Source organism: Ranitomeya imitator, chromosome 3 (genome assembly GCF_032444005.1).
Source record: "Ranitomeya imitator isolate aRanImi1 chromosome 3, aRanImi1.pri, whole genome shotgun sequence".
In the NCBI taxonomy this organism is placed as follows: Eukaryota; Metazoa; Chordata; class Amphibia; order Anura; family Dendrobatidae; genus Ranitomeya; species Ranitomeya imitator.
Genome location: NC_091284.1, coordinates 741,431,302 through 741,574,280, shown reverse-complemented (window position 1 = coordinate 741,574,280; position 142,979 = coordinate 741,431,302). Strand labels below are relative to the sequence as shown.

Sequence of the window (142,979 nt, the reverse complement as noted above, 5' to 3'; positions counted from 1 at the left end):
CCAAAGCTACCCAGGAGTTCATGAGTGCCAAAAAGTGGAACATTCTGCAATGGCCAAGTCAATCTCCAGATCTAAACCCAATTGAGCATGCATTTCACTTGCTCAAATCCAGACTTAAGACGGAAAGACCCACAAACAAGCAAGACCTGAAGGCTGCGGCTGTAAAGGCCTGGCAAAGCATTAAGAAGGAGGAAACCCAGCGTTTGGTGATGTCCATGGGTTCCAGACTTAAGGCAGTGATTGCCTCCAAAGGATTTGCAACAAAATATTGAAAATAAAAATATTTTGTTTGGGTTATGTTTATTTGTCCAATTACTTTTGACCTCCTAAAATGTGGAGTGTTTGTAAAGAAATATGTACAATTCCTACATTTTCTATCAGATATTTTTGTTCAACCCTTCAAATTAAACGTTACAATCTGCACTTGAATTCTGTTGTAGAGGTTTCATTTCAAATCCAATGTGGTGGCATGCAGAGCCCAACTCGTGAAAATTGTGTCACTGTCCAAATATTTCTGGCCCTAACTGTATTATATGTGGAAGGATTAATCAAAAAATACTGTTATGTTCTTACTAGACTCTTTGAGGAATACAACAGGAAACATACCTCCGAGTTCCGGGGTCTTGATGCTGTTCTTCTCTTTTTATGGTATGTTTCCTAATGGATATGTGCAGTTAGAATTGTTTATTGGATATAGTTGTGTGAGAAAGTGTTTGCCCATTTCCTGATTTCCTATTCTTTTGCATGTTTGTCACACTTAAAATGTTTCAGATCACCCAAAAAAATTTAAACATTAGACAAAGATAACACAAGTAAAACCAAAAATACAGTTTTTAAATTAAGATCTTTATTATTAAAGGAAATGTATATATACTAGATTAACCACATCTACATATGTTTCGATACCGTTGCTGTGAGTTTTCTTATTCCTGTGTGTATTTCTCCGCACAATTTTAATGTTTTTAACTTTATCAATAACATTTATATTTTTGTATGATATATATGTTCCCATTGTGGATATTCACTCTATGGTGTAGCCTACACAGTATATTATGCCAACTACACACCATTTAAATAAGTTCCATCCTTTTCAGTTAAACAACAGCCCCTTGTCAAACTTATTGAACTCAAGGTGTTTTTTGGGGGGCTTTAAGTGCATTAGAATGCTGACATTTAGCTTAATATTGGTACATTAATTTAAAAATGCACAAAAAAATGCTGAGAAAAAGATAGAAAAAATATTTAAAGTTGCTGTAAAGTGGCAGGAAAAGTTTCTAATGGCCATGTAACAGTCAATACAATAGGATAACTGGGATTGTATGTATCCGTAGTAAGGAACCCTGTTACATACTTCTCCATCTCAGATTTAACAACATAATAGGAAGCTTTTTGACGAGTAGATCATTATCTGCTCAGGCTTAGAATACAGCATGGAAAAACATTTGGTATTTTGTGAGTGTCCAGAATCCCCATCTGTACAGGTGTCACTTTATTGATTGCACATGCTCTCCAGTGTCTCGTTGTGGCTCAATAAGTTTAATCAGGACTGACTGGTCTCATCACTAAGCAAGGTGATAATTGGTTATGGTGAAGGAGGGAATAGAATAATCCCTATGAAAGCTCCTCTAGGAACCAAACACTGTTAGGTTAGGAGTTGTGAATACTCTTAATTGTAAATATCGCGCCCAAGAGAGAAAACATTCAGTGGTCACTTTACACTTCATCAACATCGACCCAACTGTTCAAATGTTCTATTCTAAAAAGAACTTCATACGTCGTCCACAGATAGCCGGTAGTGTTATATTATTTGCCTCACTCTACATCGGGAGAACAGAGATCACAGATCTACTTCTGTAGTATTAAGGCTATGTGCACACGTTGCGGATTCCATTGCGGAATTTTCCGCAGCGGATTTGCAAAATCCGCAGTGAAAAACCGCTGCGGTTTTTACTGCGGATTTACCGCTGTTTTTAATGCGGATTCTGCAGCGGTTTTCCATCTGCAGTTTTTTATTGGAGCAGATGGAAAACCGCTGCAGATTCCGCACAAAGAATTGACATGCTGCGGAAAATAAACCGCTGCGTTTCCGCATGTGCACAGCGGTTTTTGTTTTCCATAGGTTAACATGGTACTGTACACCACATGGAAAACTGCTGCGGATCCGCAGCGTCAAAAAACGCTGCAGATCCGCAGTAAAAGCCACAACGTGTGCACATAGCCTTAAAGGGAACCTGTCACCCCGTTTTTTGAGATTGAGCTATAAATACTGTTAAATAGGGCCTGCGCTGTGTGTTCCTATAGTGTATGTAGTGTACCCCGATTCCCCATGTATGCTGAGAAATAACTTACCAAAGTCGCCGTTTTCGCCTGTCAATCAGGCTGGTCAGGTCGGGAGGGCGTGGTGACATCGCTGGTTCTTCCTCAGCTTTACGTTGGTGGCGTAGTGGCGTAGTGGTGAAGACACAGCGCGCGATCTGCGCTGTCATCCCTTTCGTCGGTGGGGGCGGCCATCTTCCTGGGGCCGCGCGTGCGCAGATCGAGTGCTCTGCTGCACGGGGCTTCAGGAAAATGGCCGCGGGATGCCGCGCGTGCGCATTAGAGATCGCGGCGGCCATTTTCCCAAAGCCGAGATGCAAACTCGGCTTTGGGAAAATGGCCGCCGCGATCTCTAATGCGCACGCGCGGCATGCCGCGGCCATTTTCCTGAAGCCCCGTGCAGCAGAGCACTCGATCTGCGCACGCGCGGCCCCAGGAAGATGGCCGCCCCCACCGACGAAAGGGATGACAGCGCAGATCGCGCGCTGTGTCTTCACCACTACGCCACCAACGTAAAGCTGAGGAAGAACCAGCGATGTCACCACGCCCTCCCGACCTGACCAGCCTGATTGACAGGCGAAAACGGCGACTTTGGTAAGTTATTTCTCAGCATACATGGGGAATCGGGGTACACTACATACACTATAGGAACACACAGCGCAGGCCCTATTTAACAGTATTTATAGCTCAATCTCAAAAAACGGGGTGACAGGTTCCCTTTAAGGGGCAGTCCACTACTAGGACAACCCCTCCATAAACAAAATGTTCAGCCCTTATAAAATAATAAAACCTATACTCGCCTCCAGTGCCAGCTCCGTTCCAGTGGTGTCAGCACTCGCGGTCCCGGGGCTGTGATGCGGTGCTGTTGCATATAACGCTGGCGACCAATCAGCGCTGGCGTAACTGTCTCCGCCTCCGGACAAACTGAATATGAAGAGGAAGTCAGGGATCAGCTGCAGCACGGACTTCCTCTTCATGTTCGGTTTGTCTGAAACCATGACAGGACCTGAGAGTGAGCGGGATCCGCCCCATACTGGACAGAAAGCCAAGAGCAAAAATGATAAGGCAACTCCCATGTCATCCTTCAATGTGGTTTCCAAGAAGTCAAGTAGGAGTCCCCTAAATTATAATCATTATTGTTACTTATACGTTCACTCAAGCTCATTCTTCTTTTGTGAGAAGATTGAGAACCATCACCAACCTTAAGCCAGAGTGAGGGAATGAGTAGGGGTGCCGTCATGGGTTTCAGGAAAACCAAATTACCCATGACGGCATGACAACACCTGAGAGACAAAGGAATCCTTTGATATGGAGGGAGTACCGCTGTAAGACTTTACACCTGAAGGAAGACTCCAAGAATATCCTAGTTCAACGGATAGTCCTTAAAGGTACCATCACATTTAGCGATGCTGCAGCGATCTAGACAACGATGCCGATCGCTGCAGCATTGCTGTGTGGTCGCTGGAGAGCTGTCACACAGACAGCTCTCCAGCGACCAACTATGCGAAGTCCCCTGGTAACCAGGGTAAACATCGGGTTACTAAGCTCAGGGCCGCGCTTAGTAATCCGATGTTTACCCTGGTTACCAGTGTAAATGTAAAAAACAAACAAACACTACATACTTACATTCCGGTGTCTGTCCCCCGGCATTCTGCTTCCCTGCACTGTGTAAGTGCCGGCCGTAAAGCACAGCGGTGACGTCACCGCTGTGCTTTACAGCCAGCCGGCGCTGACACAGGATGCAGGAGGAGTGCAGGGAAGCAGAACGCCGGGGGACAGACACCAGAATGTAAGTATGTAGTGTTTTTTTTTTTTTTAACATTTACACTGGTAACCAGGGTAAACATCGGGTTACTAAGCGCGGCCCTGCGCTTAGTAACCCAATGTTTACCCTGGTTACCAGTGAAGACATCGCTGAATCGGCGTCACACACGCCGATTCAGCGAGGTCTGCGGGAGATCCAGCGACAAAACAAATTTCTGGCCTTTCTGCTCCGACCAACGATGTCACAGCAGGATCCAGATCGCTGCTGCCTGTCAAACACAACGATATCGCTAGCCAGGATGCTGCAACGTCACGGATCGCTAGCGATATCGTTGTTAAATTGTTCAGTGTGAAGGTACCTTAAGGAAGGAAGATTGAATGAGATCTAAAACTTTCACAATCAAGAAAATGTGTCTTAATTTGGAACTACAACAAAAAAGCACCAACAAGAGTAAAAAAGGAATTACTTTACTCTTTACTAATTTTCCTCCCTCAGGGAGGGTGTTTATTTATAGACTTCACTTACCATATATACTCGAGTATAAGCCGACCTGAGTATAAGCTGACCCCCCCCCCCCTAGTTTTGCCACAAAAAACTAGGAAAACTTCATGACTCGAGTATAAGCCTAGGGTGGAAAATGCAGCAGCTACTGGTAAATTTCACAAATAAAAATAGATGCCAATAAAAGTTAATTAGAGGCATCAGTATGTTAAGTGTTTTTGAATATCCATATTGAATCAGGAGCCCCATATAATGCTCCATGCAGTTCATGATGGGCCCCATAAGATGCTCCATATACTGTACAAATGTGCCACGTGTAATGCTCCATGCAGTTCATTATGGCTCCTTAGATGCTCCATATAACAATGTGCCACATATAATGCTGCTGCAATAAAAAAATATTACATACTCCCCTCTCGTCGCTGCTCTTCAGCATCCTGTCTCTCTGCACTGACTGTTCAGGCAGAGGGCGGCGCGAACACTAATACGTCATCGCGCCCTCTGACCTGAACAGTCACTGCAGAGGACGCGCGGACAACGGAGCGGCGCGGACGCTGGAATGAGGTACAGGAGAATATGAAATACTCACCTCCTCCCGCTGCGGTCCCTGCTTCTCCCGGACAGATGGTCTCCAGGCGCGGCAGCTTCTTCCTCTGTCAGCGGTCACTGGTACCGCTCATTACCGGAATGAATATGCGGCTCCACCCCTATGGGAGTGGCGTCCATTTTCATTACTTTAATGAGCGGTACCATGTGACCGCTAAACAGAGGAAGGTGTCGGCGCCGGAGACCATGGGACACGCAGGGACCACGCCAGGAGCAGGTGAGTATGTGACAGTCATCGCTCCCCCTCACCCGCTGACAACCCCGCCGACCATGACTCGAGTATATGCCGAGAGAGGCACTTTCAGCCCATTTTTTTTGGCTGAAAATCTCGGCTTATACTCGAGTATATACGGTATATGTAAGGTTGTTAATCTTCCTCGAATATAATTCGATATTCTGTACTTGTTAAATCACCTAACCAACCACTGAAATATATAGGAACTGGTACTAAGACTTAGCGTGTTAATGGAAGGAAAAGTCAAGGGATTCAAAGAACCTGATAACCCTAACAAGGGTTTCCTAGAGGCCGATGGGCCCAGCAGCTATTTAAAACATTACTTATCTGGGGCGCATGCGCGGACCTTGGTGAGGACGGACATGCCTTGCTGAGCTCCGCTACTCGCTCAGCCTGATCAGGCCCTAATTAGCACCGGGAGCCCGCAAAACACGCCGCCGCCGGACTCGCCTCACCCACTAGTGGCACCCTCCCTGGCGATGCCAAAAAAAGGAGCCGCAGCGCTGCCACCGGGACGCACCATCTCGGATCTTCTCCTCGGCGGTAACACTCCCAAGATGGCCGCCGCAACACTTCTCCCTTCGGCAGCAGCAGGAAGCGTGGTAAGCGATCCAGACCAGGGGGAAGCCGCTCCTCCATCAGAGCTAGCGGTCTCCACTGCAGCACTTACTAAATCGCTGCAAGAAACGTTCAGGTCAGAATTAAGCACAGCTATGGGGACAATCTCATCTCAAATTCAGGACATCATGCAGCGCACAGTGGCTCTGGAGGAAAAAATGGACGCCACTGCAGACGCCCTAGAAGAAGACCTAGAAACACTTAAATCCCAAGCTGATCGCATTACTGAGCTAGAACTCCGGTGCGAAGATTATGAGAATAGGTCTCGCAGGGGTAATCTACGGATCAGAGGGCTCCCTGAAAATATCATAGCACTTAAAGACACAGCCTCTGCTTTATTTGCAGCACTACTCCCTGACATAGACCCAACTATCCTTCACATCACCAGGATCCATAGAGCTCTGGGTAAGCCTCGCAACAGTGATATGCCCAGAGACGTGATTTTAAAGTTACACTATGAAGAGGCGCGAGATTTAATTCTCAATGCTGCTAGAAGTAATCCTGTTCTACCTGACCTGCCAGCGACAGTACATATCTATGCAGACATCGCAGCGGCCACACTTGCCAGAAGGAGAGACCTCAAACCAATTACTGCAGCCCTACAATTAGCGCAAGTTAAATACAGATGGGGCTTTCCCTTCGCCCTCATTTTTTCAATTAACTCTCAAGTATTCACTTGCCGTTCACTGGAGGAAGGGAAGCAGGCCATGAACATGGTCGGGATCCCGATTCACATAGAAGCATCAGCCATGCCGCAGCGAAAAACGCGACCAGCAAAGGAATGGCAAAGCACTCCCAGAACGAGGAGCCGGAACGCAAAAATCACCTGATCTGACCTGTTTATATGAACACCTGCTCAGCTCTTTTGGATGGGCTATGGGGAGATGCAAGCCGTTCTGATTATACCTGATATTAGGGAAATACTGGCTGCAATACTCCAATGCCCTTACTTGGTTCTAACTAGACCCCCCACTTATTTTTATATTTACGACTGCTTAAAAAAGTTAGCCTGTTCCGGCTTTGGCACTAGTAACTCACCAAACTCTTCAAATTTTTTCCCATTTTGTTTTCTCTTTGTTCCTTAGCAAGGGCCTGGCTGTCGGGTTTGTAGCATGTTGCCCGAATCTGGTGATTCCTGGTATTCCCATTAATATGGTAAACCAGCTCGCCATACGTTTTGGATTTGTTATCCATTTGTTGATGTTATTTGTTGTGTCTGTCTTCGTCTTTCCCCAGTCCGTATCTTCCCTTTCGTTTCCCCACAGAGGTTGCTACTATGTGCTCCAGTTCTTGCAGCGGTTACCTGATGAGGCCATGATCCAGAACACCATCTATGAATCCTCTTCCTTTAGCGGTAAATATCACTTACATAATGTGTAATGTTATCTCACATAACGTCCGGGGATTCAACTCTCCCATAAAACGTAAGAAAGCCTTTATCGACTACTCAAAACATGCTCCGGACATTATCTGTCTACAGGAGACCCATTTCTCAAACTCATCCCACCCCAGATATTTTGACGCCAATTACTCACAATATTACACGTCGACATGGGACAAAAAAACGAGGGGCGTCATTACCCTTATTAAAAATACCTTCCCATTTCAACTCGTCAGCACATATTCTGACCCTGAAGGAAGGTTTATTGTCACACTTGGAACATCGCGAAGCCAAATGATCTGCGTCGTTAACAGTTATTTACCTAACGCATCCCAGTTGTCGACCTTTCAACTAATTATATCAAAACTAGTCACCCTTAAATATGACCACCTTATTTGGTGCGGAGACTTTAATTTCACCATTAACCCTAGCTTAGACAGCAGCGCCCAGAAGCGGTCGGATATACCCAATGCGGATAGGAAAAAAATACTGCATCTAATGAAGAATAATTGTCTAGTGGATGTATGGAGGGAGATGGGTGGCCCGGTGAGAGGCTACACATACTTCTCCCCGGCACACCAAACATATTCTCGAATTGACCTACACCTAACTACAGCAAAGACGCTTACCTCCGCCCTATACTCTCGACACGTTCCATCGTCGTGGTCAGACCATGACGTAGTCCTATCAGCATTCAAATTCAACCTCACCACCTCTAAATTATTCAAATGGAGACTGAATGAATCTCTACTCACAGACCCCGCTGCTCTTTCTAAAATTAAAGAAGAATTGGAGTTATATTTTCAAACCAATTCTGGAGAGAATTCCTCCCCAGGAGTCGTGTGGATGGCGCACAAAAAATTTATCACCGGCTCCATAATCAAAATAGCTACTACCAAAAAAAAGCAAAGATCTGAGATACAAACACGCCTAGAAACCAAACTCATGAAACTTGAACTAGCCAACCAGAATAACTCTTCTCTCTTCCTGACTAAACAAATTAGAGATATTAAACTGCAACTTGATGTCATCCTGACAAATAAGACTGAGAGAGCACTAACATGGACTAGGTCCACCTTTTATAAATATGCTAACAAACCGACTGGCATGTTGGCTCGTAGGCTTGGAAGCAAAGAACTTCTCAACAATGTTACCTCCATTAGAGATTCTGGAGGTCGAGTTTCGTCACACCCAGATGTAGTTTACAATGCATTTCGGGACTACTACCAAAAGTTGTATTCCTCCCCACAACCTCCCTCACCACAACTTTTATCATCCTTCCTAGCCGCCTTAAAATTGCCCAAAATCTCCAATCCCGCAGTAGACCTACTCCAATCGCCTATATCGGCAGATGAAATATCCAACACAATTAAAAATCTCAAAAAAAACAAAGCCCCTGGACCTGACGGCATCACTGCACTATATTACAAAAAATTTAAGGATAGTCTAACCCCCCACATTTTGAACTACTGTAACGCCCTACTGAACGGTTCCCAAATGCCCCCAGAATTCTACTTCGCCCACGTAGCAGTGATCCCCAAACCTAAGAGAGATCACCTTCTTCCCAAAAATTACCGACCCATATCGCTATTAAATATCGACCTTAAAATTTTTACATCTATTATCACCTCTAGGCTTAACAAACTACTACCTGACCTCATTCATCGTGATCAGGTGGGGTTCATACCCAACAGGCAGGGCCCTGACAACATCAGAAGGAACTTGAATATTATTCACGCGGCGAATCATCGTAAACAAGCCTTACTATTACTAGCTTTAGATATAGAGAAAGCCTTTGATTCAGTCTCCTGGCCCTACCTATTTGAAGTCTTATCAAGATTTGGAATCCCCCATAATCTCATTTTGTGTCTACAGCTACTTTATGACAGTCCTGCAGCATACCTAAAGCTTCCGTCCACCCGACCCACCCCTATTATCATTCAAAGAGGGACAAGACAGGGCTGCCCACTCTCGCCAGCTTTATTTGCCATGGCCATGGAACCACTAGCTGAAACTATACGACTTAATCCAGACATACTTGGCCCTACGGGATTTGACACACAATATAAAGCTAGCTTGTTCGCAGACGACCTGCTGCTGACTCTCTCCAGCCCACTCACCACTCTCCCAAACCTGTTTTCAGTTCTCCATACATTTGAGAAGATCTCAGGTCTCAAAATCAACGTAGATAAGTCTGAAGCATTATTCCTCAACACCCCCAAAAATCTCCAAACAAATATAATCTCCCAATTTAAGTTTACGAAAAATGAGCACTACATAACATACCTTGGAGTAAACCTCACCTCACACCGATCAACTCTTTTTAAGTGGAACTGCCTCCCTCTAATAAAGAATCTTCGAACAGACCTTATCAGGTGGGCCAATATGAAACTATCATGGCTGGGCAGATTGCACGCAATTAAGATGGTCTCCCTACCTAGATTCCTGTACCTCTTCCGCTCCCTCCCCATTCCGCTGCCCCACAAGACGCTCCATGAAATCCACTCATTAATCTCAAAGTTTATCTGGCAAGGGAAAAAACCCAGAATTCGACAAAAAACCATGTTCATACACAGAAAGCAGGGAGGGCTATCCCTGCCCAACTTTACCATATATTACAAGTCCGCCCAAATAGCTCAGCTGACCAACGCCTGTGCCTCTAGCCGCGCACCCAGATGGGTTCGATTGGAATCGTCATTCCTACACCCATTTTCCCTATCTAGCCTTATGTGGACCACACAGAATCTTCCAAAAAATTTGCACAATACGGCGCCATTTGCGGCTCATTCCCTTATCCTTTGGAGGAAGGAGAGGTTTAAGTTTGGCCTCCAATCTATAGCTTCCCCGCTGACCCCTCTTTTCCACAATCCCATGTTTGGACCTGGAATTGACCCTCGCTCATATATTTGGTGGACAGCTAACGGAATTTTCACTTTAAAACAGCTCTGCTCACCCTTCAATATACTCCTAACTAAACAAGAATTCCTCCAAAAGCACAATCCACCCGCCGGGGAGGCCCTACGTATTTGCCAGGTTTTTCATTTCGCGGAACGACTTTTACAACATAAGATTCCATTCCAAATGACTAGCTTTGAACAAAGGTGTTTAGACGACCCGTTGGGAAGAGGAACTATCTCCCTGTTATACTCATCCCTAAACGTTACACATGGGACTGACAAACTAAAATACATGACCCAATGGGAGGAGGACCTGGGTATTCAGCTATCTTTGGAGGAGTGGAGACGATGCTGCGACACTCTCTCTAGGGGTAGCCATCAGGCCTCTCTGGCGGAAACGTCCATTAGACTCTTACACAGGACATACCAGGTCCCGAGTAGACTACATGTCATATATCCTGGTGTATCGGATAGATGCTTTAGGGGATGTAACGCTGTGGGTGACATGAAGCACATTTGGTGGGAATGTCCGGTCGTCATGGCATTGTGGCGGGAGGTTCGGTTGCTGATTGAGCAGATGTGTGAGAGGTCGGTGCAGGCAGACCCGGCTGCCTTTCTCTTAGGCGCCAAGTACCCGGGATTCACCAATCGGTTCCATAGATTGACTAATCAGCTATGCATGGCCACTAAGCTACATATAGCTACCAACTGGAGGTCCCCCTCCCTCTCTATGCAAATAGTCAGAGACAAGATGAATTCATTCTTACTATATGAACGTATTCACGCAACAAGAGAAGATTTATGGGACACCTTCTACCAGGTCTGGAGGCCATGGATGGATCTCAACACGAACTTGAACTTAGACCAGACATGGTCATTATCCATATGATACCCTTTTGAAGCATTAACTTGGGAGCTTTCGGTGGGAGGTGGGAGGGAGGAGGAGGAGTTAATAGCTTTGAAAAACTTTGCCTTGTCTTGTGACTGTACTGTACTCGGTTATGAAAAATAGCACAAAACCTTATTTTCCACCCTGAATTTCCCCGTGTAAGTCTCCCCTTGTACTTGTCCTGTCATTGTCTGTCTATTGATGTTATGTTTAAAATGGTTTACATATATGTACATTTCTTGATTTATACAGAAGTATATCTATACCCCCTTCGAGGGAATTTGTTGTAAAATTATTATGCTAATAAAACTCATTGAAACTAAAACATTACTTATCAAACCCAATATCATTGACATTTTCCATTGACGTAAGGCCCAAGTAAGGGCAAGATCTGGATAGTAAGAAATCCTTCTAGTCTCAATGATCACCTAATGGTTCAAAATATCTACCCAACTCTTTGCTATCAAGTGTAGATTGATTGTCCCAGAAATCCAAAGGGGTTCCAGAAACCAGAAGAAATATTTAGTACTTTATTCTAATCTAACAATTATTTTTTTGTGTGTCCCTTAGGATGTAGCATTACGTCCTCCTAAGAAATTTATTTAAGCCAAAACGGACAACTGTAGTCTGAGATTTCCATCTTAGAGAATCTCTGGTTACCACACAGCAGCCAAGTACTAAGAGCTGCTACAACTCAAACAGGCAAAAGAGAGGGCAGATATATTCAATATAAAAAGCCACGATCAAACATTCATTTAGGGACGATAGATTTTATCCAATTCTCTATAATGGCATCAATTTCGCTACTTAATGGAAGCTAATAATATGATCCAAACATGAAGACTGTTAGTTGAAAACAGTTACAGTTATATGAAAAAGTTTGGGCACCCCTATTAATCTTAAGCTTAATGTTTTATAAAAATTGTTTTTTTTTTGCAACAGCTATTTCAGTTACATATATCTAATAACTGTTGGACACAGTAATGTTTCTGCCTAGAAATGAGGTTTATTGTACTAACAAAAAATGTGCAATCTGCATTCAAACAAAATTTGACAGGTGCATAAGTATGGGCACCCCACCAGAAAAGTGACAATATTTAGTAGATCCTCCTTTTGCAAAAATAACAGCCTCTAGTCGCTTCCTGTAGCTTTTAATGAGTTCCTGGATCCTGGATGAAGGTATTTTTGACCATTCCTCTTTACAAAACAATTCCAGTTCAGTTAAGTTTGATGGTCGCCGAGCATGGACAGCCCTCTTCAAATGATCCCACAGATGTTCAATGATATTCAGGTCTGGGGACTGGGATGGCCATTCCAGAACAGTGTAATTGTTCCTCTGCCTGAATGCCTGAGTAGATTTAGAACGGTGTTTTGGATCATTGTCTTGCTGAAAGATCCATCCCCTGCGTAACTTCAACTTTGTCACTGATTCATGAACATTATTGTCAATCTGCTGATACCGAGAGGAATCCATGCGTCCCTCAACTTTAACAAGATTCCCGATGCCGGCATTGGCCGCACAGCCTCAAAGCATGATGGGACCTCCACCAAATTTTACTGTGGGTAGCAAGCGTTTTTCTTGGAATGCTGTGTTTTTTGGCTGCCATGCGTAACGCCTTTTTGTATGACCAAACAACTCAATCTTGGTTTCATCAGTCCACAGGACCTTCTTCCAGAAAGAAATTGGCTTCTCCAAATGTGCTTTTGCATACCTCAGCCGACTTGGTTTGTGGCGTGCTTGCAGAAACGGCTTATTTCGCATCACTCTCCCATACAGCTTCTCCTTGTGCAAAGTGCGTTGTGTAGTTGACCGATGCACAGTGACACCATCTGCAGCAAGTTGATGCTGCAGCTCTCTGGAGGTGGTCTGAGGATTGTCCTTGACTGATCTCACTGATATAGAATGGTTAATAGTTTGCCTTTAAGTGCCTCTTGCCTTTAATTGTTAGAATTACTAGAATCTGTTGATGCAGTAGTCTTAGTGTCTCCGCTTCAAGGAGACTGTACTTCTTATCATGTATGTTCTCAATATTCAGTCACAACATGTTATTTGGTACGTGAGAGATTAAAGGTCAGTATGACCCTGGGTGATGGTGGGGGCTACATGAATTGAGTTACATTTATTGTAAATGGTATAAAATATTGCTTCTTGCTCTTTTACTTCAGATAAAAGTGACTTGCTCACAGGATATGTGTGAGGTGTCTTTTTGTCTCCAAGCGCGCTTGTAAAATGACGGGCGTAACTCCACAATTTGGTCTCACTGGTGATCTGTCAGCTGACATTTGGGTCAGAACGAAAAACAGCTACGACAGTTTTGGCGCCCGACCGGGGCCGTGTATCCAGCCTATTCGGAATCCGTATGGGGGAGCTTCTGGGAGATTGGCATGCAAAACACCAGCTGCAGCAAGGTGAGAAATATTATTCTTACAATCTGTTTTGCACTTGCAATCGCTCATCTGGATCTCTCCATACCTCTGGGTAAAAGGCTGCGAACATGGTTCAAAGAATCCACATCACCAGTGAGTTTTGTGTTTTGTCTATTTATGTCCGTATGAGAGTTGAATAATAGAGTTATAAGATGATAATTGTTATCTGTATCATTTGTCAGTATCCTAATTGGTTAATTGGTTGTGTATTTGCGTAGTGTGTAATACAGAGCTGGGATAGACTCTGTGCAGTGTTGTTATTTTGGCCATTTTGGATTGGCAGTACATTATATGAAGCTGTATTTTGTATAAGGCCGTGGTTTTTGTTGTTTGGCCTTAAAGTGCTTTCAGAGTGTCAGTGGACACTGCTGCAGTTTTTGTTATATAGAGTTGTGTTAATTCCAAAGTGCAAAATAGGCAGGCTGTGTGAACCTTGTATGTATGTATGTCTATGAGAACTCTGAATGAGATGACAGATGAGTAAATGAGTATAAGGAATAAACATAAATCCCTGATTGATGAGGGGTTCCGTTAGGTGTGGTCCTCTGTATGTGACAGAAGACATTATTCAGCGCAGTTTGAGCTGAATTAGGTGGAGTGATTGAGATAAGGGATTTTCTTCTTGTAAAAATCAACTGAAAGTGAAAGGAAAAGAAACAACAATCCCTGAATGAGCACGTATGAATGAGTGATCACATAAGTATAATTACTTATCTAACTGTTGTTAATTGTCCAGGATGAATGAGTTGTGGATATTTTTAATGTACATTTAATTTACATCTGAGATTCAGTGAAACCCGTGTTATGTGTGGTTTGACATTGGATAGGTTTCTATATGTGTTTTGGCTGGACGCGGTCAGAATCAGCTTATTCAAGTTATGCAGTGATCTGCCCGTATAGAGAAACTGTTTTTAATTCCGAGAGAATGAATGTTTTGTAGAGATTAAGTCTGAAAACTGCTGCATTCTGTTTCTGTGTGTGTAAGACTCACCAAGTTCTTATCAGCGCGAAAAAGCTGATGGGAGGGGTAAGCTAAGCCCCTGCGCGACTTGCTTGACATTTCTCCCTTTTGTGCTGTGGGCCAGAGGAAGGGGGGCCACATAGCTGCATTCTAAAGTTTCTCTGTCTTTGGTTTAGTACATGCTGAGAGATTTGTGTTTAAAGCAATAAGTACTGTAGGTATTGAAGAAAAAGGGAATGTTGCACAATTGAAGTTGGAAATTGAAAGTGAAAAAGGTAGAATTGTGCCTAGTATAGAGGAAAATTTGTAAGTGATTGAAAAGATTCTCCTGCTTCTAGTTGAGTGATTGATATAGCGAATTGAGGATCAACAGAGGAGGTAGCCAACTGCACGGCTGATGTAGTGTACGGAGTAACCTGCTGCAGTCAGTCTACGGCATTAGGTGGTGTAACCTTGCCGTCCATGGAGCTGTGCTAGCCAGCTGATTTACCGAGTGGTAGGTAGTGAACCTGCTTGGTAAAATCCTTTAAGTCCACCGAGTGGTAGGTAGTGCACCTGCTCGGTGCCACCGAGTGGTAGGTAGGGAACCTGCTCGGTGTTGTTGAGCGGATAAGTTGAAGCCATGGGCAACTTATTCTGTGTGCAGTCAGGGCCCCCAATGGGATCCAAAAACCGCTGTACAGATTGGAAAAAGGAAGCAGTGAAAGATGTGAGACCAATATTGAAACAGGCAAAAATGCCAGTGAGTCGATGGATGTTTGGATGTTCAAAAAGGCACAGACAAATGAGGAAAATAGCATGTGAATAAATGGCATCTGAGAGAGTGCAGCAGGACGGAAGTAAGGTGTATTATGAATGTTTTGATGCTTAAAAGTCCGACTATGACCGACACATTACTGCTACGGTCATACCTTCGTATAACCAGAGACCAAGACAAGACAGATGGACTTGTAAACATTGCGGTCAGACAAACCCAGACTGGAGAAATACTTGTATGATCTGTGATGTAACCCAACCTAAGTAAATTACACTGAATCCTCTCCAGACAAGATCACATGTAGTGACATAAGAAGCTGACACAGGATTGTGGTTAGTGGGGACATTAACTTTTGGGAGTAAGCTGACAGTAATCCTTTTGGGAAGGAGCTGTAGACCAGCATGTCATGTCACCCCCAACCGGTCATCTAGTCACCCCCACCACCAGAGAACCAACCACATCAGGTAGGGTAAGACAGATACAGGAGTATTATCCCTGGAAGCCCTCTGACTAGCTAGCTACGCTAAAATAATTGGCTGACCCTGAGAACAAACCTTTCCCATTTCACAGACAAAGACAATATGCTGGACGTATAAGTGCACCTGAGCAGACCTAGAGAGTTGGTGAGCACCAAAGCAGGTGACGTACTAGGATGCAAATTAAGACTTTTACAGATGTGACTAAAGGAGAGAGAGTAGAGATGTACTCTGGACGGTTACAGCTGAAATGGGCAGACATGGGGTACAGTCCAGTAAACCCACTCGATGTTAAAATATTGGTAAATACATTCATTGACGGTATGACAAAAGGCTTATGAGACGCAGTACAGACAGCCAGACCTAAAAGGAGAAATGTAGATCCAAAGACCTCCTAAAGGTTGCTAATGGAGTTAAACAAACTAGGACAATAAGACGATGTGTCATGTATGCTGGAGCACAAGGAAAACAGTAGAGACGTAGTAAGGGACCTAAGGACTTAGAAACAGTGAAGTGCTGGAATTGTGGAGAAAATGGACACTCAGACCAATCTTCCACCTCCTTCACCTTCAGACTAGGAAACTGACAACCCAGTGACAAATGTGTGCCCTGTTCTTGTCCCCTCCAGACCTGGTCCTGCCTTGATGAACACCATACCAATGCTGGGAGGGAAATAGACAGAATTCTTGACCGACACTGGGGCAGCCGGAACTGTGGTACACAAAGACTTGATACTGCCAGACATGATTACTGACGAGACTGTGGAATACGTGAGGGTAGGGAGACAAGCGACTGAAGCCCCTATGACTAAACAAGGAAAGACTAGAGTCACGAGACAGCCAAGAGGTGCTTACAAACTTATTGTTAGTGACAATACCCCTATGAATTTGCTGGGAGCAGAGTTGAGTGCTGGCTAAGCACTATACAGTACTCTCCTGAGGGTATTACAGTCACAAGTCCCCTTTTCATATAAACACTTGTGGCAGAGGGACGCCAGGGTCTTCCACGTGCACATTATACCACAGGTAAATCATGCCCTATTGTAGTTACACTTAATTCCATTCATTTGCCAGTTTTAGTAGTTTCCTTACACAAGATGGTATAGTTACTGTGTATTTCTAGGTTGTCTTCATATGATATATAGTTTTTTAGCCATTCATTATATTGGCTCAAACCATAGTCACTGTTTATTTGTCTTTTCCAGTTCTTATACCTTATCGCAAGCAACTGGCATTGATATTTGGCATTTTTCAAATCCCTTCTTTTTGTATTTGGAACTGTTAGTTATGGATTTATATAGGGCTGCTACTTTCTTAGAATAAGCTTGTGCTTTGCTGTGGCCTATGGCATTGTGCTCCCCCGTTTTATGACTCAGTATCTTTCATAATTATATATATATAATTTTATTTTGGTAACATTTTGTGAATCAAATTTAGTTTTTTTAAGGGGTACTCTACCCAATCAAATACGGGTATAAATATTTGGACATTAATGTGTATAAACACTTGTGTAATATTGCAGAAATGGTGTATATGGCAAGAGTAGTGAAAGTAACACCTGACACCAGAATGTCTGAGGACAGGGAAAAGAGTCAGGTACCAGACACCGTTTGGGCAAGGGGAAAATCTGATATGGGTCGGCTGCCCATTCCCCCTGTCATGATAAATTAAGAGAAGTAATCACTCCTCTTTGGTTAAGGCAATACCCCTTAAGTCTAGTCAAATCAATGGCCCTGAGCAGGAATATTAAAGAGTATGTTAAGGCAGGGGTTCTAGTGCAGAGATATTCCCCCTGCAACACCCCTTTGTATCCCATTAAGAATAAAAAAGGACCCAAAGGTTCCCCTGACACTTACAGAATAGTTCATGACTAACGAGCTATTAATGATGTTACCGAGAATATGACCTTAATTGTCCCTAACCCATACACCTTACTGTCACAAATCCCAGCGACGTCAAAATGTTTCACAGTTATTGATTTGGCAAATGCATTCTTCTCTGTACCACTGCACTCTGACTGTCAGTATCTTTTTTCTTTCACTCACGAAGGTAAAAAATACTGTAGGACGGTCCTCCCACAAAGGGGGAAAGAACTCCCCAACCATCTATTCAACAGCGATGGCAGGGATTCTTGAGCAGTGGCAACCACCTCATCCACAGATTGTACTACTACAGTACGTGGATGACCTCTTGCTCTGCTGCCCGGACCAGATGTCCGGAAGCTAGTTTCCTTGCTGTGTTTTTTTTTTTTTGGTAGAAAAAGGGTTGCAGAGTCTCACGTGACAAATTACAGTATTGCAAACAAAAGGTGACATTTTTAGGACATTGTATTGCTGAAGGTACAAGACACCTGACTGAAGACAGAAAACAGGCAATACATATCTCCCTTTACCCAGGTCACACCAGCATATACGCACTTTTCTAGGTTTGGTGACCTACTGTAGGCCTTGGATAAGGTCTGCTTCACAAATGATGCACCCACTCTATGACTGTTTGCCATCAGAACCCTACAATCTCAGTCAAGAAGCAATTGACTCCTTCCACTCTCTCAAGCTGCTCATTGTGTCAGACATTCCAAACTATGATCAGCCATTTTTCTTATTTTGCACAGAGCAGGCAGGACATGCTACCGCTGTACTGACACTACAACATGGAAAGAAACAGAGACCTATAGCTTACTAGCACAATTAGACCCCGTGATTAGAGGGTCTTCTACATGTGTACGTGCTGTAAGAGCTGCTGTATTACTGAAAGACATGTGAGATCACACTGACTTTTTCTTTTTGACAATTTGTTCGCCACGTGACATTAATGCCATACTCGTACAAGTTCGACCAAGACACCTGTCTAAGATCAGACAGATCAGACTTGAATGTGCTCTAATACTAATCCCTAAATATGTCACCCTCAGAAGACATAATGTTCTGAATCCAGCCACTCATTTGCCTGGGGATTCAGAAAAGGGGGAATTGGTGACAGCATTGGCAGGTGGGAAAGAGAACTTGACATGACGCACGAACATGACTGCATAGGAACTGATGAGTCAGGAGACAGTGGGTTTTACATATGTTCGTGGGAAGAAAAAACCTGTTCCTAATGCATATTTTGAGGTTTTTTATTTTTGTAGATGGCTCCAGATACCACCAGAATGGGCGACTCTACATTGGATATGAAGTAGTATCCTCACATGAGGTAATCCGAGCTGAACCACTCGCTCCTCACATGTCGGTGCAGGAGGCAGAGTTGAAGGCACTCACTGAGGCGTGTAGAGTTGCTGCAGGTAAAATCGCTAACAGTTACACAGATTCGAATTGTGCATGGGGAATATCCCATGATTATTGCCTTATCTGAAGAAGCAGAACGTTTTTTACATCAGCCGGTAAGCCCATTAAAAATGCAGAGCTGGTGAATCAATTAGTGGAGGCATTGACGTTATCAGTCCAGGTTGGCATCGTCAAGGTAAAAGCACACACGGACGGTGACTCTGTGGAGGAAAAGGGCAACAGAAGGACAGACGAGGCTGCTAAAGTAGCAGCAAGGCGGCCTAGGGAGCAGTGGACGGTGGCGGGGAGTCAGCGTATTCCAGCCACACTGAGCCTAGATGTCCTGAAATCCCTCCAGCTGCCCAAACAGAGAAGGAACACTGGGAGAATGGGAGCTGAGCTGAACTCAGAAAGAGTATGGGAGAATCAGGATAAATCGTATATACCAAGATCCCTGCTCCCAATCATGGCGCAAGCAACACAAGATGCCCTCTGGATCGCTCCTCGTTTCAGTTATGCAGCCGCAAAGCTCGTACGGTCATGCCTTATCTGTGCACAGCACAACCCAGGTAAAACAGTAAAAATCCCTAAGAAAGCGACACTCAGGCCTCTCTACCCGTTTCAGAGACTGCAGACTGGCTACATACAGCTACCCAAGGTAGGAGTGTGTGAAAAATGTCCTAGTATGTGTAGATCTCTTCTCTGGTTGGCTGGAAGCCTATCTGGTAAAATGTGCAAATACTAAAGCAACTGCAGACAAACTAATGAAAAAAACTGATCTGCAGGTTTGGTGTCCTAGAAACCATAGACAGCGATAGGGACACACACTTCACGGGAGAAATAATGAGGGAAGTCATGCAGGTCCTGGGAGTACAGCAAGAAATAACATGCACCATATAGACCACAAAGTAGTGGGAAAGTGATGAGACTAAACGGGACACTTAAACTGGAAAATCAAAGGCCACGGCAGACACAGGAAAGAGTGGGGTAGAGTGTTTGTCTCTTGCACACTTTTCAGTCACACACACTCCAAATAGAAAGACAGGCTTGTGTCCTTTTGAAGTCCTGTTTAGTAGTTTGCCAGAGGCTGATCTGTACTTCCCACAGGTGCTACAAAAGCAACACGGTGCTATGACAGCCCATGTCCAGGCCTTACAGAAAAGACTTAATGTGGTGCATAAACATGTGTTTTCATCCATTCCAGATCCTAATGCCAGTGCAGACGTATATCAGCTGAATCCAGGTGATTGGTGGTCATACACAGATGTACATCTGCTGAATCCAGGTGATTGGTGGTCATACACAGATGTACATCTGCTGAATCCAGGTGATTGGTGGTCATACACAGACGTACATCTGCTGAATCCAGGTGATTGGTGGTCATACACAGACGTACATCAGCTAAATCCAGGTGATTGGTGGTCATACACAGACGTACATCAGCTGAATCCAGGTGACTGGTGGTCATACACAGACGTACATCTGCTGAATCCAGGTGATTGGTGGTCATACACAGATGTACATCAGCTGAATCCAGGTGATTGGTGGTCATACACAGATGTACATCAGCTGAATCCAGGTGATTGGTGGTCATACACAGATGTACATCTGCTGAATCCAGGTGATTGGTGGTCATACACAGACGTACATCAGCTGAATCCAGGTGATTGGTGGTCATACACAGACGTACATCAGCTGAATCCAGGTGATTGGTGGTCATACACAGACGTACATCAGCTGAATCCAGGTGATTGGTGGTCATACACAGACGTACATCAGCTGAATCCAGGTGATTGGTGGTCATACACAGACGTACATCTGCTGAATCCAGGTGATTGGTGGTCATACACAGATGTACATCTGCTGAATTCAGGTGATTGGTGGTCATACACAGACGTACATCAGCTGAATCCAGGTGACTGGTGGTCATACACAGACGTACATCAGCTGAATCCAGGTGACTGGTTGTTATACACAGATGTACATCTGCTGAATCCAGGTGATTGGTGGTCATACACAGATGTACATCAGCTGAATCCAGGTGATTGATGGTCATACACAGACAAGTGAGAAGGAGCCTAGATCCACAGTTTGATGGCCCGTTTAAAGTCCAGCTGACCACATTCACCTCAGGGAAACTTGAGGGAAAGCCCACCTGGATCCTTGCCAGTCACTGCAAAGAGATCTTTTCACCAGCAGAATGACTGTTGTCCTAATCACCTTGCTGGTAGTGGTAGGATGTTTGCACCTTACAGAGACACTGGATAAACAAACTTATTCAATATCTTGCTTTTCTTATAAAAGACACGGAAGGACAAAAACTGCTGGACTGTTGGATCTGTGCACACAGCCCAGTATCTGCAAGGACTATGCTGTACTTAGCCTTACCCCTGGACCCAAGGAAGGTATTAAAGGGACACTGTCACCTGAATTTGGAGGGAACAGTCTTCAGCCATGGAGGCGGGGTTTTTGGGTGTTTGATTCACCCTTTCCTTACCCGCTGGCTGCATGCTGGCTGCAATTATTGGATTGAAGTTCATTCTCTGTCCTCCGTAGTACATGCCTGCACAAGGTGCAATCTTGCCTTGCACAGGTGTGTCCTATGGAGGACAGAGAATGAACTTCAATCCAATATTGCAGCCAGCATGCAGCCAGCGGGTAAGGAAAGACTGAATCAAACACCCAAAAACCCCGCCTCCATGGCTGAAGATTGTTCCCTCCAAATTCAGGTGACAGTGTCCCTTTAACACCACACTGCATGCACAAGTGAGACTTGGACTCAGATTTTCGTGGTTCCTTAAGGCTCTTAATGAGACTAATAGAATATAGAGACTCCTTTTTAAATCCAGCCAATTGGCTTAGCGGCCTAGTGGGATGGATTATTTTTGGTGTTTTACAGACTTGTATGCAAATTTTGTTGCTTTGCTTATTCTTTTATGTAGCCGTAAAAGCGCTAATATATATATTACCTAAGCTATGGAATAATGTAGGTGTAGAGAAAAAGCTAAGGCTGAACCTTCTGTAGTGTATCATAGGCCCCGTGTAGCCACTGCTGACGGGGGAGGTGAGTGTCCACACTGAGGGTGGATGGGCGAAGCAGGTAGGAAGTCCCCTTGTGGGTACTAGACCCATGAGACAGTAGCTCCTTTGTGGACATCAGCTGACCCCGTAGCAGAGGTTATACCATTTACAAAAAGGGGAAATTGATATAGAAGGGTTAATAGTTTGCCTTTAAGTGCCTCTTGCCTTTGTTAGAATTACTAGAATCTGTTGATGCAGTAGTCTTAGTGTCTCCGCTTCAAGGAGACTGTACTTCTTATCATGTATGTTCTCAATATTCAGTCACAACATGTTATTTGGTACGTGAGAGATTAAAGGTCAGTATGACCCTGGGTGATGGTGGGGGCTACATGAAATGAGTTACATTTATTGTAAATGGTATAAAATATTGCTTCTTGCTCTTTTACTTCAGATAAAAGTGACTTGCTCACAGGATGTGTGTGAGGTGTCTTTTTGTCTCCAAGCGCGCTTGTAAAATGACGGGCGTAACTCCACAATTTGGTCTCACTGGTGATCTGTCAGCTGACATTTGGGTCAGAACGAAAAACAGCTACGACATCACCATTCTTCTTCTCTGCCTTTCTGATGTTTTTCTTGGCCTGCCACTTCTGGCCTTAACAAGAACTGTACCTGTGTTCTTCCATTTCCTTACTATGTTCCTCACAGTGGAAATTGACAGGTTAAATCTCTGAGACAGCTTTTTGTATCCTTCCCCTGAACAACTATGTTGAATAATCTTTGTTTTCAGATCATTAGACAGTTGTTTTGAGGAGCCTGTGATGCCACTCTACAGAGGAGATTCAAACAGGAGAACAACTTGCAAGTGGCCACTTTAAGTAGCTTTTCTCACGATTGCATACACCTGGCTATGAAGTTCAAAGCTCAATGAGGTTAGAAAACCCCAAAAAAGTGCTTTAGTAAGTCAGTAAAAAGTAGGTAGGAGTATTTAAAACAAGAAAATGATAAGGGTGCCCATACTTATGCACCTGACAAATTTTGTTTGAATGCAGATTGCACATTTTCTGTCAGTACAATAAACCTCATTTCAAGGCAGAAACATTACTGTGTCCAACAGTTATTAGATATATGAAACTGAAATAGCTGTTGCAAAAAAAACAATTTTTATAAAACATTAAGCTTAAGATTAATAGGGGTGCCCAAACTTTTTTTATATAACTGTATATGCAAAATAGATTAGTTTTCGAGCAAAGAGACTAAGAAAACCAAGTGATAACCCATCACCGCTATGATGCAACACTTTTTTTCCCCCATGAAGGGGGGACTTGGTCAAAGCTCACATGGTCTTAAATCAAGGTATTAGAAAACCGTCCCTTCAACCATGTACCTTATGGACATATCATCCTGTGCTTGAGTAATAATCAGTGCAAAGTCTCAGTGCAAAGTCATTCGTCTTGACTAGCGAAGATGTTCCGCCTTTACCACAGGAGTTTGACAGGTTAGGGGACATTTTAATTAATTCATCGATTTCTCCCAAAAGGTGTATTGCAGAGTTGTCCTTTTAATCACTCCAAAAGCTCGTCGACTGAATATTTAACCAACTCACCACTTCGTTCAATCTACCAGTTTTATGACTTCAATTCCAAAAACCTTATTGTGTATAATGGCTCCACCGACTTAACTGCCAATGCGTCTATTTTCCAACTTCAACCAGGAAGATACACTGATCTACAAATATTTTCACCAGATCCAATATAACCATGTCTGTCGTGCATCTCCAATTAGGAAGACAGACAATGTATATTGATGGTATATTAGTTCTATACCGGCAGGCCCAACTCGCACCTCCATTAGGAGGGCAGACCGGTATAGTGCTGCCTGATTTGGCATCATCAAGCTCATTTTACCACTCCATATCTGTAGAAATTAGTGAAAATATCCACAAACTCAGCATCATTACCTACATGTAATATGACCCATATGCCAGACTAGGTCTCTTCATGGACACCATACACCGTTCAATACAGATGAGAATGCAATCATGTAGAGAAAAATTGTACCCAAGAACCAAAATGTGCAAAAAAAAAAAATATGAGAAAATAGAAAATGTTATTAATCTTAGACAACACAAATTCGATAAATATGAACACTAAAAAGTGGGAAACTACAAGATGGCGCCACAGTCCCATAGATCATAGTTGCAGGCATTGGGATATATACAGTCTGGGAAAACTGAAAAACAACTCAATATACAATCCCATGTAGAACAATCAGGGAGTAAATGAGCTAAATATCTACAGTCATTTTAAACAGGGAACCATGACAGAGGATAAACACAATACCTGCTTAGGGACGACCCAACACACGTTTCGGCTGTGTAGCCTTCTTCCGTGGATATCACACTCACATGGACAATTCTTTATATTATAGTGAAGCCAATCGTAGACACATATGGTCTCAATTAATCATGCATATCTGATTCAGGGTCTAGTTGGAACAATCCTATGTAGCTGGAAAATAATTACCATAAATACCACCCACCTATAGTCTACCATGACCAGGTTGCTTGTTTTATAATGTATGCACACGTTGGCAGAATCAACCAATGAAATCTGCCAAGGGGAGCAACCTCGTCTGATTCCATATTGGCACACGTCGCACCTGCCAATCTGGAGGGGCGCACCCCAAGACTGCGTCAAGGGAGGCAGTCTGGTCACGCAACCTGAAATCACGTCTGATCATGTGACCGGAGCGCCGCTCTGGTAGACACAGGATAGTCGAGTATCTAAATAAAACAGCTATTAGGAGAATTTATATTCTCAGTACCTAGACAAGGCAACACAGCTGAAACGTGCGTCGGGTCTTAGGTGTGCCTCACGTCCCTAAGAAGGTATTTGTTTACCCTCCATTTCATGGTTCCCTGTTATAATATGACTCAAGACATTTAGCTTATTGTTTACTCCCTGATTGTTTGTTCTATATGGGATTGTATATTGGGTTGTTTTTCAGTCTAGTGTTTTTTTACACAAGTAACCTTACTATGCCCAGACTGTATATATCCTAATGTCTGCAACGATGATCTATGGGACTGTGGCATTTTGTATTGTCTAAGACTAAATAATATTTTCTATTTTCTCAGTTTTTTTGTACCCTTTGGTTCTGGTGTTCACTTTCTCTCTATATAATTGCATCCATACCAGTAGAATAGATTGGGGCATTGAGAGTTTAATCACTTAGTGACCACAAGTCCATTTTGTGACTCCGATCTAGGAGCCTTAACTGGACTTATGGTGGTTTTCTTTAGCTTAGAGCAGCCTTATCCATCTCAGACCTCTAACTAGGAGGGTAAACTGAAATTTAAATGTTTATCAACCTAAAATATTTAGCAGTCCATCTTATGACACCAGACCGGTATGATCAACTGGAATTACACTGGTTTTGTTCAGCTTAGCCATACCTAAGCTACAAATCCCACTAGAAAGATAACCTGGAACCTAACTGATTAACCAACTTAAATGTCAATTAGTCCAAATTATGACTCCAGACCCAGAAGAGCAACTCGACTTACAATTATTTCATTTGTAGTGAAGAGCAAAAGTGCTTGGATAAGGTGTTAAAAGAGAATGTTCGAGTCCCCGGTCCTGCATGTCTCGCGACTGTTCGACATGCTCGGATAACCTCTCATCCGAGCACGTTCAATCATCGCTATTCATTTGTTTTATCACAACCATGACCAACTCCAACAAGATGGATAACTTGGATGTAGATATTTTGCTAAGCTTAAAGTCAGCCAGTCCATTTTGAAACTCCCTACACTGTACTTACAAGGGTTTCATTCCGATTAGTGCAACCATTTACCCCTCCTACCAAGAGGAAAAACAGACAAATGTTAAATGTGAACTAGTTCAATATGCTTCCAAGAATGAGGGATTGACAGGAAATCTGTCAGACTCACCAGCTCCCCTCAGGACTGTACTTATCAAGACCCCTCTTTATTGTTTAATACAATCACCACAGACCGATTGCATCATCCGGAAGCCATCCTTCCCAATATCAGCAGTATGGGTAGCGAAGCTTTGAAACAGTAGAGAAAAACAGACCTACAAGTCTCCCAAGTCGGCTGGCTAACCAGGAAAAAAGCCACAGCCCCCAAATTTGTACATACCAGTGAAAGTCATACTTCACCGAATGCCCCATCAAGTCACGACATTAGGCACAGATAGCCAAAGAAAACCCTAGACCTGAGTTGGCAGGCTATTCAACAACTATGAAACAAAGAAAAAAATGGAAACAAAAACCATTTAAGATACATATAGTATTCCCTCTTTGAGAAAGCTACGCGAAACTCACGTTAGGGGGGTCGTTCCAGGGTCCCAGGCACTGATTACTTACACCATGGGTAAGACAGTGTGCCTCCTATATGTATCTTAAATGTTTTTTGTTTCCTTTGTTTATGGTGACACTTGTCCACATGGAAACAATTGCTGCTTATTGTGATAGGGTGTTCCACACTATATGCTATTGCTAGCCAGATATATATAGAAATACACCATATCTCATTTTATATATTAATATAGGTGCTTTTGCTACTAATACCATGGTGACTATACCTATGTCTGTGCCTGGGATCAGGATGTCTTTTTACTAGGGTCTCCTTGCTTCCTTTTGTCATCTTTATTATATATTTTTTCTATGTAACTTTAATAAAAAATATATTTATATTTATTACTTTTGTATGGAACTCCATTTTTTTCTTTGTTGTTTCAAGTATTGGGAGTATACGTTATTGTCCCCAAGTATTTACATGGATAGAACCGGACATCTATCTAAATTTTTGGATGTGTTATGTGGGATCCATGTTATTTCTGTGAGTGTGTTCACATTATTCAACAACTATGAAGCAGCGGAAAACCTTCAGGCAGGCCAAACACGAGACACAAGGCCAGACATGAGGTAGCAGGCCAAACACACAAGACGTGAGGCCAGACACTACCAAGATTCGAACACAGGATCTGATGACAAGACAGGCTTTTTAACCAACTAAGCCACACCACGTAAAAGAGAAACGCAAGGCTGCAAGGCCACACGCCATGCTACAGGCCACACGAGAAACACCAGGCTGCAAGACATGCGAGAATCACAAGGCTACAGGACTACTGAAACACAAGGCCCCAGGCCAGACATCAAGCATAGGTAGGTACTGAAGCACTAAATAAGGAACCTAAAGTAATGAACTGGAATGTAAGTTGGTATACATGCAACGTGTAGGTGCATGTTCACATTGGCCACTAAACAGACAAAACCTAAGAAAAACAAAGTGAGCAAATACTGTGCAGTAAATAGATATCAATAGTACATGAAAACAACATAGGATACTTACCGTAGTTAACATAATTTTGATTAAAAAAAAATAATGTAAAAGCCACCCATTACGTCAAGGTGACCCTATTCGGGATGGTCCTAACCTCAAGTATTAGGCTGCCATCACACTAGCAATATTTGGTCAGTATTTTACATCAGTATTTCTCAGCCAAAACCAGCAGTGGGTGATAAACGCAGAAGTGGTGCATATATTTCTATTATACTTTTCCTCTATTTGTTCCACTCCTGGTTTTGGCTTACAAATACTGATGTAAAATACTGACCAAATACTGCTAGTGTGACGGCAGCCTTAAAAGCTCACATATGTGAAGTGACATAAATGTGAATAAGGGCCGAAAATGACAGAGACCCAGACCAATGGACACCCAGCCATGGGGAGCTATATAAAAAGTCATGTCCAGCTCAAAGAAAAGGGACGCCACACCCTTATTTGCACAGAGTGCAAAAACATGAAACAAAAACCTAAAGATGAGCTGGAATATAAATTGGTATGCAAGCAACGTGTAGGTGCTTGTTCACACTGGCCACTAAACAGACAAAACCGAAGATAAAAACCAAAGTGAGAAAATACCCTGCAGCAAATAAATAGCAATAGTGCATGAAAATAACTTGGCTAACAATTTTTATTAAAAAAAAAAAAAAAAAAAAAAAAAAAAAAAAAAAGGTAAAAGCCATCCTACCACATCAAGGTGACCTTATTTGGGATTGTCAAACTCTAGTATCAAAATATATTTGTATAGCTCCCCATTGTTGGATGTCCATTAGTTGGGGTCTCGGTCCTGTTCAGCCCTTATTCATATTTATATAATTTCACATATGGTAAGGTTTTAATACTAGAGGTTAGGCCCGTTACGAATAGGGTCACTTTGACGTGGTGGGATGGCCTTTACGCTTTTTTGATCAAAATTATGTTGCCCAATTACCCCATGCTATTTTCATGTACTGTTGCTATTCATTTACTGCAGGATATTTGCTAACTTTGTTTTTTTCTTAGCTTTTGTTTTAAGCATTAAATATAGATTCTCCCAAACTGATATTAGCATTTCAGCACCCATCTAGACCCCTAGACACTGGAAGTTGCTACAGAACACACTATGGTGTTCTATGATTCACGGCTGCTCCAGCCATGTGCTAAAGACTCCTACATCCAGAGGACAGGAAACCACATTTAAGGAGAAAATGGGAGTTGCCCTTTTTATTTTGTGCTCTTCGCTTCCTGTCTAGTTATAGAGGCGGATCCCACTCGCTCTCAGGTGCGGTCATGGGCAAGGGGAAAAACTGAATCAAATGATATAAAAGTATCTGTTATCCAAAGAATGGTTCTTGAGAAATCCACATTTTTTCAAATATGGAACAGAGATCTATTCAGTTCATTTACAGAGTAGGATCTTCTCTAGTCTGCCTCCAGAGACCTTTTCATCTCATTTACATATTTGAAAAATGTGTATTTCTCAGGAACCAGACATCAGATTACAGATATCAAGGTATCATTTGAGTAAACTTTCTATGACCTGCATGACAACACAGATGGCTTAAAAGGGTTGATCCTACTGACAGATGCCCTTTAAATGTTTATAGTAAGCCAAATTCACATTTCCCTTTTTTCTACATCTTCCCTCAACTGAAATAGACAACTAGGGTGAACGAAAATGAGATGTATAAACTTTTTATTTTAAAATACAGTTATATCTTTCTTAAAGGATGCTGCTTTTGCTGGGAATGGTGGAGGGTCCAATTTCAGTTTTCGCCAGTGTCTCTGAAATGTAATCCACAGCGCCATTATAAGCAAAAGACATGATGCTAGTGTGATCAGTGCCTTAGTATAAACGCAAAAACTAGAACATATAAATCTCATGTCCTAATCCAAGTAAATAAACTACTTGTAACAAAACAATATATTTTTTTAATTAAATAAAAAGCATTGAATTTCCATATAATGGTCTCATTCTTCTTATTTTGAGCTTTTGGCCTTTGGACTAAAAAAAGACGATATGCTTTTCATTCCACTTTTGTCCACTTTAGCGAGGGATTTCTGAGCTGCGGTCATCTTACTATTAGTCTGTGAATGGAAAACACAGTGAATACAGTTTTCCCACATGAAGCATGTTGGGTCCATAAAACGCAGCATAAATTTAGGTTCGTCAATAAACCATACCATACCTGACAACCAACTTGTTTCACAGCAGCACCTTCCCATTTGGTTTCCTACTGAAAATTAGATTTTTACCTAACTAATGTGTAGTCGCCATGCCTACTGGCCACTGCTCTGCAGCTGGCTCCAAGATTGGTGTCCAGTTCTGGTCATGTCCAGAAATGGCCCCTGCAAAGCTCGTACCCTCTCTCTATCTGGACAGTCCACATCCCCTGATGAACCCCCGGTATTCACATGGGGGAGAAACGCGTCGGGTATAATTAGGGATAACATCCCTGTTGGAGGTCTTTTAGGCTACGTGGCTGAATGGATGCCCCCAGCGCCTGAGTTGGAACATCGGGAAACAGATGAGTAGAAGCGCTGTGTATGTTGTTAGATTGATTTATTTAAATGGGGTGTCGCCATTTATGCAGCTGTAAATGAAAATATGCCAAAAGACCCCTCTGGGATGCTTTTTAGTTTTTACTTTTGGGGGTTACCACTCCATCAGGAATATCCAGGTACTAAGGGGTCATTTGACTGCTTGATTTATGTAATCGCAGGGCTGACTTGAATATTGTGCTAGTCAGTTGGAGTGGCCCTTCATTATTGCATATCTTGGATAACGAGACACTGACATTTTTGTTTCTGCCCAATGATCTATTGTATATTTATATTATACCCTATTAAGGGTATTTTCTGGGGCAAAAGCATTAAGCTACTTACTGGTAGCGGCATTTCTCGGAGGCCCATGACAGCACGACGAGAGAGGGGATCCGCCCATTAGGAACAGGAAACCTACAGATACAAAAGGGCGGTACCTCTCCCTTGCCTCAGTTGTATTTCAGAGTCTTGAGAGGACTACCGCGGTTAGTGGCACAAAAAAATATACACTATATACAGATTATATACAAAATTTCAGCCATATATTTGGAACTGGGTATCATATGTGAGATATATACATCTATAGGAAGTGCAACCCCCACGTGAATAGGGAGGGAACTAAGGGTGCTGTCATGGGCCTCCGAGAAATGCCGCTACCAGTAAGTAGCTTAATGCTTTACTCGGACTCCCATGACAGCACGACGAGAGAATTACAGAGATGTAAGGTACCTTAGGGAGGGACTATGGCTTGTAGCACCCTTAACCCGAATGTGAGATCAGAGGAAGCCCCCAAATCCAACCTATAGTGTTTAAAGAAGGTGGACGGGGATGACCATGTGGCCGCCTTACATATCTGGTCGATTGATACTCCAGATTTTTCCGCCCAGGATGTAGCCATGGCCCTGGTGGAATGCGCCCTCAGATTCTGCGGAGCCGGACCCCCACCTGCAGTATAAGCCAAAGAGATAGCCTCCCTAATCCACTTTGCTAGCGTGTACTTTGATACCCTGAGTCCCTTTCTAGGATTTTGGAAAGATAAAAATAATGCATCATCTTTCTTCCATGTGTCAGTAACAGAGATCTATTCTAGCAGGCATCTCCTAACGTCTAATGTATGGAGTAGTTCTTCCTTAGGGTTAGCAGGATTGGGGAGGAAGGATGGTAAAATTATCTCTTGTGACCTGTGAAACCGTGATGATACTTTTGGTAAATAGGCTGGGTCCGGTCTGAGGATTACTCTGTCTGGTAGAAACTCTGTATAAGGGGAAACCCTGGAGAGAGCTTGTATGTCTCCTACTCTACGGGCAGATGTAATTGCTACCAGAAATGCTGTCTTAAGGGATAAGGCCTTAATTGAAGCTGATTGTAAAGGTTCAAACGGCTCTTTAGTCAATGCTGATAGGACTAAGTTGAGATCCCACGGCATAGATCTATCTTTATGTATGGGTCTAGACCTACTAGATGCTTTAATGAACCTTGAGATCCAGTAATTATTGGCGATGTTACAGGAGAATAGAGCCCCTAGGGCCGAGACCTGTACCTTTAGAGTACTAGTGGATAGACCTAACTAAGCCTTTTTGCAGGAATTCTAAGATTTGTTTTATAGGTATTCCTTCTTCTAAATTGAAATCAGAAGAGGCCAGAAACTTTCGCCAGGTCCTAGCGTAGATTGTTGTGGTTATTTGCTTCCTGCTTTTCATAAGGGTTTCAATTAAACTCGGGGAGAACCCCTTGTTTTTCAGTAACGCCCTTTCAAAATCCATGCCGTTAAATGAAGGTTCTTTACTTGCGGATGACTGATCGGACCCTGGTAGAGCAAATCCGGAATCTCCGGAAGCACCCAGGGATCCTCCACTGACATGATCCTGAGCCAAGTGAACCAGGCCCTTCTGGGCCAGAATGGGGCAATCAATATAACTCTGGCTCGATCTTCTCTTATCTTCCTGACTACTAAGGGTAACAGGCCTAGTGGAGGAAATGCATACGCCAGCTGAAAATCCCAATTGATCAGAAAAGCGTGTACCGCCAGAGGATTCTCCCTGGGATTTAGGGAACAGAAATTTGTTGTCTTCCGGTTGTCCCTGGTAGCAAATAAATCTACTTCTGGATGTCCCCATTTGTGGACAATCTGATCGAACACGCAATTGTTTAGGGACCACTCCCCTTGCCTCAAGGTGTTGCGGCTTAGAAAGTCCGCTTTGACGTTTTCTTTTCCTCTTATGTGTAGAGCGGTTAGGGATAAGAAGTGATTTTCCGCTGTCTGGAACAGACGATCCGCCAGTCTCATCAGTGACTTGGAATGAGTTCCACCCTGATGATTTATGTATGCAACCGCCACCTGGTTGTCCGATAGGATCTTGACATGATGACCCTGCAGATATATGAGGAATTTTTTCACTGAAAGCTCTACTGCCATTAACTCTTTTTGGTTGGAGGAGGCTGATGTTAGGGGAGGGGGCCATAGACCCTGAACCATCATGTCATCCATGTGTGCTCCCCAACCCGAAGGGCTAGCATCTGTTGTTACAACACGTGTTACCTGTGACACCCAGGAAACTCCCGCTGATAAGTTTTCACTGACTAGCCACCACCTAAGAGATGTGAGTGCTTTTGGACCTAAGGTAATCTGACTCTGCAGGGACCCCTGTAAGATTCTATCATTAATCAGCACCTCGGATTGTAACGGTCTGGTGTGGAATTGGGCCCAACGGACAGCGGAAATGCAAGAGGTTAAGGAACCCAATAGTGACATAGCCTGTCTAAGGGTCATGGATGGTTTGTCAATTGCCTTAGACACCTGTTGCTGGATATGTAATAATTTGTCGGGTGGAAGACAACACTGTTGGGATTCTGAGTTTAACAACAGTCCTAAGAATCTTTGTATTTTTTGAGGCTGTAAACGAGATTTCTCATAATTTATGATCCACCCCAGACGCTCAAGTTTGGATGTGGCTGTTTCTAGCTGGGACAGGCAATGGTCTGCTGAGCTCCCTACTATAAGAAAATCATCCAAGTAGGGAATGATCAGGATGTCGGACTCTCGTAAGTGCGCCATGACCTCGGCCACTAGTTTTGTAAACACCCTAGGAGCCGCTGATAAGCCAAAGGGGAGAGCTCTGAACTGGAAATGGCGAATGCGACCCCCAACTGACACAGCTACTCACAGGAACCTCTGGAAATCTTCATGTATCGGAACATGATAGTATGCGTCTTTAAGATCTACAACTACCATGAAACAGTGATTAAACAACATTTTTATTGCTGAATTAATTGTTTCCATTTTGAAGGATTCATTAACCAGGAACTCATTAAGACATTTTAGATTTATGATCGTTCTAAAAGATCCATCTGGCTTTTTGATCAGAAAAAGAGAATAAAATCCCCTTCCTCTTTCTGATTCTGGGATTTCAACCAATACGTTTTTAGAGCATAAGTTCATGACCTCTGCTTCTAGAGCTGCTTGCTCCAGGGGGAGGAACGAAAAGGGGTTAATTTGAATTTTTCTCGAGGCCAATGATTGAAGTCCAGCCTTAGACCTTTAGTAACAATGCCTCTGACCCATTTACTGTTCGTAATGTCAAGCCATGCTGAGGAGAATGCTGACAGTCTCCCCCCCACAGGGATCGCTAGTCATTGGTCCGGTTTTTTCTGATCCTTTGAGGAACGGCGAAACATGTAGCCCGTACCTCTACCGCGTCTGTCTTCCCATCTGAAACTTTCTCTAGTGGGAGAGGACCCGCGTTTCTTCCCGCGACCAAACCTTCTTCGATTAAAGGGTCGGCGGTAGGATGCAGAGTACAGACTGGGAAACTTCTTTTTGTCATCGCCTGCCTTTTCCAGCAATTCATCCAGCGTTGGACCAAAGAGATATTGTCCTTCGCACGGAATGGCGCAGAGTTTAGTTCTGGACTGAATGTCCCCTGACCAGCACTTTAACCATAGGGCTCTGCGAGCCGCGTTAGATAGTCCTGCCGCTCTAGCCGCCATTCTGACAGAGTCCACAGATGCGTCCGATAGGAACGCCGCAGCATTCTGAATTGTTGGTAGCGCTTTCAGAATAGAATCTCTGGATGCACCGTCCTTAAGCTGAGACTCTAATTGATCTAGCCAGACCATTAATGACCTGGCTGTGCATGTTGCGGCCACGGCTGGTCTGAGGGATCCTGCCGCCATCTCCCAGGTACCTTATAGGAAGATATCCGCCTTCCTGTCTAGAGGATCTTTGAGGGACCCCATATCCTCAAAGGGTAATGAGGCTTTCTTTGACGCTTTTGCTACTGCCTCGTCCAACTTAGGGGCTTTATCCCACGTATCCACAACCGGATCATCAAAGGGATACCTGCGTTTTAAAGCTGGCGGTAAGGCCCCCTTTTTTTTCCGTTTTTTTCCATTCTCGGAGGATCAATTCTTGGATTTTCTCATTTACCGGAAAAGATCTATGTTTTTTACGATCTAATCCACTAAACATCAACTCCTGTTTTGAGGGCTGTGATTTGGGTTCCTCTATACCCATCGTGCCTCTAACTGATTTGACCACCTTGTCAATCTTATCCAAGGGTAGACAAAATCGTCCAGACTCCTCATCTGATGAAGAGGAGAAAGGACTAGAGAGATAGGTACTTTCTTCTCTTTCCTCTTCTGACGAATTAGAGTCCAGAGGGGTCCTATGCTTCGAGCCTTCCGCTTGGGATAGGGATCGTAATGACTCCCTTACTTCTAGCCGGATCATTTCCTTTAAGTTTGCCGTACTCACAGACTCTTCTGCTACCTAGGGGAGGACAATATAGGTGATAACCACTATCTGACCTAAAGTCACTTCCACCCAACCACTCCTGTAGACCTCACCGTCTGTTGTATACAGGGGGCGCATAACTTTTTCGAACAAGAGTCAGGTAAGGGGACTCCACAGAGGGCACACTCCCGCGTCACAGAGTGAACTTTCACGTAGATCACTTACCCGTGCGCCAAAGTCAAATACCGGATTCCGAGGGGATTCTTTCCTAGTTGAAGCTCTGGATCCCTGTTCGGATGAGCTTTTGCGACTGGGCTGGTCGCCTCTATCTTTCTTGGGCTTCTGACGCACCTCGTCTGACAGCTGCTGCTGCTGCTCACCACCACTCTCCATGACGAATTGCGACCAAAAGCAGGGTTCTGACATTGTAACCCGCTTATATCCCCCTTGGATCCGGTCAGCAGATGGGCCAGCGCTATCCCTATTGGCTCCGGACACAGCAGGGAGGGCAGGAGGGCTGGCGGACGAACCGGCGTCCAGATGCGATGGGCGCCGCCATCTAGGACCGTCCGGCGACCCGGAAGCGGCTACCAAACTCCGCCCCCTCACGTCACCGCACCCGGAAACACTCCAGCACACGCTGAGAGCGGTGCAGGACGCCGGGGACGGATCGGCAGCGCTCCGGAGCTCACCCACACATCTGAGCCCGGCACCCGCAGCCACGCCTCACCGCTGCGCCACCAATGGGAAATACTTACCTGCGCCGACGCTGATGAATGCAGGAAATCCTCCGGACTCCGCTCCCTGCTGCCAACGCCACCGACGTGCAATCCAGCAAGGACCACCGTGGCGTCTCCAGGGATCTCCGCACCGGCCGAGGTAGGAGACCCCCCCCACTACCATAATCGGCCGGCCGGCCTGGGCTTCTGTCTGTAGGCACCCGTCCGCTCAGGAACAGGAAACCAACTCAGGCAAGGGACAGGTACCGCCCTTTTGTATCTGTAGGTTTCCTGTTCCTAATGGGCGGATCCCCTCTCTCGTGGTGCTGTCATGGGAGTCCGAGTAAATAACAAATTTTGTGTTTTTTTGCTGTGTTTTGTTTTTTTTATTTTTTCTCCTTATTTTTTCCATTTTGTTGATTTTTTTTATAATTTTTTCATTTTTCTGGGTATTAAATACACTGGGACGTGACTTTTTAGGGATCACAGGGTGTGTTTAGGGCTATTAGGGCTAGCCGTCAGGATCTCTGCTGTTAGTGGAGATGAATCTGTGCTGCACTTTATGCACATGCTCAGTAGTGACCAGTAGTGGGGTCAGGGAAACTGAGAAATCTGAGGTTTTGTTTACTGACTCCACAGCCCTGTTCTAAACAAGTGTTTTATTACATATCCTGAGCCTGGTGGACTTGAGAAAATAAAATAAAATAAAAAAAAAACCACAACTTTACACGGTAAGTAAATAAGGATCTAGCAGTCTAATGGGAGCACTGGACCATCCTCAAATCCTGCTGTGAGCCTAATAATACAGGACTTCTGCCTTCATTCATGTGGATGACATCTACATCAGTCATGGGCAGATTATGACCACTGCTAGATCCTGCAAAACATAACTTTTCTGCTACTCCTGCGTCCACAGTAGATATCGCGGCAGCATACTGGTGCTTCCTTGTGCTCAGCGCTGGAGAGCAATCGCCTGGATCATTTTCTGCACAGTGATTTCTAACACGGTGCAGACCAGCAAATAAAAAATGTTGCGTGCGAAGTGGCTACTACTCACCGGCACTGGCCACACACAAAATAGCAAGTGAAATTGTAATGTTTAGCATCAGGTAACTAAAAAATGTCATATTTCAATTGCAAGATCCTCCAAAACCCTTTTTCTCTAGCTATAAGCCTTCATTCAGACGTCCATGATTTTTCCCATACACAGAAATATTGACTGTTCTTCATCAGTATTTGGTCATTGCATTACTTTTTACCACTAATGAAAAATAAACTGCATAGACTCTCCAACTCACTACAATGTTAATCGATGACATCGTTTATAGTCTTCTATGACCCATAGACTTGTATGGGTCTGTGAAGCTTCTAGGGACGCTGTAACAGCTCAGCCGCCCCAATGGAATCTGGAGAGTGCTGGACTGTCGGTTTTGTGAGTGACATTTCAGTCATCCAATCTGATCCTGGGGTGTGCTGACAGTCCTGCGGCTCAATCTGGTCTAGTCTGCGAGCGTTCCCCCAGGTGCTGCCCATCCTCAAATGATCTGCTTGGTATATAGTTGGCTTGCTGTGAACAGCAGATTTAGCAGTTGTAGCTTTGCTGTAGGTGTGTGTGTGTTTGCTCTGTGTCCAACTTCTGATTCTGTTTACGACGTTGGATTTGTTGTGACAATTCTAGTGGATTATCCCTTCTGCTTTGGATGCGCTCTGACTTCAGGTATCTGACCCCGGACTCTGCCTCTATCAGTTTGTTGTACTCAGCTTACCCAGCGTCACACAGACTATAATGAATACATGTTCTATTATGTTAAAAACAAAAGATAGAACTTATATATGTGATACAAAGACGTCTGAATGAGGCCTAAGTGGGAGAGTGCCCTACCATTTTAAGAAGTTTTCCATCAATGGAAATACACTGGTTATGGTTTATATTTCTAGTTATATATTGAGCTATATAAAACAACTGATTTTTTTCTCTCTCCAAAGTTCATAAAACAATTTAATAAAATTCTAAATTCCATATGTTCCTGAATTTAATATTCTTACACACTGGATATATAAACCTATTAATATAACACAATAAAGGACCCCCACATTGGACAGACATAAGATAGGCAGTAAGAAGCAAAAGGACAATCACAGATAGAAAAGCGCCAGAACTATGCAAGGAAATAAACGTAGCTGCCCAGATCTGGTGTAAGAAAAGTGTATTATACTTAAAATCTTCCTGTATTCGTTGGAAACTAGAAGTTTTAGAGAAAACATGCCCACCTTTTTGCCTTTGTCATTTGAATTATATTTTGAGTAGTCCTCTTCGGCTTCCACAGGCTTGTCAGACACTTTCCTTTTCTGCAAATTTAGATGGGGGAACGTACTCAGTACATTTTTACATAAAAGGTCCAGAAGGGGGGGGGAAAGCCATGTGTTAAGTTGACAACAAGATTGGACTAAGTTCTGGTCCACATCCGGGGAATGAGTACATTCAGCAATCAGAAAAACTTAACATATGAAGAAATTTCACAAAAATGTAAGTTTCTCTGTGAAGATAAGCAGGGGGCCTTGTATTTAAGATGCATCCAACGTCATGAATCAAGAGGAATCCACCGACCAGAGAGGCTTGTCAGACATCTTCCGGCTCACATTCCCCTCCCGCCTTCCCAGTTTATCCATTGCCAACTAAATGCAAACTAGTTTTAGGAGTTATACTATTAAAACCCAAAACGAAACTTCGGCAAAAAAAGGTATTACTGCAAATTATTAGGAAAGAGTTAGTTCTGATTAATGGAAATGCAAGCAGCAGCAAAGCAGGAAGGTGCTGTGCACAAGTAGTTACCTTTGTTGGTGGCTCTGGGGTTGGACTGGAGACATCTGGCAGACTGAAAAACACAAGGACATAAGAAGTGAGGATCAATACTTTGTTAACCTTGTAAACAGTGGCTGATTTGTAAAAAAATTAAAGGGAACCTGTCACCCCCAAAATCGAAGGTGAGCCAAGCCCACCGGCATCAGGGGCTTATCTACAGCATTCTGTAATGCTGTAGATAAGCCCCCGATGTATCCTGAAAGATGAGAAAAAGAGGTTAGATTATACTCACCCAGGGGCGGTCCGATACGATGGGCGTCGCGGTCCAGTCCGGGGCCTCCTATCTTCTTACGATGACGTCCTCTTCTTGTCTTCATGCTGCAGCTCCGGCGCAGGCGTACTTTGTCTGTCCTGTTAATGGCAGCGTAATGTACTGCAGTGCGCAGCCACCGGGAAATGTCAGAGAGGCCCAGCGCCTGCGCACTGCAGTACTTTGCTCTGCCCTCAACAGGGCAGACAAAGTACGGCTGCGCTGGAGCCGCAGCGTGCAGACAAGATGAGGACTTCATCGTAAGAAGATGGGAGACCCCGGACCGGACCGCGACGCCCATCGGAACGGACCGCAGCGGAAACGCTTCTGGGTCAGTATAATCTAACCTCCTTCTCTCATCTTTTAGGATACATCGGGGGCTTATCTACAGCATTACAGAATGCTGTAAATAAGCCCCTGATGCTGGTGGGCTTAGCTCACCTTCGATTTTGGGTGTGACAGGTTCCCTTTAAAGGGCTGTCTCAGTGTTGAACAGGAGGGCACCGCTCTCCCGCCTCCCGGGTTTTTCATATCAATTTTCTATTCCCAGATTATATGCAGGGCGTTGAACCATGTGTTAACCTGTAATGTCTTATCTTGCTTGTACAAGTACCCTCTGAATTGTAAAGTGATGTGGAATAGGTTGACGCTATAGAAATAATATCTTTTTTATTTAACAATAATCTTGCAATTTTCACACTAGCCACTGGGGATAAGACTCTTACTACTTGTCCTTTCAGGAAGAGTTTTCAGAAATGTTCATCAGAGACAGGATTACAATGTCAGACCAATACCTCTATACACAGCTGATAACACAGGATTCAGCACTCACAAAAGTTGAAGACACAGCTCCCCCTTCAAAATGACATTTGCACATGCTCATAAGGTGCTTCAGTACAAAGCACAGGATCAGGATCTGATCATTGCTGCTAATATACATGTCTTTACACCTGAAAACAGGAAAATTAAAGTCTAAAAAAAAAAGCCCCAGTGCCTGGTGGGAAAATTGTATGATTCCTATGTTTAACACAGATATGTTTGCAATATGTAAAAAAAAAAGGACATTTCACCAATTTTTTCATGTTGAACTGAACTGGACACACTATGCAGTAGTAGTTGCAGAGTAGAATAAAACTTGTTTTTAATTTTGCCTGGAGATATTAGCAATCAAAACTATTTGGCACTTAATGAGTTTAAGAAAAATTAAAGTGGTTTTCCCATCTCCAAGATCCTCTCCCAATATGTAGTAGGTGGAAAAATAAAAAATATTAGCAAATACCCTCAATTAGAAATGTAGTATAGTTTTTCTGATTCATTACGTCTGTTTCCTTATGTGCAGGCATTGCAGGACATTAGGTAGCTATGGTTACGACCACTGATGAAGTGACAGCTGCTAGTCGTCGTAACCATGGATACCTAAGGTCTTGCAATGCCTGCACATAAGGAAAAAGACAGTGAATAGTATGCACCTGTACACACCTGTTTTCTGCTTGGAAGTGATAGTCAGTCTTGTTAGTACCATTACCATAGGGTGTCCAGTTTAACAAAAAATTGTGAGCACAGTGTTTTGGAATAATTCAGAGGCGTCAAACTATGATTTTAGAGGTGATAATAGCATAAAACGGTGAGCTGAAATTCTTTGGTACAATGTGCTTCTATGCTTTAAAAATAGCAGCTAACTTATTAGTCCAATTTAGCAAAGTCTGCGTATTAAAGGAGGATCTTGCTGCAGATTCACCGCGGGCTATAATGTAATGTTGGCACGATTAAATAAGGCAAGTCAGTCATACTTTACAATTTCTATTCTTTACATAAAACAAGCAAAAAGAAGTACTGTGTGTGAGAAAAAAAACACCCAAAACCCAACTCAAATTTAACATCTGACTGCCGTGTATTTTTGCATAAAAAATAAAACTGTAAAAACATTAGTAGGGTGCACAGTATGAACCAGGCCTTGATAAGATAGAGGGTCATCGATTAAATAATGCAAAAAAAAGTTTTTGTGAACATTGATTACAGAACCTTGTTCCTAGGGGAGCAGGACTCATACATACTGTTCTTTACATTGATGACAGAAGCAGCGTGTCACCTTACTTTAAATCTGCAGACAGCTCGCTGCGAAGATCTTTGGGAATATATTCTGAAATCAGTCCATGAGCATACCGCATATAGTCCTCTGGAAAAAACAAGAGAGGCCTGGATGTCTTCCTGGAGCAGAACAATATTGTATCATACAATTATTAGGTTCTGTAGAAGGACGTAGATCTGGGTATTTATTATGATGGAATATAGGCTGAACTGGATGGACAAATGTCTTTTTTCGGCCTTACTAACTATGTTACTATGTTACTATGTTACTAAATGTTCAAGGAGACAAAAATAAAATCAGGCAAGAAGTTTCTATGTGAAGCTCCTACACGAAGTACAAGCACAACCTCAAAGGAGATGTACCATCTGGCATATTTAAAGAAGTCCTCCTCCCATCAAAGTTTTTATCCTCCTAATATATTGCAGCCATCATATTATACAGCATGGTGCACATTTTGCCTTTCTACCCAATTAATTCTACTCTTTTCTCTACTCTATGTAGGAAAAAAAACGGTAATTAGACCTACCGGTAATTGTATTTCCAGGAATCCATCCTGACATCACCGTTGGAGGACGTCCTTCTTACCCTCAGTGGGACAGGATCAACAAGCGGTTAAAAAGGACCCTCCCCACTCCACCCACCAGTGATTTCCCAAGTACCACATCTGGATGGATGCAAAAAAAAGTTTATTCAACAAATTTACACCAATGTTACATCACATTAGTTTATAATACAAATTTGCAATGGGAGGGAACTAGTAGTGCTGTCAGGATGGATTCCTGGAAATACAATTACCGGTAGGTCTAATTACCGTTTTCCAGATCACCACCTGACAGCACCATTGGAGGAATACCAAAGCATGGTAATCTAGGGTAGGACTACTGCATGTAATACTTTTCTACCAAAGGCTAACTGCTCTGATGAGACATCTAGTTTATAGTGTCTGGCAAAAGTAGAAAGATTGGTCCAAGTCGCTGCCCTACAGATCTGCTCTGCTGAAGTCCCCACCCCTCTCTGCCCATGATGTAGCAATAGCTCGGGTTGAGTGGGCTCTAAGGGTGTCTGCAGGTTCGTGTCTCATCTCCAACCTTCAGTCTCCCCAAGGTATTTCAGAACCTACTCTCTAACGTCAAGGTTATTGATAGACCCCTTCCTTCGCGTTTCTAGGGTGTTGGCAGAACGAGGGAAGAATTACTTCTTGGTTAATGTTTGTAGACGAAACTACCTTGGGGAGAAAGACTGGATTAAGTCTTAAAACTATTCTGTCGTCAGAGATCCGGAGGTATGGATCCTGTATGGATAGAGCCTGCATTTCCCCTAATCTCTTAGCTGAAGTGATGGCCACTAGGAAGGCTGTTTTAAAGGAGAGTGGCTATGTCCAAGTACTCTGACAATAAATATGGGGATCTACACAGGGCATTAAGGACCAAATTTAGGTCCCAAGGAGGAGACAATTTCCTCATAAGAGGTCTCATTCTTTGTGTGGCTCTAGCGAATCTTGCTATCCAAGGATGGGAGGCTAACTATGAGTCAAAAAACACACTAAGGGCTGCAATCTGTACTTTTAAAGTACAAGGCCGGAGGCCTTTCTTAAACCCAAGTTGTAGAAAGTTAAGAATTTTAGGAATGTCTGGTTTTGAGGTATCTACTGGGACCTCTCCTAGAAAAGAGCAATACAGCTTTCAGATCTTATTATAGATCGCAGAGGTCACCGGCTTCCTGCTTGCCTGGAGTGTGGTGATAACCTCTTCTGACAGGCCTCTGGATCTTAGAGTCAGGCTTTCAGGATCCAGGCAGACAGCTATAGTGAGTCTGGATTGCTGTGGAACACCGAACCTTTGCACAGAAGGTCCTGCCTCTTCGGCAGAATAGGTCTTTCTGTCGACATTCCGGATAGAAGAGAAAACCAACTCCTTTTGGGCCAAAAGGGAACCACCAGGATTACTGTTGCTCTTTCGTCCCGTATCTTTCTGAGTGTTCTCGGGATCAGTGGAAGAGGTGGAAAAGAGTACAGAAGATCTTCTCCCCAATGTTGAGACAAAGCGTCGACTCCCATTGCCCCTTCTAGGGGATTGAGAGGAAAAAATGCTCTGGCCTTTGCATTTGACCTGGTGGCAAAGAGATAAACTGGAGGCGTCCCCCACTGCTGGCACAGGCTGCTGAACACTTCCGGATTCAATTCCCACGCTCTGGGATCTACTGTCGTTCTGCTTAAAAAATCTGCTACCTGATTTTTGGCACCCTCCAGGTGAACTGCCAAGATGGACCTAACGGATTTCTCTGCCCATCTGAAAATCTGGTCAGCCAGGTGCTATAGAGATGGATGTCTTGGGCCTCCTTGGTGCCTTAGAAATGCTACTGCTGTCACATTGTCAGACAGAATCCTCACGTGTTTGTCTCTGACTTGAGACTGGGCCTGGCAGAGCACTTTTCAAATCGCATAAAGTTCCCTGAAATTTGATGACTTGGCTGACATCTCTGGACTCCACTTCCCTTGGTAGTATGTCCTTCCTATATGTCCGCCCATCCATACTGACTGGCGTCTGTGGTAACAGTGACACAGGGATAGAGGATCCATGGAACTACCACCTTCAGGTTTTCCGGGACGGTCCACCAGGTTAGGGACTTCGTTCCTGAAGGAAAAAAAATCATCTTCTACAGAGAATCTTGCCTTCTATCCCAAGATTTCAGAATCTGCTTCTGTAACCCCAGTGAGTGAGGCTCCACTTCACACAGGGAATACAGGCCGTCATTAAGCCTAGAACCCCAATTGCTTCCCTTATGGAGGAACTGCTTTTCCTGAACTGGTATATGTTCTCGATTAACGTCTTCTGTCTTTCTTCTGGTAGAAAAGAAGTTCTGGTGTTGGAATCTAATATGACCCCCAAAAATTTTATTCTGGAATTTGGAACTAGGTATGATTTTTCCCAATTCACAATCCACCCAAGATCCTGTAGAATGGAGAGAGTGAAGTTGCAATCGATCTTGAGAAGCTTCTCTGATCTCGCCATTATCAAAAAATCATCCAAGTATGGTACTATGGAAATACCTTGATTTCTTAAGTAGGCTACTACCTCTGACATTAGTTTGGTAAATATCCCAGGGGCCGAATGGGAGACACTTGAATTCAAAGTGATAAACTACCCCTCTGTTCATCAGGACGAATCTCAGGAATTTCTGGTAGGAAGCGTGTATTGGGACATGGTAGTATGCACTCTTTAGATCCAAGGTGCACATCACCATGTCTTTGTCTATGAGAGGTATTGTGGACCTTAGAGACTCCATCCTGAATCTCCTGTACCTTATCCATCTGTTCAGGGATTTTAGATTTATAATCGTCCGGGAGTCTCCCGATGTTTTTTTTTTAAATTGAAAATAGGTGTGAATAATGGCTCTTGCCTCTCTCTGAGATGGGTACTGGAGTGATCGCGTCTACTAACAACTCCTGGATGTCTGGCCACATAGGGGAGTTTAAGAGGGGATAAGATCTGGTTACTATAAACCTTTCTGGAGGAGGACTGTTGAACTCTAATTTGTAACCTTGAGAAATCACCTGCAGAATCCATGGGTTTTTGGATATTTTCTGCCAACCCCCTAGAAATCTTTGTAACCGACCTCCCACTCTGATGTCATTTATTTGATTTTCCTGAACCCAGACGATGGATTCTCTACCTTTTCCACCTTTGGGATAAGACCATCTCCCAGTCTTCCCTTTCCCCCTGTAGTCTTTCTTCTGACTAGGCCGGGATCTATGAAAGGGCTGGCATTTTTTCGTATTTTCCTCAGGGAACCCTTTCTTTTTGTCTGAGGCTTTTTCTAATATGTCGTCTAGAATAGGCCCAAACACTTTAACCCCTGAGAATGGAATCCCACAAAGTTTATTCTTAGATTGAATATCGCCTGACCAAGTCTTTAGCCAGATAGCTCATCTGGCTGCATTGGATAAAGACTCGCTTCTGGCGGCTAATTGTACAGATTCCGCTGAAGCGTCCGCCATGAAACCTGTTGCAAGCTTTAGTAATGGTAGGGATTTGAGGATAACATCTCTAGAGGTTTTAGCCCTGAGATGTTCTTCCAAATCGTCCATCCATAAATGCATGGACCTGGCTACCGAGGTTGCCACTATATTGGCTCGTATAATCGCCGCCGCCGAGGATTCCCAAGTTCTCCATCTGCTTTGCAATCCATTGGATCCTTCAACGAGGAGTCCTCAAACGGAATTGACTTCTTCTTTGCCACTTTAGCCAATTGCACATCTATTTTGGGAACTTCATCCCAAACTTTTATATCTTCTGGATTATAAGGTAAACAGAGTCTAAAGTCTCTAGGTACCACTAGTCTCTTCTAGGGTTGAGCGAAACGGATCGTTAATTTTCAAAAGTCGCTGACCCGATCCCTGTGTGGGGTCGGCCATGCGGTACACGACTTTCGTGCCAAAGTCGCGTGTCGTATGACGCGCTTGGCGCCATTTTTTCAGCCAATGAAGGAGCGTGGGCAGAGTGATGACATAGGTCTTAGGGGCGTGGACGCCTATCGTCATCTTGTCGCTTGTGCGCTGTAGCAATTTGCAATGTGTGCAATGTGTAACACCAGCTTTTCGAGAGAGAGAGAGAGAGAGAGAGAGAGAGAGAGAGATAAATAAAATAAAAAAAATTCCCATTGACTTTGCATTGGATTTCGTGTTTCGGTCGATCCCCGACTTTTCGCCATAATCAGCCGATTTCACTCGACTTGACTTTTGAGATAGTCGGGTTTCGCGAAACCCGACTCGACCTTAAAAAAGTAAAAGTCGCTCAACCCTAGTCTCTTCTCCGCTTCCTGCCATTCCTCCAATATCATGGAACGGATATGATTGTTAACTGGAAAAACTTTGTGACCTGCGCATGCAAACCGCCAAACATTTCATCCTGAACCGAGGTTTCCTCTGGAGTGTCCTGTAACTGCATGGTGTTACGTGCTGCATGCAGGAGTTCATCCGTATCTGCTGCAGAGAAGAGATATTTCTTCCCTCTTCCTACTGGTTCTTCTCTTTCTTCTTGATCCGATCCTTCGGTATCTTTTTCATCAGAAGATGGGCTGGACTCTCTCGGTCTTTTCCGCGAAGTTTGCGGTTCTGTCTGGCTGATCTGGGGAAGATTCAGGCTCGAGATGGATGCCTGAACCTCCTGACGCATCATCGCTCTCATATTGGTTAACAATGAAGTCTGCTCTTCGCTGATGATTTTGGACATGCACGTCTTGCAAAGCGGCTTCCGCCAGTTCTCCGGGAATCTAGCTGCACAAATGGGACACTTAGTCTTCCCAGATTTTTTCTTTTCAGCTGTAGGGGTGGGAGGCTCTCCCTAAAACACAGAGATTCTGGTATTTACCTCTGAGGAAATAGGGGGATAAATAAGAAGAATTGTGGTACGGCTTTCAGTAGCCTACTCACGTGCCCCTGTGTTTGTTCTGCCTGCCTCTTCCATTATGAAGGAACATTAGCCGGGTGCTCCTTATCAGGATGGCCGGCGGCAAATAAATCCCCATCTTACCGTTCTTATCTCCTTACCGCGTCCCACGCGGCGTGACTGTGCTGAAAGGCCTCTTCCTGAGGCCGGCGCTGCCGCTGGTATCTGCCAGCCGGCAGACTCTGATGAGTGCGCCCATCGCGGCCGGAAGGGACGAGGCTGCCGAGGCCAGAAACCACGCGCTGGAACTGGCCATGGCTGGAAGCGGCCACTCGCTGGAACTGGCCGCCGCCCGCACCCAGACCAACAGGCAGGTGACCGGACCGAGAGCCCCCGCTATGGAGGAGACGGACCCGACCCCAGGAGCAGCGCTACACTGGGGGAGTTGAGGGACCCCCCCATTGCAGGTATCAGCAGCAGATGTCTTGCGGTGGGGAAGGGAAAGGCTCGGCCCCCTGATATTCACCATCTGCACAGCACTGTCGGAGGATAAGCTTGCCGTTCCTATCCACAGTGGGACAGGAAAAACACTGGTGGGTGGTGTGGGGGGGGGGGGGGTCCTTTTAACCGCTTGTTGTTCCTGTCCCACTGAGGGTAAGAAGGACGTTCTCCAATGGTGCTGTCAGGTGGTGAACTGGAAAGAAGTCTTTTGTCCCAGCAGAAATCATTCCTCTCCAGCTCCTGACCCAGCTTCTCCAGCCTTCCCCTGCCAGGGACTTTTGCAGTGACTGATGAGTGATACAGGGACTGGCCACCTGTTCCTACATAGAGCTTAGAAGGATTCAGCTAGTCAGTTTTTAAATTACATGACGTTATAGACCTAATGGAAAAAGAGAAGAATTATCTGTGTAGAAAGGCAAAATGAACAATTGTAAGTACACCGTGCTATATAATATGATGACAGCAATATATTAAGAGAATAAAAATGTTGATGAGAGAAGGACGAGTGCTTCTTTAAGACATGTGTATAGTATATGCCATAAATGTCTGATAGTTGCAGTTCTCCCCACTGGGACCTTCCATCTGGACAAGAGGGTCCTGGGGCACATTCTGAGAAACAAAAAGTAGTCTGTGCTCATGCAGCTCTCTAAATTAATTTCTATGGAAGCACCAAAAATTGCTGAGCGAGTGTGATGTGTCCCATATGAACCCACCTCTGTATAAGGTTGGATGCTTATTTATTCAGATCTATAATCTTCTCGGGAATACAAAAAGAAGAAAATCTTTCCACCATTGATCTCGTGCACCCGCCCTCCCTTATCACTGCTGCTGATATAACTATACATGGCTGTACATACAAGTAAAGAGAAACCATAGTGGAGATCAAAATGACCCCCTCCATTTTATGGTGGCAGGTATGTAATGATATTGCGATCCTTCTTCGTCAATAAATTTCTGCCTCTGCACAGTCAAAGCGTCAGCTACAATGATGTATGAAGAGTGCAAGATTCAAAAAAAAAAAAAAATGTGAAGAAAAATATAAAAGTCTTGAGATTAAAATCTTGCTCTACGGTCAATAGCTTGGACTTTTCTACATTTCTTCTACTTAGCTGAAGAAGCCATGGAGCTTTTACATCAGGAATTAACCTAAGGAGCCTTCCCCACCTTAGCGTGACCTGGCATTCTTACACAGGGTGGATTGGAACAGTGCAAACATAACAGGATCCTTGGGGAATCTCAGACCGGTGAGAAGAGGTTTAGACAATATTTGCTGAATTGACACAAATATCTGATTATATAACCGAGCAGATGTCTCTTTATATATTTTTTTTACCTGCAAACAATAAAACAGAGGATCTAGTAATAAAACAAAAAACTATCAATATAATGCAAAACTTGATTCAACACATGCAGGCTTGTGACTATGACTTGACTAATACATTGAAACACTATGGGGAGAATTTATAAAGAGTTGGATTTTCAGTGCCATTCTTATAGGGAGACAATCATCAGAAAATTACCTATTGGTTAAATCAGGTGTCTGGGGGGGGCAATATTTAATTACATAGCTCAATTTTTATTAAAAAAAAAAAAAAACCTAAAACCTGCAATTTTCATGTTGGCCACTTGGGGCTTTTTTTAGACTCCTACTTTTGCTTCAGGAAATAACACATGTACATTAGCCACAATTATGGAACTAACTCCATCTTTTGTATTGAAGCATCTAAGGAGCATTTGGAAAGGGTATTGTGAGGAGAGGGAGAGCTTTATTAATTGGCCTTATACCAGATACATTCTTCCTGCTTTCTACAGGTCTTTTCACCAGTCTCATTATGATCACAGACAGGATGGCAATGACAGACCTCCATAACACAGCTGTTAAAGGGAACCTGTCGCCAATACCAGTCACTGCCATCCCCTTTCAGGGCTTCGATACAGCATTCTATAAAGCTGTATATAAGCCCCTGATCCAACCTGTAAGAGAAGAAAAATAACATTAATTATACTAACGTGCGGTGCGGTCCGATTGGCGTCGCTGGTGGTCCGGCGCCTCCCATCTTCTTACGATACAATTCCTCCTGCTTTCTTCAAGTGGATGACGCATCCCTGTCATCCACACAGGCTCCCAGGAATCGTGCTCATGAGGAAGGGGTATTTATCTGTCCTGCTGAGGGCAGAGCAAAGTCCTACAGTGCGCAGGTGCTGGGAAAGGTCATAGAGGACCAGCACCTGCGCACTGCAGGACTTTGCTCTGCCCTCAACAGGGCAGATAAGTACGCCTGCGCCGGAGAGCAATGCTGAGGAGACTGTGGATGAAGCAGGGACACGTCATCCACATGAAGCAAGCAGGAGGGCGGCATCACAAGAATATGGGAGGCAACAGACCAAGAAGAGCGACACCCCTCTGTCCAGACTGCTCCCCAGGTGAGTACAATAAAAGTTATTTTTCTTCTCTTGCAGGTCGGATCGGGGCTTATATACAGCATTACAGAACACTGTATATCAGTCCTCAAAGTGGGTGGCCGTAACTCATATCGGCCAAACCTGGTGACAGGTTCACTTTAACATAGGATCCACCATTCACAACAGATGAGGTCACAGATCACCTCCTCCCCCTACCTTCACAATGACATTTGTTTATTACATAATTCAACACAACTACATGGAGTCTGAGCCGCCCAGTCTATTACTGCTATTATCCATGTTGTTTTACTGATAGAACAGAAAGTATTAGTTTAATATTACGTCTTGGGCAGAATTTAAACAATGGGTCATTTTTTGTTGACCATTCCCTTAATTAACAAGAAACTTATAGCTGAAAACTCCCTAAAAGGTCACCAGGGTTGTGGAGTCGGGAGTCGTGGCATCTGTGCCCATTTTGGTGGAGTCAGAGTGGGTATAAAATGGATTGAGTCTTAAAATGTATAATACATTGGAACAGTAGTACAATGTGCTGTAATGTTTTCATAGGAATTTGGGAAAGTTGTGAAATGTCCTATAAATGTCTGTTCTGTTCCTGATCTCAGCTGTTAGTGGAGATGAATCTGTGCTGCACTTCATGTACATGCTCAGTAGTGACCAGAGCTGTGGGGTTGTAGAGGAGATTAAGCTGTGCTGCACTTTATGTAGTTGCTCAGTAGTGAGGCAGAGCTGTGAGGTAGAGGAGATTAATCTGTGCTGCACTTTATGTACATGCTCAGTAGTGAGGCAGTGCTGTGGAGTAGTAGTGGAGATGAATCTGTGCTGCACTTTATGTAGTTGCTCAGTAGTGAGGCAGAGCTGTGGGGTTGTAGAGGAGATTAAGCTGTGCTGCACTTTATGTACATGCTCAGTAGTGAGGCAGAGCTGTGGAGTAGTAGTGGAGATTACTCTGTGCTGCACTTTATGTACATGCTCAGTAGTGAGGCAGTGCTGTGGAGTAGTAGTGGAGATTAATCTGTGCTGCACTTTATGTAGTTGCTCAGTAGTGAGGCAGAGCTGTGGGGTTGTAGATGAGATGAATCTGTGCTGCACTTTATGTACATGCTCAGTAGTGAGGCAGAGCTGTGGGGTTGTAGATGAGATGAATCTGTGCTGCACTTTATGTACATGGTCAGTAGTGAGGCAGGGCTGTGGGGTTGTAGATGAGATGAATCTGTGCTGCACTTTATGTACATGCTCAGTAGTGAGGCAGAGCTGTGGGGTTGTAGATGAGATGAATCTGTGCTGGACTTTATGTACATGGTCAGTAGTGAGGCAGGGCTGTGGTGTTGTAGATGAGATGAATCTGTGCTGCACTTTATGTAGTTGCTCAGTAGTGAGGCAGAGCTGTGGGGTTGTAGATGAGATGAATCTGTGCTGCACTTTATGTACATGCTCAGTAGTGAGGCAGAGCTGTGGGGTTGTAGATGAGATGAATCTGTGCTGCACTTTATGTACATGGTCAGTAGTGAGGCAGGGCTGTGGGGTTGTAGATGAGATGAATCTGTGCTGCACTTTATGTACATGCTCAGTAGTGAGGCAGAGCTGTGGGGTTGTAGATGAGATGAATCTGTGCTGGACTTTATGTACATGGTCAGTAGTGAGGCAGGGCTGTGGTGTTGTAGATGAGATGAATCTGTGCTGCACTTTATGTAGTTGCTCAGTAGTGAGGCAGAGCTGTGGGGTTGTAGATGAGATGAATCTGTGCTGCACTTTATGTACATGCTCAGTAGTGTGGCAGAGCTGTGGGGTTGTAGATGAGATGAATCTGTGCTGCACTTTATGTACATGGTCAGTAGTGAGGCAGGGCTGTGGGGTTGTAGATGAGATGAATCTGTGCTGCACTTTATGTACATGCTCAGTAGTGAGGCAGTGCTGTGGAGTAGTAGTGGAGATTAATCTGTGCTGCACTTTATGTAGTTGCTCAGTAGTGAGGCAGAGCTGTGGGGTTGTAGATGAGATGAATCTGTGCTGCACTTTATGTAGTTGCTCAGTAGTGAGGCAGGGCTGTGGGGTTGTAGATGAGATGAATCTGTGATGCACTTTATGTACATGCTCAGTAGTGAGGCAGAGCTGTGGGGTTGTAGATGAGATGAATCTGTGCTGCACTTTATGTAGTTGCTCAGTAGTGAGGCAGAGCTGTGGGGTTGTAGATGAGATGAATCTGTGCTGCACTTCATGTACATGCTCAGTAGTGAGGCAGTGCTGTGGAGTAGTAGTGGAGATTAATCTGTGCTGCACTTTATGTACATGCTCAGTAGTGAGGCAGGGCTGTGGGGTTGTAGATGAGATGAATCTGTGCTGCACTTTATGTACATGCTCAGTAGTGAGGCAGGGCTGTGGGGTTGTAGATGAGATGAATCTGTGCTGCACTTTACGTACATGCTCAGTAGTGAGGCAGAGCTGTGGGGTTGGAGTCGGGGAAATTCAAGAGTCGGCGTTTTGGCTTATGGACTCCACAGCCCTGAATGTATCGCTAAAAATCCATCAGCGTAACACTTAATACTGTATTATACTGTCACTTTCCGTGCACTTCACCATTCAGGAACACAAGATGTGTCATTCTACAAAAGCTCAGTAAGGACATGATGGGACCAGTCACGTACCTTCTTTTATGTCAGATTCTTGTTTAATCCGAATGTAGCTGGCAGACTGCACGCTTCCCCCCACACATACGTCACTGGCCTTTAGTACTTTAACAGTCTGATCAACCTAAAGAAACAGAATTCCAGAACACATTAATGCACAAAACATTTTCACTGCGCTGAGAAGATGCTTACAATTCACATTACTTGGAGATTCCAGAATGATTATTGAAAGACCTTCCTTGCAAGAAGGTGGAATAAAGGCCCCTGATACACAGACATGTTGGTCAAGCCCACCGATACAGGGTTAGATAATATTAAAGGGACTGTTTGCTCTCTGTTAAGGGCAGAGCAAAGTCCTGTAATGCACTGTACTAGTGATGAGCGAGTGTGCGTGCTGGGATAAGGTGTTATATGAGCATGCTCGGCTGCTAATCTAATGTCTTCAGCACACTTGAAAAACCTGATGACAGGGAGCTTGTATGTCAGAATTTAAATAAAAAAAAAAAAAAAACACAACACAAAAAGTCACCTTTTTCTTCAGCCATGAAAGTGTCTTTTCTTTGCTGTACCTGTAAAATTTCTTGCTGCCAATTTCTAGTAAAATAATAAAGAAAAAACAAAAGAATTCTTCTTAGTGTGGGGAGAAGTGTGAAAGTGCAGAAATCCATGTACAATAGATGACAAACATAATAGCAGCATCATCTCTATACACCAGCTGCACTCATACATGACGCTCAGTGTAACGATATGCATCAAACACTGCGGCTACATCAAGTCATGGTTAAAAGGAGCAGATTTGTGAACAACAGCAGCGCTTCTAGCTACATTTTCCGTGTGTAAATCATAGTATAAAAATGGCAGAAAAGCGCCAAGTGTAAGTATTTTTAGTATTTCTCTCAGAAAAATATATAAATTTCCCATCAAGCCAAACCAACTTGTAGGAGGGGCTACAGGAAGCATGGGGTGAAATGTCTCCAGATTACCTCAGCAAATTAACTGCTAGAATGCCAAAGGTCTGCAATGCTGGAATTGCTGCAAAGGGAGCATTCTTTGACGAACACATAGTTTGAAGGAGAAAATTATTATTTCAAATACAAATCTTTTTTTCGAACCTTGTCAATGTCTGGACTAGATTTTCAATTGATTTGGCAACTCATTTGATTAATAAAAGTATGAGTTTTCATGGAAAACACAAAATTGTCTGGGTGACCCTAAACTTTGGAACGGTAGTGTTTGTGTGTATGTATATATACCGTATATACTCGAGTATAAGCCGAGATTTTCAGCCCACTTTTTTTGGGCTGAAAGTCCCCCTCTCGGCTTATCCTCTAGTCATACCCTGGGGTCGGCAGGGGAGGGGGAGCGGGGGGCTATCTAATTATACTCACCTGCTCCTTACGCGGTCCCTGCACGTCCCTGGCTTCCCCGGCAGCAGCAGCTTCTTCCTGTACTGAGCGATCACATGGTACCGCTCATTACAGTAATGAATATGCGGCTCCACCTCCCATACACGTGGAGCCGCATATTCATTACTGTAATGAGTGGTACCGGTGCCCACCAGTACAGGATGAAGCTGCGGTGTTGGGGAAGCAGGGACTGCACAGCGCCAGGACCAGGTGAGTATAAGGGGAGGAGAGCGCTGCGCAATAGTCACCTTTCCTCGTTCTTCAGCAGTGACGCTCAGGTCAGAGGGCGTGGTGACGTGGTTAGTGCGTGCCCTCTGCTGAACGTCAGTGCTGAAGATGGAGTGGCGCCGGAACAAGGAGCAGGTGACTATTGAAAGTGTCGGGGACCTGAGCGACGGAGAGGTGAGTAGGTGATTTATTTATTTTTATCGCGGCAACAGCAAATGGGGCAAATGTCTGTATGGAGCATCTATGGGGCCATAACGTTTGTGCAGCACTATATGGGGCCATAACGCTTGTGCAGCACTTATATGGGGCAAGTGTTTTGTATGGAGCATCTATGGGGCCATAACGTTTGTGCAGCACTATATGGGGTAAGTGTCTGTATGGAGCATCTTATAGGGCCATAATCAAGGTTTGTGCAGCACTATACAGGGCAAATATCTTTATAGAGCATCTTATGGGGCCATAATCAGCATTTGTGCAGCACTATATGGGGCAAATGTGTCTATGGAGCATCTTATGTGGCCTTTATTAACCTTTATGCAAGATTATATGGGGCATATTTTAATATGGAGAATCTTATGGGGCCATCATACTGCATGGAGAATTATATGGGGCTCCTGATTCAATATGGATATTCAAAAACACTTAACCTACTGATATCTCAATTAATTTTACTTTTATTGGTATCTATTTTTACTTTTGACATTTACCGGTAACTGCTGCATCTCCCACCCTAGGCTTATACTTGAGTCATTAAGTTTTCCCAGTTTTTGTGGCAAAATTAGGGGGGGGGGGTCGGCTTATATAGATCTCTCTCTCTCTCTTTAGATATCATTACCTTTTTCTTCTGTGACATGATGGAGTGATTGTGCTACCTGTGTGCACTGCAGCAACATGTTACATGATGGAAATTCTTCATCTACCACGATCTGTTCTGCAGGCTGAAATTTTCCTTGCTTTGAAAAAAATAAAATATATCATAAAAATGTTATAATAATAATAATAATAATAATAATAAGTGCTGGAGTCGGAGTCATGGAAATTGAGGAGTCGGAGGTTTGGCTTACCGACTCCACAGCCCTGATTATTATGTAGTTAATACATAACATCTCACCAGTTACAGTAGGCAGGACTGACCTTTTGCAGAGGAAAAAAAGAAGAGTAAACTTGGGTTTCCAATGTCCCAAACCAGATTCTAATACGCGCCTGCCCAACATCTCTCGTGAGCCGAACTAGCTGCCTGATATACCACCATGAGGCAGTCAGATTAGGAGAGCTACCGGTCAGGTACTGTGATCTGATCATGGACCGTATATCAGGAATGTGTGAATTTGGCCTCATCAACAAGTAAAATGTGCTTCTTCTGTACCATGGCCAGGAATATTTTATAGAGGATAGAGCAGCACATATACAGTAGCATTAGCCAGTCATCCAGCAACTATCTATAGGTGCAAAGCAGTGCAGTTTGCAGGGGCGTAACAACTGCGGAGCGGAGCCGCGTGCACAAGGTGTACGGAGCAGAGCCGTGTGTGTACGGGGTTCACGGAGTGAAGCCGCGTGTGTACGGGCTGTAAATTTCCGAGTCGGGAAGAATGGTACATGGCTGTGGGCAGAGCCCAGCATGTGCACTGTGGGGGAGTATTGCGTGTACTTGCCAGCGTCAGAATGTGCATTGCGCATGCTCCGGAGCCAACCAGTACACCCAATACACCCCCACACTGCACAGGTCCGGAAATGACGCACTGCAGCGTCATACCAGGAAGAAACAGCACACAGATTTCAAATGCCAGGAGTGCGCTTGGAATTAGAGCGAGGGAGGACACGAACGCCCAGAGTCTGCACTTCCGAAGACATCGCCCTAATTTGTATAGGGACATGCTAGTTATAAAATCATTTTTCTCACCGATTACAGGGCAGTATTAGGTCAGACTATACAACATTGCAAGAAAACTATAGTGTGCAAAATGAATAGGGAAAATGTGAATTTCGGTGGGAAATATTTTGGCGCGAGGGGCCCATTTGAAAGTTCGCACCGGGGCCCCTCACTTTGTAGTTACGCCACTGGCAGTGTGTAAGGGGGATACAGCTGAATGATGGGATGAGGCTCAGAAGAATAATGCTGACCATGTATTAAATGTGACAGGCCTAAGTAAAAAATTGCGTGTTTAAATTAATCCATTCACCATAGATGTTGGGAATTATTGTGTTTGACTGATACCGCACGAGAAAAGATTTGGAGAGTCAGATTATGGAGGAAGCTAATCTTGGATCTCTGGCAGAAGGTAGAGCACTGGCAGCAGAGCAGGCGGATGAAGGAAAACATATAAGCTAACACTGGTGGGAAGAAAAATACATTTCAATTTAATATTAAAAGAAGCCTTCCCATTAACCTGTGTATATAGTGTAGTGTACGTATTAATATACTCGCCTGTCGGCGCCTTCTCTGGTGTCCTGAGCTGCTCCGCTCCTCTTCTCGGTGACATCACCGATCATAAGACTCTCGGGATCGCTTTGTGGGTGAGCCGGAAGTCTCTTTTACAATGTAGAGCTATGGGGCCTCGCTGAGACGCTCCATAGACTTACATCGTAAAAGCTACTTTGGGTCAAGCAGAGCTCAGCGTGACCCAGAGAGTATAAAGAGTGGTGACGTCGCTGAGATGGAGTGGAGCAGCGCTGGAGAAGGCAGCAGTAGGTGACTATAGTAACACTGACTCTCCACTACATAAAATACACACAGATTTAGAAGAAAAAAAGTTTGAAAGAGCGCTTCTTTAAGGTTATGGGCACATGTTGCGGATCCGCAGCAGTTTTCCATGGGTTTACAGTACCATGTTAACCTATGGAAAACCAAATCCGCTGTGCACATGCAGCGGAAACTTCCGTGCAGAAACGCTGCAAATTATTTTCCGTTGCATGTCAATTCTTTGTGCGGATTCCGCAGCGCTTTACACCTAATCCATTATAGGATACCGCAGGTGTGAAAACGCAGGCAAAATCCACACTAAATCCGCAGGTAAAACGCAGGTCATTTTACCTGCGGATTCTGCAGAATCCATGCAGAAAAAAAACACAAACGAATCCGCAACATGTGCACATACCCTAAAAGGTTTTCCATTACTAATTGAACCCCTTTTCATTTGTCCTAACACTTTCCAGTACACTTTTAGTAGCTGCCCTGCTCCTGTGAACTCATCTCTCTGTGGGTCATATAGACTTCTGTTTTGATTCTGGCTCTGCTACTCCCGGTTTGGGGAGCGGAATCGGATGAACAGAGCAGGGCACCTCACTGGTAGGGGCAGGCCTACATCTCAGTGAGTGACAGCAGTCCGAGCATGCCTGCTCAGATGACGCTTCACTCTCCTCCCTGCCCGAGTATTGTTTCAGCTGACAAGAGCTGCGATGTGCTGACTGATCATTAGAAAGTATATCACAGGGCTTGTCAGCTGAAGGGACAGCTACATCTTAGTGCACCAAGCTGCTCTGCTCCAGTAACTGGCACTAGGTGCTGAGCTCATGGATTAGCTGCAGTGCTATCAAAATTTCTTGGTTGCTAGACATTAAGAGACACAGGGAACAGCTGTGGAGAATCAGTGCTGGACATGGGGAGGAGGAGTAAAGCACAGTTTGTGTTACTAAAGTTGTGCCTGGTGACAGGGGTCTTCTGATACTACACACACATTTACGTTAAAGCAATGAAGATGTGAATGAACATATAAGTGGTCCACCATATAAGATAACATTTAGACAAGTCAGCCAGGACAAGAAGAAGGTTTTTAGTTTTCCTTGTTGAAACTACTCCTTTAATAACTTGCGTATTTCCAACTAAAAGTTCCTAAATTTGTTCTCCTAGTTCTTATTTGTGTGTGTGCGGCATATATGTAGCAGCCCAGGATGAGCCCATGTTCATACAGACTGGTATACAGCTGTATGATGTGCGAGTATAAAAACATCCCAGTTCAGTCCTGTGATCCCAGTATAGCAGTGATATCATAAATCAAGAACTGGTGGAGATGTACAGAACAAGTGATGCCTCTGGCCATGGCAACACGCACCAATCATATCTCAGAGGCCCATGGTGAAATGAAAGCACCACGTGGCTATTACCCCATTTTCCTTTCCACCAACATTCACATGGCTAATAATAAAGCATAAGCCTTTTTTTCTTTTTGCTAAAATGTCAGCTGGACGACACAGTACCTCTTTGTCAGCTTTGATCAGATAGTACAACACCAAATACAGAGGATCCACTGGGGTTGCATACAGTAATCTGCCATCTAGAAATGAACACAAGTCAAAATTGCATAAGAAAATGATTGCAAATAATAAACTAGAAAAATTTTACTTTAGATTAGTCATTTTACATCAGAATATGAAAAAAAATGTCTCAACGGGCTCAAGCATAGAAAAACTAAGAAAACTCGACTTTTCTTTCCTTATAGATCTTAGATTCTCATCCTCTTACATACACTCCAGTTAGGAAGACCGTGGGTCACATTTATCAAGACTGGTGTTTTATACGACACTAAAAAGACGGGGATTTCATTGTGCCAAATTTATGAAAAGACACGCGCCAAATTACGTTTGGTGCAGTTAGGAGGCTCCACACCTCCTCTGAGCAGGTGCAGATTTCTGCCAAAGCCCGAGACTTGTTTGGAATAGTTTTATCAACTGTCAAAAACTTGTTTGGCGCACCCTCCCGATACTTTATGCCCGCTTTTTCAACTCTTGTCAAGCAATGTGCGGAAATGTGAGACTTTTTGCAAGATTTTAGAACTTTGTTTAAGCCGTAAACTTTAGTAAATTACTTACGGTAAAGGTTTGCAAGTGTGTCCAGCTTCACCGCCAGTTTCCATTTCCTCATCAGCGATGATTTCCCTGACCAGGACATATGACAGCTGCAGCCAATCATTGGTCACAGTGAAGACTCACTACAACCACCGATTGGTGGCAGAAGTAGCATATCCAGGATACCATTGCTGAAGCAGGTAGTGGAGACAAGCAAGTAACCTGAAAAGTGGTGGAGACCAAAGTGGCAAGGAGTCGAAATGGTTTTCAATATATATTTTGCCTGGTTAAATAATCCTTTTAGCCTGAAAGTCAAGAATTCTAGTGTCTGATATTAATTCTGGTTTTCGTAGTGATTGAATTAACTGCATTAAAAAAAAAAAGAATTTTATTCTTTATACCTTCTTGAACCGTCTGACCAATAAACCATGACCGAAATTCTTCTTGGAACGCTTTCACTTCGCAGACCTGTTGTCCGGAGTTGATAAATAAAAACATGGTTCCTTTATCTATAAAAGCAGAAGAGACCATAGTTAGCCACCCTGCGCAATGTGAGTACAGGCACCAAGTCACAGGTTTGGGATCACGGACACAACGGCAACCATTGCTGACCAAACCAAGTTCTGACGCCAACATGTCTCTGATCGGCCTATGCTGGAGTCCACGGACTTTGCATAATTGCAATCCATAAAAACACAATTATGCATGCACACATCATGATGATTTTATGCAATTGTCACAGGACAAATACATCAAAACCCACAAGAAAAAAGAACCACTCTTAAATACTGCACACCACAATATATGATAGAAAATGTAAAGAGGTAAACTTTTATTGGTATGCAAATAAAAAACATTTAAAAATCAGTGAAATATACAAATCCCCATACTAATCCCTACAAATAACAGTAGCTGGAAAGGGAGCACGTATCCTAAACAATACATAAGTAATATATCACATCAAATAAGACAATAAGGACACGGTATATAGTGCAAAAAAATACCCTATCTGGTATAGCCTCTTAAACACACGAAAACCTCAAAAGTGAGGAATATAAACACTGCCTATGAGGGCCAGAGCAAAGGAAAAAAAACCTCATGTAATCCAAAAAACAGGGGGAAAGGCCAAATGGCCAGAGAAACCCCTATATACGGTCAATACCAGTATGCCAACTGATCCATCAGCCCACTAATATAGAGCAGCGATAAAGAGCCAATGTGCGCACATGCACCTAGTACCCCTCATGTAAGGATATAGTTACCATGGACTAGGAACGTACGTGAAGGTCCCAGGTCCAGCCATAGAACTGGTGCAGGGCATATAGAAAAATACCAGAAAAAGGGCAAAGTGTCAAGAGGCAGGGATGGGTATGGGGAAGGACCCCATATCTTTATCGCTGCTCCATATTAGTGGTTCTTTTTCCTTGTGGGTTTTGATATACTATGTCACCACTCTCTTGCACCCCTTAATGACCTATATTGAGGATTAGTAGTGCGCTGGTATATTTATTTTGTTAGGACAAATACATCAAACACAAGGAGAGGTGTTGCTGGGGGCAAGGTGAATTGGGGGGAAAAAAAAAAAAAAGATCGGGGAAAGATGTGTGCACACCCGATATATGGAAAATATTTCATTTTATTAGGAACAAGACACAGCAAACAGAAAAGTCGATAAAAACACGATTAATATTGTACATGCATAACGAAATAGAATGGAATTTGGATGAAATAGTCCAAAAAGAGTCACCCAAAAAAGGGATCCTGGTGCAGAAATAGAAATGTTGGATATGATCGTCGAAAATATAGAAAAGACTGGTCAATTCAGATAGGAAATATAGGGATTTTTGTGTGTACTCACCGTAAAATCCTTTTCTCCGAGCCACTCATTGGGGGACACAGGACCATGGGTTATGCTGCTGTCACTAGGAGGCTGACACTAAGCTGAGACAAAAAAGGGTTAGCTCCTCCCCTGCAGTATACACCCTCATGCTGGCATGCAGAGACCCAGTTAAGTGCAAAAGCAGTAGGATAATGAGAACAATATATCAAAAAACATTGGAACATAACATGTCAAACAACAGTCAAAGACTAAAAAAGATAACTAGCCGTAAGGCTACCAGGGTGGGTGCTGTGTCCCCCAATGAGTGGCTCGGAGAAAAGGATTTTACGGTGAGTACACACAAAAATCCCTATTTCTCCTTCGCCTCATTGGGGGACACAGGACCATGGGACGTCCCAAAGCAGTCCCTGGGAGGGAAACAATACAACCACGTAACTTCATGTACCATCTGACTACCAATGCGCAACGGCCGCCTGCAGGATACGCCTGCCAAGGGCCGCGTCCGCAGAGGATTGGATATGCACATTGTAATGCTTTGTGAAGGTATGCAGGCTGGACTACGTTGCAGCCTTGCAAACCTGCTCCGCTGATGCCTGGTGCCGGATGGCCCAGGAAGCACCCATCGACCGAGTGGAGTGAGCTCTAATCCCCGCCGGGATAGGACTGCCCCTGACCCGATAGGATTCCTGGATAGCAGATCGGATCCATCTAGCTATCGTGGATTTAGACGCCGCCAAACCCTTTCTGTGACCCTCCGGGAGCACGAAAAGGGCGTCCGATTTTCTGAAGTGTGCCGTTCTGGAAATGTACCTCCTGAGAGCCCGTACCACGTCCAGAGTATGGAGAGCCTTCTCGACCCCATGTTTAGGCTGCGGACAAAAGGAGGGAAGGATGATGTCCTCGTTAAGGTGGAAAGATGAGACCACCTTTGGAAGAAACGCGGGAGAAGGACGTAGGACTACCTTGTCCTGATGAAAGGCAAGGAAAGGTGCCCGACAGGATAGAGCGGCGAGCTCTGAAACCCTTCTGATGGACGTCACCGCTACCAGGAAGGCAACCTTCCAAGAGAGAACAGAGAGCGGAACGTCTTGAAGGGGTTCGAACGGCGGTTCCTGGAGAGCCCCCAGGACCAAATTGAGATCCCAGGTCTCCAAAGGCATCCTGTAAGGAGGAACAACGTGGGAGACTCCCTGAATGAAAGTCTTGACCTGAAGGTTGGTGGCGATCCTACGCTGGAACAGCACGGATAAGGCTGAGATCTGACCTTTAAGAGAGCTCAGGGCCAAACCGGAATCCAGACCGGACTGAAGGAAATTCAGGATACAAGGGATGGAGAAGCTGAGCGGAGGGAGCCCTCGGAGCCTGCACCAAGAAAAGAAGGTCTTCCAGACGCGGTGGTAGATAGAGGCAGAGGACGCCTTGCGAGCACTTAGCATGGTAGGAATGACCTGCTGAGAGAAACCAGCACGAGCTAGAATCCAGGTTTCAACAGCCACGCCGTCAAACGTAGGGCCCCTGAGCTCTGATGGTAGATCGGTCCTTGGCGAAGTAGGTCTGGGCGGTCTGGCAACCGCAAGGGGACGTCGGCTACGAGCTGAACGAGCTCCGCGTACCAAGCGCGACGAGGCCAGTCTGGGGCGACCAGAATGACCGGGCCTCCCTCCGTCCTGATCTTTCGGATGACCTTCGGCAGTAAGGGAAGAGGAGGAAACACGTATGGGAGTTGAAAATGATGCCACGGAGAAATTAGCGCGTCCACTCCTATGGCCTGGGGATCCCGAGATCGAGCGATGAAGTTGTGGACCTTGGCGTTCCATCTGGATGCCATCAGATCCACGTCCGGGGTCCCCCAGCGAAGACAGATCTGGTGAAAAACTTCTGGGTGAAGTTCCCATTCCCCCGAGGCAAGGCCCTGGCGGCTCAGGAAGTCCGCTGCCCAGTTCTCGACTCCCGGAATGTGCACCGCCGAGATGATGGAGTGGTTGGTCTCGGCCCAACGAAGGATGAGAGAGACTTCCCTCATCGCCGCCCTGCTGCGGGTACCCCCCTGGTGGTTGATGTAAGCCACCGCCGTGACGTTGTCCGATTGGACTCTTATTGGGTGACCCGCAAGCAGAGCGTGGAAGTGAATCAGAGCAAGTCTGATAGCACGAATCTCCAGAATGTTGATGGGGAGGCTGGATTCCCGAGCAGTCCAACGACCCTGGGCCGAGTGGTGAAGAAACACCGCCCCCCAGCCAAGAAGACTGGCGTCGGTGGTTACCACTAACCAGCTGAACGGGAGGAAGGACTTCCCCTGGAGAAGAGATGGTCCCAGGGTCCACCAAATGAGAGAATGTCTGACCCGAGGAGACAGGGGACAAGGGAGGTCGAGAGAAAAGAGACTCCTGTCCCAGTTGTCCAGCAGAGCCTGTTGTAAGGGGCGGAGATGGAGTTGAGCGAAGGGAACAGCTTCGATTGCCGCAACCATCTTTCCCAGGATCTTCATGGCGAACCGAATGGTTCGCGGGCGAGGATGGCAGAGTGTACGGACTCCCTGCTGGAGCGCTTGGACCTTGGACCGAGGAAGCAAAACCAGCCCCCTTGAAGTGTCCAGGATCATTCCCAGAAAGGAGATCCGACGGGAAGGAACGGGAGATGACTTGTCTAAGTTGATCAGCCAGCCCAGGCGAGAAAGCGAATCCAGGGTAATGTGGACGCTTGACTCGCAGGCCTGAAACGACGGGCCCTTTATGAGGAGATCGTCTAGGTAAGGTAATACGACGACTCCTCGAGAGTGAAGAATGGCCATGACAGCCGCCATGACCTTGGTGAACACCCTGGGCGCCGTGGCGAGACCGAAGGGCAAGGCTGTGAACTGAAAATGGTCCTCTCGAATGGCAAAGCGAAGGAACCTCTGATGAGGCGGGAAGATCGGGATGTGAAGATTAGACATCAAGGATGCCTATCGAGGCCAGAAATTCCCCTCTTTCTATGGAGGAGATGACCGATCTGAGCGATTCCATCCTGAAGTGCCGGACTCTCACGCACCTGTTCAGAAGCTTCAGATCCAAGATGGGACGAACGGTCCCGTCCTTCTTTGGCACGACGAAGAGGTTTGAGTAGAAGCCTCTGAACCTCTCGTGTTCCGGGACCGGCACGATGACCCCGCTCTGGCGGAGGGAGTGGATGGCGCAAAGAAGGGCGCGAGACTGAGCTCCCGAACTGGGAAGACGAGAGGGGAAGAACCGAGTGGGAGGGGGAGAGGAGAACTCTATCTTGTAGCCAGACGATACCAGATCTCTGACCCATTCGTCGTGAACGACGGAGAGCCAGGCTTGTTGAAAAAGGAGTAGACGACCGCCTACTCTTCTGGGATCGACTGGCGCTGTTCCCGAGTCATTGAGAAGGGAATCTGGGAGGTCTGGAACCTCTGGTTCGGGGCTGCCTCGGTTTCCCGCGCCAGGAGGGATTAGGTCTGAAGGATGGACGAACGTCTCTGTCTGCGCGGGCGGAGCGGTCCGATCTGGGAAGGCCAGAGGGATTGGACCAGGCAGAGTTGGTACGAAAAGGCCGAAAACGAAAGTAAGGCTGGCGCTGGAAAGCCACCTTGGGCCTCTGTTGGGGAAGAAACTTGCTCTTTCCCCCTGTGGCGTCGGAAATAAGCTGGTCAAGCTTTTCGCCGAAAAGACGCCCGCTTTGAAAAGGGAGAGAAATCAGGGATTTTTTAGAGGAAGAGTCTGTGCGCCAATCTCTGAGCCAAAGGGCCCTTCTAATAGCGATGGCGTTGGAAGCCGCCGAAGCAGCGCAATTTGCCGCGTCGAGGGATGCGAACATAACATAATCGCTGGCCATGGCTAGCTGCTTAGCCAGGTCCGCCATCTCCGAGGGGAGGTCCTGCTCATTAATGGATTTCGCTAGGGCATCCGCCCAGGAAACCATAGCCTTGGACACCCAGGCCGCGGCGAAGGAGGGAGACAGGGACGAGCCAGAGGCTTCGTACACCGAGCGAGCTAGAGAGTCTATCTGGCGTTCGGTGGGACTCTTAATTGAAGCGCCCTCCGGGACTGAGAGAAGAGTCTTAGAAGCCAGGCGCGAGACCGGCGGATCTACCGTGGGGGGATCCGTCCAGTCTTTCACGAGATCAGCTGAGAAGGGATACTTGGAAACCAAGACCTTCTTACCCGTGAAGCGCTTGTCTGGGTGTTCCCTGTGACGCCTGACTATGTCCAGGAAGGCTGGATGAGAGGCAAAAGCTTTGTGAGAACGCTTGGTTCTGGAAAAGGAGACCGCATGTTCCGGAGCGGAATTAGAATCGTCATCCACCTTTAGTGCGTGATTGACTGCTACGATGAGGGAGTCAACCGTGGCTCTGAACTCCGGAGCCTCCGGATCCAAAGAAATTTCAGACTCATGTTCAGAGTCCTGAACGCTTCGAGCCCCCAAAGAGGGTGAGCGAGAGGTGGAGCTGCCAGAGTCTGAGTGACGAGGAGAACGCTCCGGAGAGGTAGTACGGGTCCGTTTTCTGGACGACCGTGCCTCTTTAAGAGGCGAGCGGCCCCTGCTGGCCGACGATTCCCCTGCTATGGAGGGATCCCTTAGCACCTGTAGCGGATTGCCCCGTTCCCCGGGAGGATTTTGAATGGACTTGATGGCGTTAGCTAAAAAATCCACGGACTGAGAAAGCGAGGCGACCCACGGGGGGGGGCTAGGTACTCCAGGGTCGGCGGCGGTGGAGGGCTCCTGGGCACATGGGGCATCGCAGGCAGAGCAGAGGGGAGAGCTTTGAGGCCTGGGAAGAGGGGCCTGGCAGGTGGTACACGCAGAAAAGAAGGTTGTATGCACCTTAGAAGATTTTTTAGACCTTGACTGCGACATGATGCTAATGCAGACAAAATTACAGGGTCTATATAGAGGTGACCAGTGACTGAGAGGGCGCTGCAGAGGGGAGCTAACGATGTCTCCTTACCCCGGTCCTGTGTCCCGCTATCCAGGAGAGACGAACTGCTGGGGTGTTCACTCTGAGAGGAGGAAGCCGGCTGCACGTGGACCACTGACGCACCAGAGATGCGACAGGCAGGAGCTGCGGCGCTGAGGAGAGGGACCAAGATGGCCGCCGAGATCAGGAAGAGAAATCTCGGCGGCTGTGAGAAGCGCCAGGAGCGGGGGGCGGCGCCACAGACACTGGCTGGAGTGGGCGGAGCTTAGCGGCGGCGACCAGCGGCTAGGCCGAAGCCGGGGACTAAATTTGCGGCCTCGGCCTGGCGCGCGGTCGCGAGCGCCGGAAAGGGACAGGGACCGCCCAAAAAGCCTGCAGATGGAGCCCAGGGATGAGGAGCCCTCCTGACCGCCGGCGACACACCCCCCCAGTCCCCCCACCGGGCACTTACCCTGAAATGGAGGTGAGAGGGAACCATGGTGCCATATATAGGAACGGTGCAGGGGTTGGGAAGCCTTCTATCCACCTACCCCACATGGGGGGTGGAGAGGAACCGTCCACCACCTGAGTCACAAGTCACATTGGTGATACAGTGTGGTCTGCACGGACGCCACTGGGATAAAGCCACTGTACAGCCGAGGGTAGAACCTGGTGGACAGGGCATATGTCCGGCAATAAAAAGGCCTGGCTGCAGAGGAGGATACTGGAGGTAGGAACACCAGTGCTCGTCTGTATAAGGGGAGATCGGGGCCCATTAGGGGAGAAACCGTCGCCCAAAAAAAGGACAGCTCAGGCAGTGGCTCCCACGTCGCAGGAGAGGATACGGTGAGGTGATACTCCCGTGCTCGCCTGTTGTTGGTTCGGGGGAGATCGGACCTTAGAAGAATCCGTCGCCCCCTTCGTCCGGAATAGATGAAAAAAGAGAGAAAAAATCAGTGTGCCTCCTACGGACACTAAGCTTAAACTGGGTCTCTGCATGCCAGCATGAGGGTGTATACTGCAGGGGAGGAGCTAACCCTTTTTTGTCTCAGCTTAGTGTCAGCCTCCTAGTGACAGCAGCATAATCCATGGTCCTGTGTCCCCCAATGAGGCGAAGGAGAAATATACGGTAAATACATATCAGCAAATGGTATATATTCCCAGCCTAAAAATATAAGCCCGCAGCTGCCCCAGAATTGACACATCACCAGATGTGCCAATTCTGCCGCTTGGCCCGATTGCCCTGGTGCAGTGGCAATCAGGGGAATTGTTTATGGAGTTAGTGTCAGCTTTGTAATGTCAGCTGGCATCAAACGCAGGGGCGAGTAATGCAGAGGCATAAGTTGAAAGAATAAAAATTTACTTGAAAAGACACCCCCAGACTCGAGCCCTTTTTCACCAATTTAAATAAAAAAATCCGTTCCAGGTTTATTTTTTTTTTTATAATAAACTGGTGAATGAGATAGTGTCTTTTATTTAATTTTCTCTTTTTATGTCTTTCAGGTTCCCATTTACGGACTTCTTCGGATTCGGTTAACTACGTCGGAACCTCTGAACTCTAAGGGTTTCGTTTATCATTAAAATAAATTGGTGAAAGAAGGCTAGAGTCGAGGGGTGTTTTTTCAAATAAAAGTTTTTTGTTTTTTTTTATTATTATTTAATAGGTTAAATAAGGCGAAACACCCGTTAATGCCACATAAAAAGCACTAAAGAGAGCTAGATTATATGTAGGGCGCTTGTGACATTAAATATCTACAGGAAATATACAGTGGCATGGAAAAGTTTTGGCAACCCTACTCAAAATTACTGTCATTGTGAACAATTAAACAAGTTGAACATGAAATGATCTCCAAAACGCCTAAAGTTAAAGATGACATATTGACTTTGTATTTTAGTAAAGAAATTTTTTTTATACATGGTTAGTACCTTGTGGCACCCCTTTGAAAGTATCACAGCTTGTAAACTCTTTTTGTAGCCAGCCAAGTCTCTCAATTCTTGTTTATAAAGGAAATGTGTCATCTTTAACTTTCAGCCTTTTAGAAATAAGCAAGTTGAGATTAAATTTAGGCTGGGTTCACATTACGTTACTGGCGTCTGTTAGACGGACTTTACACCACGTCATAACGCGGTGTAACGCAGTCTGTTAACGCCGCCATTGAGTCCAATGTCGGACGCATCTCTAGCGCACCCCCACAATGTTCATGTGCTAGCGATGTGCCGTCATTGAAAGACGGATGCGGGCTGCAGCGTTTCCGGGTCCGTCACCGCTAGCGCAGATAGAGCATCTGCTAGCTCTATCTGCGCTAGCGCGATGACACATCGGCACTTGCGTTAACAGCAGCCCGTTAACGCATGCGTTGAACGGGCTGCTGTTAACGTAATGTGAACCTGGCCTGTTTGCAATTACCGTAATTTTGATCTTGGTGTCCAAAATTTTACATACCACTGTATCCATTCTATTCTGACGGTTCAAGCTCTGAATTTACTGTGCTCGGCTAATGAAATGTCGGCTTTCCTGTGAGTTTTTTTGCGTAAATATCGGACGGCACACGCATGGTCTGTGTGCTGTGTGATTTTTTTTCTTGTACTCATTCACTTGCATTGGCGAGTGCAATCCGATTCTCACATCATGCTGCAATTTTTTCCTCAGTCCAATAAAAGCTGAGGAAAAAAAAATAACTCATAGATGAGCACTGCCTCATTGAATACCACTGGTCAGTGTCACGGTGTTACCGCGACAGTGTGGAGCCAGAAGACCGCAGCGTCTGATTGCTCCTACTCCGGCACTGAGAAGAAGCACTTCTCCGTCATTAAGTGTGTTTATTTCTCCTGGCAGAACAGGGGTTAATCGGCCATGTTGGAAATCCCTGTGCCACTCCTTTTCCCCTTTATAACCTGGGCTCTGTTACTAATCCTCATGAGAGTTAGCTCTTACCGCATGGGTAACGGTGGGAGAGGCGTTGGTATGGGAAGGAGAGTTGGAGGCGTTATTAGTGACTGTTTGGTTTGTATGTGTGGTAATTCCTTATCCTTCTCTATTTTGTTGTTTCCCCTTCCTGCACGCCCCGATGCATTCCTCTGTTATAGGTGAGTGAATATTTTGTATGCCTGGAGGTTTCTGTTAACCCTTGTTTGCGTTGCATTGTTTGTCGGGTTGGTGTACTACAATGCACAGTAGCGCCCCCTCTTCCCTGGGTGGGGGAGGAGAAGAGATGGAGGGCTAACTCAGGAGATAAGGCAAGGGCAGAGGCCCCGGCATCTTGCCATCTGAAGTATCCCGGGGAGCAGTGCGAGCTAGGGCCCGGGTCACCCGACAGCTGTGTCGTGACAGTCAGAGTACAATGTGACGTTTTCCCGCATTGCACCCCTACGTTTTATACACCAGGGTGAGCGAGCCATAAAAGTGAGAATTAGTGATGAGCGAGTATACTCGTTGCTCGGGTGACCTCCAAGTATTTGTTAGTGTTCGGAGATTTAGTTTTCATCTCCACAGCTGAATGATTTACAGCTACTAGACATGATTACATGTGGGGATTCCCTAGCAACCAGGCAACCCCCACATGTTCTCAGCCTGGCTAATAGCTGTAAATCATTAAGCTGTGGAGATGAAAACTAAATCTCCGAACACTAACAAATACTCGGAGGTCACCCGAGCCACGAGTATACTCGCTCATCACTAGTAAGAATCACTTTCTCCACATAAATGCAGCCATTGGCAGGAATTAGGCTATGTTCACACATAGCGTCGGGTCCCTGCGGGTTTTCCCGCAGCGGATTTGATAAATCTGCAGGGCAAACCCGCTGCGGTTATCCCTGCAGATTTATAACGTTTTGTCCTGCGGGTTCCGCTGCGGGATTTTACTCCTACTATTGATGCTGCATATGCAGCATCAATACTAATGTTAAAATAATGTTATACTAATACTAATGTTAAAAATAATAAAATAATGTTATACTCACCCTCTGACGTCCCGATCTCCTCGGCACTGCAGGCGGCGGTCCGGTTCCAAAGATGCTGTGCGAGAAGGACCTTCGTGACGTCACGGTCATGTGACCGCGACGTCACCGCAGGTCCTGGTCGCATAGCAATCCTGAGACCGGACGGCAGCGTGCAGCGCTGAGAGGTGAGTATAGGTTATTTTTTATTTTAATTCTTTTTTTTTTTTTTACCCACAAATATGGTTCCCGGGGCCTGGAGGAGAGTCTCCTCTCCTCCACCCCAGGTACCACCCGCACATTATCCGCTTACTTCCCGGGGTTTACAGCAGGAGGAATAGTATGGAGCAAGATCCCCATTTTTGTTTTGCTTAAATCAGGAACTTGTGCAACATTGTTCTGGTGAAAGTAGCAAAAGCGAGAGTGATGAGAAGGCAATTCTGCTCTTCTAAAGGGTCACTATCAGGGTGGGATTAGGAGTGAAATGTCCAACAAAAGTTCTCAGTTGTTTTCCTGCTTCCCCATTTATGACAGGGAAAGCTCTAGAAGCCTATGGCTGCCGTGTATGGCTGGATATCACAGGAAGGAGAAAACTAATATATGCAACTCTTATCTCACCCCACTTGGTCACATGGCCAGGGTTCTGTCAGAATTTAGGCTTCATTCAGACATCTATGAAAACACGTCCGGTCATTCATCAGTGTTCAGATGGGGTCAGTTTTTGTCATCAGTATTTCTTCATGGTTTTTCATATATGGAAAAATAAATGAATTCCGAAGCTTCTGTCCATTGTAATGATAATCATGGACACGGCTTGTACTCTGGTGTCATCCATGTGCTGTCCCTGATGTCCACAGACCACAGGATTGTATGGTCCATGACTCTGGTTTTCACAGCTATAACACCTACCCTTTGTAGTCAATGGGGCGGCTCACATGTCCGTGGGTTTGTTATGAGTCACAAATCAAAATTACTTATACAAGTTTATGGGGCCATGAAAATCAGACAGCACATGGACGGCATCCATGTATGATCCGTGTGCTGTCAGTGATGTAACACTAATCTATAGGAAAAGCTTTCCAATTCATTTATTTTTCATATGGGAAAATTACTAATGAAACTGATGGTAAAATCTGACACATGGACCACAAATTGATGAAAAGCTAATATAAAACACTGAAGAACAACAGTCCGTGTTTATTTACATACGAGGAAACGTACGCTCCTGCCAGCGATTCAGCTGCTCCACCTCAACAGAGCAGCACTTCTTCTTAGCCAATATGTCGACAGGGAGTGACTGCCCGCATTATGCTGATTGAATGGTGGCTCCACAGTTTGACAGAAAGCTCCCTGCTGCCTATCAGCATGTCATCGTCAGCAACTGCCTGCTAGTTCTTAGGCCTGTAGTTAAAAGCGTCTTCTAATCCGAAGTGAGCTTACCAGAGGGTGGAGGTGGAGCAGGGTCACAGGAGGCAGAGCCGCTGCTTCAGGAAGCTGGTGGCAGGAGCGGGACAATGCTCTGGGCTCTCAGAAGACATCAGTGCCAGTGAGCGGAGTCCCCTTTCCCATGGACTTCCCTGTGGTTTGTTTCGGGACCATTTTTCTTTAGCCCACCACATTGAAATATGCGGGAAAGGGGACTCCACTCACCAGTGCTGACATATTCTGAGAGCCCATAACACCCGCTCCTGCCACAGTAGCCCTGGCCTTCTGAAGCAGCGACTCTGCCTCCTGTGACCCCGCTCCACAGCAACTGTCCCCCAGGTAAGCTACTGTTAAAGCTGACTAAGACACACCACCATTTAAAAGATAAATGGTTTCCCTAATTTCCACCCAATGCTGGGATTTTTTTCTTAGTCCGAGTTCAGCTGAGAAAAAAAAAAAAAATAGCAGCCGAGATGTCACCCATTGAATGACATTGGTCCGAGTGCAATCCTATTTTTTATCGGATTGAACTCGTCCATTTTTCTCGCAAATGGGTATGAGCCGTAATATGCACTATAACTTTTTTCCAGAGAACTTAATGTAATGTCTCTAAACTTAAGTGCACGTGTCCAACTGTCCAATGTTTCAGAACTTTTTGCACAACTTTGCGGTTCTTTAACAAGGAGCTTAAAGGGAACCTGTCACCCCCAATATCGATGATGAGGTAAGCTCACCGTCATCAGGGGCTTATCTACAGCATCCCGATGTTACCTGAAATAGAAAAAGAGGATAGATTATACTCACCCAGGGGCGGTCCCGCTGCGGTCCGGTCAAATGGGCGTCTCAGGTTCGCTCCGGCGCCTCCCATCTTCATTGCATGACATCCTCTTCTGGTCTTCACGCTGCGGCTCCGATGCAGGCGTACTTTGTCTGCCCTGTTGAGGGCAGAGCAAAGTACTGCAGTGCGCAGGCACCGGGAAAGGTCAGAGAGGCCCAGCGCCTGTGCACTGCAGTACTTTGCTTTGCCCTCAAAAGGGCAGACAAAGTACACCTGCGCCGGAGCCGCGGCGCGAAGACAAGAAGAGGACGTCATGGAATGAAGATGGGAGGCGCTGTACCGGACCTGAGACGCCCACCGGAGCGGGACCGCCCCTGGGTGAGTATAATCTAAAGTCTTTTTCTCCTCTTTCAGGTAACATCAGGGGCTTATCTACAGTATTACAGAATGCTGTAGATAAGCCCCTGAAGACGTTGAGCTTACATCACCATCGATTTTGGGGGTGACAGGTTCCCTTTAATGGCAAAATTCACGACAGGTGTATGATCCATGAACTGGCCAATAAATTTCAGGGTTCAGTTAGAATTGGTATTAAACAGTCCTCCACATCTTGCTGTTCACATTTTTACATCATGAGACCAAGGTGACACCTAACAATTGATGAAAGGGACCTCACCATTATGAGGCTTCAAGCAGGATGTTCTCAGACTGAAGTGTCCACTGACTTAGGAGAGTCAGAGTCATCAGTAGAGTACAACAGAGATACAGAAAGTGGAAGAGTCACAGAAAGGCAGACTAGAGGCCATCCTCTGCCACAGCCCACACTGATGACAGCTTCATTGTGAACATTGCCCTTTGGAACCGGATAATGAATGCCACACCACTCCAAGAACATTTGAGGGAAGAATGCACCCAAGCGTCACGTCAGACCATTCGAAAGTTTACATCAACGTGGTCTGCGTGATAGGCAACCTGCAAGGGTACCTGACCCCACCACCAGGCCAGGGAGCATCTACACTGGACGAGGGACCAGTAGGCCTCAGTGCTGCTCACTGATGAAAGTCGATTCACATTGACCAGAAATGGCCGCCAATGATGCTGGAGACAGCTATGCATCAACCACTGTTGTCCCCAGACAAGCCTTAGGTGGTGTTACAGTGTGGGCAGGTTGCCTAGTCAATACAGAACTGTCCAACACTTCGTGAATGGTACAGTGACAAGCCGCTACTTGAATATAATCAATCCAGTCATTGTGCTTCTTCACGAACAACACAGACCTAATCTCATCTTCATGGACAACAATGCTCCAGCTCATCGAGGTCACAACGTTGGGAAACGGCTGCTGGAGAATGGAGGACCTCACATGTAGCGGCCTGCACTGTCTCCAGACCTGAATCCCATAGAAAACCTATGGGATCAGCTGAGTGGCCATGTAGAGGCTCGTAACTCTTTACATCAGAACCTCAATGACGTGAGGGACGCCCTTCAAGAGTGGGACGCCATGTCTCAGCAGACAATAACTCACTTGTGAATAACACGAGACATCGTTCTCAGCTGTAATTCATGCTCAAGGCCACACGACAAGTTACCCACCACTGTTGTTGGCTTTTGTTTCAATAAATTGTTTGAGATGAAGAACTTAGATCCCTGACTTTCATCATTAAATATCATTGAAGAGGGAACTTTTTATGTTGGTCATTTTTGCCCGAAAGCCAAGTATCAGTAACTTTTTGTGATTAGTGTATACGAAATGGAAAAGGAAAAAAAAGTCAACTCAAAACAATGAGAATGCAGCAAACTTATAAATCTACTAGTTCTGCATGAAAAAGCCATTGATTAGCCCCATAAAATGTCAATGGGGCTGAACCACAAGCAGATCCAGCAGCCTATCTTCTCTGGCACTATGACAGTGCTCAGTATAGCGCTCCCGCACCCCGTGGCGCGGTAGTTTCTGATGGAATGAGGTTAGTATGTTATGGCGGGGTCAGATTCTTCTCTCAGAAAGGCCGTGTATATCAGGGCCCTTAACTACAATGCCCAGACCAGCCGCGGGTCTCGTGTCTGTAACTGCGGGTGGTCGAGACCTGGGTCAGTCCGGGCATTGTGATAACAGAGGAGGAGAACCATCATCACCTGTCAGAGGACTGCGGAGCTTGGCAAACAGCGTTTTATCACTCGGCTTCTTTGCATCTTCTTTAAGGGAATCTGAAATGAGAAATAAAGAAAAATCTGCCGTGTGTAAATCATCACAAGCATGAACATAAGATGGAGAAAAATTACATAAAACACCAGGACGCTTTCATTCATAAGAGAATACAAGAAATGGTGAGCAGATCTCATCCCCGAGGGTCGGGATTTATTCATGAAGCAACCAGGGTACGTCCCCACGCTCAGGATCTGTGAACGCCTGCACCCATTATATAAAGTAGTGGAGACGCACTTATGTGTTACACAGGTGGATTCTCCTCATTAATGCAAGTCTATGGGGAAAATCTGCATGCGAACCCTTAAAGAGACACACAAGCTGCAGATCTGAAAACCACGGCGCATGTCACAGTCCGCATGCGCACTACGCTGTAACACTTGGCAGATGAGGTTTGACGCTGTAAAAAGACGCAGCGTCCAACCTGCAGCAATTCCTAACTGTGGGATGGCGCCCACAGGGCTGATGTGCCTCACCCCTGGGAGCAGAGGTCACGCAGGCTCGGGTCACATTACCACAGCCAGCTGGTGACATCACTGCCCTATTAACAGAAGGGAAAAGCAGCAGCCAACCAGCTGCCAGCTCTCATTCTCACAAGCACTTTCTAAATGAAAGCTGCAACCCGATTGGTTGCTATTACAGAACTGATGCAAAAAAAAAAAAACCCTACAGGGTATAGAAGTTACATCCACGCCGGACTACTGCAGCTGCGCCACAAAGCGGAAGTTACAAAACCGCACACTATGAACTAATGCCGCCAGCTGTGTGTACCTGGAGCTACGAGCACCCACTGATCGCTGTGCGCAGACACGGGCTTCTTCCTCCTGGTCGCCATGGTAGGGCTACGGGCTGCACATTAGGCAGCAGAAACTTGGCGCGCTCCGGGCGGGTCCGCACGACTGAGCGGAGAAGGGAGGACGACTTTTTTTTATTTACCCATTGTTGCACTAATAACCGCCACAGAGGCAGACCTGAGAGGAACAGTCCCAGCCGTGTGCACACTGCACCGCACGACCGTGAGTCTCAGGAACTGAGCAGAACTTCCACTTCTGACACAAACAGCACAACACGAAACACCCCCCGATGGGTGGGCGCGATGGTAGCGTCCGAGTTCGGTTTGTTGATGTGCGCAGCTTCTACCCAGGGGGCTTCCTGCCTCAGTAAGGGGAGGGGATGGCGGTGACGTATCACAGGGGGCATGCGTGCAGGGGCGGTGACGTATCGCAGGGGGCGCGTGTGCAGGGGCGGTGACGTATCACGGGGGCGCGTATGCAGGTGGGCGGTGACATATCACAGGGGGCGTGTGCAGAGACGGTGACGTATCACAGGGGGCGTGTATGCAGTGGTGGTGACGTTTCACAGGGGGCGTGTGTGCAGGGGCGGTGACGTATCACAGGGGGCGTGTGTGCAGGGGCGGTGATGTATCACAGGGGCGTGTATGCAAGGGCGGTGACGTTCACAGGGGGCGTGTATGCAGGGGTTAGTAACGTGTATACATGGGGCTGTGACGTTAGACAGGAGGCGGGAGCGTGTATACTAAGGGACCGTGAAGTGTACACGGGGGGCATGTATACTGGGGACGGTGACATGTACACAGAGAGCGGGTATATGAATGGAGCAATGACATATACAAGGGGCCATGACATGTTGACAGGGGGTGTTTATACAGATGGAGCTGTAACTTGTACACAGGCATGTATACAGGGGGGCCGCAGCGTGTATACAAATGGCGCAGTGATTATACAGGGGGCTATGACGTGTACACAGGTGGTGTGTATACAGGAGGGCCATGATGTGTACACAGGGGGTGGTGACGTGTATACAAGGGGCGTGTATACTTATGGGGCTGTGATGTGTACACAGAGTTCGGTGACGTGTATATAGAGGGTGGTGATATGTATATATGGGGTGATGACGTGTATATACAGGGCGGTGACATGTAAACAAAGGGTGGGGATGTGTACTTAGAGGACGGTGATATATGTACACAGAGGGCAGTGATGTGTACATAGATGGAACTTATGTTTAAACAGAGGTAGCGGTGACTTGCAAATAGAGGGTGGTGACGTGTACACAGAGGGGGGTGATGTGTATATAGAGGGCGGTGATATGTACACAGAGGGGGCAGTGATGTGTATATAGAGGGCGGTGATATGTACACAGAGGGGGCAGTGATGTGTATATAGAGGGCGGTGATATGTACACAGAGGGGGCGGTGATGTGTACACAGAGGGGGTGGTGATGTGTACACAGAGGGGGTGGTGATGTGTACACAGAGAGGGTGGTGATGTGTATATAGTGGGCGGTGATATGTACACAGAGGCGGCGGTGATGTGTATATAGAGGGCGGTGATATGTACACAGAGGCCGCGGTGATGTGTATATAGAGGGCGGTGATATGTACACAGAGGGGGTGGTGATGTGTATATAGAGGGCGGTGATATGTACACAGAGGGGGCGGTGATATGTACACAGAGGGGGCGGTGATGTGTATATAGAGGGCGGTGATATGTACACAGAGGGGGCGGTGATATGTACACAGAGGCCGCGGTGATGTGTATATAGAGGGCGGTGATATGTACACAGAGGGGGTGGTGATGTGTATATAGAGGGCGGTGATATGTACACAGAGGGGGCGGTGATATGTACACAGAGGGGGTGGAGATGTGTATATAGAGGGCGGTGATATGTACACAGAGGGGGTGGTGATGTGTATATAGTGGGCGGTGATATGTACACAGAGGCCGCGGTGATGTGTATATAGAGGGCGGTGATATGTACACAGAGGGGGTGGTGATGTGTATATAGAGGGCGGTGATATGTACACAGAGGGGGCGGTGATATGTACACAGAGGGGGCGGTGATGTGTATATAGAGGGCGGTGATATGTACACAGAGGGGGCGGTGATATGTACACAGAGGGGGTGGTGATGTGTATATAGTGGGCGGTGATATGTACACAGAGGCGGCGGTGATGTGTATATAGAGGGCGGTGATATGTACACAGAGGCCGCGGTGATGTGTATATAGAGGGCGGTGATATGTACACAGAGGGGGTGGTGATGTGTATATAGAGGGCGGTGATATGTACACAGAGGGGGCGGTGATATGTACACAGAGGGGGCGGTGATGTGTATATAGAGGGCGGTGATATGTACACAGAGGGGGCGGTGATATGTACACAGAGGGGGTGGTGATGTGTATATAGTGGGCGGTGATATGTACACAGAGGCCGCGGTGATGTGTATATAGAGGGCGGTGATATGTACACAGGGGGGTGGTGATGTGTATATAGAGGGCGGTGATATGTACACAGAGGGGGCGGTGATATGTACACAGAGGGGGCGGTGATGTGTATATAGAGGGCGGTGATATGTACACAGAGGGGGCGGTGATATGTACACAGAGGGGGTGGTGATGTGTATATAGTGGGCGGTGATATGTACACAGAGGCGGCGGTGATGTGTATATAGAGGGCGGTGATATGTACACAGAGGCCGCGGTGATGTGTATATAGAGGGCGGTGATATGTACACAGAGGGGGTGGTGATGTGTATATAGAGGGTGGTGATATGTACACAGAGGGGGCGGTGATATGTACACAGAGGGGGCGGTGATGTGTATATAGAGGGCGGTGATATGTACACAGAGGGGGCGGTGATATGTACACAGAGGGGGTGGTGATGTGTGTTGTGAATTCTTTGGTCAAGCTCCCTCCTGTGGTCATGAGTGGTACTTCGGCTGGTTCTGTCTATGAGCTTCCTCTGGTGGATGTGAGTGGGGCTGCGGCTTCTGAGTTTCCGTCCTCAGGTGACGAGGTTAAGTCGTTAGGTGCTGCTCTATTTAACTCCACCTAGTTCTTTGTTCCTGGCCTCCAGTCAATGTTCCAGTATTGGTCTTGCTCTCTCCTGGATCGTTCTTGTGGCCTGTCTGCCGTGCATAAGCTAAGTTTTGCTTGTGTTACTTTTGTTTGCTATATTTTCTGTCCAGCTTGCTTTATTGGTTTTTCTTGCTTGCTGGAAGCTCTGAGACGCAGAGGGAGCACCTCCGTACCGTTAGTCGGTGCGGAGGGTCTTTTTGCCCCCTCTGCATGGTTGTTTGTAGGTTTTTGTGCTGACCGCAAAGCTATCTTTCCTATCCTCGGTCTATTCAGTAAATCGGGCCTCACTTTGCTAAAATCTATTTCATCTCTGTGTTTGTATTTTCATCTTTACTCACAGTCATTATATGTGGGGGGCTGCCTTTTCCTTTGGGGAATTTCTCTGAGGCAAGGTAGGCTTATTTTTCTATCTTCAGGGCTAGCTAGTTTCTCAGGCTGTGCCCGAGGCGCCTAGGTCTGGTCAGGAGCGCTCCACGGCTACCTCTAGTGTGGTATGATAGGATTAGGGATTGCGGTCAGCAGAGTTCCCACGTCTCAGAGCTCGTCCTATGTTAGTAACTATCAGGTCACTTTGTGTGCTCTTAACCACTAGATCCATTGTGGTTCTGAATCACCTGTTCATAACAGTACTGGAGGCCCAAAGTACTAATGCTTCTCAATAGAGGGAAAAGAGAAGTTCTGAGACCATTTTTTTTTCTCTGTACTGTGTTTTGTCTTTTTTTTTCCCCTTAGACATTTGGGTGGTTCAGGACACAGGTGTAGTGATGGACATTAAAGGTCTGTCTTCTTGCGTGGATCATCTCACTGCAAGAGTACAAAATATTCAAGACTTTGTGGTTCAAAATTCTATGTTAGAACCAAGAATTCCTATTCCTGATTTGTTTTCTGGAGATAGAGCTAAGTTTCTGAGTTTTAAGAATAATTGTAAACTGTTTCTGGCTTTGAAACCCCGCTCCTCAGGTGATCCAGTTCAACAAGTTAAGATCATTATTTCTTTATTACGTGGCGACCCTCAAGACTGGGCATTTTCCCTTGCGCCAGGAGATCCTGCATTATGTAATATTGATGCGTTTTTTCTGGCGCTCGGATTGCTGTATGATGAACCTAATTCAGTGGATCAAGAACGAATCACTGCACACGTCAGAATAAGTCAATTTTTGCTGAAGTGAAGATTTTTTATTCAATGGTGCAAAACAAAAGTTCAAGGACGTAACAAGGCAACAGTTCTACTTCTAACGTTTCGGCCACACAGTGGCCTTGGTCACAGAGTAGTGCCTAAGTGGTAGTCCAAATGATATCATATAGTCAAATGGTATTCAAAGACGGGTACGGCCCTGTGATACCCCAAATGGATGTCAGCGGGCAGTTAATGCTAGGTGATATATACAATAGTCCAATATGGGCTTTAGCGAATGTCCTAATGCAACACAAGTTCCATGTAGAAAGCAGGAGCAAGCAGCATAAGTGTGCCTGTGTGAAACAGCCGTCCAATTCTAGGGTCCTTGTTATAGCAAGGGTAGTAGGAAAAAAGTAGATGAAGTTGTGTCCAGGCTTAGGCCCAATGGTACGTGTTAGTGCGGCGAGGGTTCACCTAAGCAGCATATCCATTGGTGGTGCAGGGGTCACAGCGTCCGCTTGGGCAATCCGGGAGGCAACGCCGACACGCAACAGTGTCCTGGCAGAGGAGGCGGATGTGACTATTGTATATATCACCTAGCATTAACTGCCCGCTGACATCCATTTGGGGTATCACAGGGCCGTAACCGTCTTTGAATACCATTTGACTATATGATATCATTTGGACTACCACTTAGGCACTACTCTGTGACCAAGGCCACTGTGTGGCCGAAACGTTAGAAGTAGAACTGTTGCCTTGTTACGTCCTTGAACTTTTGTTTTGCACCATTGAATAAAAAATCTTCACTTCAGCAAAAATTGACTTATTCTGAGGTGTGCAGTGATTCGTTCTTCTTCAAGTATTGGGGGTCATCTGACTCCGTTCACTTGCACCGTCCACACCCCAGCTATAGTCGAGTGCTAGCTCTTTGTTTATTCTACTAATTCAGTGGATCAGGCAGAGAAAAATTTGCTGGCTCTGTGTCAGGGTCAGGATGAGGTAGAGATATATTGTCAGAAGTTTAGGAAGTGGTCTGTGCTCACTCAATGGAATGAATGTGCGCTGGCAGCAATTTTCAGAAAAGGTCTCTCTGAAGCCCTTAAGGATGTCATGGTGGGATTTCCTATGCTTGCTGGTCTGAATGAGTCTATGTCTTTGGCCATTCAGATCGGTCGACGCTTGCGTGAGCGTAAAACTGTGCACCATTTGGCGGTATTATCTGAGCATGGACCTGAGCCTATGCAGTGCGATAGGACTTTGACCAGAGCTGAACGGCAAGAACACAGACGTCAGAATGGGCTGTGTTTTTACTGTGGTGATTCCAATCATGCTATCTCCGATTGTCCTAAGCGCACTAAGCGGTTCGCTAGGTCTGCCACCATTGGTACGGTACAGTCGAAATTTCTTTTGTCCGTTACTTTGATCTGCTCTTTGTCATCCTATTCTGTCATGGCATTTGTGGATTCAGGCGCTGCCCTGAATTTGATGGACTTGGAGTATGCTAGGCGCTGTGGGTTTTTCTTGGAGCCCTTGCGGTGTCCTATTCCATTGAGAGGAATTGATGCTACGCCTTTGGCCAAGAATAAGCCTCAGTACTGGACCCAGCTGACCATGTGCATGGCTCCTGCGCATCAGGAGGATATTCGCTTTTTGGTGTTGCATAATCTGCATGATGTGGTCGTGTTGGGGTTGCCATGGCTACAAGTCCATAATCCAGTATTGGATTGGAAATCAATGTCTGTGTCCAGCTGGGGTTGTCAGGGGGTACATGGTGATGTTCCATTTCTGTCTATTTCATCATCCACCCCTTCTGAGGTCCCAGAGTTCTTGTCGGATTACCGGGATGTATTTGATGAGCCCAAGTCCAGTGCCCTACCTCCGCATAGGGATTGTGATTGTGCTATCGATTTGATTCCTGGTAGTAAGTTTCCTAAAGGTCGACTGTTTAATTTGTCTGTGCCTGAGCACGCCGCTATGCGGAGTTACGTAAAGGAATCCTTGGAGAAGGGTCATATTCGCCCGTCGTCGTCGCCATTGGGAGCAGGGTTCTTTTTTGTGGCCAAGAAGGATGGTTCGCTGAGACCTTGTATTGATTACCGCCTTCTAAATAAAATCACGGTCAAATTTCAGTACCCCTTGCCGCTGCTGTCTGATTTGTTTGCTCGGATTAAGGGGGCTAGTTGGTTCACCAAGATAGATCTTCGTGGTGCGTATAATCTTGTGCGTATTAAACAGGGCGATGAATGGAAAACAGCATTTAATACGCCCGAGGGCCATTTTGAGTACCTGGTTATGCCATTCGGGCTTTCTAATGCTCCATCAGTGTTTCAGTCCTTTATGCATGACATCTTCCGAGAGTACCTGGATAAATTCCTGATTGTATACTTGGATGATATTTTGGTCTTCTCGGATGATTGGGAGTCTCACGTGAAGCAGGTTAGAATGGTGTTCCAGGTCCTGCGTGCGAATTCTTTGTTTGTGAAGGGGTCAAAGTGTCTCTTTGGTGTTCAGAAGGTTTCATTTTTGGGTTTCATTTTTTCCCCTTCTACTATCGAGATGGACCCTGTTAAAGTTCAGGCCATTTATGATTGAACTCAGCCGACATCTCTGAAGAGTCTGCAAAAGTTCCTGGGCTTTGTTAATTTTTATCGTCGCTTCATCAATAATTTTTCTAGTATTGCTAAACCGTTGACTGATTTAACCAAGAAGGGTGCTGATGTGGTCAATTGGTCTTCTGCTGCTGTGGAAGCTTTTCAAGAGTTGAAGCGTCGTTTTTCTTCTGCCCCTGTGTTGTGCCAACCAGATGTTTCGCTCCCGTTCCAGGTCGAGGTTGATGCTTCTGAGATTGGAGCAGGGGCTGTTTTGTCGCAAAGAAGTTCTGATGGCTCGGTGATGAAACCATGCGCCTTCTTTTCCAGGAAGTTTTCTCCTGCTGAGCGTAATTATGATGTTGGCAATCGAGAGTTGCTGGCCATGAAGTGGGCATTCGAGGAGTGGCGTCATTGGCTTGAAGGAGCTAAGCATCGCGTGGTGGTCTTGACTGATCACAAGAACTTGACTTATCTCGAGTCTGCCAAACGGTTGAATCCTAGACAGGCTCGTTGGTCGCTGTTTTTCTCTTGTTTTGACTTTGTGGTTTCGTACCTTCCGGGCTCTAAAAATGTGAAGGCGGATGCCCTGTCTAGGAGTTTTGTGCCCGACTCTCCGGGTTTGTCTGAGCCGGCGGATATTCTCAAAGAGGGGGTAATTTTGTCTGCCATCTCCCCTGATTTGCGGCGGGTGCTGCAAAAATTTCAGGCTAATAGACCTGACCGTTGCCCAGCGGAGAAACTGTTTGTCCCTGATAAATGGACGAGTAGAGTTATCTCTGAGGTTCATTGTTCGGTCTTGGCTGGTCATCCTGGAATCTTTGGTACCAGAGATTTGGTGGCTAGATCCTTTTGGTGGCCGTCTCTGTCGCGGGATGTGCGTTCGTTTGTGCAGTCCTGTGGGATTTGTGCTCGGGCTAAACCCTGCTGTTCTCGTGCCAGTGGGTTGCTTTTGTCCTTGCCAGTCCCGAAGAGGCCCTGGACACATATCTCTATGGATTTTATTTCGGAACTCCCCGTCTCTCAAAAAATGTCGGTCATTTGGGTTGTTTGTGATCGCTTCTCTAAGATGGTCCATTTGGTACCCTTGTCTAAGTTGCCTTCCTCCTCTGATTTGGTGCCATTGTTCTTCCAGCATGTGGTTCGTTTACATGACATTCTGGAGAACATCGTTTCTGACAGAGGTTCCCAGTTTGTATCGAGGTTTTGGCAAGCCTTTTGTGCTAGGATGGGCATTGATTTGTCTTTTTCCTCGGCTTTCCATCCTCAGACAAATGGCCAGACTGAACGAACTAATCAGACCTTGGAAACATATCTGAGATGTTTTGTTTCTGCCGATCAGGATGATTGGGTGTCCTTTTTGCCTTTGGCTGAGTTCGCCCTTAATAATCGGGCCAGCTCGGCTACTTTGGTTTCGCCGTTTTTCTGCAATTCTGGTTTCCATCCTCGTTTCTCTTCAGGGCAGGTTAAGTCTTCTGACTGTCCTGGTGTGGATACTGTGGTGGATAGGTTGCAGCAGATTTGGACTCATGTGGTGGACAATTTGACATTGTCTCAGGAGAAGGCTCAACGTTTCGCTAACCGCAGGCGCTGTGTGGGTCCCCGACTTCGTGTTGGGGATTTGGTTTGGTTGTCATCTCGTTATATTCCTATGAAAGTTTCCTCTCCTAAGTTTAAGCCTCGTTTCATTGGTCCGTATAGGATTTCTGAGGTTCTTAATCCTGTGTCTTTTCGTTTGACCCTTCCAGCTTCTTTTTCCATCCATAACGTATTCCATAGGTCATTGTTGCGGAGATACGTGGCACCTGTGGTTCCATCCGTTAATCCTCCTGCCCCGGTTTTGGTTGAGGGGGAGTTGGAGTATATAGTGGAGAAGATTTTGGATTCTCGTATTTCGAGACGGAAACTCCAGTACCTGGTTAAGTGGAAGGGTTATGGTCAGGAAGATAATTCCTGGGTCTTTGCCTCTGATGTTCATGCTGCCGATCTGGTTCGTGCCTTTCATTTGGCTCATCCTGGTCGGCCTGGGGGCTCTGGTGAGGGTTCGGTGACCCCTCCTCAAGGGGGGAGTACTGTTGTGAATTCTGTGGTCAAGCTCCCTCCTGTGGTCATGAGTGGTACTTCAGCTGGTTCTGTCTATGAGCTTCCTCTGGTGGATGTGAGTGGGGCTGCGGCTTCTGAGTTTCCGTCCTCAGGTGACGAGGTTAAGTCGTTAGGTGCTGCTCTATTTAACTCCACCTAGTTCTTTGTTCCTGGCCTCCAGTCAATGTTCCAGTATTGGTCTTGCTCTCTCCTGGATCGTTCTTGTGGCCTGTCTGCCGTGCATAAGCTAAGTTTTGCTTGTGTTACTTTTGTTTGCTATATTTTCTGTCCAGCTTGCTTTATTGGTTTTTCATGCTTGCTGGAAGCTCTGAGACGCAGAGGGAGCACCTCCGTACCGTTAGTCGGTGCGGAGGGTCTTTTTGCCCCCTCTGCGTGGTTGTTTGTAGGTTTTTGTGCTGACCGCAAAGCTATCTTTCCTATCCTTGGTCTATTCAGTAAGTCGGGCCTCACTTTGCTAAAATCTATTTCATCTCTGTGTTTGTATTTTCATCTTTACTCACAGTCATTATATGTGGGGGGCTGCCTTTTCCTTTGGGGAATTTCTCTGAGGCAAGGTAGGCTTATTTTTCTATCTTCAGGGCTAGCTAGTTTCTCAGGCTGTGCCCGAGGCGCCTAGGTCTGGTCAGGAGCGCTCCACGGCTACCTCTAGTGTGGTATGATAGGATTAGGGATTGCGGTCAGCAGAGTTCCCACGTCTCAGAGCTCGTCCTATGTTAGTAACTATCAGGTCACTTTGTGTGCTCTTAACCACTAGGTCCATTGTGGTTCTGAATCACCTGTTCATAACAGATATGTACACAGAGGGGGTGGTGATGTGTTTATAGAGTGCAGTGATATGTACACAGAGGGGGTGGTGATGTGTATATAGAGGGCGGTGATATGTACACAGAGGGGGCGGTGATATGTACACAGAGGGGGCGGTGATGTGTATATAGAGGGCGATGATATGTACACAGGGGGTGCGGTGATGTGTACACATAGGGGGCGGTTATGTGTATATAGAGGGTGGTGATATGTACATAGAGGAGGTGGTGATGTGTATATAGAGGGCAGTGATATGTACACAGAGGGGGTGGTGATGTGTATATAGAGGCTGGTGATATGTACACAGGGGGTGCGGTGATGTGTACACAGAGGGGGTGGTGATATGTACACAGAGGAGGTGGTGATGTGTATATAGAGGGCGGTGATATGTACACAGAGGCAGCGGTGATGTGTATATAGAGGGCGGTGATATGTACACAGGCGGCGGTGATATGTACACAGAGGGGGTGGTGATGTGTATATAGAGGGCGATGATATGTACACAGAGGGGGCGGTGATATGTACACAGAGGGGCGGTGATGTGTATATAGAGGGCGATGATATGTACACAGGGGGTGCGGTGATGTGTACACAGAGGGGGCGGTGATGTGTATATAGAGGGCAGTGATATCTACACAGAGGGGGCAGTGATGTGTATATAGAGGGCGGTGATATGTACACAGAGGGGGTGGTGATGTGTATATAGAGGCTGGTGATATGTACACAGGGGGTGCGGTGATGTGTACACAGAGGGGGCGGTGATGTGTATATAGAGGGTGGTGATATGTACACAGAGGAGGTGGTGATGTGTATATAGAGGGCGGTGATATGTACACAGAGGCGGCGGTGATGTGTATATAGAGGGCGGTGATATGTACACAGAGGCGGCGGTGATATATACACAGAGGGGGCGGTGATGTGTATATACAGGGCAGTGATATGTACACAGAGGGGGCGGTGATATGTACACAGAGGGGGTGGTGATGTGTATATAGAGTGCAGTGATATGTACACAGAGGGGGTGGTGATGTGTATATAGAGGGCGGTGATATGTACACAGAGGGGGCGGTGATATGTACACAGAGGGGGCGGTGATATGTAGACAGGGGGGCGGTATATAGAGAGCGATGATATGTACACAGAGGGGGCGTTGATGTGTATATAGAGGCTGGTGATATGTACACAGGGGGTGCGGTGATGTGTACGCAGAGGCGGCGGTGATGTGTATATAGATGGCGGTGATATGTACACAGAGGCGGCGGTTTTGTGTATATAGAGGGCGGTGATATGTACACAGGCAGCGGTGATGTGTATATAGTGGGCGGTAATATGTACACAGAGGGGGCACTGATGTGTATATTGAGGGTGGTGATATGTACACAGAGGGGGCGGTGATGTGTATATAGAGGGCGGTGATATGTACACTGAGGGGGTGGTGATGTGTATATAGAGGGCGGTGATATGTACACAGAGGGGGCGGTGATGTGTATATAGAGGGTGGTGATGTGTGTGTATATAGAGGGCGGTGATATGTACACAGAGGCGGCGGTGATGTGTATATAGAGGGCGGTGATATGTACACAGAGGGGGCGGTGATGTGTATATAGAGGGCGGTGATATGTGCACAGAGGGGGTGGTGATATGTGCACAGAGGGGGCGGTGATATGTACACAGAGGCGGCGGTGATATGTATATAGAGGGCGGTGATATGTACACAGAGGCGGCAGTGATGTGTATATAGAGGGCGGTGATATGTACACAGAGGGGGTGGTGATGTGTATATAGAGGGCGGTGATATGTACACAGAGGGGGCGGTGATGTGTATATAGAGGGCGGTGATATGTACACAGAGGGGGCGGTGATGTGTATATAGAGGGTGGTGAAGAATATATATAGATGAAGTGTGACCTGTATATACAGCTCTGGCAAAAATTAAGAGACCACTGCAAAATGTTCAGTTTGTCTGATTTTTCTCTTTATAGGTATATTTCTGAGTAAAATGTAAATTGCTCTTTTATTCTATAAACTTCTGACAACATGTCTCCGAATTTCCAAGAAATACATTTTTTATTTTTTTTTTCTGAAAAGGAGAAATGGTCAAAATGAAAAAAAAAAATAACCAGTGCTTACAGACCTCAAATAATGCAAAGAAAACAAGTTCATGATCATTTAGTGGTATTTTGTGGAATAACCATGATTTGTAATCACAGATTTCATGCGTCTTGGCATGCTTTCCACCAGTCTTTCACATAAAAATGTAAGCAGTTTTTATTTGTTTGATGGCTTGTGACTATCCATCATCAGGGGAGCACCTAGAATCATATAATCATAGAATGGTAGAGTTAGAAGGGGCCTCCTGGGTCATCTGGTCCAACCCCCTGCTCAATGCAGGATTCACTAAATCATCCCAGACAGATGTCTGTCCAGCCTCTGTTTGAACACTTCCATTGAAGGAGAACTCACCCCCTCTCGTGGCAGCCTGTTCCACTCATTGATCACCCTCACTATCAAAAAGTTTTTTCTAATATATAATCTGTGTCTCCTCCCCATTCAGTTTCATCCCATTGCTTCTAATCTTTCCTTGGGCAAATGAGAATAAAGATGATCCTTCTACAATGCGACAACCCTTGCAATATTTGTAGACCGCTATTAAGTCTCCTCTCAGTCTTCTTTTTTGCAAGTTAAACATTCCCAAATCCTGTAACCGTTCCTCATAGGACATGGTTTGCAGACCGGTCACCATTTTGGTCGCTCTTCTCTGATCTTGCTCTAGTTTGTTGATGTCATTTTTAAAATGTGGTGCCAAAACTGGGCACAGTATTCCAGATGAGGTTTGACCAAAGAGGAGTAGAGGGCAATAATGACTTCACGTGATCTATAATGAGGCCAGTTGAGCACTTTGCCTAAGGCGGCGGTCGACGGGGCGGGAGCGCGGTGCCACCCCCTGCAGTCAGATAACTTGGTGCCCTGCAATCAGTGGCGGGCTGGTCCGGGAGGTAGGGATGCATTTTTCGTGTGTGCACATATATTCCCTACCCAGTGAAAAAAGGTAAATACCAAAAATAATCTGACCTAACAAAAGAACTGTCCTATCAGATACCTTGCAATAGGCCCAAAATTACCCCTAACATAAAACCTACAAGAGAAAAAAGTAAATGAAAACCCTGATATAACTAAGTAAAAAAAGCAAAAATGCATTTAAATAACACAGAGTTTTTAGTAATACTGTTTTTGATAAAAAAAAATAGCACAAAAGCCATCCCACCTCGTCACGGTAACTCTGATCGGGACAGTCCTAAACTATCTAATATTAAAACCTTACCATGTGTCAATGTTGACCTCAGTGTGAATAAGAGCAGATGAAAGGACTGAGCCCAAACAGTGAAACACTAGACTAGGGAAGCCTTATATAGTTTCTAGCTCAGAAACAGGGAGGCCACACCCCGGATTGCACAGAATGCAACAATACACAGATGGCTTTTGTGAGAAAAAAAATTGACACATGGTAAGGTTTTAATATTAGATAGTTTAGGACTGTCCCGATCAGAGTTACCGTGACGAGGTGGGATGGCTTTTGTGCTATTTTTTGATCAAAAAACAGTATTACTAAAAACTCTGTGTTATTTAAATGCATTTTTGCTTTTTTTACTTAGTTATATCAGGGTTTTCATTTACTTTTTTCTCTTGTAGGTTTTATGTTTTGTGGCCATTTTTAACATGCGTTTTACCTCTGCATGTATACCAACTTAAGTTAAGCTCAATTTTGTGTTTTTTTTCTAAAATTACCCCTGCCTGGCTGTGGAGGTTGGCACCCCAAGAAATGATTTTTTTGGCGCCCCACTCACCGTGGGCTATCCGTCACTGCCCTATTACAGCCCTATCAATATAGGTGGGAAAACAATATTTTTTTATAGAGCAGATATGAAAAAAGTTTTTAATAACTATACGCTCTGCAAGAAATTCCCAGGGGGTACCTTACTAGGCATAATAGATAACCAAATTATCATCCAATATCATGATTAAAACTCCATAATAGTACTATGTCATATGGTAAGTCTGACAAAAAGGCCCAAAAATACCACCTCAATCGGCAGTCTCAGTAAATGAGTTGGAGTAAATATAGCATAAATCAGATATACCCCCAAATCCCATCCAAAGTCATGACCATGTTTCACAGTGCAACAAATGATATAATGGCATTGGTGCATAAACAGGCAAAACGGGCCCAAATATAGCAACAAATAAACACGATCCCATGTCATCATCCATCATGGCATCCGGCATCTTTACCAGCTTGTTACCTCCAGATGAACCGTGCTACTGACGGGGAAACGCGTTGGGATGCATCTGACTCATGCTAAGTCTACTAACTATTTTATCATGTTTATTTGTTGTTATATTTGGGCCTGTTTTGTTATGTGTGTGTGTGTGTGTATGAGTGTGTATGAGAGTGTGTATGTGTGTATGAGCGTGTGTGTATGAGCGTGTGTGTGTATGAGTGTGTGTGTATGAGAGTGTGTATGAGCGTGTGTGTGTATGAGAATGTGTATGAGCGTGTGTGTATGAGCGTGTGTGTGTATGAGAGAGTGTGTGTGTGAGTGTGTGTATGAGTGTGTGTGTATAAGCGTGTGTGTGTGTGTGTGTATGAGTGTGTGTGTATGAGTGTGTGTCTGAGTGTGTGTGTGTATGAGTGTGTGTATGAGAGTGTATGAGTGTATGTGTGTGTGTGTGTGTGTATGAGTGTGTGTGTGTATATGAGTGCGTGTATATGAGCGAGTGTGTGTGTATGCGTGCGTGTGTGTATGAGTGTGTGTGTATGAGCGTGTGTGTGTGTATGAGAGTGTGTATGAGCATGTGTGTGGGTATGAGTGTGTGTGTGTATGAGAGTGTGTATGAGAGTGTGTGTGTATGAGAGTATATGTGTATGAGAGTGTGTGTGTGTGTATGAGAGTGTGTGTGTATGAGAGTGTGTGTGTGTGTGTGTATGAGTGTGTGTATGAGAGTGTGTGTGTGTGTGTGTGAGAGTGTGTGTGTGTATGAGAGTGTGTGGGGTATATTATGTGGAGGTGTGGTGTGGGAGGAATATTATGAAGTGAGACAGTCTGGGGGGATTTTTTATGGAGGAAGCACATTGATGGGCAATTATTTAGTCAGGGGTGCAGCATAGTAAATACGGTATTTATATTTTGTTGGCAGTATAATGATACTTTTTATTTTTAAGGGCACGGTGTCAGGAAATGCTGCCAAAGATGGACAAGAGGGAAATTTGCAGACAATAGCTGTGGGCATGAAATCTTATCATGGTACCTGTACTACATGAAGACAAATGGGACGGGAATGACTCCAATCAGGTATAATGTCATCTATAAGGGACCAGGATGTTAATTGATGTAATACTGACTACATCTCATAAGTAGTGAGGTTCCTGTATGATCTGATGATGAAGGTAACAACAACTCCCAGAATCTCCTTACCATAGTTAAGGACATACTGGGAGGTATATGTTCATGTCATACAAGTGTATCATGGAGCTGATCTAACACTGAAATTGACCACTGTAGTAAACATGGTGCTGCATTCAGGGCCGGCTCCAGGTTTTTGAGGGCCCCGGGCGAAAAGAGTCTCAGTGGGCCCCCCTTTAACACATACCACGATTCATGATTGCATATAACACAGTCATGTAGTATATAACACAGCCCACATAATATATAAAACAGCCATGTAGTATATAGCACAGCCCACGTAGCATATAACAGCCCACATAGTATATAGCACAGCCACATATTATATAACACAGCCCACGTAGTATATAACACGGCCCACATAGTATATAGAACAGCCATGTAGTATATAGCACAGCCCACGTAGCATATAACAGCCCATATAGTATATAGCACAGCCCACGTAGTATATAGCACAGACATGTAGTATACAGCACAGCCCCCCTTCCTCCAAGAATGGCCCCATAGTCCAGTACTCACTGTTATAGTTACAAAAAAAACCCACTACTCACCTCTCAATGTGCCTGCGCTGCTCCCTGCTCCGGTCTCGGTGGCTGCAGCGGCACTGCCTGACACACAGCGAGTGTGCGATGACGTCATCACGCACCCGCAGTGGCAGTGTCAGAGGCACAGTAGGGAATGATGGGAGAGGGAGCGTCAGGTGACGCTCTCTGCTCCATCATTTGCTTTGAACTTTACCGGCAGACGCCGGTATAGTTCAATGCGGCGGCGGGGTAGTTGGCGCTGGTGACAGGCGGGCCCCCCTGCCTCACAGAGGCCCCATAGTGGCTGCGTGATGTGCCGCTAGCTGAGGGGCCCTGGGGGAGCAGGGATCCTAGGCAGCTGCCTGCCCCTAACGCCAGCTCTGAATGGGCCCCCCTGTCTCCCCAGGGCCCCGGCACTTGCCCGGGTACGCCGGGTGCTGACGCCGGCCCTGGTTGCATTCATCTACTGATGGGAGTTCTGGCGCTGAATTTATCTACTGATGGGGTTTTTTCCAGGGCTGTATATACTGTATACAGTGCCTTGCGAAAGTATTCTGCTCCCTGGAACATTTCAACCTTTTCCCACATATCATGCTTCAAACATAAAGATACCAAATGTAAATTTTTGGTGAAGAATCCACAACAAGTGGAAATTGAACGAAATTTATTGGTTATTTTAAATTTTTGTGGAAATTCAAAAACTGAAAAGTGGGGCGTGCAATATTATTCGGCCCCTTTACTTTCAGTGAAACAAACTAAAGGCCCCGTCACATTTAGCGACGCTAAAGCGATCCGACAACGATACGACCTGTCAGGGATCGTTGCTGCGTCGCTATGTGGTCGCTGGTGAGATGTCAAACAGTGAGATCTTCCCAACGACGCAGCAGTGATGCGGGGACCTGTAGCGACCTGTACAACGATGTCGTTGGTCGTTGTGACCCTGTCACATGGCAGCTATTTTGACGATTCAGACCTCGATGAGGGACGTCCTGTGTGACGTTGTAGTCACACAGGCGTGCATTTGCGTTGCCTTTTCCGCGCCCATTCAGTTCCGATTGGTGGTCGCTACTGCGTTCTGATTGGCGGTCATGCCTTCAACAGAAGGCGACATAGTAGCGCTTCCATCCTTTGTTCCTGACCGCGTGGTGGTTTGCAGATCGTTGTAGAGTTCTCGGGCCTGCAAACCACCACGCGGTCAGGAACAAAGGATGGAAGCGCTACTATGTCGCCTTCTGTTGAAGGCATGACCGCCAATCAGAACGCAGTAGCGACCATCAATCGGAGCGGAGGGGTGCGGAAAAGGCAACGCAAATGCACGCCTATGTGTCGGTGTCTGAGTCGTCAACGAGGTCGTTGGTAAGGTGTCAAACACAGCGATGTGTGCTACCCAGCGGGACCTCAACGATCATAAAAAGGTCCAGGGCATTCCGACACGACCAGCGATCTCACAGCAGGGGCCTGGTCGCTGCTACATGTCAAACATAGCGAGATCGCTACTGAGGTCGTTGTTGCGTCACAAAACTTGTGACTCAGCAGCGATCTCGCTAGCGACCTCGCTTAGTGTGACGGGGGCTTAACTCCAGAAGTTCATTGTGGATCTCTGAATGATCCAATGCTGTCCTAAATGCCTAATTATGATAAATATAATCCACCTGTGTGTAATCAAGTCTCCGTATAAATTCTCCTGCTCTGTGATAGTCTCAGGGTTCTGTTTGAAACACAGAGAGCATCATAAAGACCGAGGAACACAACAGGCAGGTCCGTGATACTGTTGTGGAGAAGTTTAAAGCCAGATTTGGATACAAAATGATTTCTAATACTTTAAACATCCCAAGGAGCACTGTGCAAGCGATCATATTGAAATGGAAGGAGTATCATACCACTGCAAATCTACCAAGACTTGTCCATCCCTCTAAACTTTCATTTCAAACAAGGAGAAGACTGATCAGAGATGCAGCCAAGAGGCCCATGATCACTCTGGATGAACTGCAGAGATCTACAGCTGAGGTGGGACAGTCTGTCCATAGGACAACAATCAGTCGTACACTGCACAAATCTGGCTCTATGGAAGAGTGGCAAGAAGAAAGCCATTTCTCAAAGATATCCATAAAAAGTGTTGTTTAAAGTTTGCAATAAGCCACCTGGGAGACACTCCAAACATGTGGAAGAAGGTGCTCTGGTAAGATGAAACCAAAATCGAACTTTTTGGTAACAATGCCAAACGATATGTTTGGTGTAAAGGCAACACAGCTCATCACCCTGAACACACTATCCCCACTGTCAAACATGGTGGAGGCAGCATCATGGTTTGGGCCTGCTTTTCTTCAGCAGGGACAGGGAAGATGGCTAAAATTGATGGGAAGATGGATGGAGCCAAATACAAGACCATTCTTGAAGAAAACCTGTTGGAGTCTGCAAAAGACCTGAGACTGGGACGGAGATTTGTCTTCCAACAAGACAATGATTCCAAACATAAAGCAAAATCTACAATGGAATGGTTCACAAATAAACGTATCCAGGTGTTAGAATGTCAAAGTCCAGGCCTCAATCCAATTGAGAATCTGTGGAAAGAGCTGAAAACTGCTGTTCACAAACGATCTCCATCAAACCTCACTGAGCTCGAGCTGTTTGCCAAGGAAGAATGGGCAAGAATTTCAGTCTCTCGATGTACAAAAGTGATAGAGACATACCCCAAGGGACTTGCAGCTGTAATCGCAGAAAAAGGTGGCACAACATTTATTAAGTTAAATGGGCCGAATAATATTGCTCCCCCCACTTTTCAGTTTTTGAATTTCCACAAAAATGTAAAATAACCAATACATTTCGTTCAACTTCACAATTGTGTTCCACTTGTTGTTGATTCTTCACCAAAAATTTACATTTTGTATCTTTATGTTTGAAGTATGATATGTGGGAAAAGATTGAAAAGTTCCAGGGAGCCGAATACTTTCGCAAGACACTATATATAGAGAGAGAGAGAGAGAGCAGTGACGTGTACATAGAGGGGATGGTGATGTGTATATAGAGATTGGTGATGTGTATACAGAGGGGGCAGTGACGTTTATATGAAGGGCAGTTACTTGCATATAGAGGTTGGTGGTGTGCACAGAGGATGGTGATGTGTAATACAGAGAGTGTACCGAGAGTACGTTAATGAGTACAGAGAGAGGGCAGTGTACTTTTGTAGTGAATCAACCATTAAGACACCATGAGGAATGGACACCAGAGCTAAAAATAACTAATTTATTGAAGAATTTATAAAAAAAATTTTAGAACAACAATAATGAAAATAATAATAAATGATGCAAAAGAAGAGGGGAAAGCAACACAATAGTGCCACATACAAATAGCCACACCGATAATAAATATAAGCAATAGAATGTAAGCTACTCCTGTCATATAAGGCTTATAAAGGCAGTGATATATAAACAGTTTAATATGTAACATACATGGAAATGGTAAAAACACTACCAACCATATTAGGAAACAATGATACCCAATAAATATAGGGAAAAAAAAAAAACCTTTTAACGGAGTGAATCTCTCATAAGAGCAAAGCTAAATAGGACAGGGCTAAATATAGAGGAGGGTTCATATATAGCAGGGTACAAAAAGCAGCATATGAATAAATATATAAAGAGGGGAAAAAAACCATACAATAGAAAAGCTGCATAAATAATAAATAATAGCCTGTGAACCAACCGGTAGCTGTACGTGGAATAGAATGCCCCGACGCGCGTTTCGCACAATAGCTTCCTCGGAAAAAAAAATTATTACAAATTTTTTAATATATTCTTCAATAAATTAGTTATTTTTAGCTCTGCTGTCCATTTGTTTTTTGGTTTCTGTATATGCATTATGGCGGAGCATATAAAGTGGTATTTGCCCTAAATGGTTGGTTCATTAAGACATCATGTAGAATGTAAGCCTGCAAGGACAGGGTCCTCGCCTCTCTGTATCAGTCTGTCATTGTTAGTTTGCTTACTGTAAGTGATATTTGTATTTTGATGTAACCCATTCTCATGTACAGCATCATAGAATTAATGGTGCTATATAAATAAATAATAATAATGTGGCAGGGAGACAGGGCCGGCGTTGGCAGCAGGCAGACCAGACATCTGCCTAGGGCCCTGCTCCCCCAGGGGCCCCCAGCCTGTCGCCAGCATCGATTTCCCCCTGCCATCACTGACTGTCCCCCCACCAGCGCTGACTCATTCAACTATACCGGCGTCTTAGACGCCGGTACAGTTCAAAGCAATGATGGAGGAGAGAGGGTCAGCTGATGCTCTGTGTCCCATCATTCCTCTCTGCCTTTGACACTGTGGGTGCGCAATGATGTCACATCATCACGTACCTGCTGTGTGTCGGGCAGACTGCAGCTGTGGAGACGGGAGCAGCATGGAGCACGAGGAGATGTGAGGATTGTGTGGGTTTTTTTAATATATCAATGAGTGATTACTGGACTGTGGGGCCATTCTCTGGGGGGAGCTGTATTAGATTCTATGGGGGCCTACATTAGATTCTATGGGGGGCTGTATTAGATTCTTTGCGAGGGGCTGTATTTGATTCTATGGGGGCCTACATTATATTCTATGGGGGCTGTTTTAGATTCTATGAGGTCTGTATTATATTCTATGGGGGCTATATTATATTTTGTGGTGGGGCTGTATTATATTCTATGGGGGCCTACATTATATTCTATGAGTGGGCTGTATTATATTATATGGGGGCTGTATTATAATCTATGGGGAGGATTGCATCAAACTCTTTGATGGGGCTACATTATATTCTATGGGGAGGTGGGCTGTATTATATTCTCTTGGGGGCTACATTATATTCTGTTAGGAGTCGAGTTCCCGCTGCTGCACAGGGGGAATCTCGAGCCATGTCTGCTGCGGTCTCCCAGCGTCTCGCTCAGTCTGATTCTGTGCAAAGGGTTACTGCTGCCTTTCCAGGCTCTGCCATTGCAGCCTGTACTGATCAGCGGCGAGCAGACGTCTCTGCTTTTCCCCTTCTGAGCATGTCCAAAGGAAGACCTCTCAGTGAAGGTCTGGGGTCACATGCTCAGGTACTGCAGTAGCTCCTATTGGTCCTCTAGGAAGGTCCTGAAGTTGCTCAGTTACTGTAGCAGTTCTCATTGGTCTTCTGGGAAAGTCCTGAACTTGCTGCAGCTATAAAAGGTTCGCATGGCCGCACGGCCATGCGCTAGCATACACTTGTTGATGTGTGTGTGTGTTGTGAGTGAAAGTCGCTCTTTAAACATCCCCTCCCTTGTGTTTCAATGCTCGCATAAGGAGGATGATTGTAATCTAGCGCTCGACTTGTTACCAACACTTGTACACAAACAGCGTCTATTGCTGTGACCGCCAGTGTGGCGCCGTGCGCTATCACTGCGCTTTCCAAACCCAAGTCTGGGTGGGTAGTGGCGTCCGCCAGTGCCGCACCACATGCACGCTCGTGCCACTTTATTATTTCTGTTACGTGCGGTACTGCGGCCCTGTGACACAACAGGGTTCGCTTCTTTCACACAGGGTGAAGCTAACCCCTGTGTGTATCCTCACTGTACCACCATATAGTCCGTCATTGCTTAGCAGCAGGTTCCATCTTTGCACGGTGGACCCCGGGCTGCGAACGCACCTTATTCCTTTTCTCTAATTATTTGGTGCGTTCTGCTAGCCCTAACAATATTCTATGTATTAAATTTATTATATTCTATGAGGGATGATTGCATCATACTCTATGAGGGGGCTACATTATATTCTATGAGGGCTGCATTATACTATATAAGGAGGGCTACATTGTCTTCTATGGAGGGGCTACATTATATTTTATGGGGGGGCTACATTATACTCTATGAGGGGGCTACCATATATTCTATGGAGGGGCTGCATTATACTATATGAGGGGGCTGCATTGTATTCTATGGGGGTTGCATTATATTGTATCACGGGGCTGCATTATACTCATGGGGCTTCATTATATTTTGTAGGGTGGCTGCATTATACTCTGTGGGGTGGCAGCATTATACTATATGTGGCCTGCATTATACTGTATCGAGGACTATGGGGAATACATTATACTATATGAAGAACTATGGGGTGCATTATACTATGGGAAGTGAATTGTACTACATGGATGACTATGGCGGTGCATTATACTATATGGAGCACTATGAGGAGTATATTATACTATATTGAGGACTGAGCAGTCTATTTTAATATATGGAGGACTATGATGAGTGTATTATACCATATGGAGGACTGAGGAGTATATTATACTATATGGAGGACCGAGGAGTGTATTATACTGTATGAAGGACTGGGCAGTGTATTTTAATATATGGAGGACTATGAGGAGTGTATTATACTATATGGAGGACTATGGGAAGTGTATAATACTATATGGAGCACTGTGAGGCGAGTATTATACCATACGGAGGACTGAGCAGTGTATTTTAATATATGGAGGACTATGAGGAGCGTATTATTCTACAGTATATGGAGGACTGAGGAGTGTATTTTAATATATGGAGGGCTATGAGGATTGTATTATACTATATGGAGGACTGGGTAGTGTATAATACTATATGGAGGACTGAGGATTGTATTTTAATATATGGAGGACTATAGGGAGTGTATTATACTATATTGAGGACTATGGGGAGTGTATTATACTATATGGAAAACTATGGGGAGTGTATTATACTATATGGAGGACTATGGGGCACATTACATTATAAGGAGGACTATGGGGTTTGCATTTTACAATATGAAGGACTGTGGTGCACATAATAATACATGGAGGACTATGGGGTGTATTATACTAAACAAGCAAAATGCTGCCTATTCATCGAGTGATTGTTTATGCGGGAGCAAAAATCATTGTTCTCAGCAGCACATTGATGATGTAAACTGCAGATGAGCTGCTGATAACATGATACTGTATGGGGACAGATTGGTCTAATTGTGATTGTTCTGTTCCCATCATTCTTTCTCAGTTGGTGTAAAGAGGCCGGGAAACAAGCGAACGACTTCAATATTGACGATCATACTTGTTTAGCGGCATGAACTCAGTGCATGTAAATACAGCAGAAATTCTTCTGTGTGATGTGCAATATGTTAGCATTTGGGGCCCCATTTGAAACTTTTGCCTAAGGCCCCACCTTGCCTAAAACCGGCCCTGCAGGGAGATCCATAGTCTCATTGCTCTTACAGTATGAAATGGCCGTCCGTGATTATGATAAACCTTCTTTCCTCTAAATGTTTCCCCCCCTGTCACCATTTCAGACATGGGTGTGGAAATATCATTTTAAAGATCTCTGTACTGGTTCCTCACATTTGTGCACTGTAATAAGATCACCCCTAAGCCTTTGTTTTTCCACACTAAATAACCCCATTTGATAACCTGTTCTCGTATTGCAGTCCACCCATTCCCTTAATAACCCTATTCGTTCCTCTCTGTATAAGCAGGTGACTGGATGCAACACGCAGACAGGTACAAGGTGGAAGTAATCAATTAATCTATTTATTTTTCTAGCATGGCGGGAAATTGTGGTATCTATAGCAACCAGGGCTGGACTGGCCATCTGGTAAATGCCAGAAGGGCCTGTCTGGTTGTAGGCTACATTGCCTGCTACGTTGTTAACAGAATCAGTGTTCTCAAGACACCCATAATGTTAAAGAGTTGTGACGGAGGTATCATTAGAAATATTGGTCTTGTAGTAAATCTTGCTTTCCTCCACGGAGGGTAAAATTAGTAATAGTATATCCCATCTGGTGCTTGAAGATGGGCACAGCATGGGCCTGTGTGATTTCAAATGCCAGGGCTGAATTCCAGCCACAGTCCGTACCTGATAGCAACGATGAATAGTGCAAAGAAGAGTAATTATAGCATGAGATATGCAATACAAGGTATACAATAAATCCTCAGGGTCACTATATTTATTACAATAGTCTCTTGTTCTATAATCTTATAACTTTCTAACAGGAGTATTGCTCCAAGTACTATGAAAGTCACTGTACTATTCTTCCTATAGTACAGGCACTAGTGGGGATCTCTGTTTTTTCCCACTAGGCCGCAAGTCCTTCTGACAAAGTCTAGCAAGGCTCGTTGGGCCTCCTTCGTATCATCCAGGCCCTGTCCTGTCTGCTGTCCTATCCCAGGCCAACCTCTGTACCGTACGTCCATGCTGAAAGTAACAGCCTCCCGTTCACCACCTTAGGCATCCTTCCCCATGAAACTTCGGTGCTTGACCAACGACGGTTGTTTCTCATACCCGGTGACATGAGGCTCTTTACTGGCGTCATTTGAGTCCCAGATCTTGACACGCTACGGTCTGGTCTTTGGGTCTTGACTGACAGCGTCTGGGTTCCGGAACTTGTCTGGCGCCGTCTGGGTTCTGATTCCAGTCGCGCCACAATCTGCTGATTCGAGTCTTCCTGGCACGGCCTGATACCCTGGCCTCAGCATCTTCCTCGACACACATCCTGACCATCCCTCGTCTTGGCACCAAAACCTTCCCGTTTGGACTCTTATACAGTTAGGGCCAGAAATATTTGGACAGTGACACAAGTTTTGTTATTTTAGCTGTTTACAAAAACATGTTCAGAAATACAATTATATATATAATATGGGCTGAAAGTGCACACTCCCAGCTGCAATATGATAGTTTCCACATCCAAATCGGAGAAAGGGTTTAGGAATCATAGCTCTGTAATACATAGCGTCCTCTTTTTCAAGGGACCAAAAGTAATTGGACAATGGACTCTAAGGGCTGCAATTAACTCTGAAGGCGTCTCCCTCGTTAACCTGTAATCAATGAAGTAGTTAAAAGGTCAGGGGTGGATTCCAGGTGTGTGGTTTTGCATTTGGAAGCTGTTGCTGTGAGCAGACAACATGCGGTCAAAGGAACTCTCAATTGAGGTGAAGCAGAACATCCTGAGGCTGAAAAAAAAGAAAAAATCCATCAGAGAGATAGCAGACATGCTTGGAGTAGCAAAATCAACAGTTGGGTACATTCTGAGAAAAAAGGAATTGACTGGTGAGCTTGGGAACTCAAAAAGGCCTGGGCGTCCACGGATGACAACAGTGGTGGATGATCGCCGCATACTTAATTTGGTGAAGAAGAACCCGTTCACAACATCAACTGAAGTCCAGAACACTCTCAGTGAAGTAGGTGTATCTGTCTCTAAGTCAACAGTAAAGAGAAGACTCCATGACAGTAAATACAAAGGGTTCACATCTAGATGCAAACCATTCATCAATACCAAAAATAGACAGGCCAGAGTTAAATTTGCAGAAAAACACCTCAAGAAGCCAGCTCAGTTCTGGAAAAGTATTCTATGGACAGATGAGACAAAGATCAACCTGTACCAGAATGATGGGAAGAAAAAAGTTTGGAGAAGAAAGGGAACGGCACATGATCCAAGGCACACCACATCCTCTGTAAAACATGGTGGAGGCAACGTGATGGCATGGGCATGCATGGCTTTCAATGGCACTGGGTCACTTGTGTTTATTGATGACATAAGAGCAGACAAGAGTAGCCGGATGAATTCTGAAGTGTACCGGGATATACTTTCAGCCCAGATTCAGCCAAATGCTGCAAAGTTGATTGGACGGCGCTTCATAGTACAGATGGACAATGACCCCAAGCATACATCCAAAGCTACCCAGGAGTTCATGAGTGCCAAAAAGTGGAACATTCTGCAATGGCCAAGTCAATCTCCAGATCTAAACCCAATTGAGCATGCATTTCACTTGCTCAAATCCAGACTTAAGACGGAAAGACCCACAAACAAGCAAGACCTAAAGGCTGCGGCTGTAAAGGCCTGGCAAAGCATTAAGAAGGAGGAAACCCAGCGTTTGGTGATGTCCATGGGTTCCAGACTTAAGGCAGTGATTGCCTCCATAGGATTTGCAACAAAATATTGAAAATAAAAATATTTTGTTTGGGTTATGTTTATTTGTCCAATTACTTTTGACCTCCTAAAATGTGGAGTGTTTGTAAAGAAATGTGTACAATTCCTACATTTTCTATCAGATATTTTTGTTCAACCCTTCAAATTAAACGTTACAATCTGCACTTGAATTCTGTTGTAGAGGTTTCATTTCAAATCCAATGTGGTGGCATGCAGAGCCCAACTCGCGAAAATTGTGTCATTGTCCAAATATTTCTGGCCCTAACTGTACGTTATCTAAGTCACCTGACCTGGTGCTCCATCTAAATTTGTCCCTCCTGAAACTCTCCCACTTTCGGTTGGTCCCGTAGGGTCCTGTTTGGACAGTAGATGGCAGTCCTCATGCACAAATGCCACACTGGGCTGGGGATTTTATTCTTTATGCCACAGCCTTTTACATCCCCACCCCCTTTAGTTCAGCTCTGTCATTATACACTGGAGACCAAATACACTGTATTCTAACTGTGGCCGCACTAGTGACTAATGTAGAGGTACAACTATGTTATCGTCATGAGGATCTCTGCCTCTTTTAATACATTCCATTATTTTATTAGCCTTGGCAGTAGCTGCCTGGCACTGGTCACTAAAGTGGAGTTTGCTGTCCACCCATACGCCCAAGCCTTTTTTAGTGTCATTGTTACCCAGTGTTTTACTATTTAGTACATAATTGTACATTATATTTCCTCTGCCCTAGTGCATGTTCTTACATTTATCTACATTAAACATCAATGTGACTCATTATAAAGTGTAGTGTTCTTTACCTGCTCTGTGTATTCTTCTCTAGGCTTGGGTTTGGTATGGCTAACCCCTGAAGTCTAACTCCCAGCAGCGAATCTGTGAAGAGTACACATAATAAGTTCTAAGTAATGGTCGTTTACACCGGCTGATTATTGTGAATGATCATTCCTAGGAACTCTTGTTTCCGGATAACCGTGCGGTGTAATCACCGGCCAAATGAGCAAATTCATAATTTGTCCAGTGAAATGATTTTTAATCTTGTATAATCTGGACATGTGCTGTCACAAACAATGACAGTGTATATGCACAGAACACTCAATTATTGATCGCTCTGTCCACAGTGGAAGGACAGACGGTCTGTCTAATGACCGCCGATCAGCTGGTAAGACGATTGATTAACTACCGTGATCATGTAGTGTAAATGGACCTTTAAGGCTCCTCTGGGAAACTGTTACTAATTTTGTAAGAGATCTTACACCGATGGGTCTAATGCTTCGGTACCATAAGCACAGGCCAGCTTCATGGGAGGGTTAAAATAAGAATAGTTGGGAGATGGTCACTCTACTGTTGTGAATTCTGTGGCAGAGCTCCCTCCTGTGGTCACAAGTGGTACTTCGGCTGATTCTCTCTGTGAGCTTCCGTTGGTGGAGGAGAGTGGTACTGCGGCTTCTGAGTTTCCTTCCTCAGGTGATGTGGTGAAGTCGTTAGGTGCTGCTCTATTTAACTCCACCTAGTGCTTTGATCCTGGCCTCCTGTCAATGTTCTAGTATTGGACCTGTTTCCTCCTGGATCGTTCCTGTGGCCTGCTGCTCTGCGTAGCTAAGTTCCGCTTTGCTATTTTGTTTGCTGTTTTTTCTGTCCAGCTTGTCTATTTGTTTTTTCTTGCTTGCTGGAAGCTCTGGGACACAGAGGGTGTACCTCCGTGCCGTTAGTTCGGTACGGAGGGTCTTTTTGCCCCCTTTGCGTGGTTTTTGTAGGGTTTTGTGTTGACCGCAAAGTTACCTTTCCTATCCTCGCTCTGTTCAGAAAGTCAGGCCTCACTTTGCTAAATCTATTTCATCTCTACGTTTGTCTTTTCATCTTAACTCACAGTCATTATATGTGGGGGCTGCCTTTTCCTTTGGGGTATTTCTCTGAGGCAAGGTAGGCTTATTTTCTATCTTCAGGCTAGCTAGTTTCTCAGGCTGTGCCGAGTTGCATAGGGAGCGTTAGGCGCAATCCACGGCTGCCTCTAGTGTGGTTGGAGAGGATTAGGGATTGCGGTCAGCAGAGTTCCCACGTCTCAGAGCTCGTTCTATGTTTTTGGGTTATTGTCAGGTCACTGTATGTGCTCTGACCTCTATGTCCTTTGTGGTACTGAATTACCTTATCATAACAGTACTGGAGGCCCAAAGTACTAATGATTCTCAATAGAGGGAAAAAAGAAGTTCTGAGACCATTTTTTTTTCTCTGCACTGTGTTTTGCCTTTTTTTTTCCCCTAGACATTTGGGTGGTTCAGGACACAGGTGTAGCGATGGACATTAAAAGTCTGTCTTCATGTGTGGATCAGCTCACGGCAAGAGTACAAAATATTCAAGACTTTGTGGTTCAGAATTCTATGTTAGAACCGAGAATTCCTATTCCTGATTTGTTTTTTGGAGATAGAACTAAATTTCTGAGTTTCAAAAATAATTGTAAACTATTTCTGGCTTTGAAACCTCGCTCCTCTGGTGACCCAGTTCAACAAGTTAGGATCATTATTTCTTTTTTACGTGGCGACCCTCAGGACTGGGCATTTTCTCTTGCGTCAGGAGATCCTGCATTAAGTAATATCGATGCGTTTTTCCTGGCGCTCGGATTGCTGTACGATGAACCTAATTCAGTGGATCAGGCAGAGAAAAATTTGCTGGCTCTGTGTCAGGGTCAGGATGAGATAGAGGTATATTGTCAGAAATTTAGAAAGTGGTCCGTACTCACTTAATGGAATGAAGGTGCGCTCGCAGCTATTTTCAGAAAGGGTCTCTCTGAAGCCCTTAAGGATGTCATAGTGGGATTTCCTATGCCTGCTGGTCTGAATGAGTCTATGTCTTTGGCCATTCAGATCGGTCGACGCTTGCGTGAGCGTAAATCTGTGCACCATTTGGCGGTATTACCTGAGCTTAAACCTGAGCCTATGCAGTGCGATAGGACTTTGACCAGAGTTGAACGGCAAGAACACAGACGTCTGAATGGGCTGTGTTTCTACTGTGGTGATTCCACTCATGCTATCTCTGATTGTCCTAAGCGCACTAAGCGGTTCGCTAGGTCTGCCACCATTGGTACGGTACAGTCAAAATTTCTTCTGTCCGTTACCTTGATCTGCTCTTTGTCATCGTTTTCTGTCATGGCATTTGTGGATTCAGGCGCTGCCCTGAATTTGATGGACTTGGAGTATGCTAGGCGTTGTGGGTTTTTCTTGGAGCCCTTGCAGTGTCCTATTCCATTGAGAGGAATTGATGCTACGCCTTTGGCCAAGAATAAGCCTCAGTACTGGACCCAGCTGACCATGTGCATGGCTCCTGCACATCAGGAGGTTATTCGCTTTCTGGTGTTGCATAATCTGCATGATGTGGTCGTGTTGGGGTTGCCATGGCTACAAGTCCATAATCCAGTATTAGATTGGAAATCCATGTCTGTGTCCAGCTGGGGTTGTCAGGGGGTACATGGTGATGTCCCATTTCTGTCAATTTCGTCATCCACCCCTTCTGAGGTTCCAGAGTTCTTGTCTGATTACCGGGATGTATTTGATGAGCCCAAGTCCGATACCCTACCTCCGCATAGGGATTGTGATTGTGCTATCGATTTGATTCCTGGTAGTAAATTCCCAAAAGGTCGACTGTTTAATTTATCTGTGCCTGAGCACGCCGCTATGCGGAGTTATGTGAAGGAGTCCTTGGAGAAGGGGCATATTCGCCCGTCATCGTCGCCATTAGGAGCAGGGTTCTTTTTTGTAGCCAAGAAGGATGGTTCGCTGAGACCTTGTATAGATTACCGCCTTCTAAATAAGATCACGGTTAAATTTCAGTACCCCTTGCCGTTGTTATCTGATTTGTTTGCTCGGATTAAGGGGGCTAGTTGGTTCACCAAGATAGATCTTCGTGGTGCGTATAATCTTGTGCGTATTAAGCGAGGCGATGAATGGAAAACTGCATTTAATACGCCCGAGGGCCATTTTGAGTATCTAGTAATGCCATTCGGACTTGCCAATGCTCCATCAGTGTTTCAGTCCTTTATGCATGACATCTTCCGAGAGTACCTGGATAAATTCCTGATTGTGTACTTGGATGACATTTTGATCTTCTCGGATGATTGGGAGTCTCATGTGAAGCAGGTCAGAACGGTGTTTCAGGTCCTGCGTGCTAATTCTTTGTTTGTGAAGGGATCAAAGTGTCTCTTTGGTGTTCAGAAGGTTTCATTTTTGGGGTTCATCTTTTCCCCTTCTACTATCGAGATGGACCCTGTTAAGGTCCAAGCCATCCATGATTGGACTCAGCCGACATCTCTGAAAAGTCTGCAAAAGTTCCTGGGCTTTGCTAATTTTTATCGTCGCTTCATCTGCAATTTTTCTAGTATTGCTAAACCATTGACCGATTTGACCAAGAAGGGTGCTGATGTGGTCAATTGGTCTTCTGCTGCTGTGGAAGCTTTTCAAGAGTTGAAGCGTCGTTTTTCTTCTGCCCCTGTGTTGTGTCAACCAGATGTTTCACTTCCATTCCAGGTCGAGGTTGATGCTTCTGAGATTGGAGCAGGGGCTGTTTTGTCGCAGAGAAGTTCTGATTGCTCGGTGATGAAACCATGCGCCTTCTTTTCCAGGAAGTTTTCGCCTGCTGAGCGAAATTATGATGTGGGCAATCGAGAGTTGCTGGCCATGAAGTGGGCATTCGAGGAGTGGCGTCATTGGCTTGAAGGAGCTAAGCATCGCGTGGTGGTCTTAACTGATCATAAGAACTTGACTTATCTCGAGTCTGCCAAGCGGTTGAATCCTAGACAGGCTCGTTGGTCGTTGTTTTTTGCCCGTTTTGACTTTGTGATTTCGTACCTTCCGGGCTCTAAAAATGTGAAGGCGGATGCTCTGTCTAGGAGTTTTGTGCCCGACTCTCCGGGTTTATCTGAGCCGGCGGGTATCCTCAAAGAGGGAGTAATTGTGTCTGCCATGTCCCCTGATTTGCGGCGGGTGCTGCAAAAATTTCAGGCTAATAAACCTGATCGTTGCCCAGCGGAGAAACTGTTTGTCCCTGATAGGTGGACGAATAAAGTTATCTCTGAGGTTCATTGTTCGGTGTTGGCTGGTCATCCTGGAATCTTTGGTACCAGAGAGTTAGTGGCTAGATCCTTTTGGTGGCCATCTCTGTCGCGGGATGTGCGTTCTTTTTTGCAGTCCTGTGGGATTTGTGCTCGGGCTAAGCCCTGCTGTTCTCGTGCCAGTGGGTTGCTTTTGCCCTTGCCGGTCCCGAAGAGGCCTTGGACACATATCTCTATGGCTTTTATTTCAGATCTTCCCGTCTCTCAAAAGATGTCAGTCATTTGGGTGGTCTGTGATCGCTTCTCTAAGATGGTCCATTTGGTACCCTTGTCTAAATTACCTTCCTCCTCTGATTTGGTGCCATTGTTCTTCCAGCATGTGGTTCATTTACATGGCATTCCAGAGAATATAGTTTCTGACAGAGGTTCCCAGTTTGTTTCGAGGTTTTGGCGAGCCTTTTGTGGTAGGATGGGCATTGACTTGTCTTTTTCCTCGGCTTTCCATCCTCAGACTAATGGCCAGACCGAACGAACCAATCAGACCTTGGAAACATATCTGAGATTCTTTGTTTCTGCTGATCAGGATGACTGGGTGTCCTTTTTGCCTTTGGCTGAGTTCGCCCTTAATAATCGGGCCAGCTCGGCTACCTTGGTTTCGCCGTTTTTCTGCAACTCTGGGTTCCATCCTCGTTTCTCTTCAGGGCAGGTTGAGTCTTCGGACTGTCCTGGTGTGGATACTGTGGTGGACAGGTTGCAGCAGATTTGGACTCATGTAGTGGACAATTTGACCTTGTCCCAGGAGAAGGCTCAACGTTTCGCTAATCGCAGACGCTATGTGGGTCCCCGACTTCGTGTTAGGGATCTGGTTTGGTTATCTTCTCGTCATATTCCTATGAAGGTTTCCTCTCCGAAGTTTAAACCTCGTTTCATTGGTCCGTATAGGATTTCTGAGGTTCTTAATCCTGTGTCTTTTCGTCTGACCTTCCAGATTCTTTTTCCATACATAACGTATTCCATAGGTCATTGTTGCGGAGATACGTGGCACCTATGGTTCCATCTGTTGATCCTCCTGCCCCGGTTTTGGTGGAGGGGAAGTTGGAGTATATTGTGGAGAAGATTTTGGATTCTCGTGTTTCAAGACGGAAACTCCAGTATCTGGTTAAGTGGAAGGGTTATGCTCAGGAAGATAATTCCTGGGTCTTTGCCTCTGATGTCCATGCTCCCGATCTTGTTCGTGCCTTTCATATGGCTCATCCTGGTCGTCCTGGGGGCTCTGGTGAGGGTTCGGTGACCCCTCCTCAAGGGGGGGGGTACTGTTGTGAATTCTATGGCAGAGCTCCCTCCTGTGGTCACAAGTGGTACTTCGGCTGATTCTCTCTGTGAGCTTCCGTTGGTGGTGGAGGAGAGTGGTACTGCGGCTTCAGAGTTTCCTTCCTCAGGTGATGTGGTGAAGTCGTTAGGTGCTGCTCTTTTTAACTCCACCTAGTGCTTTGATCCTGGCCTCCTATCAATGTTCTAGTATTGGACCTGTTTCCTCCTGGATCGTTCCTGTGGCCTGCTGCTCTGCGTAGCTAAGTTCCGCTTTGCTATTTTGTTTGCTGTTTTTTCTGTCCAGCTTGTCTATTTGTTTTTTCTTGCTTGCTGGAAGCTCTGGGACGCAGAGGGTGTACCTCCGTGCCGTTAGTTCGGTACGGAGGGTCTTTTTGCCCCCTTTGTGTGGTTTTTGTAGGGTTTTGTGTTGACCGCAAAGTTACCTTTCCTATCCTCCCTCTGTTCAGAAAGTCGGGCCTCACTTTGCTAAATCTATTTCATCTCTACGTTTGTCTTTTCATCTTAACTCACAGTCATTATATGTGGGGGCTGCCTTTTCCTTTGGGGTATTTCTCTGAGGCAAGGTAGGCTTATTTTCTATCTTCAGGCTAGCTAGTTTCTCAGGCTGTGCCGAGTTGCATAGGGAGCGTTAGGCGCAATCCACGGCTGCCTCTAGTGTGGTTGGAGAGGATTAGGGATTGCGGTCAGCAGAGTTCCCACGTCTCAGAGCTCGTTCTATGTTTTTGGGTTATTGTCAGGTCACTGTATGTGCTCTGACCTCTATGTCCTTTGTGGTACTGAATTACCTTATCATAACACTCTACCAAGGAAGACCACCAAATACGTTCAACATGAGGGACATTATGGATTACAATTGTGAACTTTAGGAAAGTTCAGGGAGTGAGGGTGATATTTATTAAGAAAAGATGAGAGAGAGACAAAGCCCTCATCAAGAACATCAGAGCGGATGAGAAGCTTATTCTTTTTCCGCCATTGAAGCACTGGGTGGGGGAACACACAAGGTTACTGAATAGATGGGTTAGTTTGGAGCAACTATTGGCAATGTAGAGTTTTTTGGAAAGATTACAATGCAGTTTCATAGCCCAGAAATGAGTGATAACCCCCCAGGCCTGGCTGCATGCACGATTCTCCAGCTCGTACTGTATAGTGAAGCACATGTTGCTGCGTCTCGATTTACTAGCTGGATCCGTTGTGGAATGTGGAAACGTTCAATGCGTGACCTCAGTTTGTATTTTTATTAGGAAGCAGATTCCTGTGTCATCATTCTCATACTTCATGTGCACACCCAGGGTGTTGTCATATAGCAATCATTGCGATTACACACATCTTGTTTCTGTCATATTCACTATGTTTATGCAAATTCAAATATTTATTATCATTCATTGTGTATCATTAACCCATAACAAGTATAACTATAATAACTTAATAAGTAATAGCAAGCAGGGAGGGACTGCAAATTACAAAATGTGAAACCATTCTACAGCAACTGGAATAGTGATGTCGCAAAACGAATATATCTCTAATATGTAACTGATACAGACTTTTTTTTTTTTAGAGCACAGGGACTGGATAGATGTGATGAAAGTAAATATATATAACAATATATACTATTACAATCAGAGATCACTTCCTAAAGCTGGCCATGCTCTTGATATTTTGGGTCATTTTCTACCGGCGCATTTTTGTCATATTTTTGTCATATGTCTGATTAGAAACAGATCTAACATCTTGCATTTTTTACATTGTTGTCAGGTGTGATCAGTGAAAAGTAATTCATGCCACAGACTTGCCCAAATAAGTTCCAAGATCATTGTAGAAGTGTCACTGGTGTTTCACGTCCTGATGTGACTCTTGGAGGATCTGGGATCAGATGGTCACAATTAGATCGCAGGTCCTCTTTGGGATCCGTTTCTCATTTACCTTGAATTGGAGTGGATTTACTTTCATTCAATGCTGAAAAGGTTAAGGACCCTTTGTCTGTGAACTTGGAGCTTGAGTTCTGAGCTGCAGCTACTTATGACCGCTACCTTCCACTACATAAACCCACTCCTAGCTTCGTTCCTTGCTGGTTATAGTTCATCTATACTGACCTCTTTGAAGGAGCCAGGCTCCAGATTAGCTGAGGTCTTCCAGTTGCAGCAGTGAAGTTTTGTGGTGGAGAGGCTAAGGGGTGTTACTTGTTGTATATTTTCCCACTGTTTGTCGTACCTTCCTCCTGTTGTCCTATTATAGTAGTGGGACAAGTGTCTCACTGGCCTGCGCACTAGACAGGGTAAGTTCAGGGCCAGTGAGGGCTTAGGCACGTGATCACGCATGGGGGGAAGGACCTATCTAGGGACGTTAGGGAGTGCAGGGATCAGACTCAGGTTTATGTTAGGAGGTGACCCCTCTCCCTTCGCCAGGGTCTCTTTGTACATCTTCCCTGGTGTTGCACCACACGCTGGGCATCCTCTCTGCTTCACCATGACAAGAAGTCAATCCATTTGTTGTTTCACCTTATGGAATTGTGTCCAAAATGACAAACTATACAGGCCAACCTCAAATCACAAGTCGTTTAGAAAACCTTCTTCTTAAATTTCTACTATATGACCCATATAAGCAATTATATGAGACTGTGTTTGGGTTTACTGAGTTTTCTCTGCTAATTTATAGTTATAGGGTCTGATTCGTCAAGATAGGCGATTTTCTCATTTGTCTTGATGAGGGCGCGTGTTGGACTCAGATGCATGAAGAAGTGCACTCCTCTTAATAAATCAGTAGCATCCGACAAGTAGCGCGTGTCTCTGTCCTCCACAACAAAAATCTTACCCCAGTCTCTGACTGGAGTAAGATTTCTGGTGTAAGGAACACCGCAGCTTGTCATGTATTAGCAGCACGGTGGCGCAGTGGTTAGCACAGCAGCCTTGCAGCGCTGGAGTCCTGGGTTCTAATCCCACCCAGGACAACATCTGCAAAGAGTTTGTATGTTCTCTCCGTGTTTGCATGGGTTTCCTCCGGGCACTCCGGTTTCCTCCCACATTTCCAAAGACATACTGATAGGAAATTTAGATTGTGAGCCCCATCAGGGACAGCGATGATAATGTGTGTGCAAACTGTAAAGCGCTGCGGAATATGTTAGCGCTATATAAAAATAAAGATTATTATTAGATGAGATGAGCAGTGGTGCCCGTCCCACCCCAGCTCCTCTAATTTTGGCGGAGCTGGGAGAAACTGATGTAAAAATATGAAAAAAATTGGAAAGAAATATCTCAACTCTGAGTTGCACAAAAGTTTTCTGATTTTTCAAAGCGATGTACCCCAGAATTCTGGCAAAATTGCTTTGATAAATTGGGGGATTAGAGTTTTGATGAATCCTCCTCTGTTTGGTAAAATTCTTTTTTTTACGTTCATGTATATGATTGCAGGTTAGGCCACACCACATGCACCTGGTTGTATGGATCCACATTGCGACACCAGTAGCCTGCTGCAGACTTCAACTGTTTATTTCACTTGGTATACAGGGAACATATGCAGGGTTTTTTGTATGGATTTAGTGAGAATCAGCAAGATATGAAGTCTCATGAAAGCACCATATAGTGACACACGGAGTGCCTGGGGGTCCATATATACCATGGCAAGTATAGGATAATGTTGTAGGGGCTCCTCTCAATGTAAATCTGCTGAGAATCTGTATACAATAACCTTGCGGTAATAAAATCTGCAAGTGATATGTCTTTGTATGAGTTTTTTGCTGTTAGAAGGAACAAAGGGTATGTTCACACATGAGGCTGATCCTCTGCTGAAATATCTGGCTCGGAAATCCATCTGGGCCTCTTTTTGATAAACTAACCAATTTCTGATGCAAAACCTAACATTTGCTAAAACAATTATTTTAGCCTGGCCTAGACTTGTACTTGTTTAAATTGGACAGATTATTATTTTTCCAATGTACTGTACACATGGTGTTATTAGAAAATATTGGATCGCAGAGACGCAAAGTACAATGGATTGGGCGGGTAAGGATCAGTTCGCACAGTGCAATGGATGAAATGTGCCGTTTCCTTGTAAATTTTTCGCAATGCTATCTGTAATTGTAAGCAGCAATGCAGGTATCACAATGGGAACATCACTGCCGAAGGCCCTCAGTACATAAATTCCAAGGGAATGTAGCCTTTAATGCTTAGTTCTTTGCTCATGCAGAAGATACACCTCTCCTTATGGAAATATACATGGATGATCATAGAACATATGTTTATACATCGTCAAAATGCAGTTGACTTGTAATTGACAAGGGTGAGTTAAAAATCATCTACATTCTGGCTAGAATTTATTTTAATCAACTTTCAGGAAAGACAAATATATAATTTTTCAACATTATCTCCTTCCTTTTCAATACACTTTGTCCATCTATCAACAAGCTTTAATATCTCTACAAAAATATTTGAGGCTGGGCCGCGAGCCATGAATGCACCACTGTCTTCACCCCTTCATCAGACGTCAATCTTCATCTTCTTAGGGCTTCTATCAAGGGAAATAATCCAGTCACTCGTCTACCCAACAGAATCCGTTCACATGCACGCTCAATGTTGTCATCAATCGTGGCCATGGACGACATCTGGCTCCTACGTCATGTCTGACAGTAGTGCAATGTTCCTAAACTCCTCTATCCAGTCATACACACTTATTTACAACAAAATACTTTCTTCTTACCGTGCGCAAAGTCTTCAATAGTATCGGCACCTAACACACCCTCCAACCGCAAAAAAAAAAACGAATCACTATATGCTGCTCTTCTTTCATGCAAATCGCATTTCAGGCAGCCATTGTTATTCGCACCTCAGTCACTAACTGATGTAACATGTTGAAACCTGCACAGCTGTGCCTGGGGAGACAGCTACCTCCTATGTAAGCACTGATAAGACAGTGTGGCCAACAGAAGTTTTAGTTTAACCAGTGTTAGGGTACCGTCACACTATAACATTTCGATCGCTACGACGGTACGATTCGTGACGTTCCAGCGATATCGTTACGATATCGCTGTGTCTGACACGCAGCAGCGATCAGGGATCCTGCTGAGAATCGTACGTCGTAGCAGATCGTTTAGAACTTTCTTTCATCGCTGGATCTCCCGCTGTCATCGCTAGATCGGTGTGTGTGACACCGATCTAGCGATCTAGCGATGCGATCCAGCGATGCGTTCGCTTGTAACCAGGGTAAACATCGGGTAACAAAGCGCAGGACCGCGCTTAGTTACCCGATGTTTACCCTGGTTACAAGCGTTAAACTAAAAAAAAACAAACAGCACATACTTACATTCTGGTGTCCGTCAGGTCCCTTGCAGTCTCTGCTTCCAGCACTGTGACTGCCGGCCGTAAAGTGAAAGCAGAGCACAGCGGCTGTGCTTTCACTTTCACTTTACGGCCGGCAGTCACAGTGCGGGAAGCAGAGACTGCAAGGGACCTGACGGACACCAGAATGTAAGTATGTGCTGTTTGTTTTTTTTTAGTTTAACGCTTGTAACCAGGGTAAACATCGGGTAACTAAGCGCGGTCCTGCGCTTAGTTACCCGATGTTTACCCTGGTTACCCAGGGACCTCGGCATCTTGGTCGCTGGAGAGCTGTCTGTGTGACAGCTCCCCAGCGACCACACTACGATTTACCTACGATCACGGCCAGGTCATATCGCTGGTCGTGATCGTAGGTAAATCGTATAGTGTGACGGTACCCTTATGTTAAGTTTACATACATTTCATTAGTATTTGGTACCATTGGCCTTAAGGTACCGTCACACTTAGCGATGCTGCAGCGATACCGACAACGATCCGGATCGCTGCAGCGTCGCTGTTTGGTCGCTGGAGAGCTGTCACACAGACCGCTCTCCAGCGACCAACGATGCCGGTAACCAGGGTAAACATCGGGTAACTAAGCGCAGGGCCGCGCTTAGTAACCCGATGTTTACCCTGGTTACCATCCTAAAAGTAAAAAAAACAAACACTACATACTTACCTACAGCCGTCTGTCCTCCAGCGCTGTGGTCTGCACTCCTCCTGTACTGTCTGTGTGAGCACAGCGGCCGGAAAGCAGAGCGGTGACGTCACCGCTCTGCTTTCCGGCTGACCGACGCTCACAGCCAGTACAGGAGGAGTGCAGAGCACAGCGCTGGAGGACAGACGGCTGTAGGTAAGTATGTAGTGTTTGTTTTTTTTACTTTTAGGATGGTAACCAGGGTAAACATCGGGTTACTAAGCGCGGCCCTGCGCTTAGTTACCCGATGTTTACCCTGGTTACCAGTGAAGACATCGCTGAATCGGTGTCACACACGCCGATTCAGCGATGTCTGCGGGGAGTCCAGCGACCAAATAAAGTTCTGGACTTTCTTCCCCGACCAGCGACAGCACAGCAGGGGCCTGATCGCTGCTGCCTGTCACACTGGACGATATCGCTAGCCAGGACGCTGCAACGTCACGGATCGCTAGCGATATCGTCTAGTGTGACGGTACCTTTAAACTGAATGACTTGGGTCAAACGTTTGGGATATCCTTCCACGAGCTTCTCACAATAGTTGGTCGGAAATTGGGCCCATTCCTCCTGACAAAAGTGGTGTAACTGATCCAGGTCTGTAGGTCGCCTTGCTCGCACCTGCCTTTTCAGCTTTTCCCATAAATTTTCAATAGGATTAAGATCAGGGCTTTGTGATGGCCATTCCAAAACATTGACTTTGTTATCCTTAAGCCACTTTGTTACCATTTTAGTAGTATGCTTCGGGTCCTTGTCCATTTGGAAGACCCATTTCCGCCCAAGCTTTAAGGTACTGTCACACTAGACGATATCGCTAGCGATCCGTGACGTTGCAGCGTCCTCGCTAGCGATATCGTCCAGTGTGACAGGCAGCAGCGATCAGGCCCCTGCTGTGCTGTCGGGGAAGAAAGTCCAGAACTTTATTTTGTCGCTGGACTCCCCGCAGACATCGCTGAATCGGCGTGTGTGACACCGATTCAGCGATGTCTTCGCTGGTAACCAGGGTAAACATCGGGTTACTAAGCGCAGGGCCGCGCTTAGTAACCCGATGTTTACCCTGGTTACCATCCTAAAAGTAAAAAAACAAACGCTACATACTTACCTACCGCTGTCTGTCCTCGGCGCTCTGCTTCTCTGGTCTGGCTGTGAGCACAGCGGCCGGAAAGCAGAGCGGTGACGTCACCGCTCTGCTTTCCGGCTGCCCGGCGCTCACAGCCAGACCAGAGAAGCAGAGCGCCGAGGACAGACAGCGGTAGGTAAGTATGTAGCGTTTGTTTTTTTACTTTTAGGATGGTAACCAGGGTAAACATCGGGTTACTAAGCGCGGCCCTGCGCTTAGTTACCCGATGTTTACCCTGGTTACCGGGGACCTCGGGATCGTTGGTCGCTGGAGAGCTGTCTGTGTGACAGCTCTCCAGCGACCAAACAGCGACGCTGCAGCGATCCGGATCGTTGTCGGTATCGCTGCAGCGTCGCTAAGTGTGACGGTACCTTTAATTTCCTGGCTGATGTCTTGAGATGTTGCTTCATTATTGCCACATAATCTTCTTTTCTCATGATGCAAAAATAGTTCAGGAACCAAGATGGTCTGTGGAGGGATGTATACATATAATTAACAAATTAGGGAGGATCCCCGAAAAAACCCACTAGAAGAACATAAAATTTAACCATTAATTATGTTATTAAAATAAAGTATATACGAAGGGTATAAAAAGTTTTGTCCCTAACCTGCCTCTACTAATTACAAATATTTTGCACAGTGTGCCTGCTATTTTGTATTCATAGAGTGTTTAGCACCCAGGATGCTAATACGTATCAGGCAGAATAGGACAACAAATTTTAGCACCAGTGTCCCCCCAACATGTTTCACCTCGCTAGTGGAGTCATCAGGGGACGGGACAAAGGCTTAAAGTCTATGTCCTATCCCCTGATGACGTCGCTAGCGCTGTAAGAAATGTTGGTATGAATACAAAATATCAGGCACACCGCACAAAATAATTGCAGATAATAGAGGCAGATTAGGGACAAAACTTTTTATACCATTTGCTGATACTTTATTTTAATTACATAATTAAAATTTAAATTTTATGGTCTCCTAGTGGGGGTTTACTTTGGATTCTCCCCAATTTGTTAATTTCTCATGATGCCATCTATTTTGTGAAGTGCCCCAGTCCCTCCTTCAGCAAAGCAACCCCACAACATGATGCTGCCACCCCCGTGTTTCACAGATGGGATGGTGTTCTTAGGCTTCCAAGCTTCTCCCTCTTTCCCCCAAACGTAGCAGTGGTCAATTTTAGTTTCATCAGACCACAGGACATCTCTCCAAAAATTAAGGTCTTTGTTCCTATGTGCATTTGCAAACATTAGTCTTTTTTATGTTTCTTTTGGAGTAATGGCTTATTCCTCACAAAGTGGACTTTCAGCCCATGTTGATACTGTACTTGTTTCACAGCGGATATTGACACAATCTTACCAGCTTCCACCATCATCTTCACGATGTCTTTTGCTTTTGTCCTTGGGTTGATATGCACATGTCGGACCAAAGTACATTAATCTCTGGGACACAGAACCCGGCTCCTTCCTGAGCGGTATTGGTTGAACATTCCCATCTTGTTTGTAGTTGTGTATAATTGTTTTTACAGATGAACGAGGGACCTTCAGGTATCTTGAAATTGTTCCCAAGGATGAACCAGACTTGTGCAAGTCCACGATTCTCTTCCTGATATCTTGGCTGATTTATTGAAACTTTCCCATGATGCTACACAAAGAAGCAGTGTGTTTCAGGTGTGCATTAAAATACATCCACAGGTGTGTCTCTAATTAGCTCAGATGTTGCCAAAAAACTTATCAGAAACTTCCAAACCCATGACATCATCATATGGGCAGTCCAGAATTGTTTAAAGGCATAGTATTCTTGGTATATGTTAACTTTTGACTTTGCAGTAAGTAACCTTAAATCATTCTCTCTCTCATTTTATTTAATATGGCAAATATTAATAATTATGGTAATCCTAATTGACCTAAAACTGGAAAGGTTTATTCTGATTTCATGTCAGATATTGAGAAAAATATGCATATTTGGCTTTTTATATAGTGTATGTAAACTTTCGCGTACCTACATTGGCTATTCCTGCCTGCCACATGAATTGCCTGTGCAGTCCCACAGTGCCCCCGGGATTCGTTACCTTCCCTTTTTCGCGGTTTCATGTCCATCGTCCCCTGTACACCAGAGGATAAGACACTCCTCCTAGTACCTATACTGAGTCCTGAGCTCCGGACATTGCAGAAATGGATTATTGTAAGGCCTCCTATTGCCATGAACAATAGGTACATGCTGGCCCTAGCCACCCATTGCACTTGAACTTGACCTTGGTTACTGCAGCTCCCTTTCTGACTGTCGATCAAGAAGTGCCTGGTTTTCACTCACATTCTCCCCTCTCACTGTGGGCTGGTCCCAAACATTAACTGGTTCTTATTGTATACCTGCAGGTAACTACAGTTACTAGCCCATAACAGTATATACTAAGCCTATTGTCCTTATCTTATGTCCTAGATCCTAATCAATATCTTTACCATATGCTGTTCAGTACCATATTACAGTCTAGTCTATTCACTATATTCACTGTAACTGCAGTACCTAGTTCACATTTCACATAACACATATGTATAAAGCGCATGACATTACATATATGACACAATTGGTGTCTTCAGGTATAGGAATGTGACAGTACAGTCCACCACTCTTACATGTCTGATGAAGGGTCTTCACCCGAAACGTTAATGTAAATACTGTACTTACCGTGGTGTAACCACTGGATATGAAATACAATAAATTCTATTTGAAGCATGTCCATGTGCCTTTAGGTGTTCAGCTCCTTCACCCTGTCTACCATTGGTCTACAGGAGCTCAATGGTTGGTTCCAGATTAACTAGCACCCTTCTTAAGCTAGCTCTATTCAACTGGGTGTGCCATCTACCTGTTTAATTACTACATATTATATACATATTCTCATTATAGAGCACTTCCAAAACTTCATGTTGTGTGTACCATATGTACAGCATGTATGAAATGTGCTCACTAGGAAATATATGGCTATTGAGAATGTGTTCCCCACTGATGGCCTTTTATTTTGTATTCTCTGTCCGAATAACGGCATTTTTCTGTGGTAGATCCAGTCAGTTTGGCTGTAATTTTCATACAGTGCTTATTTGGTGGCACCTTTCAGTTGATTTAATATCACTAACTTAGCTATGACTTTTTACATCTGCTGTACAAATCACAAGAACATAAGCTTTGCTTCTGCTTACACCCAAACTTCTCCCATAATCATCTTATATTATAGATGATCCAAAAGTATTGCAGGACCCTGCTCTGGCAGCCAAGTTTCATAGTTTTTAAAAGGATTGTTCACTACTTGGACATCCCCGTCTCAATCCGTCAGAGCTACGGCTGAACACTCACTTCGACTTGATATCTGATATGTCCAAAAGCGAGAAGAGTGAAGCCAATGCTGATTGGGCAAAGAGCTCACGAGACATAACAATGTGACATGAGCGCCGGAAGAGCAAGTGCTGACACCACACCGAGGTGAGTATAAGTGTTGTTATTTTACAGGGGGCAAACATGCTAATTGAGATGGGGTTGCCTGAATAGTCCATGGAGTTCAACCTATAACCTAGCATGTTGATCCAGATGGAAGCAAAACCCCATGGGGCAGAGGCTAGTAGCACCATATTAGAGGAAAAATTCCTTCCCAACTCCACATTTGTAATCAGACTATTATTATTATTTAACGGCCTTTGGCTCGTTCTCGAGTCATGGAGACCTGATGGATGAACGTTCTGTAGGAAGATCGATCTTGTGCAAGCCTAGATAGGTTCACCAAAGTCTTCTCGGCTGTTACCTTGATAGTATCAAGCCATCGAGATGTTGGTCTTCATCTTCACCTTGTTCTTTCTATTCTTCCGACCATGATGTCCTTCTCCAGTGATTGCGCTCTTCATGTGATGTGTCCATAGTAGGCAAGTTGTAGCTTGATGATCTTTGCTTTGAGTGACATGTCTGTCTTCATTTGTTTGTTCTTCTTGTCATCCATGGTATGGATAACATCCTTCTCCAGCACCTCATTTCAAAGGTGTTGATTCTTCTTCTGTCTTTTTTATCATCCAGGTTTTGCAACCTAATTTTACCATAGATAAGACCAAAGTACTGTATGTACAGGCCATGTCTTCATCCCCAGTGAAATTTTCCTCAATTTGAAGACCTTGCCCAGTGACTTGTTGTTTTGCCCATAGCTATTCTCCTATTGACTTCCGGTCTTGTTGCTGCATCTTGAGTTGTCATCGATCCAAGTAGGTTTAAGTCCTTTACAACTTCCAGTTTTTTTGCTGTCCATCTCAAATGTGTCCTGGTCGTACCTGGCAGTAGTCAACATATTTGTCATCTTTGTGTTGAGTAGCAGTCCCATGTTTGAGCTTTTCATCTTGACTAGTTCCCTGGATCAACATCCCATCACAGAATCTAGTACCCATAACCTGTATTATATTTTTCAAAAAAGGCATCCAGGTTCTTGAACAAGTTGATAGTTTGAGGCTGCCAGACCAGAACCTTACGAACCTCCCTCCTGTCGGCATCCCTGGCGCTTCTTCTGAACGGTACGGCTTGATGTTAGGATGTTATTAATGCACAGAGGTGCTGGGGATTTCAGGAGATGGGAAAAGTTTCACAGGGCTCTAGACCAGCGACCACGGATCATCGCCATGGCTGTTGTACCAAGGTCCTGCAAATCTTTTTTTTAACTATTTCTCTCCCTATTCAAAGATTGTGAGATTACAATTGTTACCCATTAAAAACAGGCAGTGAAATGTTTCACAAAAAGAATCCGCTGTGATCCCTTACTGTGCTATTTGTATACTCTCTTTTCCTCCCCTGCCCAGGAGTTGCGGTATGATCAGACCATGTTCCCGTACGGTCAGACACAGCCATTACACAGTACACAGCAGGGACACATTTATAAGATTATCTCAGCACAGTTACCTTCACACATAACGATTTCGTTAACGATATCGTTGCAACGTCACGCTTTTTGTGACTTAGCAACGATCCCGCTAATGATCTCGTTATGTGTGACAACAACCAACAATCATTCCACTGCTGGGAGGTCGTTGGGGAATGATCAGGACCTTTTTTTCGTCGCTGATCACCCGAAGTCATCGCTGGATCGGCGTGTGTGACGCCGATCCAGCAATGTGTTCACTTGTAACCAGGGTAAATATCGGGTTACTAAGCGCAGGGCCGCGCTTAGTAACCCGATATTTACCCTAGTTACCATTGTAAAAGTTAAAAAAAAACACTACATACTCACATTCCGATGTCTGTCACGTCCCCCGCCGTCAGCTTCCCGCACTGACTGTCAGCGCCGGCCGAAAAGCAGAGCACAGTGGTGACGTCACCACTGTGCTCTGCTTTACGGCCGGCGCTGACACAGTCAGTGCGGGAATCTGATGGCGGGGGACGTGACAGACATCAGAATGTGAGTATGTAGTGTTTTTTTTTTTTAACTTTTACAATGGTAACCAGGGTAAATATCGGGTTACTAAGCGCGGCCCTGCACTTAGTGACCCGATGTTTACCCTGGTTACCCGGGGACTTCGGCATAGTTGAAGACAGTTTCAACGATGCCGAAGTCGTTCCCCTGATCGTTGGTCGCTGGAGAGAGCTGTCTGTGTGACAGCTCCCCAGCGACCACACAACGACTTACCAACGATCACGGCCAGGTCGTATCGCTGGTCCTGATAGTTGGTAAGTCGTTTAGTGTAACGGTACCTGAACATTTTATTTAAACACATCCAATTGTGGAACTTATTATTATTCCAAGATCTATTGATTAAAACAAACTTTTGTGTGTGGGAAAACCCCTTTAAGTGAATAATGCAGCTACTGGGTAATCACCGCAATGAACAGGGTGATCTACCATGAGCAGTAATATGGTCAGCCAATTACATGATCCAGTGAGTTAGTAATTTTTACAAAGGCCAGTTAACCAGTCGGTACAAACACTGTTTGATGAGGTTGTAGTTTGTCTCAGGAGTACTCCCTTGCTTACACTCCCTTCACGTTTTAGTGATGAATCTTATGGAGCACGAGTTCATTACCGTACTCCCCGAACCAGTTGTGTTACCTTCTTCTGTTTACGCTGCGCCTTCCCGATAAAACAGAATATAATTATCTGAGCTGAGTAACAGCCATATGATAATCCTGTGCCATTCAGATGTCGGAAGACAAGACGGCAACACTGGGATGTGATGACCCTCATTCTACAGCGATGGTAATATGTGGTAAGAGAATCTACTGCCAATCCGTACAGTTTGCTCTGCAATAGAGAATTCTGCCCAGGTGGATGGATGGAAGACTGACACATACTGTATGCCACCGTATAGTCAGATATTACAACAGTCTATAATAAAAAGCATAAAACTGTATAGCAAGTGGCACTGGGTTCCTCTGCATACAAATTTTGGTGTTTTGATATCTATTTTTTAGTTTCTACTTTTGCCTTATTGAGTAAATATTGTATTTATTTATTAGTTAGAAAAATTATGCACGTGGCAAAATAATATCCTTTTTCTTTTCTTTTTACATTTTGCTCATTATTTTTGGACAAAAGGGACTATTTAAACTTTTAGATAGTTCTTATAAATTTTTAAATGTTGTTGTTTTTTTGTTTTTTTTTGTATTAATCCCCTGCTTAGGGGAACTTTAACCTGTGACCTCTTGATCGCCTATTCAGCGCAATGCTGTGTATCGTGAAACTGACGGTCTCCTATAAAGCTCGGTCACAGACTGTGCTTCGACGTGGCAACCAATCGCCTCCCTGCGCAACATGATCGCCTATGGCTGTTAAGTGACTCCTGCCATTTAAAGCTTTTTAAATGCTGTTATACTTGAGAGGGTAAACTGTCACGTTTGGAGCTAGCTGTCTGCAGATCTAGTTGATTTTGGAATATTATGGATTATGAGCAAATGCAAAATCTATTGGCTGGAGAACAAATATCTAATGACTTAGGCCAACTTCCCTCCGGGCCAGAGTCACACTAGCGTATAGCATCCGATGCAAGAGATGCTAATGACATGAGGCTCCTGCTCTGTGAGTGTGAGCCGAGTGTCAGAGCTCTGTTCTCCGATCCGCTTGCACGAGAGAATCGGAGCACAGGTGCAGAGGAGACAGAGAAATTAATTTCTCCCTCTCCTCCGTTGCTGGCGTCCACGAGAATTGCACTGCACTCAGGTGACATCCGAGTGTTTTACATGCATCCATAGACTTGTATAGGTGTGTACGATCCGATTCTCACAACAATTTGGAGCATGCTGCGATTGTTTTTGCACGCCAAATCAGCATGAGAAAATAATCGCAGATGTGAGCTGCCCAATAATATAACACTTGGCCGAGTGCAATCCGATTTTTTTAATCAGACTGCACTCGTCCGATTTATTGACTGGTGTGAACAAGCCCTTACCCTGACTATACTATATGTTATTAATGGTCCTTATACAGCTCAGTAAATGAGGACTGATAACCTTGCTATTTGGATGATCTGCCCATATTTTCCATCAAGGATGAGGGCTTCATACCACATTAGTTTGTGATTGTTCATTCAAAACCGTGTACATCACTGTGGGCAGCGCATGCACATGGACGAACGATGATTTTTAATGCATCATATAAAAAGCTATTACAGAAGAAGAAAGAAGGAATAAACATTAGTTGTTTGATGTCTGGACTTGTGGGGAATCATTGATAGGGGAATGAATGTCATACGATCTGCCGATGTGCCGTGTCAAAGGCTTATACTAAAATGTGTTCATCTGCTCTCCAATTTCCATGTAATTCATTCATAAAGCACAACTACTAATGGATATTACTCAAAGAGGTAATGTGTGGAAACAACACTGTACAGCCCCTCACATACTTTAGATAGCTGCCGGCTGAACTACAGCTCTCTCCCCGGACTCCCCCATACACGGGAGCGCACATTGCCAAGCACTCCGGTGCTCTCTAGTAGAGAGCCTCTGATGGACATGTCTGGAGGTGGCTTATCTCCATCTTGTAGATGTGTGGGAATCTTTTCAGGAAGAAGACGCTTCAGGACATTCCAAGGTCTTTGCCCTGAGGCTTCTTTTTGGGTGTCTTGTTTGTGATGGCTTTGGCTTTTTTTTTATAAAGAGTGGTCAGGTCACTTTTAACCGCTTTGCATCTTTGGAAACCTAAAGCCTTAACATATGAATAGTAAGTCGTCTTTACATTACTATACATATGTTCACTCTTTTTACTGTTTATTTAGCATTTTCTCAGGCGGGTTAGTTAGTGTACCCACCTGAAAAACACGCCGTGTGCACATACATTAAGGAGCAAAATCCCAACTCCCAGTCCTAAATCAAACATCACACATCTTTATTTCCATTAACATTAATGGGGAAGAATCGGGGTCCCCCCATATACATTAGATGGTGGGTCAAACCTATTGATATTGGCAGGTTTGACCAACGTCAGTCTAAGGAATATGGAGCCTTAAGAATTCCAATATGTGTGGGTGTAAACCTCCATGGAATTAACTCCTATGCTCAGGGTACTGAGAAAATAGGAAAAAATATAAAAGCAGCACTCCATCTATTGTCAAGGTGATTTCATTGCATCCAAGCCATGGGGGCACAACTGCAATGTTTATGGCTCTTTTAAAAGGAACCTGTCACCTCCAAAATCGAAGGTGAGCTAAGCCCACCGGCATCAGGGGCTTATCTACAGCTTTCTGTAATGCTGTAGGTAAGCCCCTGATGTAACCTGAAAGATGATAAAAAGAGGTTAGATTATACTCACCCAGAGGAGGTCCGATCCGACGGGCGTAGTGGTCCGATCTGAAGGGCGTCGCGGTCCAGAGCAAAGTACTGTAGTGCGCAGGCTCTGGGCCTCTCTGACCTTTCCCGGCACCTGCGCACTGCAGTACTTTGCTCTGCCCTCAACAGGGCAGACAAAGTACGCCTGCACCGGAGCCACAGCGGCGTGAAGACAAGAAGAGGACGTCATCGTAAGAAGATGGGAGGCCCCGGACCGGACCGCGACACCCATCGGACCGGACCGCGACACCCATTGGACCGGACCACAGCGGGACCACCCCTGGGTGAGTATAATCTAACCTTTTTCTCATCTTTTAGGATACATCAGGGGCTTATCTACAGCATTCCAGAATGCTGTAGATAAGCCCCTGATGCCGGTGGGCTTAGCTCACCTTCTATTTTGGGGGTGACAGGTTCCCTTTAAAAGAGCTGAAATTTTGCTGTTTTGTCTTACATTATTTGGATGCAATAAAATCATCTTGAGAATGGATTTTTTTGATGTGTGGCTTTCATAATTTTTTTTTATATTAACCCCTTTAAAACCTGACATATAGGTGTGTCATAGGTCAGGTCCTCCTGTTTGATGCGGGCTCCAGCGCTGAGCCCACATGTTTTCCAGCACATGACAGCTGATTGCATCAGATGAAATGTGCCCCTAACAGCCGCGAGTGGAATCGTGATCCACCTAAGGCTGTTAACATGTTAAATGTCGCTGGCAATCTCCAACAGCGGCATTTAACATAGCCGCTCAGGAAGCGCGTCATAAACCCACCCATTGACGCCCCTGTCACATGATCGCGGGGTGCCGATGGGTTGGCATGACAACTGGGGTTCTGCAGGAGACCGTTGTGTTTGTCATTGCCACTCTGCTATGAGTGCCTGCTCTGCTATGTGTAGCACAAGTGATCAGAAAATCACATCTTCAAGTTTCCTATGGAGACTATTGAAGCAAATAAAAGTGTGAAATTAATGGTTTAAAAAAAATGTAAAAAATATAAAAGTTCAAATCACCCCCTTTTGCCCCATTAAAAAAATAATTAAAAAATACGCATATTTGGTATCGTCACATTCAGAAATACCCGATTGATCAAAATATTTAAAGAATTAATCCAATCGGTAAACAGCATAATGATGAAAAAAAATCAAAATCCCAGAATTAAATTTTTTGGGTCACCGCAACATTGCAATAAAATACAATACCAAGCAATGAAAACATCGTATCTACCCCCAAATGGTATAAATAAAAACGTCAGCTCAGTGTTCAAAAAATAAGCTCTCACCCAGCCCCAAATCCCGAAAAATGGAGACGCTACTGGTCTCATAAAATGGCGCCATTTTTATTGCTTTTACAAACGTTGGATTTTTTTTTCCGCAACTTAAATAAAAAAAGAACCTAGACATGTTTGGTGTTTACAAACTCGTAAGGACCTGTAGAATCATAATGGCAGGTCAGTTTTAGCATTTCGTAAACATGGTAAAAAAAAAAAAAACAGTTGTAAAATTGCACTTTTTTTCAATTTCATCACACTTAGAATTTAAAAAAAAATTATGGCTCTGGGAAGAAGGGGAGTAAAAACCGAAAATCTCAAGGTGGTGAAGGGGTTAATTGATATTAATTGATTAGGTCCAGACAAGGTTGCCAACTTGATTTTTTTATTTTTTTCAGGACAGGTTTTCACAATTATAAGTGCTCTGTGTCCACAGCCCATAATTCTGATATGAAGGCATCAGCTGCATTCACAGCAAACTGTAAAGTTTCTTCAGCTTCAAAAAAAATCTGGGACACTTAAAAAATGTTCTATGGATAGGACAAAAAGGTCTCCTATTTTTAACAGACTGTTCTGGAATTTCTGGGTCCAGAATATCGCATCTACATCAGCAGCTTTGTGCCTCAGTGACAGGGACATGTGGCCATGAAATGACTCTACCGTGTGATCACGTGGTCAAGGATCAGTTGCTCTTCAGACTCATGACTTGTGCTAAGTACAGCAACTTCCCTGTGAATATGCGGAGTCAGATAAGATAGCTCTGGTTCCTGAAATATAATATTTTGCCGACTTAATATGATGAAACAGTGGTGCGCTGTCTGTCTACTAAAGAGTAGCATCCTACCCTGACCGTGAGATAGAACAAAGGTCACCCAGTGTGTCAGGTTACAAAATGCAAGTGTGGACCTCATGCTGAGGTGTTGGAATAAAGTCAGACCTCCCTCATTTCTCTTGTCTTTTCCATTCTGCAGCTGAGGAGCAGACACAGTGGACAATGCCAGGACCAGCACTAGTGAGAGATGTCCTCACCCACCAAGCCAAGGCTGTTGCCACACTGATCATCCTCCTGGAGGACAGGGGCATAAGGTGCAGTGACATATACCAGGTGGAGGGGGAATCAGGCAGCAGCCTGTGCTACACCAGACCCCCTGCTACACTGACTGATCTGGAGCTGGAATCAGAGGGGTCAGATACTGCATCATCCTCTTCTACCAGATCACTTACGCTGGCACAAAAGGCTTCCAGGAACCGTCTTTCCAGAGTCGCACAGTCAACTTTATCACTACTAGTGGTGGAAGAAAATATTCTGGACCACTTGTCTTTGGACCATGAATTTACTATGCAACTAAAAGTGAGTACTGATCACATATGCTAAAAAATGAGGGGTGTTATTGCAAATAGTATCTGGAAAATATCAATGAGTGATTAACGGGGTACTCTCATTCTCCACGTTTCCATATTTTGATACATGGGGTCCAGCCAGCAGTTTTCCAGTGTACCTTACAGTCTGGGGAACAAACTGTTTCATATAGAAAGAGCCGCAACCTTTGGCTGACCACAGCTGGTCCAGATTTTTGCCAGATGTAGCATTCATTGTCTAGACATTTCTACTAAGGGTATGTTCCCACGGTCAATAACCGGCAGCGCTTTGGACGCTGCACATGTACACTCCATCCAAAGCGCTGCTGGCTTTTGAACGCAGGTGATTCCGCATATGTTCATTGAACCATGTGGAATCACCGCGTCCAATACATTGGACGGGTGAATTTAGCTTATGGAGACTAAGCGTCTCCGCAAGATAAATTGACATGCTGCAGTCTGGAAAGACGTGCCGCATGTCCGTCTCAGCAGGGAAGCCATGGGTGCCGGTTCACGAATAGTGGAGATGGGATTTCTTGAAATGCCATCCACTATGCTGTAACATCTGCCCGCTGCGGATGTCCACAGCATCCAACCCCCAGCGTTTACTGACCATGGGAACATACCCTTAGATGTTACAGAGATGCTCTCCATTTTGATTCCTAGAGGGAGGCCTGAGCAAAGCACCCCCCATCTATTATCAAATACCCCTTATAAGACAACCCCCTTTGTGTATGACCTCCTTTAAGGGAAACTATGCTTTACAGCTTGCTTGCAAAAATATTTTATCAGACTTTTCTCTGTAGGTGTAGACATGATGTGGTTGTACACCAGGGCAGCTTGAAAGGGTTGCATTAAGGTACCGTCACACTGGACGATATCGCTAGCGATCCATGACGTTGCAGCGTCCTGGATAGCGATATCGTCCTGTGTGACACGCAGCAGCGATCAGGATCCTGCTGTGATATCGCTGGTCGGGGCAGAAAGGCCAGGACTTTATTTCGTCGCTGGCTCTCCCGCTGACATCGCTGAATCGGCGTGTGTGACGCCGATTCAGCGATGTCTTCGCTGGTAACCAGGGTAAACATCGGGTTACTAAGCGCAGGGCCGTGCTTAGTAACCCGATGTTTACCCTGGTTACCATGGTTAAAGTAAAAAAAACAACCACTACATACTTACCTTCAGCTGTCTGTCCCCGGTGCTCAGCTTCTCTGCTCTGGCTGTGAGTGCCGGGCAGCCGGAAAGCAGAGCGGTGATGTCACCGCTCTGCTTTCCGGCCGCTGTGCTCACAGTCAGTACAGGAAAGCACAGCACCGGGGACAGACAGCGGTAGGTAAGTGTGTAGTGGTTGTTTTTTTTACTTTAACGATGGTAACCAGGGTAAACATCGAGTTACTAAGCGCGGCCCTGCGCTTAGTAACCCGATGTTTACCCTGGTTACCGGCATCGTTGGTCGCTGGAGAGCTGTCTGTGTGACAGCTCTCCAGCGACCAAACAGCGACGCTGCAGCGATCCGGATCGTTGTCGGTATCGCTGCAGCGTCGCTTAGTGTGACGGTACCTTTACTCTGTGGCTTCCTTAATTCTTATCAGCAGGTGCAAGACTTAAGGCCCCGTCACACATAGCGACGCTTAAGCGATCCCGACAACAATACGACCTGTCAGGGATCGTTGCTGCGTCGCTATATGGTCGCTGGTGAGATGTCAAACAGTGAGATCTCACCAAGGACGCAGCAGCGATGCGGCGACCTGTAGCGACCTGTAACGACCTGTACAACGATGCTATTTCATGATGATTCAATGGGACGTCCTGTAAACGAGGTCGTTGGTAAGGTGTCAAACACAGCGATGTGTGCTACCCAGCGGGACCTCAACGATCAAAAAACGGTCCAGGCCATTCCGACACGACCAGCGATCTCACAGCAGGGGCCTGGTCACTGGTACGTGTCACACATAGCGAGATCGCTACTGAGGTCGCTGTTGCGTCACAAAACTTGTGACTCAGCAGCGATCTCGCTAGCGATCTCGCTATGTGTGACGGGGGCTTTATTTTGCATTTCCACTGAAAGACTCATGACTTGGCATTCCTGAGAACATTCATTTATGATAATCTTACAGTGTAAATAGGCTGACGATTGTCTGATGTTGTTCGCCTGGTGAAATGAGCTATTGGGCTTCACAAAAGATCATCATTTTCAGCAGCACATCTCCTCGTGAAACCTGGACATGTGCTCCTGAGATCAATGGCAGCTTATGTAATCTCACTAGAAACTCTACTGGATCTGTGTAATGATAACTGGAATTTCTGATTTCTGCATGGTGTAGCTAATTAGGCCACACATCTTGCCAAACAAGTCTGGCTTCTTTTCTCTATAGTGACGAATAGTCATGGTGGTGCATCCTATAAAAAGTGTCTTGACCAATTTGGTGCAAATTTAATACGTGCCATTTTCTTCATAAGAGTCTTAAGCTGACTATGCACTTTAGGCCGGGGTCACACTAGACCGTAATACGGCCAAGTGCAATGCGATAAAAAATCGCATTGCACTCGGACCAATGTTAAGCTATGGGGCAGCTCCCACCAGCCGACTTTTTGTCGGCCGTTTTCCTCGGTCCGAGACAATCGCAGCATGCTGCGATTGTCTCGGACCGAGGAAAACTCTCGGCTCACTCGCACCCATATAAGCCTATGGGTGCGAGTGAGACAGCGCACACCACTCGGATATCATCCGAGTGATGTGCGCTATAAGCGGACCCCAGCAATGGAGGAGATGGAGAAATTCATTTCTCCGCCTCCTCCGCAGCTGTGCTCCGATCCTCCCTGTGCGAGAGAATCAGAGCACAGACGCATGACACTCGGCTCCTGCTCTGCTGCGAGCGGGAGCCGAGGGTCATTAGCATATCGCATCCGATGATCTCGCATCGGATGCAATACGCTAGTGTGACCCCGGCCTTAGACCCATACTGGTCATTGTTCTCTCCCGATTCCCCCAGACCCTTTCATCTAATTGAGAGAACCGCTGCAAAATTCAGCTTTCGGCAGCTTACTTTTCCACAGAACAAAAGGATTGGGTGCTAATTTTCAACTGTCCTATCCTTATTTCCCCCAACATAATCTTTCAGGAGGCCCCATAAATATTAGATGGTTGGTCAATCCCTCTGAAATTGGAGGGTTCTGATGACTTTGTACTAATATGAATGGTGAAATTAATACTAATAGACTAATGTTAGACAAACACTCCAATTTTGGGTTTAGCTGACAGCACTTTAACGTGTTTGGTGGTCCCTGGACAATTTATTGTTGGGGGAGATTTTGATCAGACATGTCCAATATTGGACTGCCGATCATGTTGTCTCCTGGAGATAAGCTGCTGCCAGAGATATATGGCGACGGCTCTATCATAGAGAGCACAGGAACGCTCAGCCAAATGAGTCCTCCTGTGTATGGATTTAACCAGTTGGGATGGCTGACAAATGAACGATCGGCCAAACCAGTTCATCCGACAGCCATCTAATGTGTATGGCAGGCTTGATTCTGCGACCTGTGTAGCATACAAAGACTGGAGCTGTAGTTTAAAGGGGTAGTCTCACAATCATAACCATGCCTTGTTTTTAATAGGTTGGGTAGATACTGGCCTCTTGGTAAAACATGGGACTCTGGGGTAGCATTGTAATAGTTACTTATCCCATAACACAGTGAGTGAAGACTGGACACTTCAGCAGCAGAAAAAGGAGACTGGGACTTTGTTCCCAGGATTAACAAGGCTTCCAGCAGACAGACCCCTACTGATCAGCCTTATCTATATCGCTAAAAGTCTGTTATGGTGAAAAAAACTCACCATGTCCAAATCTACATGATAACAAGAAGCTATTAGAAGCTGTGGCAGCACAAAGCTTATTTTGGATGAAATCGCCTCCCTTTCACATGTTGAGCACAGATTTTTTCCTACATAACAATGCTTTTGTTCATACACTGGGCGGAAGAACAAGTGATCACAGGGTCGGATCCCAACAGATCATGAATGATTGATGCCCTACATTGTTGGAATGGGTGGAATTGCATTTTCCTCTATTTGCTTCTTTTTTTTGGACTGGGCAATTCCTACAATAAAGCAGAGCAGAAGCACCTCTCTACAGAATATAGGCTGAGGAATCCGATTTTGGCTGTTGTCATATTGTTACAGCTCATAAATGAGGAATATTCAGTAGAAATGTAATTTGTGCCTATGTTAAATATGTAATTAAAGGGTTATTCTCATCTTTAGAAGTTATCTCCCAACGAGAACGGAGCGGTGGCTGGATATACACTTCACCGCCCCATTCGAGGGCCTGGAATAGCCAACCACCGTTCTCAAGCTCTTTGGAGGTCCCAGCGATGAACCCTCACCTATCAGTAGGATATATGGTCACTTCTAAAGATGGGAATAACCACTTACCGTAATAGTGAATCGTCCCTTTACCTAACATATGTCATTTCTCTTGCTCCCCAGGACAGCGTAGAGTTCAGGAACATCTGCACACATATGTCTCTCCAGACAGACGACCGCAAGTTTGATCAAGATCTGAACTTAGCTCAAGAATGTTTATCTACGATAATCACCAAAATGACCTGGAAAATGACTAACAAGCCTTGTGATTATTGTGAATCCGTCCGGGAGCAGCTAAAACTCCTCCTACAGAAACTCCAGGAGTGCTAAGACCTGAGGCCGCTGTGCTCCAGAAGGACTGTGATATTTTAATTTATTCACCATTATTACAGTATATTCTGCTGACAAAGCTGTGACATGGCCCATCGCTATCATCTCTGTTGGGGACTGCTAGTTCATGAAAGCGTTCTCCATTTTGCACAATGCCTACTTGACTGAAGAATTCCTTGATAATAAGCTGATCACAAAGTGTCCCCAGCTAGGACCACGGTGATCTTTTCTGGTGGCAAACCTTGCACTGTGTGTTTAGAGGGATTATCTAGACTTAAGCTTCAAGTCTGCAATCACTTTGTGTGATTCTCACATCGGGTGCCCTGCTTGCTGTGAGGAGTCCCTGGCCCCAGGATCGGAGATCACGTGACCACCAGTATTTGGTTTGCATACATGCGGTCACATGCTGACTAGAAGTGCTCCGGCTCAGTCAATGCAAGTACGTTGAGCAAGGCCGGACACAGTCTAGTCAGAATGTGGCGGGGAGTGTGCATATAGCATACTTGTGGTCACATAACCGCGCTCCTGGGGCCAGGGAATCCTCACAGCACGCAGGGCACACGATGTGAGGATTCACAAGTCTGCAGTCACATAAAGTGACTGCAGACTTGTAGCCTAAGAGCAGACAACCCCTTTAACTTCACTCCTTCACCATCACAGGAGCAAGGTGAATTTGGCACCAGCTTTCACATTACAAACTGCATATGCAGTATTATTACATAGCTATCTGAGCCCAAAGCAGTTTGTGTTGTGGAAGCTGGTAACAGATCCACTTTAAAGAAGACCCGATCACTTTTGCGAAAAAAAATGCAACAAGTAGCAGAAGATGGAGTTCTGAAACTTTTCTGAAATACACGTCATTAGCAAGCAGATGATTTCCTTTCACTATTACTGGGTTTTACTTCCATTTTACCAGAATGAGCACAAAATCTGGGGAAATTCTAGTTTCTGGAAGATACAAACTCTGCAGAAGGGGGGAGGGAGGGCATTAAAATGCTATACAGTATCTGATTGGCTGATCTGTCAGCAGGTTTGGCTATGTAAACAAAAAAGGGGCATATTGTAGGGGCAGAGAGCTTGATTTCAGCGATGAGTCACGTACTGGACTGCTTGGTGCAGTTTTGATAGAATCTCTGCTTTCTCTGCTGTAGATGTGTCAGTGGTCACTCTGTATATCCCTGCCCACTACACTGATTGGCAGCTTCTTATGTACACTGTCGGCAAGCTGCCAGTCAGTGGTGGGGGCGGGGTTTTACAGATTACCTGGACTGCCTGGCACGTGAGACCTAGTCCTTCAGTGATAATCTCCTGCTGATAAAACACTGATTGTATTGAAACCACAGCACACAGCCTAATAAGTGACACATCCCTGGAATCAAGGTCTCGGACCCCTGCATTATGCTGTCCTCAGATTAAATAGCAAAAACCTGCTGGAACATTCCCTGTACCCTCTTTCATATATCACGGTTCTGGCCAGTGGTGCTTTAGGAGCACATCGGCTGCCATTGTTTTCGGTAGAGCAGGTCCTGCCTACCCAGGATGACGAGCTCCCAAGAACGATAATCTTTTGTGAAAATCAAAAGATCATTTCACCCGATGAAACAAGCGTTTTGCTAGTTCATGGGGTTTAGGCTGCATGATAGTTGACAAAAAAGTACCGTATACCTACGGACGCTCGTTCAGGATGATCTTCCAGTGTAAATGGACCTTTACATCATACGCCTAAAAATCGTCTGCCAATCACATTGATTGTATAGAATAAAAAGTATTTAAAAGGTATCTGAAAGACAACTTCATTATAGAAACAGCTGGATTTGTTTTCATTGTTTCTGTCTCATTCTGTTGTTTTCCCCTCATTTCTTTCTTTTTTCTCTCTTCTTTTTCTCTTATCCTTCTTTTATTTTTTTGATGGCATGTTTTGTTTCATATTGCGTAATGTATTCTACTAAAGTTTAATAATAAAAAAAAGGAAATAAAAAGGTTTTACTTTATGGGGAACATGAGAATTGGATCTATAATAACAAATTAATAGTATGTGAATGGTCAACACAGACCAACATTGTCAGCTGTAGGATCGGGCTGATTGGTCAGAATCTGTATATAACCGAGCTTTATTTATGATGTTTTTATTTTGACATCTTGATTATTACGCTGCTATTTCCCCGTGAACCTTCTACCTTGTTAACCAGCAGCAACCGTGTAACATCTGTATTATCTGACTCACGCCATTGTTATGACGGTAATCACAACTTGTGGTCATGACACATATTTTTAGCAAAAAAATGTTCCATAATTGCATTGTCTGAGCCATACACAGCCTAAGTCAGCATTCAGATTGCCTTTTCTCATATATATGTTCTATCCCTGTTTTTCACGGATGGAACATGTACCCATTAAAGTCTATAGCAGGGGTGGGAGATTCATTTGACCGAAGGGCTACAAGTGAGACCATGACTGTTGTGGAGGCTGAAGTTAATCACGCTCAATAATAATTTTAACATATTAATTATAATTATTCATATTAATTGTACCACTTAATATTGACCAGAATTAAGTATGCTGACATCCCCCTATATACCATATGAGCCCGCACACAGCCCCCTATATACATTATGAGTCCTCTATATACTATATGAGCCCCAACATAGTCCCAGTATACAATATGAGCTCTCACATAGTCTCCTATATACAGTATGAACCCATACATTGACTCTTGTACGCAATGTGAGCCCCCACATTGACTCTCATATACAATGTGAGCCCCCACATAGTCTCTTATATACAATGTGAGCCCCCACATAGACTCCTAGGTTGAACTAGTTAGAAAAACGCTAAACAACCCATTCACTTACATTGGTAAATGTGTTGTCTGTTATCTGTTTTTCACATTGGAGTCACACTAGCGATTTTAAAATCGGTCCGATTTTGTTCCTGCAAAGTTGGATGAGTGTAATGCAAATGTCATGCGTTTTTTCACATGAGTACAATCCGATTTTTCACATCTTGTCTGGGAAGCTCCATGGGTATTACCCTCTTCCCAGGCTATAAACATCTGCCCTCAGGTGTCAGTTTTCCCTCTGCTATTTAAGAAAATTTTTACGGGAGCCCACGCCATTTTTTAAATCTTTTAATAACTAAACACATGTACAGTAAGCTGCACACACACTGTACTAATTGTATATGTCACTGACATATCTATATCTATCTATTCTATGTGTATATACTGTATGTAATCCATCTATTCTATCGGCTCCTTCTGTGATTTTACAGTACGTGCCTGCTGAATTGCTGGCTTTTTTTCTATCTATGTAATATATATACAGTGGGGCAAAAAAGTATTTAGTCAGTCAGCAATAGTGCAAGTTCCACCACTTAAAAAGATGAGAGGCGTCTGTAATTTACATCATAGGTAGACCTCAACTATGGGAGACAAACTGAGAAAAAAAAATCCAGAAAATCACATTGTCTGTTTTTTTAACATTTTATTTGCATATTATGGTGGAAAATAAGTATTTGGTCAGAAACAAACAATCAAGATTTCTGGCTCTCACAGACCTGTAACTTCTTCTTTAAGAGTCTCCTCTTTCCTCCACTCATTACCTGTAGTAATGGCACCTGTTTAAATTTGTTAACAGTATAAAAAGACACCTGTGCACACCCTAAAAACAGTCTGACTCCAAACTCCACTATGGTGAAGACCAAAGAGCTGTCAAAGGACACCAGAAACAAAATTGTAGCCCTGCACCAGGCTGGGAAGACTGAATCTGCAATAGCCAACCAGCTTGGAGTGAAGAAATCAACAGTGGGAGCAATAATTAGAAAATGGAAGACATACAAGACCACTGATAATCTCCCTCGATCTGGGGCTCCATGCAAAATCCCACCCCGTGGGGTCAGAATGATCACAAGAACGGTGAGCAAAAATCCCAGAACCACGCGGGGGGACCTAGTGAATGAACTGCAGAGAGCTGGGACCAATGTAACAAGGCCTACAATAAGTAACACACTACGCCACCATGGACTCAGATCCTGCAGTGCCAGACGTGTCCCACTGCTTAAGCCAGTACATGTCCGGGCCCGTCTGAAGTTTGCTAGAGAGCATTTGGATGATCCAGAGGAGTTTTGGGAGAATGTCCTATGGTCTGATGAAACCAAACTGGAACTGTTTGGTAGAAACACAACTTGTCGTGTTTGGAGGAAAAAGAATACTGAGTTGCATCCATCAAACACCATACCTACTGTAAAGCATGGTGGTGGAAACATCATGCTTTGGGGCTGTTTCTCTGCAAAGGGGCCAGGACGACTGATCCGGGTACATGAAAGAATGAATGGGCCATGTATCATGAGATTTTGAGTGCAAACCTCCTTCCATCAGCAAGGGCATTGAAGATGAAACGTGGCTGGGTCTTTCAACATGACAATGATCCAAAGCACACCGCCAGGGCAACGAAGGAGTGGCTTCATAAGAAGCATTTCAAGGTCCTGGAGTTGGCCTAGCCAGTCTCCAGATCTCAACCCTATAGAAAACCTTTGGAGGGAGTTGAAAGTCCATGTTGCCAAGCGAAAAGCCAAAAACATCACTGCTCTAGAGGAGATCTGCATGGAGGAATGGGCCAACATACCAACAACAGTGTGTGGCAACCTTGTGAAGACTTACAGAAAACGTTTGACCTCTGTCATTGCCAACAAAGGATATATTACAAAGTATTGGGATGAAATTTTGTTTCTGACCAAATACTTATTTTCCACCATAATATGCAAATAAAATGTTAAAAAAACAGACAATGTGATTTTCTGGATTTTTTTTCCTCAGTTTGTCTCCCATAGTTGAGGTCTACCTATGATGTAAATTACAGACGCCTCTCATCTTTTTAAGTGGTGGAACTTGCACTATTGCTGACTGACTAAATACTTTTTTGCCCCACTGTATATATACATATATGTGTGTGTCACTAACATCTATATATCTATCTATTATATGTGTATATATCTATTCTAGTTATTCTTCGTAACCTTTCACGCTGTGATATTACTGTATGCGGCCGATGAATTGCCGGCTTTTCAAAGGCGATCGGTGTGTAAAAATCAGGCATCACTCGCTTGGTCCAAGTGCTATGTGATTTTTTTTCTCGCACCCCTTGACTTCTATTGTGTGATGCGATCTGATTTCCGATTACAAATGCAGTATGCTGTGATTTTTTTTCCAGTCCGATCATAATCCGATTCAAGCTGAAAAAAAAAATGCAGATGAACACACAATGATAGAATATTATCATTTCATCACAAGTGGGAATGAGCCCTTACAGAACATAGACCAAAAATATGCCCATGCGAATCGGGTCTTAGGCTGCACTCACACATTCTTGAAGGGATTTTCAAAAATCATAACATATTATGCAGTTTTTGTAACAGATGCGTAAAAAAAAAAAATCACAGTCGCAATGTGTGAACACATCCTTAGTGATACCAATTTGGGTATTATGGAAATTTAGCTGTAGGGAAACCAATCCTGTTCTCTAAATTTAGAATTAGGTCTCATGAACATGGCGGTATTATGGCTCTGTATTAAAGGGAACCTGTCAGCAGGAATGTGCTGAGTACCCTACAGAAAGTGTCAGGTCGGCGCCGTTATACTGATTAAAGTGATGCCTGGGTTGATTAAATCCATCTAGTGGTTGTTGTTTAATCTTTATTTTCAGTTAAGGTACCGTCACACTCAGCAACTTTCCAACGATCACGACCAGCGATACGACCTGGCCGTGATCGTTGGAAAGTCCTTGTGTGGTCGCTGAAGAGCTGTCACACAGACAGCTCTCCAGCGACCAACGATGCCGAAGTCCCCGGGTAACCAGGGTAAACATCGAGTTACTAAGCGCAGGGCAGCGTTTAGTAACCCGATGTTTACCCTGGTTACCATTGTAAATGTAAAAAAAAAAACACTACATACTTACATTCCGGTGTCTGTCACGTCCCCCGGCGTCAGCTTCCCGCACTGACTGTGAGCGCCGGCCGGCCGTAAAGCAGAGCACAGCGGTGACGTCACCGCTGTGCTTTACGGCCGGCGCTCACAGTCAGTGCAGGAAGCTGATGGCGAGGGACGTGACAGACACCGGAATGTAAGTATGTAGTGTTTTTTTTTTTTACATTTACAATGGTAACCAGGGTAAACATCGGGTTACTAAGCGCGGCCCTGCGCTTAGTAACCTGATATTTACCCTGGTTACCAGTGAACACATCGCTGGATCGGCGTCACACACGCCGATCCAGCGATGTCAGCGGGTGATCCAGCGACGAAATAAAGTTTTGGCCTTCTAGCTCTGACCAGCGATGTCACAGCAGGATCCAGATTGCTGCTGCATGTCAAACACAACGATATCGCTAGCCAAGACGCTGCAACGTCACGGATCGCTATCGTTATCGTTGTAATGTTGTTCAGTGTGAAGGTACCTTTAATGACATGCTCGTGCTTCAGGGCAAGGCTTTATGTGGTGCTCTGTTTGCATATGCATCAGTATGGCTTCGGACATGTCACTGATCCCTCAGTGACCTGAAAAAAAGAAATTACATTCAGCAGGCAGACGGTGGCGGTGCCTGCGCCGAAGCATGATTGCATGTATAATGTGCAATAAATTGTTTTATTTAGTCATATACATTTAGGCCGGCGTCACACTCAGCGTATAAAAATACGGTCCGTAATACGCAGAAAAGTCCCCAAAATAGTGGTCCGAATCGCCTCCGTAGGCAGGGTGTGTCAGCATATTTTGCGCATGGCATCCTCCGTATGTAATCCGTATGGCATCCGTACTGCGTGATTTTCTTATATATATATATATATATATATATATATATATATATCTACTATATAAAGCTGAATGTGTATGTGTGTATGTCCGGGATTGGCATCTGCACCGTCGCAGCTACAGCCACAAAATTTTGCACAGTCACACGTCTGGACCCCGAGAGCGTCATAGGCTATATTGTGAGGTGAAATTTTAACCCCGCGCGTTCCAATTCATCAAACAATTTTGCCCCTATCTACATAATGGGGAAAAAAGTGAAAGGAAAAGTGTTGGAAGCGTCGCAGCTACAGCAACAAAATTTTGCACAGTCACACCTCTGGACCCTGAGAGCGTCATAGGCTATATTGTGAGGCGAAATTTTAACCCCGCGCGTTCCAATTCAACAAACAATTTTGCCCCTATCTACATAATGGGGAAAAAAGTGAAAGGAAAAGTGTTGGAAGCTGTTGTGAATTCTGTGGCTGAGTTCACTTCTGTGGTCACAAGTGGTATTGCAGTCTCTGGGCTTCCTCCCTCAGGTGTTTTGGTGAGCTCGTTGGCTGCCTTGCTATTTAGCTCCACCTGAGTCTGTCTTCCTTGCTCCTTGTCAATGTTCCAGTGCTGGATCTGAGCTACTGCATCTTTCCTTGGGCCTGCTGCTTTGCTAGATAAGTGCTTCTAGTTTGTTTTCTGTTTTTTCTGTCCAGCTTGCTATTAACTTTTGCTGGAAGCTCTGAGAAGCAAAGGGGTGCACCGCCGTGCTGTTAGTTCGGCACGGTGGGTCTTTTTGCCCCTTTGCGTGGTTTTCGTTTTAGGGTTTTTTTGTAGACTGCATAGTTCTCTTTGCTATCCTCGCTCTGTCTAGAATATCGGGCCTCACTTTGCTGAATCTATTTCATTCCTACGTTTGTCTTTTCATCTTGCTAACAGTCATTATATGTGGGGGGCTGCCTATTCCTTTGGGGTATTTCTCTGAGGTAAGTCAGGCTTGTATTTCTATCTTCAGGCTAGTCAGCTCCTCAGGCAGTGCCAAGTTGCATAGGTAGTGATAGGCGCAATCCACTGCTGCTTATAGTTGTGTGAGGATAGATCAGGTACTGCAGTCTACAGAGATTCCACGTCTCAGAGCTCGTCCTATTGTTTTTGGTTATTGCCAGATCTCTGTATGTGCGCTGATTACTGCACGCTGTGTTGCCTGATTGCCGGCCATAACAGGAAGCGTCGCAGCTACAGCAACAAAATTTTGCACAGTCACATGTCTGGACCCCGAGAGCGTCATAGGCTATGTTGTGAGGTGAAATATTAACCCCGCGCTTTCCAATTCACCAAACAATTTTGCCCCTATCTACATAATGGGGAAAAAAGTGAAAGGAAAAGTGTTGGAGGCGTCGCAGCTACAGAAACAAAATTTTGCACAGTCACACGTCTGGACCCTGAGAGCGTCATAGGCTACGTTGTGAGGTGAAATTTTAACCCCGCGCGTTCCAATTCACCAAACAATTTTGCCCCTATCTACATAATGGGGAAAAAGTGAAAGGAAAAGTGTTGGAGGCGTCGCAGCTACAGAAACAAAATTTTGCACAGTCACACGTCTGGACCCTGAGAGCGTCATAGGCTTCGTTGTGAGGTGAAATTTTAACCCCGCGCGTTCCAATTCACCAAACAATTTTGCCCCTATCTACATAATGGGGAAAAAATGAAAGGAAAAGTGTAGGAGGCAAATTGACAGCTGCCAGATGTGAACAAGGGGGACTTAAAGAATGAGAGTGATGGCGCCAAAGAGTATATACCGTACAGTTGCTAAGGTGGGGCCTCGACATGGGATACTCACCACACACACGGGGATATAAACACACACAAAATGCGCCACACACTACCACGTGCTTGAACACATATTACCCTCAGCACACATTTCACCACAAATACACCAACCTCGCCACATAAAAGTCAAAACACAAAAGTCGCCACTCAAAACTCGCCAAGCGCAGAACTCGCCACATGCAAAAACTAGGCTCTTGCAAAACTCGACACAAGTGCAAAATTCTCCTCATGAAAAACTCGCCACACGCAAAACTTGCACACGCGGAAAAATTGCCACATGCACAAAAGTTGCAACACATGCAAAAGTTGCCTCACACAAAACTTGCACATACTCAAAAGGCACCACACATAATACTCACAACGCGCAAAACTCGCCATGCGCAAAACTTGCTGCACACAACTTGCTACACTAACCTGTCACATGTAACTCGACACACAAAAAGTTGCTACACGCATGTTGCTACACAAAACTCATCTCACAAAAGTCGCTACATGCATGTCGCCACACGCAACTCAACACACACAACTTGACAAACGAAACTCGCCCTAAAACACACACAAGTCTGGTATTATCCTTCAAAAATAAAAATCTGATTAATAAGCAGACAAACTACAACAATTGCACCATATAGGAAATACGGCAGCTGTCAGTCACATGACCTGTCTATTATGTGTATGTGTGAGCTAATATATACTGCCAGGGGGAGGGCTTCCTGTTGGCTGGGGATTTATCAGGCTGCCAATTTAGCTTACAAATACTGAGGTAAAAATACTGAGCAAATAACGTGTGAACGAGGTCTAATACAGTAGGAGATGACACACAGGTATATACTATATACAGGGGAGATGACACACAGATATATACTATATACAGGAGAGATGACACACAGGTATATGCTATATATAGAAGATGACATGCAGGTATATACTATATGCAGGAGGAGATGACACTCAGATATATACTGTATACAGGGGAGATGACACACAGGTATATACTATATACAGGAGGAGATGACATACAGGTACATATATATACAGGAGGAGATGACATACAGGTATATACTATATACAGGAGGAGATGACATACAGGTATATGCTATATATAGAAGATTACATGCAGGTATATACTATATGCAGGAGAAGATGACACTCAGATATATACTGTATACAGGGGAGATGACACACAGGTATATACTATATACAGGAGGAGATGACATACAGGTATATGCTATATATAGAAGATGACATGCAGGTATATACTATATGCAGGAGGAGATGACACTCAGATATATACTATATACAGGGGAGATGACACACAGGTATATACTATATACAGGAGGAGATGACATACAGGTATATACTATATATAGAAGGAGATGACATTCAGGTATATACTATATATAGGGGAGATGACACACAGCAGGTATATACTATATACAGGGGAGATGACATACAGGTATATACTATATACAGGAAATGACATACAGATGTATACTATATATAAGGGACATGAGTAGTGTATAATAGCCAGGTTTCGTCAAACTCAATCTGACAGGTGCCCCGCCCCTATCAAAGTGTATCAAAATGTGTAACCCCTCCCCTCCTCCTGTCAGCCAGATGTCCTTGAGGCTGTCTGATTTCCCCTTTTGATATCGTTTGATATACTTTAATTTGTTGTAGTTTTGATATTATTCCTCGTATTTTGTTTTTATACGTAGTCCGAGTTTGATTCTGTAAGCTGTGTTTTGAGAACTTATATAACACATGTTTATAATTATAGCCTAGTCGTGTATTTATTTTACACGTGGTTTATAACACCTTTCTCATTTGTTTTATAATAGATTTTATACGTAGCCCCGAGTTTGATTCTGTAAGCTTTTGTTTTATTCACAGTGTATTCATATAGTGGAGAACTTAAAGCTGTTTATATGTGTCTCTACTGAACACTATGGTGAACATTAACTAAATGTTTATTTTCACAAACAGAGAATCTGCTGTGGGTATTTGCAGTGTATTCATATAGTGGAGAACTTAAAGCTGTCTATTTGTTTTTGTAAATGGTGAACACTAACTAAATGGTGAACATTACCTAAATGTTTAGGTTAACTGCGGTTCAGAGGTTTATAACACCTAGGTCAATTGTTGTTGTATTTGCGTACCCAATAAATGTTTATTTTCACAAGCAGAAGAGGCAGCTTTTCTGTTTGTACATGTATTGTACCTGAAGGTTATTGCGGGTCATGTGCCCAGGCATTGGTTTTTATAACGCCGAATGTTTGATATTTGCTTTCTCTTTTTTGTGTCCCGAAGATGGCATCTGAGAAGTTATTTAGCTGTTATCTGTGGGGCATTGTAAGCTGTGTTTATTCACAGTGTAGCAGATTTTCTCCTTGTGGCTGCCTTATATACACAAACAGAAGAGTTACTGGACAACTTATTTCTGATATATATATATATATATAATATGCACCAATGTTACAACACAAGCTATAATATGACCCAATGTTACAACACAAGTAAGAAGCGGCGTGTTTTATACGAATAAAAACCAAAGACACGATATTGTAAAAAAAAAAAAAAAAAAAAAAGATTTATTTCTCACAATAAAACAACAGCTCAAATTTTAAGTTAGCTAACAGCATGATGCTGGCAAATGCATCTTTGCGGTATCTGATAACGACACGATGAACAAAGGACTGCGCCTGAAAATCTTGATGTCACAAAATCTGATACGGCTCGATCATTATTCTGCATGTCAGACGTAAAATTTTGTAAAATCTTCTTAAATGGAAAGCCTCGCGCTAAATGGTATAATACATGTATGCAATAATGACCGCATACACGGCTATACAAATCTTGAATTTGTGCGCTCTGATAACAATAAGAATAACAATTCTTGTTCAGGAATGTCACAAAAGCGCGTGGAAAGATAATATTATCCGCACGGAAGCCGTAACTGTCAAAAAATATGCCCGTCTTATCGTCGCAGAGTACGATTAATATCCAGTGGCAACCAGCTTGATTCGCCGGGTCTGTATTCACAATATATGCCGCGGGTCTCTGAGTCACTCTTTCTGCCGGAAGCAAATCACACGGAAACACACTGGCGAATATGCGGTCTGTATAATTATCGGACCGCGCTACAACTGTAAGCTGCAGACTGTCCATCGTTGCTTAATTAAAATCGTACAAGATCTCTCGCCTGTTATTAATTTCCAGAATGGTGTGGTTGACTGCAAAGACAATCATATTTATCGTGTGGGGTGTCGCTATCGCAAAGCGGACTTCAGCACGCAGATTACCTGTTTTAATGAGCGAGAAATGGCCTCCAGGCTCTTGATCAGGCGATAAATCAAAAGCAAATAGCGTGAAGCCAGCCATAAATTCTTCACGATCTATCGCCATGGCACAATCAGCCTTTTGCTTGCCCGATATATGGGCAAGCGCCATATATTCTCTGATGGCTAAATCAGCATTAAAATTAGGATTATAAGGCCTCGCGGGTATCTGCTGACCATCCAGATATAATGCCGCGTGGCTGACGTGGTAGTGGTGAAAGTCCAGTGGGTTTTTTGTATAAGAACCGCTGAAGCCCTCATTATCTACAAACCCCAATATAACAGTTTTTGGTATCTGTCCTAGGAAGAGGTTCTCGTGGTTCGTGATCCGTGTCCCTGCGGCGATGCTGTACACTTTCAGGCATGTTCGGTCAACAGCGTACTTGGCTGTAGCGGCTAGGAGGGCCTGGCTGTGGCCGATTCGGACAGCCGGTGATACCTGCACTCTTTTCACATAGAGAGCCGCCTGCGAGATTTGTACCTTCAGCGGCTCGGCTTCTGCGGACATGAGGCAGAAAGTATCCTTATTTCTTGACAGCTTAACCTTAAGGTCAAGGCCGTTCAATATTAACTTTGGCTGGTTAAATATATCCCCAAAAATGGGTCCCAAAAGGTCGATGGGTTTTGAGTGAGAGGCGGCACTGGCTCTTTTGATAAATCCCGCATTTGCACCATCCAGGCGCCTGTCATTATGATGCCCCGCAGTGTCTTTATAGAACAAACCGGCTGTAAATTGCGATGCCAGCGTCTGTGAACTGTAATTTAAAAGGGTCTCTATGTACGCTCTATAGCTGTAGAGATTGTCCGATTGTGAGATAAGTCGGTCTCCCAGAGTAATATCGACCTGGTTAAAAAGAGTGGCTAGAGGGTAGTTTATGAGCGCCACACGCGCACCATCGGCGATGGCCGTATTATCCTGCTTCACGATGCGACAGCTTATGTACAGCAGCGTGTTGTTCAGATCATAATAATAATCACCGCTACCAGATATGTAAAACTCCAACGGTCCATTGTCTGACAGAGCAGCAACCGGCTGTACTTCTACAAATAGAGATTTCTCGATACTTGTTTGAGTCGGTGGTACGGCAAAAATATCCAGTTCAGATTTTGCGCACTCTACAGAAGCGTCATGCAGGAAAGCCATGGTAACTGATTAGAAGATGTCGTCCGCAGAGCGTCTTACTCGTTTCTGACGGGGCCGTCTCTTGGATGTAGTTTTATTCATGAGCATCGGCGGTAAAGGAGGGCAAACGCGCCGCTTTCTATTTTGGGCTTTTTTAGCGACATAGATTATCCCAGATCCGTCTTGCTGTGTTGGCGTATTTATCCTTTTCATAAGGGCCGTCGATGCTGATGTCACGGCATCTGCAGCGATGTTCCGGGCAGCCATCCGAACGTGTGGTTTTACTAATTCTAAGCCTTTTCTGAAAAGCGGCACGGCACAACGAAATAAGCCTTTAAATAGTCCTGCCAGTCCAGAGCCATACATGTACTCGCTCCCGCGGAACCCCTATAGTCCGTGCCCCGACTGGGCAGTATAGTAGCGGGCATAAACAGCAGGATCTCCATACACCCTTTGAGACAGCATTTTATCGTGTCAATGCTGGCGAGGTCTAAAATGTAATCGCACTATACACTTGCCGTATCTGAATTTAACCGGCGTGCCCTGGTCCGACATGACTGTAATGTTTATGGAGTCAAAGTGTTGCTTGCACAGCGGTATGTAATCGGGCCGTGAGTAGCGCACCGTGACAATATCATTATCATCGCCGCTAACTTCTACGGTTCGTAGCAGTTGAACGTAACTGTCGCCTACAAGTTGATGTTGAATTATATCAGTGTATACAAAAAGCGAATAAAAACCAGCTTTTGAATCGGGGTAAAAGCGGCGATTCCATGGCATTAAAGCAACGGGGGAGTCATCGACGGTCTGCAGTCCGAAAATAAATTTTAACTTAGTACCCAGAGCAA

At 44.9% G+C, this 142,979-nt stretch overlaps 2 protein-coding genes across 5 annotated transcripts; one reads left to right on the top strand and one right to left on the bottom strand.

Moving 5' to 3' along the window:
* Positions 1 to 29,141: 29,141 nt before the first annotated feature.
* Positions 29,142 to 74,244, bottom strand: RNASEH2B (ribonuclease H2 subunit B). 2 transcript variants are annotated; one of them, XM_069758879.1, is made up of 11 exons: positions 73,862 to 74,244; positions 73,021 to 73,092; positions 58,413 to 58,520; positions 57,424 to 57,500; positions 54,065 to 54,182; positions 52,125 to 52,189; positions 51,614 to 51,719; positions 40,665 to 40,746; positions 38,291 to 38,333; positions 37,729 to 37,806; positions 29,142 to 29,550 (listed from the first exon to the last, which is right to left on the bottom strand). In XM_069758879.1, exons 1-11 carry the CDS (start codon positions 73,923 to 73,925, stop codon positions 29,443 to 29,445), a joined length of 921 nt encoding a protein of 306 aa, XP_069614980.1. In that variant the 5' UTR covers positions 73,926 to 74,244; the 3' UTR covers positions 29,142 to 29,442. The 2 variants fall into 2 exon arrangements, with proteins under 2 accessions (XP_069614980.1, XP_069614981.1); XM_069758880.1 differs by lacking the exon at positions 37,729 to 37,806.
* A 14,543-nt stretch (positions 74,245 to 88,787) lies between these two features.
* DLEU7 (deleted in lymphocytic leukemia 7) lies at positions 88,788 to 130,849 on the top strand. 3 transcript variants are annotated; one of them, XM_069758876.1, is made up of 3 exons: positions 88,788 to 88,933; positions 123,987 to 124,366; positions 128,864 to 130,849. In XM_069758876.1, exons 2-3 carry the CDS (start codon positions 124,010 to 124,012, stop codon positions 129,068 to 129,070), a joined length of 564 nt encoding a protein of 187 aa, XP_069614977.1. In that variant the 5' UTR covers positions 88,788 to 88,933; positions 123,987 to 124,009; the 3' UTR covers positions 129,071 to 130,849. The 3 variants fall into 3 exon arrangements, with proteins under 3 accessions (XP_069614977.1, XP_069614976.1, XP_069614979.1); XM_069758875.1 differs by lacking the exon at positions 88,788 to 88,933 and adding an exon at positions 119,043 to 119,193; XM_069758878.1 differs by lacking the exon at positions 88,788 to 88,933 and adding an exon at positions 119,100 to 119,183.
* The last annotated feature ends 12,130 nt before the right edge of the window (positions 130,850 to 142,979 follow it).

Bases quoted from the DNA above. Each gene is read 5' to 3' on its own strand.
- RNASEH2B (XM_069758879.1), bottom strand. From the start codon at position 73,925: ATGGCGACCAGGAGGAAGAAGCCCGTGTCTGCGCACAGCGATCAGTGG. The intron at 54,183-57,423 runs GTACTGTGTCGT...TTTTTTTCAAAG, and splicing joins TGATCAAAGCTGACAAAGAG to CAAGGAAAATTTCAGCCTGC. The intron at 52,190-54,064 runs GTAATGATATCT...TTATTTTACTAG, and splicing joins TCATGTCACAGAAGAAAAAG to AAATTGGCAGCAAGAAATTT.
- DLEU7 (XM_069758875.1), top strand. From the start codon at position 119,127: ATGTCGGAAGACAAGACGGCAACACTGGGATGTGATGACCCTCATTCT. The intron at 119,194-123,986 runs GTAAGAGAATCT...TCCATTCTGCAG, and splicing joins TACAGCGATGGTAATATGTG to CTGAGGAGCAGACACAGTGG. The intron at 124,367-128,863 runs GTGAGTACTGAT...CTTGCTCCCCAG, and splicing joins AATTTACTATGCAACTAAAA to GACAGCGTAGAGTTCAGGAA.